This window comes from Eulemur rufifrons, chromosome 2 (genome assembly GCF_041146395.1).
Source record: "Eulemur rufifrons isolate Redbay chromosome 2, OSU_ERuf_1, whole genome shotgun sequence".
Lineage (NCBI taxonomy): Eukaryota > Metazoa > Chordata > Mammalia > Primates > Lemuridae > Eulemur > Eulemur rufifrons.
The window spans coordinates 85,809,409-85,953,587 of record NC_090984.1 but is presented as its reverse complement, the minus strand read 5'-3'; the positions used below and the strand labels follow the sequence as shown (position 1 = coordinate 85,953,587).

Sequence of the window (144,179 nt, the reverse complement as noted above, 5' to 3'; positions counted from 1 at the left end):
CTCAAGCCCCATGCACACAGCCGCGTGAGCGACAGGAGTCTTCCCAGACACCAGACACGGGCAGCCTGGAGGGTGGGTGAGCGTCCATCCCCTTGCAGCTGGTGTGGACGTGACTCACATCATCCCGGCTCACGTGGAGCATCTGGAGCTGTCCAGAGAAAGCCAGGAAGCTGCCACCCACTTTCCTTAGCTAGCTGCCATTCGAGAACCCAAGCCAGTTACTCTGCCCACGGTGTGAAATGATATTGCTGCCACTTCTAAAAGGGAACTGGCCCAAATCACTGTCCATGAAAAATGATTCGAGGTAGGGTTAAAAAGTTACCAAGGTGAAGACTGGATCTAATTGCAGATTCCCTGCAGGAGGGCAAGCCCAACTCCTGGACAAAATCTGCCCCAAAGCTGAATGAAAGAACCCAGATGCTTGGCCACTGCCCTTCCCCTTGCTCATGCTGGTAACAGGCAAGCCAGAGCCTGGAGGGAAGAGACCTGGGTACACACCTGGACTCCTTTGCTTACTGGCTGTGTGGCCTTGGCCAGGCAAGTCCACTTGACTGTTGTCCTGACATGTGCCATGAGATAATGTCTGCAAGGTGCCCAGCTCCGGACTCAGCACAGAGTAGGTACTGATGAAATAGAGTTATGGATTTAGTTATCATCATCATTTGGCCAACTGTGCCCAGATCTAACCATCACCATCACTGGGCTAAGCAAGCTGTTTCAGCAGCTGAGAGCTAGGGTTTGGTTGGACAGAACCACCTGGAATTCACATCCCAGTTGCCAGAAACGGACACTCATTTATTTCCAAACATGGGATTTTTCAACCTCAGCACTACTGACATTTTGTATTGGATAATTTTTTGTTGTGGGGGGCTGTCTTGTGCATTATGGGATGTTTTAGCAGCATTCCTGGCTACTGGACACCAGTAGCATCCTCCCCTGGCTGTGACAACCAAGAGGGTTTCCAGGCATTGCCAAATGTCCCCTGGGAGGCAAAAAAAATCACCCCTAGTTGAGAACCACAGGTCTAATGAAATGTCTGTAGTGAATTTCTTAAGCAAAATCAAAGAATCTACCATATTTTCTGGTTTAAAAAAATCACCTGCCCAGGATTACCTTTTTCTAGTAAACCATGGAAGAACATTCATTTCATATATTTTATTTATACAAGGACTGCATTCCAAGGGAAGAGAATGAACACAGGAAATAATTTGGTGAGCTTGTAGCATTTGTGCTTACTTACAATGCTTCCTTAACTCCATGCTTATACACCCATGGCTACTAACTTCTGCTTCATAAAGTGGGGATGGTGGGGGTTGCAGTTTAACCTCGAGCTCAGGCCAGATGTTCATAGAACCCCCTCCCCCTGGTTAAACATTGCGCCGGGTCAGTGCCAACAGACCTACACCAGAGCATTCTTTTCAAGGGTATTTATCACTCCCTAATTCAACATAACCAAGGCATTGTTCCAATTCCAGGGGTCTGCACCTGCAGGGGGCCCTTTAAAAAGAAAATAAAAGGGTAAATGAATGACAGAGTGAATAGAATCTCTCCTTTTCATGTAACCTTCAGCCAACCGACCCAACCAACAGTTGTGACCCAAGCTCACTAAGTGCATAGGCTCTGCCCCACCCCCACCCCATTCAAAAAATATATACACATCAGGCTGTATGGAGACACACCCTGGCCAGGAACGTGTTTTCTGGGTTGCCCTGGCACTCACTGCTGCTCCTCCGGTCACCTTTGCTGGGAATCTGCTGGGAGGGCCCTCTGACCCCCTGCCAGGACATAGTGCCTCTAAAGTGTGCAGAAACCAGGTCTTTCCGGGTGCAGGGAACTGAGGTGGCTCCACTGGGAGTCAAGAAAGGCAACATGGAGATATCAAGAGTGCCCTGAGACCCGGCTCAAACCGAGGGGGAAACAGCCAGAAAAGAGACAGGGAGAGAAGGGTGTGGCTAAGGGAAGGAAGTATTTAATGGATAGGAGAGAGGATTTAATGAGCACTTACTATGCACTTCACACTAAGACCTTCCTTCAAAATTACCTCCTTGTCACCACAACTTGGGAGGGAGCTATTATTATTCCCAATTTCATCAACAAGCAAACTCAGAGACACCTGGCCAGCTGAGACTAAGGCCCAGTGTGTCCCTCTACAGAGCCCAGCTCTCTGCCACACCAGGGGCTCTCAGCCCTGGCAGCACAGACAAGTCTCCTGAGAAGCTTTAAAAAAATACAGGTGCCCAGGTGCCAGGTGCCACCAATTAAATGGGAATCCTGGCAAGGAAGCCACACATTATTGTTGTAAAAGACCCTCAGGTGGTTTCAGTGGACGTTGGGGTCTAGAACCGCTGCCCTACACAAGGAACAGAGCAGGGAGGTGTGGACAGAAGGACGATGCAGTGAGCTGCATGTTGTCCTGTGCAGTCGGCCACCTGCGGAGCCTCACTGTGCTGCAGCAACCCTCCTCTGCCCAGATCCCCGCCCCAATCAGTGAGCGCTGAGAGAGAGCGGGCAATTTTAACGTGTGCTAAGTCACTTTGGGAAGATGGATCCACAAGCCCTGCATGCCATATGATATATTCCAGCAGAAACTGCCTTCACATTACGTACTTTTCCATATCATCTGCACTGCTGTCTGCATCTAGTCCTGTAGACCAGTGGTTCTCAGACAGGGGCAATTTTGTCACCCCTGCATTCCCCTGGGGGGGACATTGGACAATATCTGGAAGCATCTTTTTTTCTCACCACTTGTTGCAGGGAGGGAGGTGCTGCTGGCATCTAGTGAGTAGAGGCTGGGATACTGCCCAGCGTCCTACCATGCACAGGACAGCCCCGGCCACAAAGAATCACCAGCCCCAAATGTCAATAATGCTGACACTGAGACACTCTGCCGCTAAGAAGCAATAGTCACCATCAGACAGAAACAAAGCCTCTAATACAACCCTCTCTCCAGGTCAGAAACCCATGCCTGACCAGGCAGGCATCATTCAAAGAATCACAGAATCTTAGAGCAGGAAGAGACTTCAAAGACAACAGCCCAGCTGAGACCCAGTTGGGTTTTAAGACAATCTTAGAACAAAGCTACACAGTGTTTACCAAACCACATTATAATGCTTTGCTGGCTTGACTTCCTGCCCAGGTAGTACACGTGTGGCAAATTAACTAAAAATGGTGTTTCTTACTACAAATTCTTATTCACTGATTTAACAAATATTTGTTAGGTGCCCAGTATGTTCAGGGCATGGTGCCTAATTTCCCTGCCAAAATAGTTACCTACCCTGGGATAAACCTCTTTGTGTTTAAGTCCAAGATAAGATCCAGGTGAGATATACAGGCTCAGAAACCAGCAATATCACCCCCAGCTGGGTTATGGTGGTTTTGTTGTTTTCTGGCTCATTGGGTAACTTGGCAACCTGGGATCAGATCTGCAAAAATCCAAAGGCGCCAATCCAAGATCAACTCCCCAGGGTCTGCACAGGGGCCCAACATTCCTCCCAGGCTGCCCACAACTGCCCTCTGTCCCCAGGCCCAGCTTCTGCGCCTGGCTCCATCCCACTCTGGGCTAGTTATGAGCAGCAAGCTCTGGCCACCCAGCTCTGCAGGGCCAGCCCTTCTCCCTCCTCTGCAGCTGCCGAAGGGTTCCTGACAAGAGTGAGCACTCTGTTGTAACTTGCCACAGAAATGGAAACTGCTCAGGGGAAGGAATTGGGAACATTTTGTACTCCAGGGTCACAAAAGATTTAAAAGTCATTCTCTCTACTGGAGATCTCATTTACACTAGGCAGAAACAACAACAAAATAAAAACCTGTCAAACGGATTGTGCAATCAAGGGAAATGCTGCAGAGGCAAAGCTAGCAGGGGTGCCAGGAAAGGGAGAGGAAGCAACGAGAAGCCTCCTCATGGGAGAAATTGAGGCCCGGGCTACTGGGCACTGAGTGGGTGGCTGAAGACCACCCTTTTCCATGCCAAGGAACACAGCTCCCCACGCCTCAGCCCACCGCACCAAACTGGGCACTGCCGTCCGGCTGAAACCCGACCAGAGACAATCGTCGCCGATATAACGGGGAGAGTGGCCAAAGTCACCCAGCAAGGCAGGGCCTGTGATCACAGCAGAAGCTGCCAATATTTCACCTGACTCTCTCCCAATTCTTTTGAATTCTATCTGAAAGTTATTCCCTCAGGAAAGCTCTTCTAATCCCCCACATTCATTTATTCACTCAACCAATATCTACTGAATGAGTAATATTTACTGAATGGATCTCAAGGGTTTGGTGCCCTCACTGTAATCTCTCGTAGTTACTCCCTTTTCCCTTTTAACACTTAATAATGATGGTAAGTAAATAACTATTTACATAATTATTTCTTATGGTCTTTGACACCTCCTTTCCCACCCGCCTTTCTAGAACACAGAGCTACTTGACAACAGGAGCCAAATCTGTCTTGTTAACTGCTGTATCCTCAGAGTCCAGCTGCTGTTGGCACCTCTTGGGTGCCAGGGCATGCTGAATGAATGAGTGAACAAATGAATGTGCAAACCATCAAGGCCAGTGCTGTTCCAGCAGAAAGGCTAGTGACAAAGGCAAGCACATAGGGAATTTTTAATTTTCTAGAAACCACATTTTAAGAAGTAAAAAGCAAGGAGTTAAATTAATTGTAAGAATATATTTTATTTATTCCACTATATCTAAAATATTATCATCTCAACATTTAATCAATGGAAAATATTACAAAAGCAATATTTTGCATTCTTTTTCTCATACTGTCTTCAAGATCTGGTATGTATCTCACTCTTGCAGCACATCTCAGTTTGGACCAGGCACATTTCAAGGGCTCAATAACTACATGGGGCTGCCATATTGGACACTTGAAGTCGAAGCTTCAATAGGGCCTTCCCAGCGTGCTTGTTTTCTGGTAAGGCAGGAGAAAAATGATGCTGCACTATACTGAGAGACAGTACAGGCATTACGGCGTTTTGAGTTAGACTGCCTGGTTCAAACCCTGACTCTACCACTTACTACTTATACAACCTGGGCAAGCCACATAAACATCCTGCGCTTCAGGTTCCTCTTCCATAAAGTAGAGTAATAACGGTATCTACATTATGGGGGATTCTATCAGGAACAAATGCATTAAGACCCACAAAGCCCTACAATAATGCCTGTCACATAGAAACTGCTTGATAATATAATATTAGCCGATAATAATAATTTATTACATGTTTGTATCACATACAGATATTATGCTGCACCTCCTGCTCAAGAGATAGGAGGTAGCTCTCATCACAGTATATTCCATTAATAGGACAAAAGTAAAACCGATATCCATTTAGAGCTGAATTCTGAACATATTCTTTCATGGACACTGCAAGATATATCTTGGCAAAAAAAGATTGATCATGGACATACAAGTTGCATAGGCTAGCAAAAATTTTTAAATGCACATAGAGAAGAAAAAGACTCTGCCATGACACACATTATCATTCATGAGAGTGGCAAGTACTTGTTTAAATAAAAACCTTTTACAACTTTGTAAAAGTCTTTTTATGCATCTCTCTCATCTGTGAAATTCAAGTTCCACTGTACAGGACACACAAGTTGTCTCTTTTCTAATCCAGCTTGTAAAGCAAATGACATTTACATCTGATTTCCTCTCTGGAGCATAAAGTCTGTTTGGGAGAGCTGGGCACTCAGCAGGTTCCAGCCGCAGGGCTGATGCCTTTGTCACCCCTGGTTGCTGCCATCGTGGCCCTGGAGCAGAGGGACACCACCACTGGGGCAAAGTCTGAGTGGCACAGCATTGCTGACTGGGACACTTCTCAGTTCCAGGGGATCCTCCCCAAGCTGGGGTAGTTCCAAACTCATCCTAAATCCTTGCTAGTCTAGACTGAGGGTCTCAGGATCAGCCCTACACCAGGGCAGATCCAAGCTTTCTAGGTGTTCTCTTAGCCAGGGTCACAGAGTCCTGTGAGGTCCAGAGTCACTAAATCTGGGCCTGAAATGGAGTAGGTACTGAAGAGGAAATGGTGTGTTGTACTTGGACAGGGCTCTTTGCAAAGACAGTTACAAAATGTGAAAAAGATCCAACAAAATCATTGTGTATCGGGCTCCCATAAGCGCTCCTGTGTGTGTGAATGTGAGTGACCAAGATAGCCAAAGTGATTTGCAAAGAGGTGAAATTAAGCCAATGCCCCTCAATCTGTAGGAACATTCTCACTGGTTTCTCCAGTGGTTGGAGGTGAGTGTTCACTTACTTGGGAAATAAGAACACAGAAGGAAATAGACAAAGAGTAGACTCTGGCATGTTGAAGACTCTGGAACTTCTCTGCCATTCTCTCTTTGATATCGCCTCTCCCCCATTCTCTATTTCTTTGCTACTCATAATGTGGTCTATGGATCAGGAGCCTCTTCACCACCGGGGAGCTTGTTAGAAATGTAAAATATTTGGTACTACCCCAGACCTACCGAATCAGAACCAACAGTTCAACATGTCCAGGGGAATCATATGAACATTGAAATTTGAACATCACTGGTTGATACTTTTCCTTCTAGAACTTCTATCAAATGTATATCAGATAGGGTGGCTAACTGCCGTAAGAAATAACCTCAAGATGTCAATCACCTAACAGTTGTTTCTTTCATATCACAGTCTGATGCAGCTCAGCAGAGGTCAAGGAGATTTGGTCGCTCAGGAACCCAGAAGAACTTCCATCTTCTAGTGCAGGGAGAGAGAGTGCGGAGGAGATCGTAGGAAAGGTCTTCCAGGCAAGTAGAAAGTGCTGCTCCTCGTTCCTGTGCATGTCCCAGACGCCAAAACTTGATGACGAGGCCCACCTGACCACGATCAGCAATGTTGTGTGGTCTGTAAATGTCCCCTATAGAAGAGGAGGAGCTCAGATGCTGGTGGCACGGACATGTTCCCCCTCTCATTCTGTGCTTCCGGTCTGAACCTCTCCATTCCACATTCCATTTGTCTGTCTTTTGGTGCTATGTCCTGGGTAATCTCTTTAATTCTATCTTCCAAATCACTAATTTTCTCTCAAATTCAGTCCAGACCAAGGGTTGTCAAATGTTTTCTTAAAGGGTTAAGCAGTAAATACTTTAGCGTCTGTGGGCAACATGGTCTCTGTGGCAACTGTTCAACTCTGCTGTGTAGCTCAACGGCAGCCCAAGACAATACACCAACGAATGGCTACAGCTGTGTTCCAATAAAACTTTATTTACAAAATCAGGCAGCTGGCCCATAAGCTGTAGTTTGTGGATCCCTGGTTTAGACCACTGCTGTGGTTTGAATGTGTGTCCCCTCCAAAATTCATGTTGAAAATTAATGCCCATTGTGGTGGTATTAAGAGGTAAGGCCTTTTCGGGAGTGATTAAGTCATGAGAGCTCTGCCTTCCTTCATGAATTGATCAGTGTCCTTATAAAACAGACTTCAAGAGAGTTTGCTCCTCTTGCCCTCCTGTCCTTCTCCCACGTGAGGACGCAGCATTTCTGCCCTCTGGAGGATGCAGCAACAAGGTGGCACCTCAGAAGCGAAGGTGGGGTTCTTACTAAACACTGAACCTGCTGGCACCTTGATCTTGGACTTCCAGCCTCCAGAACGGTGAGAAATAAGTTTCCGTTCTTTATAAATTACCTAGTCTCAGCTATTTTATTATAGCAGCACAAACACATTAAGACAACCACTATTTAATCTGGCCCACAGACTCTATTTTAATTACTATATTTTTATTTTTAAATTTTCTATTTCTTGTTCAAATCTGTCTTTTTCATAAGGTCTTGCTTTTGCTTTATGGATTCTATTTTTCCCTTTATTTCTTTGAGCATTTTAAACATACTTATTTCTAGGTTCATTCACATCACTTTATCATCTGTGATTCCTCTAGAGTGCTGTCTGGTCACCAGGGGACGCGACCAGCAAACGACTGGGCCTCTCTGTGTCCCACCACAGGCCAACAGGGAGTGGAGGCTGGGGCCTGATTCCTGCTGAAGCTTCCAATGGGGGGAAGTAAAAAGAATTCCTCTTCTAAAAACAGTTTCAAAACCATTACTCAGTCTACATAATGTCTTTTTGGCCAGGTCATTTTAATGCCTAAATCAAAAGTTGCCATATTTTTATCACAAAACAAGCACAATTATTGTAGCAATCATTAGCTTGTCAAGAAGGCTGACAATTCCCATTTCATAGAGATAATGTCTCACCCTCTGCTTCAACATTCCCAGTGACTAGGAGACCTCTCCCCAACCCAAAGCAACCTGTTCTGGAAGGTACTGAACCTCTTTGAGGCTCAATTTCATCATCCATGAAAATGAGGTAACAATGCCTGCCTTACAGAAATGTTATGAAATTTAATTGAAATAATATAAGTGACAGTGCTTGACCTTAAGTAGGTACTGGACAAATGTCTTCTTGGGGAAGCACAATATGATGTCTGTGTCTTATTACTGATGTCATAATCTTGTTAAAAATCTCTTCTTTACGTTGAGCTAAAGATATGTGCTGATTTTGCCCTTGTTGACTATACAGAATGACTCTAATGCTTCCAAAAAGCCCTCAATTACATGAGGGTGCCCTGTTATGCACTCCCCACCCAACCTTCCCTTCGCCAGCCAAATACCCCCAAGTTTCTCCAACAAGACTTGAATTTGTTGTCTTCAAAGTAACTAGAAGCTCCTGGGCTCTAATGGGTCCCAAGACACCAGGCAGCACCAATAATACACTTGTGGCCCCCGAGGATCCCAAGCTTGATCTTGGGGGTTACGGGTAAAGTTCATCTCGTGATTAGCCTAACTCTTTCTTCCTTATATAAAATCCAAGGAACTTTCTCTCTCCTCCCCACCTCCAACACAGATGGCCAATTCTGCTTTGTTTGAAGGAGGCTGTTTTAGGATTAATATGCTCTTTCCAGTTGAAATCCAGTTCTGAACCTTTAAAGTGACATTTATTGTGGTCTTAGGACAGGTTCAGTGGAGGTGAGAAGTGACAGCTGAGGGTGATAAATCAAAGGCAGCTCAGTTTTAATTTAAGGGCAAACTATCATCGAGTCAGCACGGGCCCGTCAGCAGCCAGCTCTAGCAGCTCCGGATTTCTTATGTAAATGGTAAACAGAATGTCGAATGATGACAATTTCTTCCACTGCTAGGATGCGCCGTCAGCTTCTGTTCTCTGCTCAAACTTGACATCTTAAGCTACTGGTTAGACGAGAGTAATGTTAACAAAAACATTTCAGGGCTAATCATAATCACAAAGCCTTTCATAGACACCATGCTACTTGTGTGGCATGTCGCACAACACACCTAGTCTGCTTTGCCTCCTCAGACGCCGAGCGGGGAGTGGGAACAGCCTAGAACTGACTGTCCAGCACGGTAGCCATTAGCCACACCTGGCCACTGAGCACTTGAGATCCAGCTGGTTTGAATTGACCTGTGCTAAAAGTGTAAAATGAGACACAAAGGATTTCAAATATTTCATCCAAAAAGTTGTAAGATATCTTATTCATAATCTTTTATATTGATTTTATGTTGAGATGATAATACTTTGGATCTATTGGATTAATGAAATACTTATTAAAAGTGATTTCATGTGTTTATTTTTACTTTTTTTCCCCAGTGTGGCTGTTAGAAAACTTTAAATTACATATGTGGTTTGCATTTTTGGCTATTGCATTTCTAGTGGACAGGGGTAGTCTGGAAGGTGAGGGGTGGTGGGGGGTGGGTTGCTGGAAATCCCACATTTCTCTGACTCCTCCTCTCAGTTCCGACTCAGGAACAAAGGGGCCCTGCCATCAGAAGCTATCATTGACTTTACAGTTTGTTTATTGGTTACAGTAGAGCAGTGGTCCCCAAATTTCAGTGAACGTAAGTGCTATGGACTGAATTGTGTCTCCCTAAAATTCATATGTTGAAGCCCTGAATCCTCCTCCCCTAACCCCTGACTATTTTTGAAATAGGGCCTTTAAGGTGAGTAAGGTTAAATGAATTGTAAGGGTGGAGCCCTGATTCAACAGAACTAACTGCCCTTAGAAGAAGAAAAGACACCAGAACTCTCTCTCCCAGCATGTGAGCACATAGCAAGAAGGCAGCCATCTGCAAGGCAGGAGAGCCCTCCCCAGGAATCTAACCCTGCAGAAACCTTGATCTTGGCCTTCCAGGCTCCAGAACTGTGAGAAAATAGATGTCTTTTGTTTAAGCCCCCCAGTCTATGGCATTTTGTTATGGCAGCCTGAGCAAACTAAGACACACAGGTTCCTGGGCCCTGTTCCTGAAAAATATTGATTCTATCAACCCCGGGATAAGCCTGGGAATGTGCTTTTTTCAAACAAGCACTCTAGGCATTTTATATACATGGAGCATCCTTTGAGATACCCTGGACTAAAAGAAACATGATTATCTAGACTCCTATTGGCACTGCTGCAGCCATGAATTGAACCCCCAATTCTGCCACTCCGGCAGTAGTAGCCAAATTAGTTTGATCTTGATCGCCCCCTTTTGGTAAAGCATTTTTGAGCACACAACCCACCAAACAGGTATACTTACTGATGAATTGTATATGCCCAACTGTAAGTCATATACTAAATAGTAGTAAAGTTTATTTTTTACATAAAAATAAATGTAGGAAGGAAGTTATGCTATGTTCTGTCTGGATCCCAGTGGATCATCTTTAGCCTGTGGAGGCCTCTCGCCGAACAACAAATTACACTGTTTATATTTCCTTGCCTTTGCATGACATTCTCATCTGCAATCTGTACACTTAGAAAATGTCTATTTGTGCCCCAGAATTCAACTCCTAAGTCTCCTCTGTGCAGCTTTGTCTTCCTGTCCACCTTCCATAGGTGGAGCTGTTCCCTCTGCCCGCCTTCGCAGCATGTCTGTTCTAATGTCACCTCTGTCGACTTAGCACGCTGAGTTGCAGATATTTGTTTAACCTTTCAGCTCCTTCAGCACATGGACTGGACTTTATTTATTTCTCTTTCATCTGTGCGTTACACACAATTCTTGGCACATACTATGAATCTTTTTAACATTTGTAAAATGAGCAAACCAATGAGTGAAAATGCAATTGACCCATACTTCCAGCAAGTCATCTCTCTTCTTTCTCTGTGGAAGCAGAATCGCCCTAGTGTTAACCCACATGAAACGGGAAGAAATAACCCACATAAAAGGGTGCAATGCAAAAAGATATCTAAAGACATACCGGATTTTAAGTTCGGGTTTATAAAAACATGAATAATTGACACCTGAGCTGAGGAAGAGAGCAAAGTGAACAGCCTAAGCAACCAACGACATAAAGAGCAGAAAAGAAGGATTTTTTTTTTTTTTTTTTTTACTGATCTTTTTTAATTGTTTAATTGTCCTAAGGTCAGGATCCTCCTGGCAAAGTAATAGTGGATGGTTTGCGAGAGATCTGAGTGCATCATTGCAGGGCAGGGCAAAGATGGATGGGAAACAAGTGAGCTTTTTAGAGTATTACAATATGTTATCTATATCCAGGTCTGCACTGCACAAAATGAAGGAATCACCTGATCCAATCCAAGCTCCAGGAATTGTGTGGCTAAAAGTTTCACCTTTCGGAAACACAGGGCCGGCTTGGGGTGTGTAATAGCAAGTGCCCTCCCTCTGCAAAGTCTAAACAGCGTCACTGCTTAGGAATTTGTCTTGCCTATTCCTGTACACCCCCCTCGTTGTCTCTGCCCAAGCTGCTCCTATGGGTGAGTTCTAACGGAATTCCCTGGCTGGAAGAATTCACTGGGTGCTCTCACATGTGCTGGGGCCCAGGCTGATGAAACAAATACTTTGTCGCTTCCCTGTTTGCACAAAAGCTCTCCCTCTCAGCAGGAACTTGAAAGAAACTAAGTTGTACATAATCAGTTTATCCTCTTAGACCCACTTAAAAGGATTGACCCAGTGATATATCGGGAAGTAAAATACAAGTCTGTTTAGGAATCACTTTTCAAGGTGATTAGCAAGGAACAGTAGCAAATAGAAAGATTTCAATATTGTTATTGAAAGAGTAGGGTGGCCAGATTTCACAAATAAAAATATAGGACACCCAGTTTCATTTGAATTTCAGATAGACAATGAGTAATCTTTTCACATAAGTATGTCCAAACATTGCATGCATCCTGCGTTTTATCTGGCAACCCTGCCTCAGAGGGAAAAGTCTCTGCATCACATTCGTAGGGAGAATTTCCCTCTGTGTCTTTTTGCAAATGCTTTTCCATGAACTGAGAGGTAAAATCAATAAAAACATAAGTCTGAGAGTTTAGATTTCTGAGTTCTCTTCTGGATTACTTGCTCACTGATTGATCAATTTTTCTTCCCAGATATTCTTTGTACATCTCCTATGTGCCATTTACTAGGTTTAAAAAGAAAAAAAAACAGTGGTGGAGAAAAGTATGGTCCCTGACTTCTCGGAGCTTATAATGCAGCATGTGGCCCCTAACTTCTCTGCGCCCCATTTTACCATCCACAGAATGAAGTGGTTGATCACCTTGGGACTGTGTTTTGCATAGTGTGTTCTATGCTAATAGATATGCCATGAAAGAGGCAAAAATATCATAAATGCTGAGTTTAAATGTTACTGGTGTTTTACTGTAAATCTTCTCACCATTTTAATGTGCTCGCAATCATCACAATCTCTGGATGGTGGCTTGCCCCAGAACTATCCCTTCAAGGAGCCACCCTGGGGACTCGTTCTGTGGAACACACTCTGGAAAACACTGCCCTAAGCCAATGCCTAAAATCCTTTATAAGTCCGATATTCTGTGATTCTTTACTTGCCTTCTTTCCCTTCTCTGCCTAAAGTTTCCTTCATCCATAAAGATCCAAGCCAAATGTTCCCTCTTCTATGAAGCCTTTCCTTCTGGTCCCCCCCCTCCATCACCACACCCCCACCCGAAACACACACACCCCGCGGAGCAGGGTCAGCATCTGTCTGGTTCACTTCTACATCCCAGCAGCCAGCAATACGCCTGGCCAATCTAATGAGTTATGCCAATAAATCTACTTTTTAGGGAATTAACACATGCTGCCGACAGAGTTACCCTGTTCTCCACCTTCCCATAGCACTTCTTTTGTTGTGATATAATTATTTTTCTAATATCTACTTCCTATTGATACTGGGAGTATTTTGAGGATAGCAAAGAAACATCATTAATTTTCCAGCCCTACTAAATAAGCACAGTCCCTGGTACATGATTTTCTCTCTAGAAACAATAATAAGTAGGATTGATTGCATCATACTCTATGCCAGGCACTCAGGAATTATTTTATTTAACCTTCACAACCGTCTCATGGAAGGTGTGGTAGAAGATACTGTGGCTCAGCTTGCTCAACCTCTGTGCTAGAAAGCTGAATACACTGTTTCCCAGGTTCCTTTGGAGCCGTGTTTTGCATGTAAATTAGGTTTCGCTGGTTATAAGTATTTGCATGAGTATTTGTATTTGTATTTCTATAAGTATTTCTATTTGCACAGAAATGAGGCCAAGGCCACGTGTTGCCCCTTTTGGAGGTTGTTCTGGAAAGTGAGGGTGTGGCGATGTGAGGTTTCTCCACAGCAGGATAACAGTCCTTCTCCAGCTTCTTGAGCATTGGAAGCAGAACCAGTGGCAACATGACATTTCAGTTGTGTGTTCCTGAGCGCACCAGTTCCCTGGTGCTGGCGTCAGAGGTGCAGCTCCCCTGGTAGGTCAGTTCTGTGATAGGGCGTCATTGCTCCACCAGCCCTTCCAGCAATTGTACATAGATCCCATATTAGATCCCTTTCTGCTAAAACACCTAGAGGGATTTTTATTTCTTATACTGAACCCTGGCTGAGACAGGAATTACCATCATTATCCCCCCTCTCCAGAAGAGAAAACTAAGGTATAGAGAGATTAATTTGTTTACCCAAGGTCCCAATCTATTAAGAGGCAAGGCCAACAAATCCATTTGTTATACTCCTCTAAACAAGATGACACAGGGCAGAGTTACCAGTAGAACTCAAGAAGAAAAAACTGGCTTCATTTATCAGTCAGCAACTACTTAAAACTGCCAGTAAAATGTAAGACTGTTTACATGAATTATGGCATATCCACATGATGGAATATTATGCAGACATTAAAAAGAATGTTGTATAAAACAATAATAAAAGAATATGATGTATAGCTCTATGTTAATACATTTGAAATCCTGGATGAAATAAGAAATTTTCTAGGAAAATATTTATCAAAATTTGAAGAAGTGATATAGGAATAAAATGATCAATAACTTCAACAACAATTGTAGAAGTTGCAAATAGTTGCTTCTGAAAAAAAACAAAAAAAAAAAAACACCTAACCTAGATGGATCTATAGATGAATCCTTTTAAATTTTCGAGGAACTGATCATTCCAATTTTACCTGTTCCAGAGCATAGAGAAAGAAGTAATGCTTTCCAATTCTTTTCAGAAAATCTAAATACCACTGGCTTCAAAACCTGGCAAAATCTTAGCAAAGATAATATAGCAATACATTAAAAGAGTAATAGGTTAGGCAAGTTTTATTCCAAAAATACAAAAGTAATTCAACATTAAGAAATCTATTCATGATTCCCCACATTAATAGGTCAAAGGAGAAAAACCATGTGATCATATAAATACATGCCTGAAAAGGAATTTAATAAAATTTATTAGTCATTCCTCATAAAAACTCTTAATGATCTGGGACAGCATGGATATAGGAGTTTGTGGTAATATCTAACATAATATATTTATGGAGGGAAGGGTAAATAGATAAATATGTAGATCTCAAAAAAGCTAGTTAACACTTAATGATGAGTTAGCATAGAAATATTCCTATCAAAATCAAGAAGGAACATTGTCCACCATCTCTACAATTGTCTAGCAATATTCTGGTGGTTAATGCAATTAGACAAGAAAACAAATATGATTTTTAGCAGCTATAAAGCTCACTACAGTGTTGGCCAGTGCTCTGGCAGACCCCTCTGTGGACCCAGTATGGTACCAAGAAAACTCTTCCAATGGTCAAGTCTTCCTCCAGACGCTCACCCTCTGTTCGCACCTGCTGTGGCCTTGCAATCAGCACTATCATGACATGAAGAATGTTAACACTCATTGCTCTTCCACACTGTTAGTCCAACCTCCCCCCAGCCCATGTGTCCCAGGACCAGTTCCTTCATGTTTCCTGGAGATGCTGCAGCCCCACAAGACCCAGCCAGTCCTTTGCAGTCACTCCAAGCTTCTGCCCCATCTTCTCAGGACTAAGATGTCAGGTTGGCCAGGCAGATAAACACACCCCCGCCATGGCCTTAATAAGGACCAATGCGTTGAGGTGTGCCTCTTCCCAGTAACATGTTTTCTTTGTGACACAGCAGCTTTCTAAAGATGAAATATCTTACCTGATCGGAGTGACACTGAGGGAAGGAATTTCGGGTAATAATGGGAGATACGTGGTGTACTTGACCTAGCTGGGCCCTTGAATATGCTATAGTGACCACCACTGCCAATGTTTAAAGGCTTTCCTGCATCTGACTGGCAGTTTTGTTGTTCATTTACTAATATTACATCTAGCACATGCATCTAGCATGGAAGTAGCTTGGAATGAACAAAAATAAAAATCACCAAAATTTAAAAAAATTTCTCCTGCTTATAGACACTGTTTAAAAAAATCTTTTACAAAAGAAAGCCGCAATAACTATTCTTATCCAAACATCTTTTTGCCCATGAGTATTGCTATAACATTGATACCTAGAAGTAAGATTACTCAGCCAAAGGCCATGATATTTAACACTTTTAATAAACACTGCCCAGGTTGCCCTTCAACAAAGCTGTCAGTATTTATAATCAATTCTATATTCTTCAGGAGCATATGAGCTTACCCAGTTCTTCACCAACACTGGATGTGATTATTCTTTTAAATTTTTACAATCTGAGGGGTACAGAAATCTCATTATGTTCTTTCAATTCCCATAAAAATCACCAAAATTAAATATCATGGAAGTCCTGAGAATCCTGGAAACTAAGACAGAAAATAAAATGGAGCATGTAATATATCTCACTTGGTAAACAGCACTGTCAGTTTCTTATAAGAAACAAAGTTCTTCCTGGCATTAAATTTCAAAACACACACACACACACACACACACACACACACACATCCAGACAGCTCCTTCAGAGCTATCTCCCGCAAAGTGATTTGATAAAAATTCTACAACAGAGAAAAAAGACTCTGCCCATAAATTCAATCCCTTTTGTTGGGTGATACCTCTTTAGGGAAGTGGATACTGACATAATGCAAAGACAGAAGCAGGAGGTAGATTTAAAAAAAACTGCCTAGCTTGGCCACAACTGTGAAAGAGACTTAATTAGTTTGTACATGAAAAGCTCTATTAACATCTGAATAAAGGCTCTATACAAAGTATTCTTCATTATTATTATTCATCAGTGTAAACGTGTGGCTTGTTTTCAATTCTTCTGTGTTGAAGCTAGTAAGACATGATGATAAAGTTCCAAGACAATGTTAAATTACTAGTGCCTCTTATTAGAAAGCAGCATTTTTCTTTTCTGAGTTATGTACCATCATTTTTCTTATTCATTACTGATGCAACATCAAGCTGTGAACTTCTGCAAGGCTGAAAATAATTCATGCAACCAATCTTCTTTAACAAACTAATCATCTCTCCCCTTTAGGACGTACACGATATGGAACACTGGTGATGATTATGAAAAATAACAGTATTTATAAGAACCCACTAGGCTCAATGCTATCTCCCGTGTAGCTAAGGAAACTTTAACTGTGTTTAATGATCTTTCCAATAACATTCTCATTGAGACAGGCATGGCCTGCCACAATCATTTTCAGACAGTTCTCAAACATTTTGTTCTCAGAAACCTTTATACTCTTGAAAGATTTTATTAAAGACCCAAAAGAGCTTTTGTATAAATGTATTATAAGTGTTGATATTTGCCATTAGAAATTAAAACTGAAAAAAATTTAAATATGTATTTGTTAATCTTATTAAAAAGTAAACCTATTACATGTTAATATTTTCATAAAACACAACTATATTTTCCAAAACAAAGACATTAACAAGAAGAGTGGTATTGTTTTACAGTTTTGCAAATCTCTTTAATGCCTGGCTTCATAGAAGGTAGCTGGGCTCCTGTTGTATCTGCTTCTGTGTTCAACTTGTCCTGGTATCACTTGTCGTATAGTATATGGAAAATCCCACTGCACACTCATGAGAGGATAGAAGTGAAAAAGGCACATAACGTCTTCATAGTATTAAGATTATTGTAATATTTATATTATTGTAATAGTTTTAACCTCACAAATGCACTGAGAATGTCTCAGAAACTACTGGGGTTCTCAACACATTTCGAGAACTGCTGATTTTGAATAAGACTGACTCCCATAAAAGGAGAATTAAGTTTACTAGCTGGAGAAGGAAGCACTAGAATTAGAAAAGTTTAAGTTCCATTGTGGACATTAAGCTAAACATAAGTAGAAAGCTGAGTTTACTTTAAGGGGCTTACAATTTATTTTGCAGTAAGGTGGTGAGGTGTGTTGTCTTACTGTTCAAAATACTTGCTGCCCTCTTCCTAGCTCCTTCTTACCGGGCTCTCCCTGAAGAGACTCTCCCTATGGGACGATTATACTCTTGTCATTCCATTGTATTCATGTTTGACCATCTGACTTGCCATGGACAATGAAATGAGTGGAAGTGACATGTGCCCGACTTGATGAATCATCACATGGTTCCTGCACCCCTCTTCTCTCTCATGAGACCCACAATGTTTCTTCTTCAGCCTGGGACCCAAAAGGAAGGACACATAGAGCAAAAGTGGCAGTCAGTCCATGAAGTACATGTAACAAAGTAGTAATTCACTGAGACTTTTGGAGTTGTCACTGCAGCATAACGTAGCCTATGCTGACTGATACAGATGGGGTAAAATAAATACAAAACACGTAAATATTAAAGAAAATATAGTAATAATTATTCCCACATGTTAAAGAACATAAAGCAAGGGATGCTCTGTATCAGTGCCCTCCAGTTTTTTTCAACAAATATTTAATTAAGTGTAAAAAGTATTGTGGAGTCAGGACCTGTGCTAGACATTGAATATTCAGGGATTGTGTAAGACATTGTCTCAGAATGGAAGGAGGTGGTAGGAAGCATGGCCTTTAACATTAGACCTAGATTGGAAGCCTCGCTCTGCTACTCCAACTCTGTGACCTTGGATAAGTTTCTCTGAGCTTTATTATTCTCATCTTTATAGTGGGGGGTGATAATAATTCAGATGATTGTGAGAATTAAATGAGATGGTTGTATAAAGTATATAGCAGATAGCTATGTACATAGCAATGCGCATGCTCAAAAAACGCTACTTTCCTTCCTCTTTTGTCTTCCCAACTCCCACCCACCCCCACTCCCAGAGGAGTTTCTTAGGATTCTAAGCTTAACTCTATCTACTGTATTTTTCGCTTACTTTTCTAGAGTTTAATCTTTCCAAAAATAAAAAAAAATTGTATATATACGTACGTACATACATCCATATACACATTCATTTAGTCTGTCACTCAACTAATACTTATTAAATACTATTATTATCTCTGTTTTACAAGTGGGATAAGCAGTGAGAGGTTGAATAACTTCCCAAGGTCATATGTTAGCACCCACCTATCTATCACATTCTCTTTAATGGTTGATAGTATTCAACAGTATTGATATATTACAATTTATTTAACCTTTCCCTTTTTGATGGACGTTTTCAAGGTGCATTTATGTTTTTACCATTTCACACAAACATCTTTGTGTACGTGTGTAACTACATTTGCAGGATAAATTCTTAAAATTGGATTGTTAGGTCAAAGAGTACAGCAATTTAAATTCTGATAGATACTGTGACATTTGCCTTTCAGAAAATTCTCCCCGATTTATGCTCCTGCCCTGGGGGTATGAACATGCCCTCGCCCCAGAACCTCTTCTACACCACTCGCTTAACCTTTAACAGCTTGTGCCTCTGGATCGGTGCTTACCACGCCACGTTCCCAAGAATATTCGCATGGGGCACTGTTTGGGAAAGGCTGCTCTGTGGAGAGTACCCCATGTGTTTGTCCCTGATGGGTTAATGCCTTTTTCCTCTTCTTTCACACACTGTGCATTTGGGAAGTCTGGCTGGAAGTGAGCTTTGTTCTGCTCTGAACCACACAAGAATAATTCATCTGTCTGAAAGGTAACTTGTATATTGATCCAGAAACATTGCAGGAGTGTAGCTTTTTCATTGATTATTTGATAATGGGTCATTTCATTTTTATCTATTCTGACTTCTCTGTCTAACTCAGATAAAAAACCAGGTAACCCTGAGCACATAATTCATCTCAGTGGAAAGCATTTGGCCTGCCAATTCACATTAGCTCAGAAATTGACCCTGCAAACCTCCAAGTCATTCAGAGCAAAACATCCCAAAGATGCTCTTGCAACCTGCCTTATTCTTGTTTAATATTTGGGCAAGAAACTAAAGGAGCATTTAGTTTGAGGCAAATTGCCTCTCATATTTTCTTGGAATGAGGCAAAAGCAAATCTGAAACATCTTTCAATGGAGAGAGCCCCACTGACAAGAGCACTTGTAATCGCTTCCATTGTGTATTCTTAGCCAATTTACAACTACGGTCATTGGATTAATAACGATCAGCTGGGACTCGCAAAGGCCTATTACCCAGGGCTCCATTCTGGGGCTGCCGGCCTGACATTTAAATATTTATTGACGGTAATTGGGTGACAGATAGGGATGGGCTCAGCCAGAAATAAATTCAACCTGCTTGTGAAGGCACAAACCACATCCTAGCCTGGATTCCTCCTCAGGTTACGTAGATAAGGTGCCAAGAGAAACAGGGGTGAAAAGACCTTTGAAAAGATGTGAAAACTAAGAAATTGAGTCTTATGCCTATTTGTTTGACCAGAGGGCAACTCCTTAGACATCATTTTTGCTTTTGTTTTATGTGTATGTGGGGTTTTTTGTTTGTTGGGTTTTGTTGTTGTTGTTGTTTTGCTTGTTTGTTTTACCAAATTATCAACAGAGATGACAATTTGGAATTCAACACTTTGCTTTCCTGGATTCTGGATTTTCCCTCCTATTTCAAAAAATGTTTAAGGGCTACTGGGCACCAAGTAGTTGATCTGTGCACAGATCATTAAGATTTGGAGTTCAAGATCTGCCGGGTGATGCTGCAGTAACAAAGAGCCCCCACATCTTAAAGACTGAAAACCACAAAGGATTATCTCACGCCCTACACTACAGGGTCACCCTGCTCGTCACGGTCACTCAAGGATGCAGGTGGGTGGAAGAGCCAATCCCCATCTCAGAGGGAAAGGGGGAGCTCTGGAGAATCTCGCATCGGCAATGCAATGTCCTGGCCCAGAAGTAAACAGCGCTGCTGACGACCACGGAGGCTTCAGACAGTCTGACTTGCAGCCCCGCCCTGCTTCTCACCAACTATGTGACCCTGAACACATCACTACAACTCTTGGAGGCTCAGACTCCTCATCTGAAAAATGAGAATAATACAATTGACTCAACAAATTGCTCCGAAGACCAAATGAGATGATAAATATATGCAACCTCGCAAATATTAGGGGCTTAATAAATGATAAGATTTTGATTTTTACCACATTAAAGGAAGACTTCCATGGAGCCTGGCAGGCTCACCAGGATGTGTGCTTTGGCTCACTTTACCGCGTTATATACAAAATTCTTGAAAATATGTACCAATCCACAATATCTCCATGTCTCAAGGCTCTCACTGCCACATACTGTGGTTTCTAACAGTTTGGCTTTATACATGGGGAAAGGTGACATGAAAATGATTGAAGAATTGAGCCACAGTCGCTCCATGGTCAAGAAGGCATAGCACCCGACCTTGTGTCTCCTGACTTCACTGCAATCCTCCACCTCGTTGCTCTGCCCTTCCTTTTGCGAAAGAAGGAAGAACAATATACCATGACCCAGGTTAGCATCTTTGGCAGCAAGCTTTTAGACAAGGATCAAGTAAGTCAAAAGGTTACTGTCATTATTCATATGCAATGATCACTCTTCACAACTATATTTTCCACGGCAATTAAGGGAAATTAGAGAGACCAAAAAAATTACAATTATAATAATCATAATAATGGCTAACATTTACTGAGAACTCACCCTGTGCCACATCCTATTCTATAAACTTTTTGAGCATTACCTCCTTTAATCCTCCACTAACTCTAGGAGGTGGGTAATATTATTATCCCATTTTGCAGGTGAAGGAACTGAGGCACCATGAGGTGAAGTACCTTGCTTAAAGCCTCCTGTACAGTAAGTGGCAGAGTCAGGATTCAAGCCTAGGCTATTGCACTTTGGAGCCCATGTTCTTAGCCTCCTCACTATGGCACTAATATATAGTTACTATTTTGAAATCTTACCAGCAAAAGGGAAAGTGGCTATTGCAATTGCTCCATAGGCTAAAGGTCTGTACCAACAAAGGTGGGTTCATTCAGACAGACTGTTATTCTTGTCCATGATTACTCTCAGCATCTCCCTTGCACCAGAGAGTTAACCAACAGGAAAGTTCTTGAGCATGTAAAGAAAGAGCAACACAACAGGGGCAGTTTGGAACACAGAGAATGTGATCAGCCGATATTTACTGAACGAGTGAATGGCAAACCCATCATCACTAATTGCAGAAAACTCAAACCAATAATAGTCAACAACATCCCTTTCACAAATGAAATTCATTATTTCACCTTTGTCAGCCCTTTACATGCTTGCCCGATACTGCATATTGGACGTCATTGTACCACTGTCTTTTTTTTTTTTTTTTTTTGAGACAGAGTCTCGCTCTGTTGCCCGGGGCTAGAGTGAGTGCCGTGGCATCAGCCTAGCTCACAGCAACCTCAAACTCCTGGGCTCAAGCAATCCTCCTCCCTCAGCCTCCCGGGTAGCGGGGACTATAGGCATGTGCCACCATGCCCGGCTAATTCTTTTTTTCTATATATTTTTAGTTGTCCACATAATTTCTTTCTATTTTTAGTAGAGATGGGGTCTTGCTCTTGCTCAGGCTGGTCTCAAACTCCTGAGCTCAAATGATCTGTCCGCCTCGGCCTCCCAGAGTGCTAGGATTACAGGCGTGAGCCACCGCGCCCGGCCCACTGTCTTTTTAAAAACCAAGAAAGATGGTTGATTTATGAAAGAGAGTGTTTTAGGGAAGTGTCTTAGGATGGAGGCAAGAGAGGGAACTCAGGCCTATCTCTAGGGAGAAGGGAGACCCCCTGGATGCAGTGCGTGGGCTCCATCAGGCCTGAGAGGTACTATCACAGTGTTGTGGGATTAAGAAATTAGAAAGAGAATTTAGTGCCTATTAATACCCACCTAAAGGAAATTTTCAAATTCCGTATCTATGAATTTTCTGGTAGGACCAAGTGGTTTGCACTAACCCAAGATGTCACAGATAACGCTCTGTCAAACAAAACAAATCTCTCTCCAGATGAAGACAATAACATTTAATGTAATTCTGTGTGTTTTAAAGTGAAGAACCAATTAGCAATTATTCAGCCATGAACTAACAGAACTTACTGGGTTCCCCTGCTTGATTTCTCAGAAATGTTTGGAATTTAATGGGATGTGATTTATTAGATGAATCCCACAAGCTGTTTCCAAGTCCTTGTTCTTTTTGCTTTTACATGACAAAATGGACTGCAAGTAACAATTTGTGGGGTCACACAGAAGGATCACTGTTGCTGAGCGGATGCTGCAGGGGGTAGGTTAGTATGACATCCAGAGCCTTATCAGTCAACACGTTCAGATCACACACTTCTACCTGCTGTCCACATCTCCTTAGCTGTGCTCGTTGAGAAAGACTCAGCCCCAGCACAGCTGGTGAGTGGTTCATGATATCCACTAGCAATGTGTGCACAGAGAACTCGTGGGGGAAATAGGGTTAGATCCAAACTCCTAAGCCCTAGAACAGCTATGTAACAGTCACCAAAGTTGTCCGTCTATAACCAACGACCTTCAAGTCCATCGGACTAGACCAGCTTCGCTGTACCAACTGAGCATCAAGGTAACCCCAAGAGAAGCCCTTTAGCTTTTTGACTGTCAAGGAATCTTGATTCAGAAATGATGGAAGAAATTGTCCTATTTGGACCCTGAGCAGACTTGCAGCTCCCAAGAAGTCTTCCTCGCCTCTTTGTGTTTTTCTGGGCCAGGTCATGGTGGCCGTGGTAGAGATGGGCACCCTCCCCCACCACCACCATACACATATCTATGTGCTTGTTATAGGACCTAAGTTGCTATTTCCCTCTAGGCAGGAATTGACTCTGTCAAATGGCTTTCTATGGAGGCCATTGCACCTGTACCATTGGCACACAAAAATCCTTTTTTCAAACCAGTGATATATATATATATATATATAGTCTTTCACAGTATCATGATCTTGTCAATAAATACCAAAATATGCCAGCTCACACTTTCCACTAGCATAGTCTTTCACTGTTCTGCAGTGTCAGGGTTCATGAAGGGGCCGGTGGGCTTCTGCCAAGGACGGAAGAGGGACAGTGACGACCAAGCGGGGGAGCCTCTATCCCACGCCCATAACCAGGGCTGCCGCATTCTGTCTCACGCGTCGGGGCTATGGTTTTTCACTTGAGGAGGGGTTTGATTCTTTAAAAAGTTTGAAAACCACTGCCCTAGGAGGTTCCCAGATTAACAGAAAGATGATGTTAGTATTTAGTGAGCCTCGGCAAAGAGAAGCAGCTAGGTGTATAGATATCCTGGGTTTCCAGAATAAGCTAATTTCCTTTCTTGACACTGAACTTTAGTTACCCCTCAACACTCTGGGAAGAACCAGCAACCCTGGGTGTCTCAACAGCCCGACAGAGAGAGCCCTTTCTCTATTAACCAGAAAAAAAAAAAAAAAAAAAAGAGCCATGTAGGGGAAGGAGAAGAAAAATGAGCAAAATAAGAAGTAAAAAAACAGCAGAAATATGCCACCATGGAAATGCTATCCCGTTACCGTGCGTTGTGGGAGTTTACTCAATCTTCTTCATAAGAATGATCTAGCCTAGCTAGTAAAAGGTTCACACAGACCAAAGGAAAATTGGGAGACAAAATAAGCTGAGTAGAGGCCATGTCTGCATCCGGAAGGCCCGTGGTGACCTGTCAATTCAGTCCTTCTGGGTCTACCGGGAGAGAAACTAGACCCAGGCTGAGTAGTCTGTAGTTACCCTGGATGCAGCTTCGAACAAAACAGCAGCCAGACACCCTGGCACCAAAGATATGACCGAGAAACGCTAGGAACATATATCTGTTTACAGGACTGTGATCCCGAAAGAACCATTTAGCAAAGTCTTTGACTCCAAACGCAGCAGTCTGTTCTCATCCTGCCTGCAACATAGGCAGCCGCTTGGACATCTGGAAGGAAATGGGTCTGTGCTGTTCCAGAAGGTCACTTGGAGAGGCAGGGGGCCAGGGTGCCCTTGCTTCACGGCAGGCCTCCTAACCTTCAGATTTTGTCTGCCTCAGTGCCTTGTCCCACCTGCTCCCCGAGACGAGCTTTCCACTCTCCGTCGACAGACGTAGTATAGACTGGATGAAGTCAGGGTTGGCCCAATGGGCCGCTGGGGGACCCCACCCTAGATTTTGGTTTGATGATGAATCCCCAAAAAGAGCTCTGCCTCCCCTTTCCCATATACCGAGGCAGGACAGCACTAGGCTGTGGTTTCAGCTTGGGCCCTGGAGTTGGGCAGCGTGACATTGTCACTGGGCCCACCACTTCCCAGTTAGGTGACGTCTCTCTCTGTTCTCTCATATGTAAAATGGGCATAAAGCTAGTACCTCCTCATGGAGCTCCTGTGAGGACAAAATGAGATGATCTCTGTCAAGTGCCTGAACAGTGCCGGGTACCTAGAAGGCATGAAATGTTACCTATTACAATAGTATTAATACATAGAAGTCCTCTTGCCCATTTTATACTTCATTTTTTGTCCTAGCACTTGCCCTCGTCGTTTACAATTTTGTTCCCATGCACTGTCAGGTGTGTGTCCTTATGACAAGCTGCAGCTTTCACCTTGTTTCCCGCCATACCCTCCTCCAGCCTGTGTCCTCCCATTTTTTCAGATAAAGAAACTGTCTGCTGCCCAGGCCCTGACCCCAACACCCCTCACAGGGTAGGTGCCCGGGGAGCAGGCTCCTCACCGCAGGGCTGGCTTCTGGGGAGGCTGGGAGTTGATCCTTCCTCTTCTGTGTCTAGGAGGGCCGCTCCTCCATTACAAGGCACACAGCCAGGCAGGAGCCAGCTGTCACCGCCCCGAGCACTGGGGCAGCAGAGCACTGGGGAGGAAGAAAGGGAGCAAGAAAATAGATAAACCAGGCATCAGACTGCCCAGACCCCCATCGGCCGGCTCCCCACCCCTTACTGCCCCCGGCTGTTTAGCATCAGACAATGCTCTTCTGGAGATGAAGGAGGCACCCTGCCCCACTCTCTCCTCCCCAAAACGGTGCAGTCTGTTTTCTGGAACTGAGTCTTTCGTGTAATGGACAGCTTATTACTTGAGACTTAAAACTCAGAGCCACAGAATATAGATTGAATTGCAGTCTCCCCAAGGTCCCTAAAGCTGCAGACTCCCAAGTGACCTCCTTGTGTTTCCAAAGGTCACACTTGCCGGCATGATTCCCTTACAACCACAAAAGGGCCCCCACAGCTGGCGGCCTCCCAGCGCGGCCTCGCATGCTATGGAGAGGTTGTACGGGTGCCAGGGAGAGCGGGGAGAGGAGAGCGCTCAGCTGCAGCTGAAGCCTCTGACCGTGCTCCAGGCTCGCGGCAGCTCCTCGGCCCCGTCTGCCACCAAAGTGCTCTGGGCTTTGCCTGGCTGAAAGTACCTTTGCAGCAGGTGCCCCTGCCATCTGGGGTGGGAAAGAACCAACCTCCTGCTTCTTAGGCGCTGTGGACGGGCTTCTCCTGTGGGCACTCTCGGGTCCCTGTGCCCCCAAGGCCTTTACAGACATCCCCATTGTCTTGGTCTGTTTTTTGCTGCTATAATGGAATACCACAGACTGGGCAATTCATAATGATCAGAAATTTATTTGGCTCACAGTTCTGGAGGCTGGGAATTCTGTGATCAAGGGGCTGGCATCTGGTGAGGGCCTTCTTGCTGGGTCGTAACATGGTGGAAGGCATCACATAGACAGACAGATAGCTAGAGAGGCCCAAACTCTCTTGTACAGAAACTTACTCCCGCAATAAGGACATTAATCCATTAAAGGTCCCACCTCTCAACACTGTTGCATTGGGGATTAAGTTTCCAACACACGAACTTTGGGGGACACATCCAAACCACAGCACCCACCATCTCACAGCTCTGGCCACCGGGTGCAGACTGAGGTTGGGTAGCAAGGCTGGAAACGTGGGAGGGCCCGTCACACGCCACCCCCAGCCCTCCTTGTCTGTGTCAGGAATCCAAGGTGAACCAGGAGAAAGGGCTAAAAGAAAGGGCCAGTCTCCCAGCTCTGGGAAACCACATAACCCAAAACAAAACAAGCCAAGAAAATCCAGATACTGTCTGCTATGGGGAACACCAGAATGATGCCTGCTCGTTTGTCCCAGCTAGACCCAACAAAACAGGGATAGCCATTCCAATTTCACAGCCTCTGACTCAGACTGTCAAGGTACAACATTAATGTTATATAAATCAATTTAACTTCTGAATCTGAGCCCCCATTTTGCTGATGATAATGAAGTTAATCTTGTCGAATTTAAATAAATGTCCTTGCCCACGATGTCTTCCCCATCCCCACTGTGGGCCTCTGTCGGCCGCACCCTGCCCTTTCAGGGGGCACAGGGACCTTTGGGTATTCTCTTTGCATGGCGATGGGTGTCAGGATCCCACAAGGCTGCCCTCAGCGCCCTCTGGCTGTCGCCTAGTCATCCGTGACTTCCCCGCCTCTGTGGGGCCAGACTGCCACGGGAGCTCTAAGAAGCATGTGGTCTCCCTGGGCTGTGCCACGGGCAGGGAAGCACGGGACCCTATGCTTGGGGAACACCCAGACTTATCTGGGGTTTCCATCAACATCCCCCTCCTGAGCCTTGGCTCTGATAGTGTGATCTTTTCTCTAAAATACTCCTGACATCAAATTCAATTTATCTGCTCTCCTAACTCAAAAACAGAACCAAGAAAACTTCTCCAAAGCCAAGAAAAATGTTTGTATTTGGCAGAAAAGACTGCCCTTGCATAATTATCCACTCTTTCCAATTCCATTGTTTATGAAATCAACCTTATGCTCCTTCGGGCATTTTGGCGATTGGAACTCAAATAATAATAAACAATAATAACTTTTAAATAGCAACAATTTTCTCCTCTTGGCAAGGAACTTCGGGCTTCATTGCCCATGGTGTAGCCCAAGGAGCTACCCGGTCCACATGACCCATTTATGGAGTCTGCCTGGTTCCAGGCTTCTGCCCTGGGTATAGAGCTAGAGAGAGCAAGAAAGGAAATTCTGTGCTTTTCCAATAAGTAAATTTGTAGAACCCAAAGGAAGTAAAAATGACTTAACCCAAACCAGTGCCATATAAGCACTTGTCCAACAAAAACAGAAATGACTCCAGGCATCGAAGGCTCTCCCACAATTGTCCCAAAGGGAAACACCAGTTAATAATGGTGCCCTTCAAACTGCCATTTCTTGATTATTTTCCCTCATTTCTTTGTGCAAGTTGAAAAACAGAAAATTAAGTGGGAAGATCAGAAAAGGAACCAGTAAGGATCACAGGAATATTTACCAGCCCTTAAGATATAGAGACTTTTAGAACACCACAAAGATGGTTTTTCTGAGACACATAGGCATAAATAATGAATATTTTGTTTAATTGTGATTTTTCCATTAATCAAATTATGATTTTTAACATGGATGTAATATTATTGCAGTCCGCATTCAGATTTCCTCACTTGCTGGAATAATGTCCTTCAGAGTCCAGTTTCTCCCCAGTATCCAGGATCCAATCAAGGATCACACATTGCACTTGGCTGAACGTCCTGTTAGTTTCTTTTGATCTGGGATCATTCTCAGACTTTTTGTCTTTTATGACACTGACTTCTTGAAGAATCCAGGCTAGTTGTTTTGCAGAATGTCTCGCCATTTGGGTTTATTTGGCCGTTTCTTCTTGATTGGATCCTGAGTCAACATTTTGGCAGGAATTCCGCACAGGTGGTGTTGTGTCCTCGTGTGTCGCACCAGAGGCCATGGTGCTGATTTGTCCATTATTGATGTCAAGTTTGATCACTGACATGGCGGTGTCTGCCAAATTTCTCCACCATAAAAGTACCATTTTCTCTTTGTAATTAGTAAGTAATCTATGGGATGACACTTGAGACTGAGAGGTCCTCTTTGCCAAGAACCTTTCACCCAGTGGCATTAGCAGTCATTAATAATTCCTGCCTTAATTAATTATTACTGTGGTGGGCTGAACATGGTGCTTTTGTAATTCTATCATTTCTCTGTTTATTAATTGGCGTTCTTCTACAAAGAGGGGCTTTCCCTTCTACCTCCCCGTTTTATTTAGTAGAAAGGTGGACGGACAGGTTCTTTTTCCATGCAATGAGTTATTACCTGTAATGTTATTACTAGCTGTGATGATTGAGGTGTCCCAAATTTGTCCAAGGGAGCTCCTTTAAATTAATCCTCTGTCTTTTTGAAACTCCTCCGGTTTTGAACACGTTATGGTGGTATGTAAAATGAAAGAAACAGATTGAAGGTAGTGCAAAAGGAAAAAGAACCATGAAGGATGGGACCAGAGGAGAGTTATGGTGACAATGGAATTCTTTTCAACTAAAATAGGGACCTCATCTTCAGCCAGAGCTTTCCATCATCCACCACTAGGGCTTAGACATGCTCAGGAGTCTACGTGCACATGCACGGGAAGTCTCTTGGGAAGAACTCAAGATTTTTCCCTGATGGGCTTAAAAATATTAAGGCATGCCTGGCCAACAGTCTCTTTGCATAGGGGTATGGGAAGGTAGAACTCATCCTAAGGGGTATGGGAAGGTAGAACTCATCCTAAGAGCACACCTGATTGGTTTTTGGTTGTTAAGGGGAGTAGAGGTTCTTGAGATGAAGGCTGGGGCTACCGTAGGAACCCAACTCCAGCCAGCCCTGCAGGTGGGAGAGACAGCTGAGAGGGATGTGAGCTCCGTAGCTCATGGAGGCTCAAGCAATACTGCTTTGAGACCCTTCTAGCAAGGGTAACACAAAGGTAGGAGAGCCACTCTTCCCTTTGGCAACAGAGCTTGTTATACTGAATGTTTGTGTCCCCCAAAATTCATATGTTGAAATCCTAACCCCCAAAGTGACAGCATTAGGACGTGGGGCCTTTGAGAGATGATTAGGTCACAAGGGTGGAGCCCTTATAAATGGGATTACTGCCCTTATAAAAGGGACCCAGAGAGCTCTGTCATTCTCTTTCTGCCACACAAAGACACAAGGAGAGGTCAGGTCTCTGCAACCTGGAAGAGGACCCTCACCAGAACCTGACCATGCTGGCACCCTGATGTCGGACTTCCAGCCTCCAGAATGGTAAGGAATACATTTCTGTTGTTTATAAGCTATCCAGTCTATGGTGTTTTGTTATAGCAGCCCTAACAGACTAAGACAGAACCCCACTTAGCTTTGGTTCCCAGGGAAGCCACGGCAGAATCTACTTTGGCTGGGGGACCACCTGCACCTGGTAGAACGGAGCAGCCAACACACGTGAGGGCTTCTTCATGAGAACCTTGAGACTGACCCCCAGAAATACTTGAAGTGGAAAAGAAAATGGACTATTTGGATACCTGAACAGCCTTGGCAAGAGCCAGATTAGTCTGAGCTACAAAATAAATCATCCTTTACCTGGGAGGTAGGCATGGAAGTTATAATTACCCCATAAACGAAGGCTCTGTGGGGCTTTGCCATGTCTCGAGGCCAACCAGCTGGTAACTGGTACCCACAAGGCTAGAACTCCTGGTCCAACATCCTTTCCACCTAGCAGAAGGGAAATGCAGATAAATGTGGAATTCTAGAAGAATGGAAGGAGGAGAAAACATATCACCATAGGAAGAAGAGTGGGGATGAGAATGACCTAGAAATAGTCAAAGAATGGTCTGCGCAGAGTAGCCAAACAGGCCACCTCAGGACCCCCAGACTGAGGAAGAGACTCTGTGGAAGCCGAAGGCACCCCAGGGCAGCACCCCTCAAGGGTGGCAGAGGTCGGGGACGTGCCTTACTGGCTCTGCCTCAGACGACCAGCAAACACGGTCTGCAGTGAAATGGCATGGACAGAGTAGGCGGGAAACTGCACCACACGGAAAGCAGAAATGATCACAGGTAGCATCACAGGAGAGAAAGAAGGCAAGAAGCCGGAGAACAATAGGGGAGAAAAAAGGTCAGTGGTTGGCCTTTAGTATCTTGTGTTCATTTTTGGGGCAAAACCCACTATTCAAACATATTCGCGATAGACTAATACTAATACATGAAAACACTTCAACAAAAGCACAAGGTCAAACCTTGATGGGGATGGCAGTCAGGCGCTAATACAAACCTGTGCTGATCTATTCTAAATCTCTAAGCATCGTTTACAAGAAAAATACACATTCCTTTCAAGACGAAGTTCGCTTGCATGCGTTGTCTATTGCCTCCCCCTGGTGACTGGAGATGGGAACACCACAGGAATGTATCGTAGCGCTGGGAAAATTCAGTGTCCCAGTGTTGATGATGATGGTAAGAAGAATGCATCTTTATACTTGAACAGTATTGCACGCTCCTCAAAGTGCTTTTACACAGGTAATCTCATGTACCCGGACAACTCCATAAAATAGGCAGGATGTATTCTACCACCAAATCATCTCACACCGACATTGCTTTAGAGCTTGTTCATCAAAATCGGAGGAAGAAAACAAGCTAGGGTCTGGGGTCAGACCTGCATTTGAAGCCTGGTGCCACCATGCTCCCCTTTGTGATTTTGAGCCAGTGGCTTAAACCATGAGCCACCATTTCCACACATGTCAAATGGGTTCAGACTGCCTATATCGGAGAGCTGCAATCACCACCCAATGAATCGCTCGGTACTGGCTTGGAGCATTGTGCCTGGTGTGAAGTAAGACCTCTTAAAATGTCACGGTTGTTGTTGCTGCTACTACTATTGTTAATGGCATCTTTCAGGAGGGGCTTCCATGTCCTTAGAATCTCATTTATGGTTTCTGAACCTGCTGGGAGGCAATTCTTCCTTATATCTAACTGAAAGACGTGTTGCTGTAACTACTTAGATCTACTTTCTCTTGTTCCATTTTTCTTATTTTCCAGTTATTTTTCCCTTCTTGGCCTGGCATATGACCTGTCTACAGTTCATTGCTAAAGGAGTAGAACCCTGGTATTAGAAAAAGCGTAAAACCACAGGACGCACTTTCCTGATGCTCCCTTGGATCCTATAAAAGTCTGTCTGTCCATCTCCAGGAACCCAGAAAGCCAAATATAACCAGAAGAGCACGTTCATGCCAGCTCTGCTCAGAACAATTCTCTTACTCAAAGACTGTATCCCCTGGTGGTTAAAGAGGAACTAGTGCTCATGAGAAAGGGCGGAAAATCAGGTAGGGAGCTCTGTAAGACTCTAAATCAGGTTTATTATCAGTGAGCAAGTTTATGAAGCATGCAAGCATGCACATGCACACACGTACCCACACACACCCACACACACACACACACACACGCACGCACAGGTTCACAGCAAGCATAGGCTTATGAGATCTGCTTGGGGATGATGGGAAGTAGTTCCTGAAGTCAGCTACCAAAAATAGCTCCCGCACCTGGGCTTAGCAGATGTCAGGATGAAGAGCAAACAGCTCATTCTCAAGTAAACACCTTTGACATAACCACAAGTCACCCCGGCAGCCCTCATAACAGATGCCAGCCTCTGTCTCGCTTCATAGAGGAGTCAAAGAGTCCACCATGTCCCTTTGGGGTCTTGTGAGGTAATAAGCAGGAGAGAAAGTAAAAAGAGCAACCAAGAACTGCAGAAATGCCTCTATCCTGGTGCCTCCTCCCTACTGCTGAAGAAAACATCATCCTCGCCACCTCCAGGTTGCAGAAGACTAGAATTCTTTTTACTGTGTACTAGGAAGGCCTTTTTCAAAATTCATCCTCTAGGATGTGAGACATCGGCCGCACAACCAAGCCTGCACTTGCATCTCTGCAGTGAGATTAGAGAGCTCATACTCCAGTCCCTACAGGGACCCCCCCGCAGACCCTGTCAAAGTCTCAGTTTCTGCAAAGTTTCCACCTGCCCTCGAATCCCACACCAAGGGCGGACAGACCTGTAACAAACTAAGGACCACTCTGTGGACCCTACTCCAGGAGCAGGGGACACTTGGGAACCAGAGGCCTACTTCACTATGCTTAGTGTCCTATTTGCACCATCATCTGTTTGATTGAACAGAAGGGTTCTATTCATGGGTATTAGAAAAACCCTAAGATGCCTCCAAGTTGTAGGTGACGGTGGATGAAAGGCACAGGACCAGGAAGTTACAGCTCTCGCTCTGGGAGATGAACATTCATTGAGCACCTTCTACGTGCCAGGCACGGTATTAGATGCTTGACCCATGTTTATTCCTTAGTCCTCAAAATGATCTTATGAGGAAGGTGCTAGAATTCCTACTGGATGGGTACAAAGATTGGGGCTTTGAAGGTTTAGGTCACTTACCCATGGCTACCCAACTTGAGGGGCAGAACAGGATTTGAAACCAAAGCTTGGTTACTTAGAGGTGGTCTAATTATAATGCTGCTATCCTAAGAGACAGCAGACGTTACTGCTAATGGGAATTGTGCCAAAGATTCCCCGACACCCAGTTAGGGACAAGCTTGGCTAAGGTAGCATTTACCACATTGACTACCACACTGGAAAAATTTTTTTCTTGGGGCCGTGGTGTCTAATTACAAAAATAGAATAAAAACTTCAAAAACAAAATGATCCTTTCTAACTTAATGAAAAATTTGCCATTTTTTATTGTTTTCTGTGCATGAGTTATATGCAACTTGAAAAATATTTCTCATGGCTCCCAAGGTGAAGAGACATGTGAGTTACATTTGCTTCACGAGGCTTCAGGCTCAAAACTAGCCTGAGTTAAATACAACTCACATGGCAATTAATGTGTTAATACACAAGCTGTGTACCTGGTCATTCAAGTCTGGGTACCCAAATCTTGACTGCCATTGTCAGTTGGGGGCCACCTTATTCAGAAACCTGAAGGGGTTCTTCAACTTTATGAAGTCAAACAAAATAACCGGATGAGAATTACCACATTCACCCTACAGAATGCGGTTAAGAACATAGGCTCAAGGTCACACTGCCTGGGTGAAACCTTGATTGAGCCACTTAGTAGCTGTGTGATCTTGGGCAAGTTAATAAATTTCTCGAGAGTCCCAGTTTCCTCATCTGTACAATGGGACAATAGACACTACTTCCTTTAGTGGAAGTTTAAAATGAGATAATAGGCCGGGCGCGGTGGCTCACGCCTGTAATCCTAGCACTCTGGGAGGCCGAGGTGGGCGGATCGTTTGAGCTCAGGAGTTCGAGACCAGCCTGAGCAAGAGCGAGACCCCACCTCTACTAAAAATAGAAAGAAATTATACGGACAGCTAAAAATATATATAGAAAAAATTAGCCGGGCATGGTGGCGCATGCCTGTAGTCCCAGCTACTCGGGAGGCTGAGACAGGAGGATCCTTTGAGCTCAGGAGTTTGAGGTTGCTGTGAGCTAGGCTGACGCCACGGCACTCACTCTAGCCTGGGCAACAGAGTGAGACTCTGTCTCAAAAAAAAAAATAAAATAAAATAAAATGAGATAATATACTCAAAGTACTTAGCAGAGAAGCTGGAGCATAGCAATCATTCAATTCATGGTCATCATTATTATTACTATCTTTACAGTTATTGATCATAATTATATACAACAAAAGGTAAATAATATATAGTGGGATGAACTCTGATATTAATTTCCAAACTCTCCTTGCTAGGAATGGATGGACAGCTTTAGCCAGATACGACCTTTAGGAAACGTCTTCCTTTTCTTTGGTTTTGCATTTTATTCAGGTTCTAGTCTATAAGACACGTGAACAGAGCCTCCTCCTCTTTTTCTCCTCCTTTCTCTCTTCACCCCAGTGTGGGGGGAAGGCAGAGCTTCCAGACGCTCAGTGGACACCAGCGTGATCAGCAGAGCACTCACAGGGGCTGTGACAGAAGGCTGGGGTGGTGCCCCCAGGGCCCGGGCAAAGGAGCTATCAACTGCACTGCTCACCAAAGCCTCGTCCCTTTCCTGAGTCAGGGCTCAGAACACTAAATGCAAAGGATAACGAGTATCTGCTCCCAGTCCACAGATTCCTGTAAATATAGTCTCCATCTACTGCATTTTGAAGGGAAAGGCACTTTCTTACTTTACACCCCTTGCTGGCACATGTGTGTTACAGAGTGTATCCGTCAGGGTTCTCCAAAGAAATAGAACCAAGAGGCTGCACATGGAGAAAGAGATCTCGTATAAGGAAATGGCTCACGTGATGATGGAGGCAGACAAGTCCCGAGATCCGCAGGGTGAGTCGGCAACCTGGAGACCCAGGAAGAGCCGGTGTTTCAGTGCAAGCCTTGAAGGCAGGAAAAGCCACTGCCCCAGTTTGAAGGCGGGCAGGCAGGAGGAGTCCTTCTTACCCAGGAAAAGGTCAGCCCGTTAGTTCTATTCAGGCCCTCAGCTTACTGGGTGAGGCCCACTCACATTAGGGACAGCGAGCTGCTTTACCCAGCCCACCTACTTAAATGTTAATCTCATCCCAAAGCACCCTCACAGAAATACCCAGAATAATGTGGGGGGCCCAGGGAAGCTGACACATTAAATTAACCATGACACGCCATGGGAGGCCTTCCCTCTGAGCTGTAGCTGTCACTCCCCCGGTTCCTCCATCTTCACCTATGATTTAGCCATGAGGAAGGGTTACACTTCGCTCCTTCTGGTGGAAAGTAAACTTCCAGATCGAGTGTGAGCTGAAAACACTTCCTGTAATACAGAGGCAAAGACTCCCTGGATAAAATTCCGTGAGCAGTAAGGCCATGAGCTGCAGGAAGTAGCTAAATCTTGGTAGCCAGACCTGATTCAAATCCTGGTTCTACCTCTTCCTGGTTGGTGGATATTGGAAATGTTGCTTAATCTTTTCAATCCTCAGTTTTCTCATCCTTAAAATGGGCATAATAATAGCACAGTGTTGCAGAGAAATCAAGAGGACTAAAGTAACATGTGTATAATACTTGCCTCTTTGGCATGTTGTAAGTGGGAGCTTTTGTCACTGTTCCATGCAACCTACAATATGGCCCTGGCTGCAGTAGTCTGAGTGTGGTTTCAGCCCTGCCATTTCCTCCTGCCTAATCATGCAGGGACCTCCACTGCCTGGAGGCTAATGGTCCTCACATTATGCCTCTTATGTTATTCTTGCTGTTGGGCTTCTGTAACTGTTGCAGAAATTTGTTCGGTACAACCCCCCAGAGACTCCCGCTGTGCACCAGAATAGCTTACAACTCTTCACATTAAAAATGAGCAGCCCCAAGCCTCCCGGGACATGTTTAAAACAATAATCAAAGCAGCATAACCAGTTGACACAGTCTTGAATAATAGCAGGCTGTCCCTAATCCCAGTCCTCTTGAGCTCATTAAGTGACTTTCAGACCCACTTATAAAAAGTCTTTCTTTCCAAGAGAAAGAACAAGAAGGTGTTTAGCATCCTAAAGCCACTCTGCTGGCAATCTGGCTCCTCCTCAGCCCTCCTGAATGCCCCTTCCTGCTCATTCTCATCCTCTCTCAGCATCTCCCCACGTTCTTGTTCTCCTGGCCCAGTGGTGATGACAATGATAACTGAAAACATATCCTGAACACTATGTGCAGGCCCTGTTATGAGCAGTTTACATGTACTCAGTCACTTATTTCCCACAAGAAACCTACGTTCATCTTTTTACTTATTTATAGTGGGAGGGTAATTCTACACCCTCTTAGTCCTTCATGGCCTGTATGTTTGTTGGTTGCTGTTTGTTTTTGTCATCACTGATTTTACTGTTGCTTTTTTCCTATCTTCTTTTGAATAATCAAATATTCTTTAGTATCATATTTTATTCCTTTTTGTCTTTTTAGCTATGCCCCTTTGCATAATTATTTTTAGTTGTTGCTCTAGAAATTACAATATGGCTCCTTAATTTATCACAGTCTACTTAAAATTAATATGGTCATGCCCAGGACATATGCAAGAACATTGCAAGACTATAATCCCACTTCTCCCAGTCCTTTGTGCTCCTTTTGCCACATATTTTGTATCTACATGTCAATGGTTTTACTTTAAAATTTATGCTTTAAATAAATTTTTAAAAGAAAAAGATAGTCTTTTATATTTATTCAGATATTTAGCCTTTTCAGAACTCTTCATTTCTTCCTATATATTCAAGCTTTCATCTGGTATCATTTACCTCTTTCATCTGGTATCATTTACCTCTAACCAGAGGGAACTACCTTTAACATTTCTTACAGTGCAGGTGTGTGGGTGATAAATTCTCTCAGCTTTCATTTATCTGAACATGTCTTATATTTATAACTTTTTATAATTCCTCTATTATCATTTTAGTGAGATCTTAGGAGGGCAAATAGAAAAACACAATCAATATGCTTCCTTTAGCTCAGTTTGATGCCTGACTGCAAGGGATCCTCCATTTCACTCCTGGCCTCCTCCGGCCCTCCCTATCCTGGAAAAGGATTTCTGGAACACGCCAACTGATGCCCAAAGCCAGGGCAGAAGCCAGGGTCCAGATAAAGAGTATGTAACGATCACACAGAGAGTTTTAGCATCCAGGCAGGCTACATTTTAGTAACAATACTAGCAACAGTGGTCTGAGTACTTTTTGTGTATCCTCTCACTTCATCCTTACAGCAGCCCTATGAGGCAAGGGATAAGAAACATTATTGACTTCTGGGGCTGTTGTGAGGGTGAACCATTAGGGAGAAGTGTGGTAGCATATAGAAAGCTCAAAAATGGCTGGGCGCGGTGGCTCATGCCTGTAATCCTAGCACTCTGGGAGGCCGAGGTGGGCAGATCGTTTGAGCTCAGGAGTTCGAGACCAGCCTGAGCAAGAGCGAGACCCCATCTCTACTAAAAATAGAAAGAAATTATATGGACAGCTAAAAACATATATAGAAAAAATTAGCCGGGCATGGTGGTGCATGCCTGTAGTCCCAGCTACTCGGGAGGCTGAGACAGGAGGATCCCTTGAGCTCAGGAGTTTGAGGTTGCTGTGAGCTAGGCTGACGCCATGGCACTCACTCTAGCCTGGGCAACAGAGTGAGACTCTGTCTCAAAAAAAAAAAAAAAAAAAAAGAAAGCTCAAAAATGTTAACTATTGTTATCATCAGTGTAGCAAACAAAACAAAGACCGCAAAGAGTATCAGAAGGAAGGATTGGCAGGAGGGAGCTAGGGGAATGAAGTCACCCGATGGGCAATGAAGGGATGCTGGTATCTGCACTCTCCCTGCCCACCACATCCCAAATCATTATCCCCTGAGAATCCACCCTCCCACCCTTGTGATTTGATTGCTAGAGTAGCTCTGCCTCTTAAAAGGATGCTCTATGCAAAAGACTGATATGGATTATCCTGAGGGACATCTCCTTTAATAATAGCTTGGCATTTTGGGTTGTATATTTAAGAACACTTATATACAAGTGTTGTACATAAATGTTCGTGCCAGCTTTATTTGTAATAGACAAAAACTGGAAAAATGCAAATGTTCATCTATAGCTGAACAGATAAGCCACTTGTGGTATGTACATACAATGCAATATACTCAGAAATAAAAAGGAACTATTTTTATTCTTATGCTGAGTGAAAGAAGCCATACAAAAATGAGTACCTACTGTATGATTCCATTTATGAAAAATTCTAGAAAATGCAAACTATACTGATAGAAAGCATATCAGGAATTACCTGGGGATAAGAAGGTAAGGGAGAAGACAGATTACAAAAGGACATAAGAAATCTTTTGTGGGTAATGGCTATGTTCATTATCTTGATTGTGGTGATGGTTTCACAGGTATATACATGTTGCAAAATTTATCCCTATATTCATATGTGCAACTTATTCTACATCAATATATTTTGTAGAAGTAGTTCACTCTTGCTCTATCGGCAAAAGTATATAATTTGTAGAATAATAGCAAGTGTTGTGAAGTTATAGGGCAATATAGGAACTCCCACATATTTTTAGGGAAATTAAAACCATCACCCATAGAAAACAGTCTGGTGGTTCCACTTTTCTATAAAATTTACCATGTGCATACCCTATAAACAAAAAGTTACATTCCTAAGTGTATACCCTAGGAAAGCCCATATCCGTATGCCCAAGGACATATGAACCAGAATGTTCATAGCAACATTGTCCACAACAGCTCAAAACTTGAAAGATCCTGTTACTGTCCATTTAGAATAGAATGGATAAGGAAATTGTGTTATAGTCATTCAATAAATCATTATGTAGGAAGATGAAGGGGGGAGAAGAAAAGGATTTCAAGCTATATACAACCACATTTATGATTCTCAAAATGATGTTGAGTAAAAAAGGCACATCACAGAAGACATTCATATGATTCCATTTTTATAAAGATAAACATTAAACAATGTACTACTGGATGTGCAAATCTATGCAATAAAACTATGAAAAAAAAAAAAAGCAAAGGAATGATACACATGGAATTTAGAATAGTGGTTATGTCTGTGGGTGGCTGGATTTGGCTGGGACTGAGGAAGGATATCCAGGGAAACCAGAAGGAATGGTACCATTCTTTCTCTTAAATAGGTACCAAGTACTCATTGCATTCTTGTTCTTTATACCTCACATATATTATTACCAATCAAATCAATATTTAATAAAAACAATTTTTTAAGAAATTACCAAATATTCAACTTAGGCACTGGAAAGGTCTGTAGACTGCAAAGAATGTATCCCACAGCAATACAATTTTATAGATATTGTTCAAAAGTAAACCAGTAACAAAATGAAACATGCATTTAAAACACCATGGTACCTGGAAAACAACACTCAATAAATGTTTGCAATTATTATGACTGTCATTATTTTGTCATAATTATTAACAAAATGTTCTCAAGTAAATAATCACTTCATAGGAGCACCAACCATAATCCAGGTAAAAGTTGGGTGATATATTCTAAGTAAATGTGCATTGTAAGCTATTGCAACAGTCCCCACTTAACTCCTAAGCCATTCTGAGCATGAACAGAGCACAGAGCCAGTTGTCTATTAAGACTATTCATGATATTAAAACCAGGTGCTCGGTACATATGAGAAAGTTTTGTATTCTCCATGCACGTGTAGGTTGGAAATGCAGTTTATTCAAAATAGGGTTGAGTTATGGGCAGAAAGTTACTAAGATTAGTTGTCAGAAAAAAAACCCTGTTTCATCTGACTGGACATGTTTATCTGTTCTAACAGAAGACCAAGTCTATAGATACCTCACAGAAGATTAAGGCTAAGATTCCATAGAAACCTTTACACCTAGGTTTCTATATTGTCCTCACACTGTTAGGTGAATAAATCATCCTGTCCTTGGTATAAGAAGTGGGAAAAACTTATGTTCATCTCATGTTATTTCATCTAATTCTTCCTTCAAGGGGATAAAATCATAACATTAATCAGAGAATAGCATTCATGCATATTAACACTTTTTTTGGGGGGGGGGTACAATAAAGAAATTCACCAAAGAGGAAAAAAGCTTAAGTTTAACTTGTTTGAAAAAAAAGTACTCCTAGCTGGGTTCAGTGGCTCATGCCTATAATCCCAGCACTTTGGGAGGCTGAGGCTGGAGGATCACGTAAGGCCAGGAGTTCAAGACCAGCCTGGGGAACACAGTGAGACCCCATCTCTACAAAATTTTTTTAAAAATCAGCCACACATGGTGGCATTTGCCTGTAATACCAGCTACTCTGGAGGCTGAGGCAGGAGGATCACTTGAGCCCAGGAATTGGAGGTTGGAGGTATGATTGTGCCACTGCACTCTAGCCTGGACAATACAGCAAGACCTTGTCTTGAAAAATAAAGTAAAAATTTAAAAAATACTCCTAGTTTTTTTGATGAGGAAATGTCAAAAAACACCAAGAAAACCACCAATTGGCACATAACCTTTTTGAGGCTTATTTTGGGAGCATTCAGATTTCAAAGTGGCAGGCTGAGCACATGCTCCAATCTCTCTCTTCCTCTCCAAATTTGTACAACTTATAGAGAAGATATAATTAGTAAATATTTTAAAAACTTGAAAACAAGAACGCTAATAAAAAATTGCAAGAGAAGACAGGCAAATTAAAACCATATGCATGATTTTCAAAGTGTGGTCCCCAGACCAGCGGCATCAGCACCACTTGGGAATGTGAAATGCAAACTCTTGAACCCTACCCCAGAGCTCCTTAACCAGAAACAGTTTGTAAACTGGGAATGCATAAATTAACAAATTTGAATTTAACAAGTAGAAAATATACATTCTTTTCAATCGTTTAGAATATTTATAAATATTGACCATATACTTGGCAACAAAGGAACTGTTAAAGAAAACTCATTATTGCATGTAAGTTAGAATTTGCTAGAGCCACACTTTTATTTCACATGCACAGCTAGCAAGGAGAAAACCTAGACGCAGAGGTCCAAAGAGCATGCACAATTTAGGTGGGGATAGAACTTATCGACACAATTCATCAACCTAAGTAAGCATAGTCTATAGATCAATTCGACAATGCTGTATTTTATATATTTTGAAATTAATGTTGCATTTATCAGATAAACAGGAACTTTGTATTGAATAGCTTTGGCATTGAATGAAATAACTTTGGCACTGAATGAAATCCCAAGAACTTTGTGTTGAATAGCTCAGGAGGAACCCGCTATTGACTCATAAACTCCTAACTGTTAGATTCTACAAAGCAAAAGCAAGAGACAATGCAGAAATGTAAATGTAAATAAGACCTCTCCCCACCTGTTTGACTCTTTGTTTCCTGTGTTGCCAAGATCACTGGAGAATACATATTCCCCAACTCCCTCTCATTTTCTAACTGAAGAGGGTAATAACCTGCCTGGTATAGTAATTTGAAAACTCAAACTACTTCAGATAATGAAATCATTTCCTGGCAAAGCTTCACTTTCTTATTGATATCCTCTTTTATTCTAAACCAAGATTAAATAAGTTTTTTTCTTTTTTGGTTTATAATTTCTCTTCCTTCTGAAGTCTCCACAGATTCAGGAAATTGGTGTCACACAGGTCACGTTCACTGACCCAAATGCAGTATTAGAAAACAATCTTTTAAAAGTCCATGCTGTGAAAAATATAAAACATACACTCAAAAAAAAAAAAAAAGAATCTCTTAGCTTAAAGGAAATCAAAATGAAAGTTACGTAAAATTTTTAGACTGGTGACAACTTAACCATCCCTTAGCAGAGAAATGTATAAATAAATTGTAGTATGTCATGATAGTTAAAAATGAATAAAAAATGCATGGATAAATTTTAAAGCTAATACTGAGCAAATAAAGTAAAAGGCAGAATGATTACATAAATTTTGAAAACATGCAAAATAGTATTATGTTGTTTATGGATACCTCATAAGTATTAATTGTATAACAATATGAACTTAAATGATAAACCTCAACTTCAGTGCAGTGGCTTCCTCTGGAAATGGAGGGAAATGAAATGGGGGTATACAAGATGTTTCAACTGTGTTTAATGTTTTGTTTCTTTTCTTTAAAAAAAAAATTCAAGCAAATAGAGGTGAGACATACAGTTTTTTTCCTCTTATTTTCTGTACTTTTCAATATGTTTAAAATATTCATTTTTTTTTAAATTAAGAACTGAAATACAACAAAATCCCTATATATCAAAATCTGAGATACAAAGAAGTCCAGAGGAAAATTTATAGCCTAAAGTGAATTTATTAATAAACAAGAATTGAAAATAAATGATCACAGGTAAGCTGTCAAAGAGTAAAATAAATCCAAAGTAAAAAGAATGAAAATTAGAAAAACATAAATGAATTGAAAATAAAACAAAATACATTAAAAAAAATGCTAAGTTGCCCAGTATAATTAAAAACAGGAAAAAAACTGAACTTACCAGACCAGTGGCTCTTAAATTTCTGATCTCAGAACTCCTGTAGACTTTTAAAAGTTTTTGTTTTTGTTATTTCTATTAATAGTCAATGTACCAGAAATTAAAACCAAGAAAATTTTAAATGTTTTCTATTTTAAAATAAGATAATGAACAATGTTTTCATGAACTGTAACTTCATTTTCCAAAACAAACCAAAAAGATAAAATAAGAAGAGTAGCATGGCTTTACATATTTGCGAATCTCTTTAATATTTGGCTTAAAAGACAACTGCTCCTGCATTCAGTGTGCTGTGACATGTTGTTTTGGTTGAAGGATATGAAGAAAACCTGGCCTCACACAGACATGTCCTTGGAAAAAGAGGAGCAGCCATTTCAGGTAGTTGTGGATATTCTTTAATAAATATTACAGCCAAATTCAATAAGCGGTAATTTCTTAAAGATTAATCACAATATGGAGTCTGAAACCTTATCAATGAACTTTTTGCACTGTTATATTAAACTTCATTGGTTTATCTTGCCCTTTGAAGCAGTCTTTTACCCATGCATGGCTTTGTAACATGGTACATTGATCATCTGGAAAATATTGGTTCACTGAGTTACATAGATCTTCCAAATGTTGACACATTTTCATTATACATATCAAAAAAAATCATGTTTATCACTATTACTATCAATCTCACCAGAAAAGACATTCTTAGGTGACCTTGACATTGTTTTTACTGGGAGTGAGTAGTGGTGAAAATACAGTAACTACTAACACAGCTTGGAGCCAGCCACGGCTTCAATACTTACTGAGGCACCCAGCAGCACAAAAGTGAATACAGTGAAAAGGGTAAATAACATCTTATCATGAAAATAGTTTTGACCTTGCAAACTCCTGAGAAGGGTCTTGGGGATGTCCAGTAGTCTGCAGACCATATTTCTGAGAACCATTGAGGTAGACAATCCCTTGCAAAGTACAATCAAGAGAAAGTAAGAGAAGGCACATTAACATCAGGAACAATTGAAGGGAAAAAACTAATTTTTAAAATTATAAGACTACATATACAGTCTAATTTTTAAAATTACTCTAGTAATTTATATACATAATCACACACACATTTATATATACAAATACAAGTAAGTCTGAATAAGGTAATCAAGCCAGACAGCTTAGGTTGGGGGTTGGAATCCTGGTTTCTCTACCTAGTAGCTGTGAGATCCTGGACAATTATCTTCCTTATGCCTCAGTTTCCTTATCTATAAAATGAAGAACACAATGAAAGCATACTCTTCCCCCCATATTCTAGCAAAGATTAAATGAGCTAATGCTTACAAAATGTCTAGCATGATAGGTTGTACAAGTGATGTTAGCTGTCTTATAAATAACAGAACTCTGCTAATGAATATCAAATGGCCCAATTTTCTAGAAAAACATAAATTTTAACAAAAATTGAGTCAAGAGAGAAAAATCAACTAGTTTGTAGAATAGCTCAAACTTGGCACCCTTTCCCAACTGTGGTCTTCAACCATGCTCTTTTTTGCAGTCTCCCACTTAAGCACCTCCTGAACAAATCCCACAGCTGCCCCATAACTTCAGTTACAAGTCCAGTCCACCCAGTGGAATAACCTATCTGCCACCTGCCCCCAGTTCAGGCTTGGCTACTGGCCTTAGTGGTGCCAACAAGGAATCGTCTGTTTAATTCCTCCTTTGCCCTCAGTTCTCTGGAGACCCAGATGATGAATGGGGTCAAGGGGCAAACAAGTCTCTACTTAAACGAGGGTGTAAGTACAGCCTCCTTCTGGTGGTCACTGCTTCCCTGATATATATCATCTAGGGCAGATCCCACAGGTGGCAGGTGCCCATATGCCGTCTCTGTCCCAGGATGCAAGATATGTGGAAAATCTAGCCCTGGGCTTAAATTCCAAGGGCAATACAGCTCTTGCACACAGCTGTACACATTAACCTCTTATGGCTAGGGCAAAACACTTGCAAGACAGTGCAGGCCTGGATGTTTTACACAATGTCACTACCTCCAGGAACCTTATTGGTTTTCCCACACCAAATTCAAAGGTACAGCCTACTTCACAGACAACCCCACTCCTCCCTTCCATATCTCTTGCTATTTTCTCTCTGGGATAAGTAAGTCTGCTCCTGACTCCACACTTTATCCTCCCCTTCCACTAGGCCTTCCCCAGTCTGAGTAATTTTCTTAGGGCTTCCTGACTCAATTGGCTGCAATAGTGTCAAGGGGAGGGAGCCTCCGGAGTCAGATGACACAGAATTCCCTCTTTTGATGCTTCCTTCTTCTCTTGGAGATCTGCCTATAATAAACCAGGAAAAGGTGGACAGTTGGGGATTGATGAGGCAAGGAGGCTAGACTGGCCTTTCAGCACTAAGTGTAACTAGGGAACTCAGAATATTTAATCTTAAGGAGAATGAACTTAGAGCACAGAGCTATCTTTGCCTATGTGAACGATCACTAAGTGTAAATGGGACAAACCTTTCCTAAGTGATTATGGAGGAAGTAGGACAGATTGATGCAAGTACCATAAAAGCTTTAATAATTTTATGTAAGAATCATAACTACAGCTGTCTCAAATTGGAATGGGCAGCAATGTGAACTTCCTGCTACTTCAAAGGCTAAAAGATGAACGAGTGTGTGGTTGGGATGTTGAGGGAGGGGACACAGACTGATAGGAGATTAGCCTGTGTCCCCTTGAACTTTTATTTTTTAAAAATTCAAACATATCTCCACGTAAAAAAATGATACAATTCTTCTGAGGATCTTAGCTCTGAATACAGAGAACAGTGGCAAGAAGAGGTTGTCATATGGAAGACAGGATCTGTTTCAGATGGCAGAGACAAGAGAACCTTTATGGGCCACAGGAAAAAGGAGAGAGGTTAGTAATAGAGTATCTGGCCTTCAGATCAACTTCCCAGTGATTTGCTGAAAGCAGCCAGACAAGGCCTAAGGTAGCCTGACTCCCCCGCCATTCATCACAGGTCACGAGCAGCCTCCTTAGTTTCTCTCTATATGCCTTTGAAATACTGTTCGGTGTTTGTGCTATGAGGTAAAAAGGTTAGGAGGCATCACTTTTGATATTTCTCAAGCTCTAAAACTGCATTTCACCCATTCATTTAAATATTTGAGCACAGTTAAGTGTCACAGGCACTTTCTCAGGGCTAGAGATACAGGAAAGAACCAAAGAGATAATTCTTGCTCTCATGGACGTTACTTCCTGATGGAGGCATGGGGAGTAATCAAGTATGACAGACAAAAATAAAGCACATTAGGGAGGGCAGGGGGGAAATTGCATAGTTAAGAAAGACCTCGTGAGAAAGGTGAAATTTGGGCAGATTTCAAGATAGTAAAGGAGCAAGCCAAAGCTGATACCCCAGAAAGGAGAGTTCTAAGCAGAAAGAATAGGAAGTGCAAAGGCCCCTGCTGTAGAAGCATAACTGCTATGTTCAAGAAGCAGCAAGAAGACGATAGCGTTGCCTAACACGTACTTTAATGCTTAAGGGCACAAGTTACTTGTCAATGGTTATTTAGTATCTGAAAAGATCAGTGTTTTCAACCAATTATTAAAAAAATGCCTTTCAACAAAAAGATAACACATGTAAACTATGTAACATAGTACCTAAAAAGGGAAACTAAAAAGTTAATTATGACTTTAAAATGTAATAGTTATAGTAAAAATAAAGGAGTGCTCCTCTACCTTTAGTGTGGGTAGTAAGTCTGAAACCCTAAATGCTTGCCCTGTCCTTTTCAGCAGTCCACAACCTTTTTGGCACCAGGCACCAGTTTCATGGAAGACAATTTTTCCATAGACAGGGGCAAGGGAATGGTTTGGGGATGATTCAAGCACATTACATTTATTGTGCAGTCAAACCTCTCTGCTAATGATAATCTGTGTTTGCAGCCGCTCCCCAGCACTAATATCATCGCCTCAGCTCCACCTCAGATCATCAGGCCTTAGATTCTCATAACGAGCGCACAACCTAAGATCCCTCGATGCACAGTTTACACTAGGGTTCAGGCTCCTATGAGAGTCTAATGCCACATCTGATCTGACAGGAGGCAGAGCGTATGCGGTGCTGTGAGCCATGGGGAGGAGCAGTAAATACAAAGGAAGCTTCGCTGGCTCACCTCCACTCAACTCCTGCGGTGCAACCCAGTTCCTAACAGGCCACAGACTGGCACCAATTTGTGGCCTGTAGGTTGGGGACCGCAGCTTTATGTAACTCACAGCATTTGTGGGCACTGAGTTCACATTGCACAGAACCAGAAAAGACCCAGAACTCCAATTAGAAAGGTTATACAAGCAACACAACCTACCTTATTTGATGGTTGTAATTAATAACCATGTTCTAAATTATGTTGATCTGTAGTGATAATGAAATCTGTCAAAGCTCAATAAAAATCAGAACAAGTTTGAATAATAAGCATCCTTTTATTTGCTGACGCCATTACAAAAACTGATTACATTAGCAACAAAAAGTGTTTTCTTAAGTTGAAGTCAGAGGCAGTTACTCCCCAAAATGTTAAGTAAAACAGTGTACAACTTTAGTATTAAAATGTTAAATTTTACATTGTCTTTACCACTTTGATCTTCTGAACAATTTTATTGAGCAAAATAAGATAAAAGATTACATGTTTATTTTATCTTCAGGAATGTAAAGGTCTAATTATTCAAACAGTTTTTATTATAAAACTAAACTCTGAAGGTGTCTACAGAGTTGGCTTTTTTTTTTTTTAATTTTTCTCTCTTAAATCAGTAGTCTAACAAGGATTAGAAAAGACAAAACTCTGTTCAGTGTTTCTGACAAAGTAGAAAGGGTGAAAACATAAATAAGGCTTTAATTTGGCAAAATATAATACAATGCCTTTTTTATCCTCGAATGAACAGTTTTCCAATTACTTCACTCTGTAAAAGATCAGAAAGAAAGAAATTCATTTCAAAACAAAGCAACAAAAGGCAATCAGAAGACATTTGTCAAACACCGAAAGTACATAATCCATTTGATCTTGCCTGGCATTTTCACTAGGCTCAAAGCAATTCATACAAATGGTAATCAAAACAAGAGAAAAATCTCAGGATTCAGAAGCAATAAGCTTTTACGTTGATACTTTAAAATGTGAGCCAAATCCAATTAGAAACCATTTAAGAGAACAACATTAGGTATCCATTTTTGTTAGTCCTACTCAAGAGAATTAAAGCTAAGGTGAGTGAGTAGCACTGGAGAGAGAGAATGAAATTTGTAACTCTTCACCCATGAATAAATATCAGATACAGATTTTCTGAGGTCATATGAAGCTTTCCAAATCAGATGACTAAAGAAACTATACTTCAAAAGCCATCAGAAACTAAAAGGAGTTAACCAAACATAACATGTAAATTTTGATTTGAGTCCTGGTTTGGAAAAAATTGGTAGAAAGCTATTTGGGTATGGCTATTAAACCTAAAAATCTGTTTTGGGTACAACTAGGGAAACCTGAGAATAGGTTTAATATTGGATATTATACAACCATTGTTTTATCTTTCTGGATATAATAATGAACTATGGATTGGTAAGATAATGCATTGTTCTTAGGAGAGGCATGTTAAAGTGTTTAGGGATAAAATGTAACTGAAATTTACTGTCAAATGGTTTAACATCAACAAAATATGTATAGACATATAGAAAGAGATGAAGCAGGTGTTTATGGGTGTTGTATTACTCTTTTAACTTCACGTGTGAAATTTTTCACATAAAAAGTTGAGAGGAAAAGCAGCAATTAGAAAGTTAAAAAGCAAAGTTATCACTAGCTGTGGTTTTCTCTGCTGAAAACAAGATTAATGTTAGATCAGAAAGTCTGGCTAGCCCACTGGTACATCAAACTCAACACATTACAGAAAATAAAAACCTGATTCATATGAAAGCCAAGTGTTAGGTGTAGAAATCAAAGATAGTTTTTATCTGAACATTAACACACCTAGCTTCATCTGGGCAATACTGTCATTCTCTCCAATTCATTATTGACAAACTAAACTTTAGGAAAAAGTCAGAATTGACTGAAGAAACTTGTAAGTGCTGGCAACAGCAATTAGACAGAGTAAGAAGAAAAGAAAGCAGTGATAAAACAGATCAAGGCACAAAGTACCTGAATTGGGAGAAGAAAAGCACTGATTAAGAGCACAAGCCCTGGACCCAGATGACCTTGATTTAAATCCCAACTCACCACCCAGTTATTAGCTGTGTGACCTTGGGCAAGCCATAAAATTTCTTTGGGTCTGCTGTAAAATGGGAATAACAGGAACAACAATACCTATATACCCTAACGCACAGGATTATTGCGAAGACAAAAAGAGTTACCACATGTTAGAAGCATGTTTATGCTTACAGGTATACTCATGAAATGCCATCCAGTAAAATTATCCTCCTCCCTCCACAGGACTCTACAAACTGGTTCTGAGATAAGGAAACGTGGGATAATGAAGTTTTCTCATTTGGTCAGAAATACACTTAGAAACAAAGCAAATGTGAAACATTTAAAAAAGTAGTTATCTGGGAATAAAAAAAATATACTATAAAATACCAGCATTGCCAATCATCTTAATCTCCCAAAGAAAGAGGGGAAATGGCAGCTGCCTTTTTTTTTTTTTTTGCTGAAGGGGGAGGGATAAATATGAAATGGGAAAGATTTCCAAAAGAAAAGAAAGGTTAAGGTTTTTACAAATTAAAGACATAAAGTTAAATACATCTACCCTGACAGCACTCAGAAATGCTAAGTACTGTGTATCAGGATTTAGAATAACTAAATTACTGCCTATCATCTCACTTTTGTTTTTAAAAACAGCTTTTTCCCTCATTGAATATGTACAGCATTAAACAATTCATATGTACTTATAGTGTATACTTTAAAAAAAGGAAGTTTCTTGATATCAGATATATTAGTATTAACCTATTACTTACAATCTAATGATTAAGAAATTTATATTTTCAATTTAACCATGTGGTAGTAGTTTTAATAAAGTACATGAGAGGGAAAATATATTGAGCAAAAATGATGGCAAACGATTAAAAAGTTGAGGGTAACACAAACATTTAAAGGGTATAAAGAAGGGCTGTGAGAATCAAGGGATACGTACATAAGGAAGAGTTATCGATGTCAATGCTAGATAGAGCCTAAGGAAGGAAACAGTTCACAAGTGCCTGGTGGACCTCTAATTTCATATAATCCATCCTATCACTCAAGATACACTACTGTCAACCACCCTTTCACTTGCCAAATTTGGACTTATTTACATATTTAACAAAGTACTAGAATATGATAAATCAAGAAGAAAAAAAAACCTGATAAACAGAAGTGTATTTACCAATGATTAGCATAAATCTCAGCTGTAATATGATTAAAGCAAATGTGGAAACAGGCAAGCTAAAAATAGTTCCATAAAGACTTAAAAATGAATAGATCATATGTTTAGGAAGAAAAAGAAAATATTAAAGAACATCTATGGCCGGGCGCGGTGGCTCACGCCTGTAATCCTAGCACTCTGGGAGGCCGAGGTGGGCGGATCGTTTGAGCTCAGGAGTTCGAGACCAGCCTGAGCAAGAGCGAGACCCCATCTCTACTAAAAATAGAAAGAAATTATATGGACAGCTAAAAATATATATAGAAAAAATTAGCCGGGCATGGTGGTGCATGCCTGTAGTCCCAGCTACTCGGGAGGCTGAGACAGGAGGATCGCTTGAGCCCAGGAGTTTGAGGTTGCTGTGAGCTAGGCTGACGCCACGGCACTCACTCTAGCCTGGGCAACAGAGTGAGACTCTGTCTCAAAAAAAAAAAAAAAAAAAAGAACATCTATGAGATGCTAGAGAGAGAATGACAAGGTCTAAAGGCACGGGGTAATAGATAATCTTATACTTTTTTAAGCTCTCTAGAAATGACGCCCTTCCCATATAACACAAAGGCCTACTGACTAACTCTGGCATATTTATCATATTTCATAACTACTTTCAGTATCTTATTATATGCAAATGAAGAACATGTATTAGATCTAGCAATTGGGAAATCATTAATGATTTTAGCAAAGATGATTTCGTTGGAATGGCAGGGAAAGAAACCATTCTAGAGTAGATACAGAAATTAATAGCAAGTTAAGAAACAGATACTCTCAAACAGTAAAGTAAAAAATTAGGGTGGTAACCTGAAGGAAGTACAAGGTTAAAGTAAGACATTTGAGCACATTTCCAAGACTGAACACAGGAGCCTAGAAAGACAGGAAGAAGGCTGAAGTCAGGAAGGAGACATGGAAGAGTTTCCCCAGGAAGCGAGGTTATTTCCTAACTTGGAAGGGGGGGAAAATGTGGCAGAAGTTTCACACTAGGAAACTGGAGAGGTTAGCAATACCAAAGATAAAAGATTGAGATGAGGTATAATTACTTCTGCTGATATGTTAAAGAAAGAGCTGGGTTTATTATCTGGAAAGTCTTTTTTAGAAGTAACTGACCTGAATTAGCATTTTAAAGGAGAGCATATGCTAAGGTAGGCCAGAGGACAATAAGTTTACAGAAGTGAGACAGAATGCTCCAGTAACATCAAAATCGAAGTCCATCCCAACTCTTCTAGGATGCCTAACCTATTCCTGAGGCCTTTGTATGGCCATCACAGTCTTCTGTATGGGTTCTGAGAAGAACAATTCAGTGATGAGTTGCCCCTTTGGGTGTCCAGGATACCATGACTATTTCAGAGCAAATAGCCTCAAAAGAAGAGTATCTGTAGTATCCCATGCATATCTGAATATTCCAACTACCATTGGCAATGTGACTTAAGTCATTTATAAAATAAGCAAAACCCAGGTAATAAAAAAACCAAAAACCATTCATGAGCTGGAATACACATCATTTTTAAATGCTACCAAATCTCACCTTTCCAAGGTAATATAAGCAATAAAAGCTCAACATGATTAGGTTAATGATGGGTCTATTTACCCTCAAGTAAAACTCTCAACATCAAGAGTTAAAGAATGAATTTCTTAGATTACCTACCAAAAAAACAAACTCAAATAAAACCCAGGTTCCAATTTAAAGAAATTGTGATGACTTCATGTTCAGTACAGCAATCTTATCTTGTAAAAATGTTATGGTCATTTTATTTTGGGAGAAAGGGAGGAAGGAAAAAACAACACAGATACTTTCCCTGAATTAAGATGAAAATTAACAGAGCAGTTGCAGACATTATTATGGCAATGAACAAAACCCAGGTAGCCAAGTTACAAGAGAGTCTGTTTGATTAAGGTCAAATGAGGCAAAGGTAAAGGTTTTTTCACCCTTCCCAGCTACAAGACCTTCAAAATATACACAAGATAGAAATAAAGATCCAAGAAGCTCAAGTTTGTCATCTGGAAGTTCTGAAAGAGATAAACAGGGAATATTTCCTCTAGTGAAATCAATCAAAGTATCCTTTATTTATTACGTAGACACACAGTATGTCAATTACCCACGAATAGACAGTGATACTTCAGTAATCCTTACCTAAGCCCTGGTAGTGTTCTTTCTCCTTTGTTAGCTGTTGGTTTACTGCCTGAAGCAACTGCTGTAGCTGTGTTACAGTCTGGTTTAGACTTACAGATATTGTCTCCTTCTCAGAAGACTCCTGAAAAGAAGATGGAAGTGACAAAAAACTGCATGCATGAGGAAAAGGAACTAGCAACCAAAACCAGAAAATACTTTATTGCTGTTTTAAATACAAACAAAAAAAATATGAATGACATGAAAATCAACAATAGCAAAAACCACACAGAAATACTGTTTGCTAACTAGCAGTACAAACTAGTTGGCACCAAAGAAAACTGTGTTATAAATGTTGTCACCTGGCCATAGAGCAAAGAAAACTTTACAGAATCTATGAATATCAGAAATAAATCCATTTTTTCTTTCAGAAAAAAAAACTTGCCCAGCAAAGAAGAGCACATTCAAAACTGTAAAAATTGTAGTTAACATATATTGAGCTCTTATTAAGTGTCAGGCACTGCTCTGCTCCACACTACTTTAAATGTTTTATTTATTCCTTTCAACAACCCTACAAGATAGGTACCATTATCGTTGCCTTTTACAGATAGGGCAACTGAAGCACAGAGTGGCTAAGAAATTTGCCCAAGTCACATGGCTACTAAGTGGCGGGGCCAGAATTCAAATACAGGCAGTCTAGCTATAGAATCCACATGCTTTAGCAGTACACCATAATACTCTCAACACAAACCTTAAAATTAACATAACATCTCACTAAGCTGAAGTGAAAACAAACATCAGTGAAACACTGCCTTTTAGAAATAGGACATTTTCAAGGAAAGATGATCTCTAGTGAAGAGTGCAACGTAACTGAATGGAAGCACATTTTTCTAGTAAGAGATGGATCTTACACATTTTTCTTCTTCACATAGTTTACAAGGTAATTAGCCCAGAGTTTGGGGTTAAAGAAAATACATACCGTTTCTGAGGAAACATCACTATTCTCAATAACAGTAGTGTCTCCAGCAGCTTTTACTATTTTTGACTGGATAAGCTCCAGTGACTGTTGGGCCTGTAAGGAAAGCAATATGATAGATACTAAATAATACAACTAAGAAATAAATACACACAAAGTGAGTGATTTTGTTACATTCTTTGTAGAAGATTAGCTCCTCTCAAAATATAATAAAGTTTTTTTCCCCCAAAATGAAAGTAGCTTCAACCGTCACTAGATTATAAGAACACTTGCTGTTTTAAAAAGTTCAAGCCATACAAAAGCTGTACAAAGAAATTAAAAACAGAGATAACCACAGTTGATATTTAGGTTAGTATTAGTCTAGATTAGGGGTTAGCCAAATCTGGCCCACAGCCTGTTTTTGTACAGCTCACAGATAAGAATGGTTTTTACTTTTTAAATAAAAGGGATACATTAAAGAAACAAAGAATATTTGAGAGAGACCCTATGTGGCCGACAAACCCATTTTGGACCCCTAGTCTAGTTTCCTCTCTGTACATACTATGCGCTTGCAGAAAATTTCATGTAAGTAGGTTTTAATGTACATGCTGTTTTATACTTGCCTGTTTTACAAATTGGTTTGTTAACTTTTTTTAGCCAATAAATATGCATGTGCATTTCCAACTTAGCGTTGCACAGTACTTCTACTGTACAGATATGGGCACTTAACTGTCACCTACCACTGCTATTTCAGATATCATAAATAACATGGCATATCTCTGAGCACCTATTTAACATCTTTAAAGTACTTTCTGAGAAACTATATTGCTAGGCTAAAACAGCGTTTTATATTATGATCTAGAGGTCAAAAATTAAAATCACGTACCAAAGTAAACTGACTGCTCAACCTTGACAGTGTATTGTCTATCAAAGTCTGTTCTACAACAAACTTCCTAAGTTCACATTTTATCTACACGAAGATAATATGAAGCACTTCTGGATTCCTAGACTTTCATATAACAACAATTATAAGCTATAAATACAGACTCAACAAAAACATTTCTTTCAACTTTTCAAAAGGAGTGATGTTTTTAAAATGAGATACTTTTAAAAATCTATTAGAATATCAAACATTTAAATGTTTGACAGTGTCCAATATTGGTGAGGGTATAGGAAAACAGGTATTCTTACACCAGGTTGGGAGGAGCATAAATTACTATTGAATTTTTGATATTCAATTTACAATAACTATCTAAATTTAAGATGTGCATACCCCTTGCTCCTGCAATTCCAAAAAAGTTAGTTGTTTTATTAATGACTGTAACTCCCATAAATACTACCACAGCTCTTAAAGCAGCTTTGAGATACGCATATGTGAATTTTACTAAAAATCTCAAGAGAATTATAAATAATCTGTCAATCTAATATAAAGAATAACAAATGCAATACTAAAAATTCATTTGCATATGAGATTAAGAAAAATGTACTTGTACAAGGAAATAAGTGAAGAGAAATTTCTGAAAAAACAGAATTTTATACACCTTTTAGTTTTATACAAAAGACCAAAAAAAAACATGTAGTTTGTAAATGACTACGTGGTCAAATCCCAATTTAAAAAAAAATATGGATGTAACCACATTTTAATGAATAACTCCAATTAAATTTAAAATCCTACTCTATAAGTTATAAAACAATTAATAATATAAATGTGATGAAATAATGAAGTAAGTTAAGAATTATGGAAAAACCAAAAAATTTAGTTCCAAAAAGTAACTGTAAAACAAACAGCTTAAATTTATAAACAAGTTAATATAATGATGCAAAAGAATAAATCCAGAATTAGCAGTGTGTTTGCTTAAGAATCAAGGCACAACATAAGCTCATGATACTCCATCTCTAGGGCAAGTAGTGTCTTACCTTATGCAAATCACCAGCTACCTTCTGTCTTTCATTTTGTTCAGTTCTAAGTTTTGTGAGTGTTTCATTTAACTGTGTCTTCAACTGTAAAAATAAAGGAACACCACTACTAGCTTAATTTGCATCCTTCTTTGATTATGCTGATACCTCTAGGACTAAAAAATGAATGGTATTGCTAACAGTTACTGTGCACAGTGAACTAGCCAATATGCTGCACCAGATATACAGAAAAGCTTAGCAGTGAAGGTTCCCATCTGTAAAGCTAAATATAAGAAAAGCTATAGAAATGAACTAGAGTTTAGAGTAGAAAACTGCAAATGCAAAAACAAAACCATCAAATTCCAGTAAAGTACCTTTAAAAAGTATCACTATTCATATATAGTAGTTATTGAAATTACTTTAAATTAAAAGGCAAATAGATACTTCACCCATTCATTTTTAAGGGCTTTCTTAATCTATATAATTCAGTTTAAAAGAGTCAATTGTGTAATACTTTAAGACATTAAACAGAAGATTACAAATCCAATAAAATAAAAACTCCAAACATTTTAAATGTTCACCACCTTTTAAGATTTCACTAAAGAGAGCAGTGCAAGACTACACTGGCCTCAATTACACCAACAAAAACTGTCTTAAGATATACTTCTCAATAACCAACTTGTCAAAAAAGTTCTATACAACTCTAGTGCCAATAATATGTCTCTTCTCTGAAAACTCTTCCAATTAAATATGAACAAGGGAAATGGACTACATTGCCAAAAATACAACTTTCTTATTACATTCATCAAGTTAGTTGTTTCTGCTTCCCACTAACAGGCATAACTTTCCAAACAGTTCTGGAGACCCAAGACGGGGAAATAGTGACATTTAAAACTGGAGAGAGAATTAATGGGGCACGTTCCACTTGGAAATTTTATCTGGGGAACTCCATTTAAATGCCCAAATCATTTTTGCCCCTTTACTTAACTCTGAGTTTTAATACTCTATGCCAGAGAAATTAAACTTTTGGCTCAAGAACACACAAAGTACAGACAGACAAACAAAATTATTTTATCTTAAAATGTGGCAACAGTTATCCTCCCTGAGCAAAGACTAAAATAAAGATTCCAAATTCAAGATTAAAAGAAAAAGCAAATGCCACTCAAAATGGTCTCTTGACAGAAGTAGAAGGGCAAGAAATACAAAGAGAGCATCAGGCTGAATGGAGATGCAATCACAATCCTTTGTGTTTGATGTTACTGTTAAGTCAGCCACCACTGAGCACTAAAGTTAAAAAGTAAAATCCCCAACAACTAGTTAGAAATGATTTTTTAAAAACATATCATAGGGTAAGGGCCTATAGCTGTGTCATAGCACAATCCTGATCTGTGTAATATTGAGCAACCATTATAAAACTAGTCTTACACTGCAGTGGGAATGCATTCAATTAAAGTAAAACATTGGTTAATAAAATAAATATTTTATAAATAAATAAAGAGGTGTAGGGGAGTGTGTGTGTGAATGTGTGTAGGGTTCTATGTGTATACAGGTTAAGCATGCCTAATGTGAAAATCTGAAATCCAAAAATCTGAAACTTTTTGAGTGTCGAATGACACTCAAAGGAAATGTTCACTGGAGCATTTCTGATTTTGGATTTTCAGATTAGGAATACTGAATCAGTAAATATATAATGCAAATATTCCAAAATCCAAAAAAATCTGAAACATTTCTGGTTGCAAGCATTTCGAATAAGGAACACTCAACCTCTATTTCATACAGTCCTACTCTGAAAATGGATTCCCCATAAAGCACTGCCTTAACATAGAAGACCAACCACAAATGAATGAGTTAAGAAGTTTTCTTTGGTACATACAGTAGTGCTAAAGAGAAAATTCCAAGCTAAGCAGGGTTAATTTTGGGTTAGGAGAAAACTTACTATAATCTTCTGAGAGCTTATTCAGGTTTAAAAAAAAAACAAAAAAACAAAACTCTAATCCTGTGCTGTTAACGATTTTTAATTCACAGTAAGATATAATGATTGAAACAAAGAACAAGATGGCCATATCTGTCCAATAGCTAAGCTTGTCACAGTGTAAATTTCTAGAAAATTTAAAAATTGGAACACAGGGTACTATATGTCTTAAGACATTTAGCTAATTTTAGTTATCTCGAAATCTATGCTCTTAGTAATATACTGATGACAAAGAATTTTATAAGCTTTGATATTTTTTAAAATTTATAGAAAGACTAGTTAAATTAGAAACTTGGTTACTGTCCTTGAATGAAGAGTATGTATCTTTAACCTTCAATAATCTCCCAAGGAAGATAATAATAGGCCCAGTTAACCCTGATAGTCTGAGAAGAGAATCTTCATAACTCAGCCAACGTTTGAGTCATTTCTTTATTCACTGAAAATAGTGCTGCTTGAGAAATTAGGTTTTATAAAACATGGAAATTTTTGAAACAGATTTTGGAAGCCAAACATGCCATTGTTAGAAGCTAAGAAAAGAAGGATTGCCCTAGGAGTCAAGAAAAGAAAGATCATCTTAGAGGAGTCATCAGAATATATATGAAGATAATCTTAAACTTACAAAAATGCCAAGCTAAAGATGTTAGCAAGGAAAAAAAAGTTTGGATGGTTTCTCCACATGTCAACACAAGTGTTTTCAGAGCCTACTTGATACCCAGTGGAGGACAAGCTTCTTACCAAATTTAGCTCTTCATTCTGTCTTACTGCTTCAGAATATGAATCATCAAGTTTTTTCTGCAATTCAGTCAACAGATCTTTCAGCTGCAATGAAGTTTAGAGTTTAAGATTGATCTCCTTATGACATCCCATGTTTTGTATACTACTCGGAAGCTCTGCCACAAACAACTTATACTGAAATATCACTCTGTTATTATCTTAATTGAATTGAGACGCAAGTTTAAAAAAATTCTGTTTTAAGTACCTCTCTGACTTCTGTAACATATGTAGATCGTTCAATTTCTGCCTTCTCTAGTTCCATTTCCAAATGTTCTCGTTCTCTTCTTAGCTAGCAATGCAAGAAGGAAAAGTTAACACACTGAAGACTTCCTTTTATGATGTTTCCCCACAATGAAAAGTTATGACACTTATGAACGTAAAACTGTATCAATTCAAGCACCACCCAAGAATTAACAGCATAACTGTTATCATTAGATAAAAGTAATCTTAAAGATCTTCAGACAATTCTTAAAGCTAAGAATGAGTCCATAGGTTGCAAATCAAATGATCAATTGACATACATTTTCAATATCCTTATTTTCTCTTCTTAATCGCTCTAGCTCTTGTTCTGAAGATGTAAATGAGGACTGCATCTGAAACGTGAACAATTACATGACTAAGTAAATCACCAAGGATACAAGAGGTCTCTACCTTATAGAATTTTGAATCAATTAAAAAACATTTCAGAAGTTTTGAAATGCATCTCACTTAAAGTCACACTGAATTTTTAAAGACCCTAAAAATGAGTCACATTTAACTTGATTTAAATTGTGGTCAAAACCTACTATATTCATCTCATCTGAAAGTGCTTAATTTTTTATTAGCAATTAACTGACAATCAGCTGTATTTAATACCCAAATGCATTAACAGAGTACCATCAGCAACTCTAAATTCTGCACGTTGGTCCAAGAAAGTAAGTAACAGATGGCACTCTTTAACACACTCAACAAATGGGAGAAAAATTAAGGTTGCAGAGTAACACTTATGTCCCATGAATAGAAGAATGACTTAATAACTTTTTCTTAAATTCTATAGCATGGGTTAAATACCAATATTTTATAACTAATTATTTTAACTTCAAAATATTAAGGGGGTACAAATGTTTTAGGTTACATGGATTGCTTCTGTAATTCTTGAGTCCCAGCTATAGGTGCGCCCATCACCCAAATAGTGTTCGCTGTACCCATCAGGTAGGTTTTTGCCCTTCCCTTCTCCCTCCCTCCCCCCTGGTTGTTTTCCACTGAGTTTTACTTCCCTCTGTGCACGTGGGTGCTCACTGGTTAGTTCCAATTTAATAGTGAGTACATGTGGTGTTTTTGTTTTTCCATTCTTGACATATTTCACTTAGGAGAATGGTCTCCAGTTCCATCCAGATTGTTGCAAAAGGTATTAAGTCGTCTTTTTTATGGCTGAGTAGTACTCCATGGTATAGATATACCACATTCTATTAATCCACACATAAATTGATAGGCATATAACTAATTTTGAACCCAGAATTCTTCACCTTATGTTATCACATACTAATTCTATAACTAAGCACTTTACATTCTATATCATTACCCTTCAGTCATACTCTAAAAACCACTGATTTTCCAACTTGGGTGGTCATCAGAATCCCCTGAAGGGCTCATTAAAACACACATTGCTACCCCCCCACTCTCCTGCCATACTTCAGATTCAGTAGCTGGTTTGAGGCCCAATAACATGTATTTCTCACAGGTTTCTAGGTGATGCTGATGCTGCTGGTCCAGTCCCCACAATGAGAACCACTGCTCTCAGGCTTTCCTTTGTAAATACCTGTTTAATAGTCTTTTGTGATTCATCAACCTTAACTTTCCATTTATTTTCTTCTTGCTCCACACTTCTCTGTAGCTTCTGTAAAATTCCTTCCTACAGACAAAAGTATAGTTGTTTTGAAAAATTCATATTCTAATGCCAAGATGAACTATTTGGGCCATGAAAGAATGTTAATGATTTAAAAATAAAATCAAGATGTAGATTAAAAATCATTTCCTACTGTTTCTGCAAGGACGGATTTGTATTTTTCACACTCTAGCTGTAACAATGTGTGCATTTCATCAGCTTCTTTTAACTTGTGCTCTAGAACCTACAAAGAATGAAATAAAGAAAAATTCTGTAATTTTATCAGAAAGTTTTGTGCTTCAAATTTGTTTCAGTACTTAATGGTATATTATGGTAAGTGCTTTCTAACTGTTTCATACTGAAACTATATTTCAACCTTTCTAAGTAGGAATGAAGTTCAATGACCTTTTTGGGTCATTCGGTTTTTACTAATAAAACTAAGTCTGCTTATTCCAAATATATTAAACAATTTTGTAATAAATAGGCTTGCTACTCTTTAGCCAGGTGGTAAAGTCAAAGCAAACCCACATGTGAAGTTAGGGTCATAAAACCTATGCTAAACACATGGGAAAGGGACTTTTATTCACGCCACTTAAGATACAAGAAAACAGTAATAATAAATCCCTCCGATTTCAGTAACCAAGGATAAAAACCCAGAGATTAGGGGGTTAGGAGAAGGGAGTAAACTCACAACTAATGGACGCGGTGAGTATTGCAGAGGGGAAGGGCATGCCTCTAATCCTCGCTTGGGTGAGGCAATGACATAAAATGTAACCAAAATGTTTGTACCCTCATAATATCCTGAAATAAAAATTAAAATAATAAAAAGGATAAAAATCAATCTGGTTTCTGAATACTTCTCATGATATATTTGGGGATGCCTCAACAAACCAGTGAGACTATCTTAACTGATCTTTACTTTTTAAAACTAGGCTAAAAAGAAAGTGAAGGATAATTAAATATTCAGTTTTAAAAACAATTAAGAGTTAAAGAAATGGCAAACATTAGTTTTGAACACAAATCAAATGCAAGGAAGACTCACAGTATTTCCACTAAAATTTACACAAAATGAAACCCCCTTAACACTTTCTCAAAAGATCACTATTCTACTAGTAATATAACCTTTATCTTTTCCAAACTCAAGAAGACAAATCCTGATTTGCTTCTTTTGCCCATGTTTGATTAAAATATCGATAGTTCATTTCTTGAACTAACCTCAACCTCCTCTGAACCTGAAGTTCCAGCCATGCATTCTCTTGCCTTCTTTTCAAATCCATGTAACCATTCACTGTAACTCTGTGGGGGAGAAAAGTCAAAATCAATTTCTAAAAAACTATCTAAATGAAAGAGATCAAACATTTAAAATAACCAAATCAGACAATTATAAAAGAAACCTACATAAACACCACCCTGCTAGAAATTGCAAAGAATAACATAACTATTGCATAAGTTGAACATAACTCATACTTGACAATAAACACTAAAAATATCAAAATAAAATCTTACCTATCCTGACCAAAAATATTTGCAACTGAATTCTGGAGTTACAGGTAGAAAATCTAGGCTTAAATATGGCTTCTACTACTTACTAGCACAAAGACTAATAAACTCAATCTTTAAAACACAGAAAATCTGAGAGCAATTTTTCAAAAATTTTTTTCAGGCCAGGCACAGTGGCTCATGCCTATAATCCTAGCACTTTGGGAGGCTGATGCAGGAGGATTGCTTGAGCTCAGGAGTTCAAAACCAGCTTGAACATAGCCTGACTCCACCTCTACAAAAAACATAAAAATTAGCCAAGCATGGTGGCACATGCGTATAGTCCCAGCTACTTGGAGAGTGTGAGGCAGGAGGATTGGATCGCTTGAGCCCAGGAGTTTGAGGTTATAGTGAGCTATCATGATGCCACTACACACTAGCCCAGGCAACAGAGCCTGTGTCAAAAACAAACAAACAAACTAACAAACAAAAAAACAAACTTTTTTTCAGGTAAAATGGTTCTCAAAAACTAAGTATTTTGAGTTCATAAAGTGAAACTTCAACCGAAGATATTGTATTTAAAGGATTTCAAATTCCCTGAAGGTGATACAGGGATTCTGAAAATGTTTCATTCAAATTAAGAAATATATATTATAAAGTATTTTTAAAATCATAATGAGAAATGATATGCGTACACAAGTACTTATTTCAATCCAATAAAAACTTAATTTGTGCTGACATGCTAGCTCATATAAACAATACATATATTACAGTTTTAGCAATTACTCAATTTTAGATTATTCTAAATTATTGATGCTTATCTGAACTTTAAACTCTGATAGAATATTTGTTAAATACTTAAAATCAAATTTCCTCTTAAGTCTTTGGTTTAATTAATTTTAAGAAAAAGTAACTCTCATAAAATTTCTATTAACTTCTATAATATAAAGCTTTACTTAAGTGGCTGAATCAGGACTCTCAATAAACTATCAAATAAGAATAAAAAACAAAAGTGGATGCTGAAATCACCCCCTAGTATAATACCTTTAATATCTAATTAAAAGAAAAAAAATCTCTCCATTTAACATTCTCACATTATAAATCTGAACCAAGACTAACTGTATGCTATTAAAATTCTACTTAACATCTTCAAATACGGGGACCCAACAAATTAAAATCAGATAAAAAAGTGATTTAGTTGCTTAAAGTTTATAAATCTCCCTCTAGGTCATATAGTTTAGATCTCTCCTATGCTGATCTGCTAAGGAAAAATGCAATAGCAAACAGTAAAAAGCAAATGCATATGAAGAAAAGGCAAATAATATCATCCATGTCTCATGGTGATTTATAAATATTTATAGTGTCAAAAAGATCTGGTGACTGAGGGTAGGTAGCGTTACTGCGAAGAATGAATTTATTGGATATGCTAATTATTCTGACCTGATCACTATACATCACATGTATCAAAACATCACTATGTACCTTGTATGTGTAATTGTCAATTTAAAAAATAAAATTAAAACTTAAAAAAAAATTAACACTGGTGATCTTAAATGATCTTTGAAGAAGAGAAATTATCAATATTATTAACTCTTGGCTCATAAAATACTCCCAAATAAATACATCCCCAAATATTATTTCCATTAATAAAATATAAAGTTGAAACAAAAATAGGTTATGGCCACAAAGGAAAAAATATAAAATATTTTAATAGTAACTCCTTCTCTTAGGTTCAATGTAAGCAGTGGATCTATTAATATATGTTTACCCAGTGCAAGATATTTCATCAGTTCAACTCAAAGTGGCAGACAGCTACTAAATTGATCAAATCTGAATGTATTCTCAATAATTACAATGGAAACAAAAGAATCTTCTTTCCTTACTTAAAATGTAGGCTATATGTAGATATAATCTAAGAGAGCAAGCAGCTAAACTCCGACTACACACAGAAGAGGCCATTAAGTTTACTTACACCACCTCTAGCACTCACACCTAGAGCTAGAGCTCCTTGGAAAAGCAGCTGATTCTAAGCTTGGAGCAGGAAATACATCTGATAAATAAAGAGCATCTTGTCATATGACAGAGTGTAGAAGCTATCACAGTTTAGCAGTATTATGTCAAAAGGACTCGGTAACCAGCCTAAATAAGCTCCAAGGGGCCAAAAGATAACAATCAGACATTACAGATCTCCTGATTAAAGTGCATAACACCCCCTATGAAGTAAGTGGTCTTGCCCTCACTCTACCCTACCCCCCAAATACTGAGCCTGAATCTGATCAGGGACTCTACTGACTACCAATTTATGGGATACACAAAGGATACAAGAACATGCTGACACCAAAGAGATGCAGTCAACTAAATACAAACTGTGAAAAACTGCATAGGAAACCACCAGGTTTTAAAAAACGACCAGGTTTATTCCACAATCAGTGGAATAAAAGTATCTAAGAAACATCTTAAACCAGTCATATGTTGACTTTATTTGAGTCCTGATTAAAACCAACTACAATCAATTATTGAATTAAAATAGACAATTTATATTACAACTGGAAAAATGCAGACTAGATATACAAAATTAAGGATGTAATATACGATATAGTATTTAATGTAATAATATTTCTTAAAGAGATGCTTATCTTTTAGAAATAGGTGCCAAAATATTTACAGAGGAAATGCTCAAACATCAGAATTCCTTCAGAATAATCTAGGTAATGCAGGGTGGGAAGTAAAACAAGATTGTTTGTGTATTGATGCCATGTACTGATAATTGATGAAGTAAGATAGCGGGTCTATTGGGCTTCATTATGCTAGTCTCTCTACTTTTGAACAGTTTTCCATTAAAATAAAAAAAAGACCTACACTCTATTTTAGGAAACTCACATGCACACTCATCAGCTTTCTCTGCCCTTGAATATTTACTGTATTAATTCTCTGATCCAAAGTAACTTTTCTCTCCCACTTAAAATATGTACAACCTCAAATAAAGCAAGTTGTTCTACATTAACCACCAGACTTTTGCTTGAAGAAATTAACAGATGCCCAAATCTGGAGTTTTAAAACCTGAAGAGGCTGGTTCATAGTTTCAAATACGTTAAGAAATAAAGTGATGCTAAAACTAAAAAACTACTGCTTAAAATTGAGTTCTGTTTTGAATAAAGCCATTAAGAACATTACAGTAATGGTTTTATTAAACATTAAGAAATATTTCTTATCCAAATATAATGTTTATAATCCTCTAAATAATGCCTCAAATGTAAATTTTATAGAATACCAAAAAAATCAGATAAATAAATAAAAATGAGTCTTGAATCAAGTTATTTATCTTAACTACTCAAAAGTACCCTAGGTTAATAATGGGAAATATTAGAATTAGCACACTATTGAAACAAAGTGTTGCTATTAAAAAATAATAAATTAGTCTTACCAAATTAGAAGGGACAGACACCTTTGGAAACAATTTTCTGAGAACTTCTTTAGCCTCCAACTCAACAGCTTCCACGTGTTGTTGTCTTTCCTAAAGCAGAAGATGAACCAAATCAAACTTACAAGATAACAGAATTTCTAAAAAAGAAAAAAAAAGCTATGGTCTTTAATGTTCTAAGGGAAGAAAAAGTTTTTAAAAATTATTGTAATACTGACAAATGTTAAAATCTCCCATTTTAAGATATTAAAATACTTCCATAAGAAAAAATCTGCAAAATCTCTAAAGCATCCTAAATAGAAAACAATGTCTTAGCAATATCTGACAATATGGACATTTTCCTTGGCATTGGAAATCAAATGATTTGCCTCTCCAGGAACAATTTAAAAACACACATAAACACATAAAGAACATTTCTTACAGCTAAAACTTTATAAACTATACTAAAAAATGTTGCTCAGATGCATGTAACTGAGGCTTACTGGCTGGTAAATCTTTAAAAAAAAAAAATGCATCACTCACGGACTATCATGTCATGGGATTAAAATGGCAACTTTCAGTTCCAGCTTCAAGGTTAAGTGAAGCTATTTAGGCTAAACAAAGCAAAAAAGGACAATCAAAATTTGATGAGTGGCAGGAATGGGAAAAAGAAGAAACAGAACAAGGAAAAACTGATGGCATATTACATCACTAATGCCAAGTATCAAGATGACTAATTCTGACACCTGTACATGGACTCTGTCAGCTATAAATTTGAAGACAGGTATACAAATGTGTAAGTCCAAACTTGCTGGTTTTAAATTCAAGTCTAATGGATGTCAATTATAAACTAAAAACCACGGTTTGTCAAAATTAGGGTAATGACTTGATCAAATGCAAAAAAACAAATCTAATATTCAAACTATCTTCAAAAGATAAAAAATGACATCTATAAAAATTTACATCTAAACCAGGTCAAGAAAATCATCTCAAAACAACACTCAAAGTTCAACAGTTGACAAGCAAGCAAGCAAGCTAGCAACATCTCAACCATATCTTTCCCCTACCATTTAGGTGTGAATGTTGAAATCTATTATTGATTCAAGGTACATACACTTCAATTTAAGAAAACCTGATCACATGAAAATCTAAATTTACACAATTAAAAAGCTGGAGATTTCATCATAGTCTATACACACAAAAAGCTATTAATTAAGGATTAGTGGCAGCATTTTTAAAATAGATGTTTTAACAAGGTATTTGCAAGAATTCAATAAAGTCCACAAATTTTCAGGAATACACCTAACTGTATAAGGTATATTTCGTTCAAGGAAAATAATTAGATTTCAGAGACATTAAGAGGTAATTTTTATTATTTGACCAGAGAAGTGCCAGAACAATTTTTGAAGAAGACCAATTAGGGAAAGATATTATGAAACATAAGCTCTTTAAAAACTTCCCAAGGAGAAAACATTAACTAAAGGAAGTAAGTGTCTAACTGGTAATCAAGAGCCACAAAGATGAAAAGTTACTTTCTTCCTGTACTAACAATTTCAGTTAAAAAGTTTTCATTTGACACAGTAGTTCCGCTGTAGATACCAATTTTCATTCTACTTTAATATCTGGAAAAATCTAATATTGAAAATTGCATTACTATAATTTCCTTACCATTTTTATCTAAGTATCTTTCATGTAAACCTGTCATTTATAGAAGCTCAAGAATATTTACTACTTACAAAAATAATCCTAGAAAGACAGTATATCATCCTCTGTTACATTTTAGATAAGTTGACTGTTACTTATTTTTAGCATCTAAAACACTAAAAGGGTTTTACATAGTTCCTTCTCCTTGCAGCACAATTTGTGGCACTGGGTCAATGAATGTCACTTTGCACCTATGCTATCTAAGGACTGTCTAAATTCTATTGAAATGTAGAAGACAATAAGGCATCAAGCACAAATTCTAGCTTTCTTTTGGAATCATAATAAGCAAGAATGACTAGGGCAAGTGGCAAATAATTTCTTGCAGGAATGTTATGAATAGCACATTCCTAGATACTTAATCTCACTAAGAAAAGCAACCAGGTAGCTCTTAGGGAAAAGCAAAATTAAGAGAAAAAAACAGAAACCATACCAGAACCCTCACTGCTGACACTAATGACTGACTGTACAACTGCAATCACTCAAAACGAAATGATAGTTTCCTACCTGGCCTAGATTATTTCTATTTTCTGGCCTAAATTTCTGTGGTCCCAATATATACCAGCTGTCTCAAATTTAAGTTTTAGCCAAAATTACAGCCAGGTAAATGAGTATACAGGTAAATATAAATCCATTATACTAAAAGAAATAAAACTACAAACACACTTGATTAAAAAAAAACATATAAAACTATTTTGTGCTAAAGAAAAGTCCTTCAAATAGCACTAAAATTTGTATTTAACATATTGCCACACCAAAAAACCGAGAAACTTTTCCTTAGGGCCACAGTGTTTTATTACAAAACTAGACTAAGAACTTCAAGTGTAATTTAAAGGTAAACAAATAGAAAAACAAAATTTACTGACTTGTATTCATTTAATCCATATTTTTAGAATTAAACTGTCAATATTAATTATAACAGTAAGAACATCAAGTAAGACTTTATATATGGTTCACAAAGGCCCTGGCATCAAACCTAGAATGAGTTAAATAAATACAACTCTCATGGCAGTTAATGTGTTAAAATTCAATAGATAGCCTTAACACACAAAATACTTTCAGAATGCTGAAATTAATCATATAGGTTCCTTCATTTACCCATCTGCAAAATTCAATGCTTCTGTTCCACATTTATTGTTGGTGGGAATTTTCAAAATACTTCACTGAACTGGTTGGCAAAATGAGTTCTCTCAATCTTTAAAAACAACTTCTCCATTAAAATTCATTAGAAAAATTCATACCCAATGGAACAACTTGAGCTCAAGGAGAACATCCTCCATTGTTTTCAAGACAGAGGTAGATATTATGTCTAAAACATGTTAAGACATATTATGTCTAAAACAGAGTACTTCACACACACTGATCAAGAACATTCTCTCTTGATCCTAACGCTTCATACTAAACACAAAATATGCATCATTATTATCCAGTAATGTATAAAGTTTAAGTCCACCACCTCTAAGGAACCATGCCCAGCAACAAAGCCAAAATTGATCCCTTTCCTGTATTTCTTAAGACTGTCAACATTTTTCCATCTTATCTGAATCATCTTGGTGTGCCCACAAAAAACCTAGTTTACTATGCATCTTAGGTACATCCTGTGTATTCAAGTGTCTTTATTAATTCAGTTATATTTTTTTGGTTCAGGGTTTTCATCAGTTCTTTTAACCAACCCAACAGGTGCACTGTCTGACAAGAGCTTAACATAGGTCTTCTGAGACTCTGCAGCTTAAAGCAGTGCTCAACAAAGCCCAGTTAGGTAAATCACCACAAATCAGTATGCCCAAAATTAAAGCTTCAAGGAGTAGATGAAAAAAGCAGAGATGACAGAGATGATAAATGTGGATGGTAAGGAGATTTTATATTTAAATTGCAGTAAAATTAAATGCTTTAGTCTGATTTTGATAAAGGCTGCAGATTTTCTCTGTTCAGTGAGTGGTTTCTAGGAGTTAGCATTACAACCTTGGAAGTCTTGTTCACTTTGTCCTGCAGCATTTTTTCAGTTGATGCCAATGCTTCCATTGCTTCCCAGTTTTTCTCCCGAAGGTCCTAATCATTTTTAGAAAGAATGATTTCAGTTTTTCCATTATTGAAAGATTTTTGCTTTTTACTTCATCAGTATTTTTGCACTGCATTTAAATGCTGGTTACTGCAAAAGTATTTCAATGGGAAAATATGCATATTAGCAAAAAAATGAAAAGCAATGTTTAGAAGTTTGAATGAGAAAATAAAGATGCCCACTTTCCATGTTTTAGTATACACACCAAATATGCCAGCTTTTAAAATAATTACTGTGCACATGTGACAAAGAAGAAAGCATCAAAAGAAAACACAACAAACCAAGATTACAAATATGATTTCAGGTACACCAAACATTAGAGGATTAAAGACAGAGCAAATACACAAGTATTGCAAAAAGCTGCACATATGACTTTTAAACAAGGCCCATTATCACTCACGGGACTTTACAATGCACCATAACATTTTTTTCTCTATGTTTTAATAAGATTAACACATTTCAAATCCACCTAAGAATGCCACAGTAACTCACTGTGTTCTATTTTTCTTGGCATGGTCAAATGTGTATGTTGTTTAACAACCTGACATGAATTGTATGAACTAGTTGATCAAGGCAAATAGGGAGGCTAGAAAGGTACAAAACACATTCTCTTGGAAGAGGAAACAGAGGTCATTAAAAAATGAGCTCTGAAGGATCTAGATTTTAATAGCATTTCATTAGTAAATATAAAAACAATCTGATATATCTCATTCTTTCTTCTAAATTAGAAATCTAAATAGATAAAGACAAACCAAAAAAGCCAATAATCACCCTTTATAAAATGCTTAATTATGTGCCAAACATTGTACCAGGTCTTTCACAAATCCTCATTAATCTTCACAACAACCCCACAAGGTATTTATTCCCATTTTATAAATGGGGAAACCACATCTCAAGTAGGTTAAGAAATTTGGCCAAGTGTACACATCAAATGACGTGGCAGAACTAGAATCAGAATGATGCTGCAATCTGCCGGCCTCCAGTGTCCTGGCTCTTTTCACACAGCTTCAGTGCCTCCAGCGCTGCTGCTGCTTGATTAGATTGGCATTACCACGCCCTCCTTATCTCAGAATCCCGATAATAAAACACAGTTAAGATGTTAGCAGTATATCGGCAAGTTCACCTCAAGTTTTATGGCTAAGCAATGCCATTAGTAACACTGCACAAACACACAAATGGCAATTCACATACCTAATTTTGACAAACTCAGGGGTGCAAGAAAATGCCAACTTGTTAAATTAACAATTCAACACAAACTTTGAAGAATTTAACTTACAATAGAAAACACATATCCATTTATTGTCAATACCCTCTTAGATTTCATTAACCTTGCTCAAGTCTTAATAATAATACTTTTGTGTGCAAAAATTCCTTCTCTAACAAGAATGCTTGGATTCTACTTATAGGTGCCACCTTCTGGTAAGAGAGGATTTAAGAAATTCACCTAAATTCATTATTTGTCTATTCAGTGTTAAGTATTACGATTTATATTTCTTAAAACACTATCTCTTCCTGTTTTAGTATAAATGTATTCAGGTTCTAAGGCTTCTAATACAACTACCAAAATTTGAACCACCTCTCAGTTAAAAAGGGAGGTTCCAGAAGGCTCTGAAAAGGCTTAATTATTGACCATACTAGGTTTGAATATTGGCATTACTTTTACTTTACAAAAAGACTAGCTCAATCTAAACAGAGGAAATGCCTTTGATTTTAAAATACTGAGCTGAAATAATTATTTTTCCAAATAAAAGTCCAACAAAAAGTCAATCACATTTTTAGTTGTTTTTTGAGCTAAAAGCATGATAATTACAGCTTGAATATTTAAAATGATACTTCTAAGTTTAAGAATTGGTCTTTTCACTTATTACCAAAAATCTGCTTTTGATTAAAATGATTACTCCAATGACACCCTCCAAAAAGTTACACACAAAATAGTACTTTCTTACAAAGATTAAGAAATTTAAAGTAAAAGTGGATCCAAAGAAAAAACATTACTGAACCTTATTTCCATGCGGAAGTAATAAAAAGGAAAGCTTCATTTTGCTAAAGATTTACTTACGTTGTTTTTCTTCCTCTGGTGTTCAACAGCATCCTTCAAAGAATCTAACTCATTCCGGAGACCACTTATTTCTTTTTCTCTTTCTGAAATTCTAAATCAGAACATAAAAACATACAGCAAGATTTTAGGAAAACACTAATACAACTTAGATCCCTATCTTTCAACGTTTGTTACTACAAAATAGAAATACCAAGTAGACAATGCTTTGAAAAGTGCATTAACTTAATTTTTAGCTACTCTTTACCATGGAAAACCCATCCTATGAATGCTTAATTTCAGAAATGATTTTTAAAATAAGTTTTTGCACACAATATGATATGCTGAGGTTTATGCTAAAGAGAAATCTTATCCCCTAAGAGACAGTTCATGAATATATGAACTGCTATAGTTATAGTTATTTCTATTTCTACCTGGATCAGTAGCTATTTTCAGAGGAGTTAAACTGATATAGAAGCAGTCCCATATACATATTCTTTTTTTAGAAGTCAATGAAATCAGTTTTCACTTTAAGTGGCTAATCTACAACAAAAGTATCATATTAAAGTGAGCTAGGTGTTTTCTTGTCATTTTTAGACCACACCAATCTCAGGATTCATGTTTTTTTCTGGTCCCGTCCAATGACTTAGTTATTTGTAGAAAGCAATGGCAAAGATTCACAATTGGATTCTATTATAGCTGAGAGTGGCTTGGGTAGAAAGTTAAATCACAAATAGTAGCTCTTCCCTAAGAATATGGCTTTACATAATGGGTTGGCAGACTAGGGCTTTGGACCTACCCCACCGTCCGTTTCTGCATGGTCCTTGAACTAAGAGCTGCTTTTACATTTCTAAAGTGTTGTTTTAAAAAATGTATATGAAACAAATCTGTGTATTCCACAAAACCTAAAATATTCACTATCGGGCCCTTAACAGAAATGTCTGCTGATCCTTGCACTATATAGTCAAAACTCAATTTAATCATAAATAATTCTAACCTAGTAAATAACTTTGTAAACAAACCAAGATGGAAGAACATTTAGATTACTTGTATCACTTACTAATATATTTAATGTGGTTTACATTAACATGTTGAAACATGCTAACTTATCTGAAATGATCTTAAATGAAGCATCTTAGAGAAAATTACAGGCTACAAAGAAAAATGTTTTAATAAAAAGAGATTTCCTTAAAAGAGACAACGACAAAGATTACAAGTTTTCTTCAAAAATGCAGAAACCAAAATTTACATCATTCAGTTCCACAATAATATCCAGAAGAAAGAAGACTCAGTAGGATAATAGAGATAATTGAGGGCCATTTAGTAAAGCCTTCAAAATACAGTTTGATTTGATGTTTTCTGAATGCCTAGAAACCAAACATCTCTCTCAACAAAACATTCAAAGAAATCCAAATACTATAAAAAGGTGCGTAAGTCAGCCAAAGGCACAGCTAAGCTCTACTGACCCGAAGTTCAAGATACCCAAATAGAACCACAAAAATTAGGTGACCAATTGAGATTATATTAAATTGCTTATCTGAGAACTGTTTAGCACATAAAAATAGTTACCACTTCCCAAATAGTGAATCAATACTTACACTTTTAATAATTCTTCATGAGGCGAAAAAGAAGATGCCTAATAAAAGAGTTAAATGTTATTTCAAAACAAAGCTTTCTAGAAGACTTTAAAAAAAATTAAAGTTCTTCTCAGATATAAATTAAGACACCACCAAACGTAAAAATACCATATATTCCATGTCAGTCACTTTGATTTTATTAAAATCAAGTGGTTTTAATAAAAATATATAAAAATTTATAAAATATACTGAACGGTAAATCCAATCTTCATCATCACTACATACTTAAACTCTTCATTTAGCAGGGATTTATCAAAGTTCTATGGGCCGGGCACAGTGGTTTATGCCCATAATCCTATCACTCTGGGAGGCCAAGTCGGGAGAATTGCTTGAGCTCAGAAGTTCAAGATCAACAAGAGCAAGACCCCATGTCTACTAAAAATAGAAAAATTAGTGGGGTGTCATGGTGCATGCCTGTAGCTCCAGCAATTCAGGAGGCTAAGGGAGGAGGATCCCTTGAGCCCAGGAGTTTGAGGTTGCAGTGAGCTACAATGATGCCAACTGCACTCTACCCAGGGTGACAGAGCAAGACTCTGTCTCAAAAAAAAAAAAAATTCCTACTATGTGCAAAGCATTGAGGTAATACCTTAAATTTTCATACTGTACAATTCATTTGACTATATAAAAACCTTAAGCCTCTGCAAGTTAAAAAATTACCATAAATGAAATCAAAAGAAAAATTAGGAAAAGAAAATTTCCTCACATATAACAAAAAGTTAATTACATATCATATGCAAAGACACATAGCCCCTTCACATATGGTATATTTTCCTTAACAACTACAATTTCCCAGACTAAACTACTGTAAGCTTCCTGTCCACAAGGACTCTAGTTCTTTCGTCTCTCAAAATACTTTCCGGTCTATCCACATAAATTAATTCAAAGGATATTTTGAGTAACATATCTTTTAAAAAAAAAAATTTTTTTTTTTTTTTTTAATTTTTACCAAGCAGAATTACACCTTGAAAAGCTATTTTAAATAGTTGTAGATTAACACTTACAATATTACACATTTGATAGTTTCTCTCCAATTACTGATGTTTCGTTTGGGAAGACGGGAGATAGAGTACACACCTATCTTTAAACCCACCTCTACAGGATTTTAACTGACTTACTAAGAAAAGCATTCTATAGGATCAGAAAACACACAAATACAAAATATAGCTGGAATTCAGATAATAACATTGTTTGTATATACTTCGTAGATTATTTTACCTTAGATATAGCATAGCAATTGCTTTGTTTTATGGGAAATTTGATAAACTTATAAATAAAACACGTACCTTATTCTCAATGAAAATACAAAAATGACAAAAGTACTTACAGTCACTGGTTATATAATTTTTTACCACATAAAAGGCAAGACATCTAATAATGGTACCTACCTGTTGGTAGTTCTGTTGTTTAAGCTGCTCAATTTGGGATTTAAACAATTTGTTTTCATCTTGTACCTCCTATTTAAACAAAAATTAAAGATGAGTAACTAAACAGAGATGTTTACATTCCATATAAACTTTGAAACATATCACAAAAGCTTGGAAAATTCCAAAATAGCAATTATTTTAAATGGGTATAATAAGCCGTATATAAAAACATACTATGAAATTAGAGTAATTGTATTTAGTACTAGCCTAAGAGTGGGCATGTCTCAATGGAACAAAAGAGGAACCAGAAATAGATCCATATTCCTGTAAGAATTTAGTACAGACCGACATTTCAAATCGGTAGTTCAAGGTTTCTCAATCTGAATTGTAGCGAATTTGGGGCTGGCTATTTCTTTGTTGTGGGGACAGGACTATGCACTGTAAAACCTTTAGCAGCATCCATGGTCTCCATCTACTAGATGCAACAGTACCTCTCCCCCAGCTGTGACAACGAAAAATGTCTCCAGATATTGCTCCCCTGGGGAGAGCCACTGCAGTAATGATGGGTTATTTAAGAATGAGGCTAGCCTTCTCTCCTTAAAGGCTAGAATGCTACTCTCACAGCTTACTGAAATAAATTACATATGAATAAAAAATCTAAACAAAAAATGTAAATGTATTAGAAGAAAATATGTGAAAATATTTTTACGATCATAGAGTGAGAGATACCTTTCTTCTCAAGACTTAAAACTCAAGAAATTACTTGTATTTGAGTATATAAAAGCTTTAAACTCTCAAAAGAAGAAAAAACACAAAGGAAGTGAAAAGAAAAACTGGGGAAAATAAATCACCTCACTTAATGACAAAAGCCTAATTTCCCTTACTATATTAAAAAAAGATCTTATAAATTAGTAAGAAAAAGTCAATCCAAAGGAAAAAATGTAGGAAGCAATTCATATACAAATGGCTTAAACATATGAAAAATACTTAACTTCTCTCACAATCAAATGCAAATTAAAAACAATCCTACCATCTTTCAAGTATAATACCAAACGTTTTCATCCTTGTCAGTGTTGGAGAGGAAGAAGGTGGAAAGGCCTTCAGTGGCAAGAGTGTAAATTAGTAAAAACACTTTTGAAGGGCAATTTATTAGTATTGTCAAAGTTAAAAATGAACCTACTTAGGAGGGAGAGGGAATGTGACAGAACCAACCCTTGAAGCATGAAATATGAACAAGACTAATCAGAGACAACATAGGCACCCTACAAATTTGCTATTACTTCAAATCAATGTTCTGTAAGTACTTTAAATACTAACTACATGAGGGTGAAAAGATACTGATTTTCTATTTAAACTATTTATATCTTTCAAACAAACCAAAAAAACCTTGACCCAGAATTACATTTCTAGGAATTGATAATACAGATATACTAGTAAAAGTATTTAAAATATATGTGCAAGGATATTCACTGTAGTATAGTTTGTAAGAGAATAAATAATCTAGGTATCCATCAACTAGGATTGGCTATATAAATAATGATACAACCACATAATACCATAAAGCTATTAAAAGTTAAAGACAGAAATGTGCTTCTATGTGAATTGGTGGGGGGTGGGGAAGCAAAACACAAAAGTGGATGGTTAAAAATAGTATGTTTTTAAAACAAACATGTACACATACATACTTACATTTATGCCTGGGTACTTTCTCAAAAGATATACCAACAATTGCTAGTAGTAGTTATCGCTGAGAAATATCTGGGTGGGAGAGACTCACTCTGTATTCTATTTCCCTTTGTAACAGTTAAAAATTTTTAAAAACATGCAAAGACTATTCATACAATAATTAATTTTAAGTGCTCATATTTACCTGTAACAGCTTTGTTTTGCTAGAAAGATCATTCTCCCTCTCTTTTAGCATAGCTTCTACTCTCTTCATTTCATTTTCCTTTTCTTTCAACCTAGAATTTTTAGAAAGACTTTATATTTACTAATGTACATAAAAAAAGAAAACCAACTCTAATATCACTCCTAAGAAAAAAGATGGTAAAAACAATATATACCAGCTTTTTCTCCCCATATTACACCAACTTATGTTTCTTTTGAAAGATTATTTCCAGGATCATTCTACTCAAAGTCAAATACATCCTAAAACTGCTGCAACTTATTTCATACTTAACATTTCTTAAGCAAATATGGCTTTATCTAGAAACATACTCTAAAAGGCTAAAAGCAAAACTACATTTCACCAAGTCCTTATGAAAATTACCACTTAAAAAGAAATCAGTTTTGCTCCCAAGAATCTTAACCATAATTTGTTGACCCTGGAAATTACAATGTCTAACCCTTGCGCTAAAGGGATGCTTTTAATTAGGTCATTAAATACGAAATGTCTGATTTCAAATCAAAGTGTAGTTTATTATATCTCAAACAAGAAGCAGTACAATTAATCAAAGTATGTGCCTAAACTATCAACATAGTTTTGCCATCTTAATGGTTGCTTGTTTATGCCAACAGCAAAGAAGCCTAGAGAGTGAGTGGCAATGAAATCGCCAAAGGCATTTTCCACAGCTTGTTGAGAACCGAGTATTTTTCCTTGCAAGAAGTGGTCCAAAACCTGGAAGAAGTGGTAGTCAGTTGGTGCAAGGTCTGGTGAATATGGTGGATGACAGAGTTTCCAAGCCTAGCTGCTGTAGTTTGAGCAGCATTATTTATGCAACATGTGGTCAAGTGTTGTCTTGCAAGAGGATTGGCCTGTCTCTATTAACTGATCTTGGCTGCTTAATTGTAAGCATCCTCGTTTTGTCCAACTGGTTGCAGCAGACATCCACTATAATCGATTGACCAGGTTTCATGAAGCTGTAGTGGATAATACCAGTACTGGACTACCAAACAGATACCATTAGCTTTTTTTTGATGAATATTCCGTTTTGGACTGTGTTTCAGCACCCATCTTTATCCAACCATTGTGCCAAACACTTGTGATTGTCAAAAAGAATCTATTTTTCATCACACATAACAATACCGCATAGAAACGGTTCCCCTTTATGTTGTGAGAGCAAATAAAGGCAAGCCTCGGAGACAATTTCTCTTCTGACACTCATTTAACTGACGTGGAACCCATCTATCCAGCTTCTTTACCTTGCCAATTTGTTTCCAATGGCCCAATATTGTTGGAATACTAACATCCAACCTTGCTGCTAATTCATGCAGTAAGATGGATTCGTTTCCACTACAGCTTTCAGCTCATCATTATCCACCTTGGTCTTAGGTCACTCACATGGCTCATTTTCAAGATTAAGATCACCAGAATGGAACTTCTCAAATCATCTACAGACTGTGCATGAATTAGCCACATCCTTCCCAAACACTTCGTTGGTATTTCGAGCTGAGCTGCATTGGTTCCATGACAGAATTCATATTCAAAAGTAACATGAATTTTTGGCCTATCCATGGTTCTACAAAAATTACTCTTAAAAAAATATGAAAGATAATCATAAGCCAAAACATGTATTTGAAGAATGAGGATGTACCTTCACAATAAAAACGAGAAGTGTCAAGGTGAAATGTCAGAGGTAACAACTGTCAAACTTAGTACTAAAGGAAATCGGACATTTCATACTTAATAACCAAATACACATAATTTAATATGGTCCTCCTTCACCCAACGCAGATATAAGTCTTACTGTATCTAGCCCAAGTGAATCCCAACTGCTCTTGTCATCCTAAAGCAACAGACTTCTAGCATAACAGTTAACTGTTTCCTCAGGACAGGAACTTATCCATTTTAGTAACCTCAGTGCCAGAAGGCACATAACAAAGTTTCAAGTATTTGTTCAGTTGAACAGTTTTTATCCCACCTTACTCTAGAAAGAATATCCAGATGCTTATAGGTCCTACATGAAAAATGACAAAGCAGCACACATGAAGAATAGGATTAAAGAATGAAAACAAAGGGTAAACCTTAAATGTACATTGCTAAGTGAAAGAAGCCAATCTAACAAGACTATATACTGTATGATTCCATTATGACATGGTAGAAAAGGCAAAACTATGAAGACAGTAAGATGATCAGTGGTTGCCAGGGATTGGGGCAGGGGAAAGGGGTAGAGTAGAAAAAGGAAGGGAGGGATGAATAGGTAGAAAACAAGAGATTTTTTGAGCAATAAAACTATTCGGTATGATATGATGCATACACGTTATCATACATTTGTTAAAACCTACAAGGAGTGAACCCTAATGGAGACTGTGAACTTTAGTTAATACCAGTGTATTGCCATTGGCTCATCAATTATAACAAAGGTAGCAGGCTAGTGCAAGATAGTAATAGAGGGAACTGGAGGAGTACATGGAACAATTTTTTCTGTAAACCTAAAGCTGCTCCCCCCACCAAAATAATGTTTATTAATTTAAAAAAGGAATAGAAAAGTCAAGGGAAATGTAATTATCTATATACCTACTATTAAGTTGGTCGCAAATGTGTCTCTAAGTTTTACAAGTAAATGAGAGATGAGCACCTTGACAGTTACACAGTTAGTTGTACCAATGAGCAATCCTGGTGACAAAAATAGGGTCATCACCCTTGTTTTCATAAAGACAATGATCTAGTAAATATCTTCAATATCTTAGTTTCAAAGACATGGTTTCAAAGGAGCACTTCTTTAAAACAAATACCAATAAAGACTGATGGTATCACATCAAGGAAAAACCAAAAAGATGAAGTCCAGATAACTTTCCTCACCATTGTAGACTGATTTAGCTTAAAAGAATAGATTTTATAGAATAAAAAATTTTCTAGGATGAACATCTACAAAAACTGACACCTCCTATGTGCTGATTAAATATTTTTCCTATTTAGCACAGGATAACTGATAGGACAAATTCTATTTTCCTTATAAATAAATTACCATTATAGAAGATTCAATACTCATCAAGATATGGCTAAGATTATCTTCTGGTTAATTCAGAGATGTTATTCATTCAAAAATAAAGTGATTTTAATTTGAAATAATTTTAATCTCTTTATAATAATTGCAAACTTTGTAATAGAATTGAAAACCGGTCTATATTTACAGAAAGAATATTTAAGAAAATGGGTTTGGAAAGAATAAAGTCTCTAGGCATTTGAAAGCATTTAAAGAGCCTGTTTTATTATATTAAATAGAGACTTAGCATATTTGCCTGTAGACTATAATTCCTACTTAATAATAAAGTTAATGATTTAGAAGAAATCCTTCATAATATTTAACCACATTCTGGAAAACAATGAGAAGTTCCTCTTCAAAATGCTGGCTTAAAGTACACTTACACAATCTCGAGTTCTTCAAATCGTGATGCAGAACATGCCTAAGAAACAGATTCACATTTGTAATGCTAACATAAAAAAAAAATCAGTTATTACAACATATGTATAAAATCACCCACCAATAAAATGAAAACCCAGTTATATGTGGTAAATTTAAGAATGGGCCATTTATAAAACAAAAACAGAATGAGTTTTATTAACTGATTTTTAATGATTATTTTTTAAAGGATTATAGGTTAATACATCAATTAAACAGTTAAAAGTGAGCTTAAGAGTTCATTTAAAAAAGTAAGGATAAAGAAATGCTTTTAGGATCACGCTGACAAATCAAGCAGTTAAGTATAACTTCACAGGAATAAAAGTTAACATTTTAACAGTGGTACAATATAAGTTTTCTGACAAAGAAACTCAAAACATTAACCTCTTAATCTCTAGTACGTTAAAGATTTCTCATTCTTTATGTAGTGCGTTGGTAATTTATTTATACTATACCTCTTTCAAGTTATGTTGTGCTACTTCCTGAACATGAGCTTTTAAAGATTCATTTTCTTCCTGAAGATCCTTAAAAAGAATAGGTGTGAACTGAATTGATATTCAAGTATAAAAAAGGTGTTTCTTACTTTTGCTTTTAATTTCTTACCTGTAACCATTTTCCCGTATTGGCTAAGTCTTTCTCTTTCTCTTCTAAAACAGCCTTCATGGTACTCATCTGTTCCTCCTGTCCTTTTAATCTGACAATAAATTAATCAGAATTATAAATGAAAATGTTACATGACCATAAAAAAGACTGGAAGAGATATTAAACAAAAAAGACTGGAAAAGTATATTTTAGGTAGTATTCACAGTACAAACTAATTAAAATAAACTCAAAAATACTTTGAGTATAAAAGCATACAAGATTTTGGAGGTATAATCAAATTAGGAAGTATGAGATGATTAAAGAAAACTATTCTATCACTGAAGATCTAGATATTGAATAAGTTACGGTAGCTCTACTCTTACCCTCTATTATACCCTGTTTAAGTCAATACAAGCAAATTTAGACAGCTAATTACAAGTGGTTTAGGTGTGAGATATATGCCAGTTTCACATGGCTATTAAAATGGGAAAAGAGCAGCAACTCAGTTTGTCATATTCAGATTATAAATCACAAAAACTAAGACTTCCCATCCTAGCTACTTTCCACAAAAAAAAAAACTATAGGTTAAAGCCTAATGAAAAAATTAAGACCTTAAGGCCTTTTGAGACAATATGATATTTTCTAAAGTATTACTTGACATCAAATAAAAAGAAGCTATGATTTTCATTCTATTTGTATTTAAGTTGTGAAAAAGAGATATTAAATGAAAATGAGAGAAATAGTACTTACAAGTTCTGAAGCTCCTGAACTTGAGAAGTGATAGATAACTAAAATACAAAGGGCAGAAAAAGCAATTCATAATCCTTTCAATTTACCTTATTAAGCTTTATGATATAAGACTTTATAATGTGTACATTTCAAATTATAAAGACCCTAGCTGAATTTTTCATGCCAAAATAAGATGTATTTTGATTTCACCTTCTCTTGACTCCAATGAGAGTAAAAGTAATAAACTAAAAATATAAAAGGGAGGGGGGAGACAAGGAAGACAGTTATGAATAAGTCTAAATAATGTGATTACATCTACAGTTGTAAAAATTAGAATATTAACTAACTCTCCACCTACCTCCCTACCATATCAAAGCTCTTCTCCACCCATTTTCAAAGCCAACTACTCAGTAGTATTCTATATTGTCCCATTTAACCTTTTTTTTTCCCCCTTCTAAATCACACACAGTCCAATAGTACTGTTCTCCCCCACTCTCTTCTCTCTTCTCATTGCCCCTTCAGATGTTGGCTTAGATGTGAGTTCCTCAGGAGGAGACTTTCCTGAACTCTCAATCTATATTAGAGAAGTATGATCTTTTCATCAGACCTGTTCATTCAACATATCATCTCCAACCACTAGCACAGTGTTTTGACTAGTGCTTTGACAATAAATGTTGTTGAAGGAATCTGTTAGATGAATGAATCATCTCTTCCATGCAACCTCACCACTTTTCCAATGAAGCTTTGTCAAACTAAATTCACCAAAACCCTTCAATTTTCAGTAATCACATCTACCTCTGAAATCCCCAATGAAACTTGTACTTTGTTCTACAAGCAGAGGCTGAGCAATTTATATTCTATAATAAGATATTTTGGTCATGCAGGGTTTTTTTTGTTTGTTTTTGTTTTTTAAAGAGGGGGAGAGAGGGTTAAAAAAATTTACTGAAGTGTTTTATGTTTCATTTAAGTTGGCAAATTAAAATGAAACACTAATACAGAAAACTTTCTAGAAAAGAACCTTTAACAGTTAAAAATTTTAAAAGATATATAGATTAAAATATCAAGAACACTTTCTCAATCAGGCAAAAAAAAATAAAAAGCACATAACCCAATATTATAGCACACTACTAACTAAAGATTATTCTTAGTGACAAGAGAAAAACCAAATAGCTCATAAATAACACATAAACTAATAAATCTTTCATGCTGTATGGCTCTGGGATTTTTACCTGTTGAGCCTTTTCAAGCTGGACATTTCCTATTTCTTCTTTTAGAGCCTCTATTTCCTGTTTCAAACCCTTGACAATGACAAAACAGACAAGATTGGACAATGGAAACACAGAAATTGACATAAAATGTAAGGCACAGACAAACACATGAAATTAAATGACATTAACTAATGTTGATAAACCAAAAACAAAACAAAACAAAACAAAACAAAACAAAAAAAAAAAAAAAACACACACAGTTTTTTCTCTCCCAATACCTGAACAGTTTTCTCCTTATTAGCAACTTTGAGAAGTTCAGCTTCCAGAAGCTCTTCCACAGACTTGATCTTCCCATCTTTCTCATGGATCCTTAAATGAAGAAACACAGTGTTCACTTAAACAGAAATCACCAAGATCCACCAACTAAGATATAAAAATAGCACCAAATCATGAAAAGGCTCTCCAAATCAACCCCTTCCCATTTTAAGTAAAATATTAACATATCTTTGCAGATGGGGGCAGGGGGATTACTGTAAAGCTCCTATTAAGAGAGAACTAATCAGCAATTACCAGATGGCTGATGCCTATACACACAAGAAGCTGGTGATGTGCTTCACAAGTACATAGGAGATATAAGATTTGCACCATGAAGAACACTGGAGACAATCAAGTTCCACTCAACGATATTGGCTTTCAGAGCTCTGAAAGCTGTGGTAGAACTTATGCACGATTATGGCATCAAACTTTACAGACACCTCAAGAGGAGAATACATACAAGGAATTGATCTCTCTATCCAATATAACATGTTCTTTAATAGTTCCTACTGCAGAAACAGAACAATTTGATGTCCTAAGAAAATAATAAATGGAATCAATTATGGAAATTGATTTTTTTAATCACATTGAATTTGGGAAAGCACAGTGAAGGTCTCTTATTCCATCAATGAAAAATCAGAGTGAAAGTTATTAATAAACTAACATGCATCAGCTGTCCCAACTGCATAATAAAACTTGATTTATGAGCACTGAGAAAATGAACCAAATGAGAAAGATCAGTTTACAATAATATTACCACTTACACTTTCTTAAGTTCTTCAACTAGAGATGCAAAAGAAACCTGGAAATAGGAAAGTATTCCAGTTAGTAATTTGTTCAAAATATACATGGGTCAGAAATAGAAAAGTATAAAATCCAAATGGGAAAAGTAAGCCCAGGAATTCGAGATTATTTTTTAATGTCATAATAATGAAAATAAATAGCATTTTGAAAATAAGTGGCTTTCAGACAACTTATAAGTGTAAGCCAAAAGAAAAAGCAGTAGATAAATGTCAAAATTATTTAACTAATAATTCTAAACAGATAAAGAGAAATACAACTAGGAAATTACCTAATTTTAGGCAACCTTTTTTACTATTATTTAGAGTCTTACTTTATATTTGTACACTCAAAACCTTTTACCACTGTATAAGAAGCAATAATATCCTATCTAGAGTACTCTCTGCAGTAGTTGGCATACAGTCAGTATTCAATAAATTGCAGTCTCTATTACTGACAATCAAGTCATTACTCATTCATAGATAAAAACTATAACTGACAAATTTCATCTTAGAGAAGGAGGAACAAACAACAGATTTGGTATGTTTTTATGTTAACAGGTTTGTTCATTGTTTATTAATAAAAGAATGGTTGTAGAATTTACTATATATATTACCTGATCATTCTGCTTAGCCTTTAAGTCTTGAACTTCTTTCGTCAAAGATGAATTTTCTGTTCTTATTGCCTTTTTCAAAGACACATAAGCACAATATGCTTTTATTTTCTGAAAAAACAGCTAGCTTTAAAATACACTAGCTTCTCATTTTTCTTTAGCTGCTTCTTTTCCTCTCTGGAAGGCCCCAAAATCCCACTTTTTCCATGTGTCTATAATTGTGTAAATTCTACAGCTAGCCAAATGGATTTTTAATTCAATTACACTCACAGATATTTGTTTGTGTTTACACAACCTCCAAACAGTATACCACTTGTCAATTAAGCCATGACTCTAAATTCAAATACATCTTTTAACTTACTTCTTTCAGCAACCCTATCCTAATCAAGTTAGTTAAGGCAAATGACAACTATAAAATACAACTGCAATATATTCTTTCCCTGGCCTCCAATGCCATTTCATGAACATAAAACACCTGCTAGTTATTTGGATATCAGGAAATGGGTGCAAGTGGGGAAGCATATATTACAAACTATAACAATAGCATCTATCTCATGAAGGCAGTGAATGCTGCAATCAACTATGCATTTTTATAGTTCAAAAAAAAAATCTTAAATTTAATGAAAAAAGACATTATATAAACTTATAAAATGTGAGTAATATTAAGTTTAAAAGTTACGGGGAAAATCCTTACACAAATTACAATGAAACCCCTTCATGTTCACTGAATAACCACAAGGAAAACAAATCTATAAAATGCTTTACATTCAGTTCCTCCTCTTTAGTGGCCACTTGAATAAGTCCAGTTTCAAGTAATTCTTCTACAGTCTTTAACTTCTCATCTTTTTCTTGAATGCTGAAATTATAAATTTAACACAAGTATGAACTATTTTTCAAAGAAAATGATATCATTTCTAAATATTTTATATAGATTAACTCCTTTATCCATAGTTTCTTATAAACTTTTAATTCGAGAAAAGTTTTTGAGGATCTTTTTCCACGGTCTGAGGGTACTTACTTCCTCTCTACCAACATAAAATGTGCTCAAGTAATGCATGCTTAGATGCCAGCCTACACAAGTAACTGCCACACATGAAACCCACAAACGATAATGTAATCTAAAATCCTCAATAGAATGCCATATTCTCTTCCACTACAAAATACAAAGAGAATTTTAAGGATCTAGATTAATGCAGTTAATTCTATTACCTCAAATTTTGTAAAAATGAGCCATCAAAATATAAAAAGAAATTTAACTCTTACCATTTTTCCATTTGTTCCAGAACTTCTTTATTAGGCTAAAATAAAAGCCACCCAAAAAAAAGTTTAATTTTATCAGGTTTGCATGAAGTAAAACTAATTAATAAAATTTTGTGAAATTGCTTAGAGTGCTAAAAAGATATAAAATTTAAGAAAATGACCCTTACTTGAAGATTGCTAGTAATTACAGAATTATTTAATTCAAAAAACACAAAACTGAAAGGCATCTACACAAAAGATACAGAAAAAATAGTAGTATAAAATGGTCTGGCAAAATGAATTAGTATCTTATGAATAATTTTTCAAACACTACAAAATCTTAACTTAGGATAAGAGAATTTGTCTCGTTTCCTTTACATTAATTCTTCAAATATAAAAAATCCAAGCCTCTAAAGCCTTGCATATCAGGAAAAAAGGCTTTTTCTCTTTTTAAACTGATTTTTTTCCTATACTAAGGTGTAACATTTACTTAGACAAGGACACAAATTCTCTTTACAGCACAAAGCATGTTTAATATGTAGATATTATGTAATCCTCACCCAGACCAAGGTATATAATGTTTTAAAATTGATTGTAAACTGCAGAAGCAAACAAAAACATATTCTCTTTATAAAGCATTAAAACATGATGTATAAACTGACTCCCCTTGACCCTTCTCCTAGCATCCCTTCCCCAACACACACACATCCCCACTGTTATAATTTATTGTGTGTCTGCTTCCCCTTCAGTATTTCCTGACCTTCAGACAGCTAAACAGCCTCACTAGATGGGTTTGGGGTCTTTCTCCTTGCACATTCTTTTATCCACTCCTTTCCCTCACCCCATCCCCAATCTTACTAAGTTTTTTAATTTTTTCCCAATCTTACTATAATCATTTTTCACAAATATTAATTTTTCCATTGTCAAATCCAAGTCCTAAGATTGCACTTCGTATGTTTGTAAAATTAACCCATTCTCTTCAATGCCTAAGTGTAGGCCCTCAGCTTTACTCATCTCAAATATCACAATACTTTATTCTTCTCCCTGTGTCTACTTCCTAAGCATTGTTTTATGAGGGGTACAGGAAGAACTTCCCAATGGGAAAAAAGTGTCCAAACATCAGAAAGGAAATAGTTGTCAAAAGTATATTAAATCAGATTTATGCTGTGAAAAACAAATCGTGCAGTAAGTTTACAAATCTTTCATGAAGATGGTTTTTGTCCATCTTTATTTTTGCTGAAGACCATGTCACAAAAAGACTTCATACTATTAAGTCCAAGTTACCCACACCTTAATCATTTAGTTATATTATACCTTTAGTCAGTCCTATCTACTTCTCCACCACATAAAGTGAAATGTCTCATTGTTACAAGAGTGATGTTTCTAAAATGTTAGCTAAATGTTCATTCATTCTTGCAACACCCTTCAGTGGCTTACCCACATACATGCTAGATCAGGTTCATGATCCTCAAACAGCATACAAAGTCCTTTGTAATTAGAGCCTAGCAAATCTTTCTCTACTCCCTAGATTCTGTACTCTGCACTTCTGCAATATGCCATTATGCTCTGAGTATGCCAATTTTGCCACACAATGCTATGACTTTGAACACTATATTCCCTCAGCCTGGATTGCCCCTTAGTAGTTTGGCAAATTCATGGCCATTTTTGACATGGGTGTAATTGTCCCCCGAGCTGCCTCTCCGTCTCTCCTTCAAGTAGAAGGCATTACCTCTTCCTCTAAACATGTAGACATTTTATTCATCCCCCTTTTCTGTTTTAAACATCTATCTCCACACTAAAGAATCAAATCTCATTTATTTCTGTAGCCTCAGCATGTAGGTAAGTACCTAGCATACATTGAACTAGTGAATAAATATTTGATGAAGTGAATCTCCTTTGATGAAGTTACAGTTTAACAAGTACTCTTGGTATTCAGCTCATCAAATATTCAATTGCACAAAACTGACCCAGCTTAGCATCCATACAACATTTTTATTTTACTTCATACTTTATTGGTCTAATCCAATCCTACTATTTCCTCCCCTAGATGATTTCCAAAACTATACCTCATATAGTAATGAATCCTTCTGCAATACAATACAACCAAGCAGCAGGGAAAAGAGAAGAAACTTCCTATAGTTTTTACTTACTAATCTTAACCGCTGAATCTTAAAAATCTACTAGAATTAAGAATAAAAAGTCATGCTGCTCCTTCACTAAAAGTCAGGATCCTCCCCTCTTCCACAGTTTTATTTTACTCTGGGCAAATGAGATCTTAGTAACTGATTTATTTGCATTATCCAATCATCCACAAGCCTACATCCAAGGGAGCCTTCCCTTCTGTAGTGTATCAACAGGTTACCTTACCTGATACCTATTGTCTTTCTGCTTCCTACACTTGAAGAAACAACAACTTGGCACCATTATTGTTTTCCGTTTTAATAAGCTCAATCTTTTCTTCCAAGATAAAAATCCATGTGGTAAAAAGACTGAAATTTTTACCTGAATTTTACCTGAAATTTAACTAAACTGTTCATCTCTCAACTGTCACTTGGAATTCTGACTGCTGGGTAGGAATGAGTTAAAAAAAGGTAGAAATGAAAGAAATTAAAGTTATACTAATCTTTACCTCTTCTTTCACTAGCAATAGCAATCAAAATAACTAGAGAAAAAGCCGCAAAGTTGGTTCTTTGGTCTGCCAAGATGAAAGAGATTAAGTTACAACTACAACTAAAACCATTAACATCACAGTAATATGCTTTCTAGGCAAAAAAAAAAAAAAAAAAGCTTTCAGGATTGGAAAAACAATTCTAAGAATTACCCAACAGCAGATGTTAAATTAGAACCACAAAATGAGTTTCCTCTCTTACCAAATAATTCTTTTAAATAAATCCAAAAATGTGGCTATAAAATTTTGTTCTGTGGACTGTTAACTACTCTTTATAACAAAAACTCATCTCATATGAAAAACTGTCATTTTAACAAAACATCTGAAAGAGCACAGAAACCTTATAGTAGATGGAAGTCTGACTCAATAAGATAACAATAAGGGAATTTGTAAAAAAAATACATTAACTCCCACAAATATGACTGGGAATTTTACATGATATTAGAATGGTATTTCTCAAGGCATCATAAGATATTAAAGGAAAAGAAAATTTTAAGGCTTATTCATTAATAGAGAATACCATTTTTAGTAAAAAACAGAAGTTGAAAGGTTTTTCAAAGATTCAGGTTTTCTGTTTATACCTAGGTAAGAGTTGCCTACACCTGGATACTACTAGAATACTAGAATTCTAGGACAGTTTCTAGGCATTTGTTTTACCTCCACAAAGTTAATTTTAGGAGGTTTAAAACTTCATATACTGAAACCGATGTTTCAAAATCTCTGGTAACTAACACACAAAAACTATAGTCCGCTTTTCCAGATAAGAAGTACACAACAAGAAAATTTATGTTATATTTTGTCTAATCCAAGTCATCAAAGTTACATCTCACAACTAATATTTAACACCAAAAATTAAAAATGCTGCCAACTAAGCTGCACAGCAAGATATGTCCCCATTTCAAAAACTGTAAATTGGAGGAAGGAAAGGGAATCTTATAATTGATGAAATATTGTATCTTTTATAAGCTATACCAGAAAGGAAAATAAGACTTAAAAATATGACTTAAATACCATTTACACTAAATATCATATCTTCAACATTTTCTCCTTATTCCCTTAAGTTTACAAGGATAAAGCACATACAAAGTAATAAAGATTACACAAAGCACTTTATATCATATGGGGAGAGAATAAATGGATTACTTCTTGACAAGTTAATAGATGTTAACAAAATAATTCCAGAGACACAACTACTTACACCAATTCCATAACTGCATAAATGTGAATTTTAAAATAAAGAATGCATGCATCTGCTGGAGGAAGTGCAATAGCTTACATTTCAGCTTCTAATAAAAGTACATTCCCAAAACTTAACATTAGGTAAACATGCAAACTCTCTACTGTAATGTATCATCTAATATTAAGAGTTTCTAGAATATTTTTTTTTTTTTTTTTTTTTTTGTGTTGAGACAGAGTCTTGCTTTGTTGCCCTGGCTAGAGTGAGTGCCGTGGCATCAGCCTAGCTCACAGCAACCTCAAACTCCTGGGCTTAAGCAATCCTACCGCCTCAGCCTCCCGAGTAGCTGGGACTACAGGCATGCGCCACCATGCCCGGCTAATTTTTTCTATATATATTTTAGTTGTCCATATAATTTCTTTCTATTTTTGGTAGAGACGGGGTCTCGCTCTTGCTCAGGCTGGTCTCGAACTCCTGACCTCAAGCGATCCACCCGCCTCGGCCTCCCAGAGTGCTAGGATTACAGGCATGAGCCACCGCGCCCGGCCTTAGAATATTTTTTAAAACTGTAATTTCAATAGTTGTGTAGAAGACTATGAAGGCAACATTTAGGAACAGCCAGAGAACAGATACCACTGGGCTCTAGTTTATGGAACTATGCTTATTCAAAGCTGCTGCAGTTTTGGTGGTTTGCTATAAATATATTAGAAAGAAGAGCGGTGGTGGTAGGGGGTAGAAATGAGATGGAAAAAATAAATACTCTAAGGGAAAGGAATTAAGGTTTAGATGTCTGATGTATGCAAAGCACTAGGCTAAGCATTATACAAAAGTTTCTCCATTTAAATCTAACAACCTTATGATATAAATATAATCTCAAAGTGAACGACTTGGAATGAGAGGTGTCGGAAATGTTAAGCTATTTGATCATTATCACTCTGCTTTTAAGTGCTGGTAATAAGTTTCAAACTCATTCTTCTTTAAGAAACCCTGCTGCCTAAAAGAAAAGGTTGAGGCTACAAAAGTCAAGACAGGACTTTTATCCTAAGAGTCAAATATATCAAAAATTCTTTTTATGCATTCTATTACACTATTTCCCCCATCTCCCAAAAAGTGCTTATGAGCAGATTAACTTCATCTCAGGGTGAAAAAATTTCCTTAATTTAAATACAAGATGAACAGAAATGCAGTTAACAGACATATCTAAGCTTAAGCAAAATGTATCAATTAGTGAATTGGTTACTAAGAAGAACCAGATTTTGTTACATATTGGTTATTTCTACCTTGTAATTCATGAAAAGCCTTACCTGTTCAGAAATAAGAGTCTGTAGCTTCTGAACTTCTAATTTTAATGCTTTGTTTTGGTCATTTAAAATCTAGAAGAAAGAATCTCAATTTACTGTTTCTTTAAGAAAAAAGGCAATAAAGCAATCATCTGAATGGGTTTTTGAGCAAATGCATATTACTGCTTTAATATTCATAAAATGACAGATGAATTATATACTGACATAAAAATTCAAATCTCATTGGACACAGAGATGCACCCTAGCAACTGGTTGGCCATGACCAGAAACTAGCACTACAGCAACAATTGAGACAAACAGAATAGTCACAAATACAAACTACCAGCTAAAAATTGCTGAGAAAAGGTTGGGGCAAACTAAATCTCCAAAATCTATTATAAGAATACAGATAGAATAATCTAGGCAAAAAGTCTATTATAAAATTCATTGTTTGTATAAGTCACCAAATAAACTACAGAAACATTGTTTCAGAGTGTCTTCATATAAAAAGTAGTATTTCTAGATTCAAATGAAAATTATACCAGAAAGCTGAGTTTACACACCTTAAATTCTTCCATTTTGTTTTTCAGTTCACATTGTAGCTGCTCTTCAAGTAATCTTATTTTATCATCCTTAACGTGAATACTGTGAGGAAAAAATCATCAATTAAAGAAATACTTCACACATTCAGCAAGTCTTCATAAATTATGAGCACAACTATCAGTTATAAACAGCAATATTTTCTGCAACAATTATCCTTGAATGTAAATCTATGAATGCTATGCACAGCACTACTTTAGTCTACTTTAGTCACCTTTTTTGCATCTTCTCCAATTCATGCGCAGCAGCAGCCTGTGTTTGGAATGAGATGAGAATTATATCATTTCTCAGGAAGTGCTGAAAACTATTCTTTCACTTATTTTTACATATTAAAAAAGTTATATTTTCATATATTTGTAGTAAAGTCACAACAATATCATACATTTCTGTAATATGTTTTGCTGTCCCGTATTTTTACTTCTCACTGATCAACTTTTATCTTAATAAAAGGTATATCCTTTTTGGATTAAATGGCAGAAGGCTAATTAGTAAGCCAACACATTAAGACTGTTTTAACTGACTCCTCTGATCTCAGAAGTGATCAATCATTGGATCAACATTAATTTTAACATAAGAGTAACATCTAGGTAGGTTATGAGAATCATGGTCAAAGAAAAGTGGCTTTCACACCATAGCCAAATATAAGTAACCATTTACACAAATAAAATTAGGGCCCATAGTATCAATGAAAATAAGAATAGACAAGTTGAAATTCTAAGGTTAAATGCTCAAAAACAATAAAGCTCTACCTGCTCATTTACTAGGACCTGTAATTTCTGTATTTCAGCTTTTAATAAGAAATTCATATTCTGTATATCCTAGAAAAAGAAAAAAGAATATTAGAAATATTTAAGACAATAGACTTTAAAGTTTATAAAATAGCTCTTCTACCTAACAATTAAACAAAGGTCTTAAATTACAAATTTACTAGATCAGAAAAAAAAAACCCATCAATTCCTGTTATTTAGCATATTTCCCACAAAATTACTGTGAATTACTTCATGTCTGAAAAGCCCTTTGAATTTTTCCTCTTACAGAGCTAGAGAATTTTCTAGTTTAGAAAAGAGAGACACATTTCAAATGAGTTCCAGAGTATTTTCCATTCTTCCTATATATTCATACGGATTATAAGATCAAGGTAATTCAATTTTGAGTTCCATAAAATACTGCAGCCATTTATACAAATTACTATACCTTAAGTTCCTCCTCTTTACTTGTTAAATGATCATGTTCATTTGCTAAAGAATCTTCAGTCTGTTTTATCTGCTTATCCTTTTCTGCAATCCTTTAAAAGGAAAGACACTCACTTGTACATTCAATAAACATTAAGAAGTCATAAATCAAAGGATTTAAAGTCTTAAATAGGGTCATCCTTACTTAAGAAGTTTCTCATAACTGTATCTTCCATTTCTATAGCTCCTTTCAGTTTACTAATATCTGTCATATGCTTACTGTAACTCCTTAAAGTACACACCCTTATTTAAAACTTGAGATCAAAGAGGTTAACCTCACAAGGCTGGCAATGTCAAAATCAGATTTCAGGTCTTCTGAACTCAAGTGATCAATGTCTATGCAAAATTATATGACACAAAAAAAACCATAAAACTTTGTTTAGGGTATACTATGACATAGCTAGACAGGGTAGCTACAACTACTTATTAGATGCAAAAACTAATTTACTTCCCCTATTCTTTTTTTTTTTTTTTTTTTTTTTTTTGAGACAGCGTCTCGCTCTGTTGCCCTGGCTAGAGTGAGTGCCGTGGCGTCAGCCTAGCTCACAGCAACCTCAAACTCCTGGCCTGAAGCGATCCTACTGCCTCAGCCTCCCGAGTAGCTGGGACTACAGGCATGCACCACCATGCCTGGCTAATTTTTTCTATATATATTTTTAGTTGGCCAGATCATTTCTTTCTATTTTTAGTAGAGACCGGGGTCTCACTCTTGCTCAGGCTGGTCTCGAACTCCTGAGCTCAAGCGATCTGCCCACCTCGGCCTCCCAGAGTGCTAGGATTATAGGCGTGAGCCACCGCGCCCGGCCATACTTCCCCTATTCTTAAAACACAACTACCTCTTCTAAATAATTGCTAACATTCAAATGAAAGAAAGTTTCCCCAACTCTTTTTATGATAAAGACATAAATTAAAATAGAATGTGTAATCTTTAGGAACCCAATTCACTAAGGGGGAGGGGGGGAAAAGTTGATTCAAATCTAGTTCAGAGAATTTTCTAAATAGGTCAGAGTATAAAGTTAATCATAAATGTTGCATCTAGCAAGCAATCAGTTAGTGGTGACTACACAATTATACAAGAAGTGTGGAAAAGCAGGCTTACACTTTATGTAATTCTTCTGCTAGAACTGAAGCGGAGGTCTAAAAGAAAAACAGTATCACATAAAAGCATTTAACAGAAAGCTTAAAAGTTGTACAATAATCATCAAAATAGAGCTTTAAAAATTAAGAAAATAATGTATACAAAATTGTTAAGAAAGTATCTGGTCCATGGTGAGTGTTTAATAAAGCGTAGCTATCATTCTGAAAGCAAGTTTGATCACCAACAGCCAGTATTAGGGAATTACATATGATAAGACATTTAGAATAAAACAGTTGACAGGCCTGGAAACTACATAACTGACCATCAATCAATACATAGGAAAAACATCTACAAAGGCCATTTTTCTTCCCTGTGCTTCTTTTCCTTAGTAACAATTTAATGAAATGATCCGCTTCATGATTAAGATAATTAAGTACACCTTGGTAATATCCATGCTCATCTTTACTTTTTAAATGATACTTATAGCATTCTCTAAGTATTTAATTCCTGATAAATTTTCTAGAGCTGCTTCTCAGCTGATAAATACAGATCTCAATCCAATTTGAATTGATAATTCACATATATGTATACCCACACCAACATCCTTTCCTATATTAAGTAACTCTACCCCAATTAATTTTAGACCAGTTTCTACAAAGAAAACAATTAGGAAAACAATGTTTACATGAACTTGTGTGAACCTTAAAAACAAGTTTTTAATCTTTTTAATCTTAAAGTCACTTTTTACACAGAAAAGCCAGACTTCTATTCTAAGCTAATACTTTTTGCTACAAATAACTTTTAGAATTTTACAGCTAAAGAACTGAAACTAAAATTCACAGTATGTACATTATGGAAGCAAGTACTTCGAAGTTTTCACTCTTTTTTTCTTAATGTCATTTATACTCTGAAGACACACATATATGTCCACATATACATACATCCACATATACATACACATGCATGGATGTGTGTGTGTGTGCACGTGTGTGTGTATCTCACAACACAGAATAATGTTCCCAAAGAATAACAAGTCTTACAATATCACTTACAAGACTTTGGGAGGTTTACCACTAACTAAACTGAAGTATAATATTAGGTTGGTCCATGGCTAGTCAATATTTAATGAACACCTTTAATACATAAACCACTATTCTAGACACCATTTGGCCAATTCCCCGTTTTTCGATAGGACAGAGGACTTTTTTTTTTTTCCTCCCATGGTAAAAGCTCTCTATCCCTAACCCCATTCCAATTACTTGAACTTGGATTTCTTTCTGATTGTTTTCCCACAGCGCTGTACATAATTATCAGAGTGTTTAGCACTCAGGATTCATCATTTGCTTATTCATTGACTAGTCTCCCAACTATTAACCCAGTGCTTGGCACTCAACAAGTACTCAGGCTGTTTAAATGGCCGGGAAGTTATTATTAATGATAAGCAATAAGAAAGCACCATTACCTGGGCCGCTATCTGGGAATGGAATTGTTGAATCTGAGCTTTCAAAGCCTCATTCTGCTCCAGAATATCCTTTCATAAACAGCAATCAAAAAGAGAGAAAAAAGGGTGTTAATGAATATCCCAATGTATATGAACACAATGAGTTACAGATATATCTGTCTGTCTTTAAAAAGGCATTCTTAGATTCCAAAAGGCATTAAACAATAATTAGACATTCTGAGTTAATTTATAACATAGAAATTAAGGATATGTTATTCCATTCCTAATACAATACAAGGAGCATAAGACCGTGGTGAGCACATCTTCAAACATACCATATGGTGACAAGTGCTCGAAGATGAAAGTTATAATTATTCATAACCACTCCAGAATTAGGAGAAGGTAGACCTTATTCTTTCTTCTAGACATACAGATCTAATCACTGCCCATCTTTTTTTTTTTTTTTTATCCCAAACCACGGAAGAACCATCTTTATTTTTTTTGTTTGTTTGTTTGTTTTTCAGCTCATTAAGGGGGTACAAAAGATCAGGCTATATACATTGCCCATGCCTCCCCATCCCCCTGAGTCTGAGCTTTAGTTGTGTCCATTCCCTAGACAGTGCACATCACTCTCATCATGTAAGTGTGCACTCCTCCCCTCCCCCCACCCCATCCCCCCCAGTCAGAACTTCAATCATGTCCATTCCCCAGGCAGTGCGCATCGCACTCATCAAGTAGGTATACACCCATCCCTATTTTTAAAGAAGGAAAAACAGGTACCTGAACTTGCATTTGTAGAGACTCTTCTTTGTTCACCCTTTTTTGCTCTGATTCCATTAACTGCATTAGTCTTTGCTCCAACTGTTGTTTTGATACCAAGGTATCTGTAAGCTTACTATGCAGACTCTGTACTTCATTTTCTTTGGCCACAAATTTACTTTGCAAATCTGTAACAAAACATTACATTTTACAAAGCTCTCTTCTTTTGCCTACTTAATTGCAGTCATCTTAAGGCAGAAATTATCTCCTCTAGAAAACCTTCCTTGAATCTCTACCAGTTCTCCTCTTGCATGCTCCTACAGCAGCTGTGTTTACCTTTCATGGGAGAAAAGGGAATAGTGGAGACATAAATAATACACACAGCACACGCTCCCATATCTCCCAGGTGGATCCATCAAAAAAGAATAAATGAATAGTAAAAGTCAGCATTTATTAAGTGGGCAGTTTTAAGTAAACTACTTGGGATGATAATGCTCTTGTTGCTTTTCTCTTCACAGCATAGGAAGTGAGTCTTTTCTTAGAAACAAAAAAAATAAAGATTTAATCAAAGAACGAAAGAAAATAACTACATAAAAGAACCACACAAAGTGACGTTCCCATTACCCTATTATGTTACTACAATGTTGCCTGCAACTTTACACTTCAGGCAATGCTGGTAGGTAGCTTACTTTAAAACCCTAACAAATGCCAAAGAAATAAAGATATTCTCAAAAGTACACAAGCTATGTTTATTGAGCTATCACCAAAAAGCCAAATAATACTTTCTTCACAGATGGAGAAGAAAGGAAATTTTACCCAAAATTATATAGCAAGTTTACATGAATACCTCTTCCCCTTACCTTGTTGTGCTGCCTCATGTTCTGCTGTTCTCTTCCTGATGTAGCTCTGAACTTCTTCCCATCTTCTCTCAGCTTCTTGTAGTTGAACCTTGATATTTTAAAAGGGAGAAAGGATAAATGAGCACAAACAAGGAATTTCAACGTTAAAAAAAAAATCCTCTACCTCTACCGTTGTGTCTCAAATCTGCTTATTGCTAGGCAGATACGCACGGTCTAAAAGTCACCTATTTGTTAGCCACAGCAATCCTATCCTCCAACATACAGGATTTGCAGATAAGAGATTATTTCAGAAACTCAGTATTTGTGGTAAGTTTGGATCAAGATAGCTATTAATATGTACATATCTGATCCACTTAGCTATAACCTGTTTTCTATTAATCTTCCTTCAACTGATAAGCTCCTATTATAAAAGACAGGATGGTATGTTTATTACTAAATCTAAGTACCTAAAATTCGTATTTTGAGGTATGGATATTTATACATGGTGTCCCAAAAGTCGCCATACACAGGGAAAAAATTGTAGCTAAACGTACCTTTATTTATAAAATATTCATTCCAAAATTTTACAGAATTTTTCCTTTGGAAACTCTTAAACCAAATTTGGAAAAATTTTGTAAAATTTCGTAATGAATATTTTGTAAATAAATGTATGTTTAGCTACAATTTCCCATTTACTATTTATGGCAACTTTTGGGACACCCTGTAGTACAACATTCCAGTTATGACTGTAATCTTCAATGTCATTTATGTATTATCCATACATGTAGAGAACTGACTTCCATATCTGTAATGTCAGCAGTAAACCCACCAGCAAGACCAATATTAAATAAAACATAGGACACTTATATCGATCTCCCACAGGACCCAAGAAAACTCACACACAAAAAACCCACACTATTTTCCACACTCCATTATTCTCAAAGCCCTTTTAACTCCTGCTCTGGAACAGTATCAAGGTATGATTGTACCAGTGTAGGCAGGCATCTGTCTCATACAGTGAGGTTGCATTTAACTTACACAAATTAAAGTGTACTTTCAACAAATCTCTTCCTCAATAAAAAGGGAAACAGACAATTCTACTTATCATTTCACTCAATGTACGTATGCTCCAGAGTGCATATAAGAGAAATTAATCTGCTCCTCCCTCAGTCAGCCTAAGCATCCCCACGCGTCTCTTCACAGTATGAGCATCTCAAATACCATTCTGGTGCCTAAACATATAGCATGTGATTTTTGTATACCATGGCTCAAGTGCAAGCCATTGGACAATTACTTGGTCTTGTGCTCGAGCAAAGGAAAATCATCTATTCCAGTGCTGGGAAAAAAGAATAGGTTATACTTGACTTACTGAGAAATCCAAGTTATGGATGATAAAAGTGATGATAAAGGTAATTTTAACTACATGATTTTTGCCTTACACATGAAGACCCTAACCCCCCATAATATAAAAATTCTACCACTTATACTTGTCAATCAGCTAATTTCATTTTTCATATCTTCAAACAATCTTTAACTTCAAATTCAAGCCTTGATATTCAATTCATTCACTAGGGCACATGCTTTTTTTCATCAGGGCAAAGCAGTTAGATTACAGGTCCCATTAAGCCTAAACTGTATTTCTCAAACCTATATAACACATTTAAGGTCATCAAATTAAATACCTACATTATTCATGAAATGATACATAAAGGTGGGACTACATCACCTTCAATTGAGTAACTGCTTGCTCAGCATTCTTCTTTTGGACTTCCTCTTGCTGTAGCTTTCCTGTTTTCTCAGTCAGCTCATTCACCAACCTAGCATAATCCTGGCGCAGTTTATTTAGTTCCGCAGACTGCCTGAAAACAGTAACCAGATTAGGAACCTTCCATTATTATGAACACATATAAGGAACGAAAACAAAACAGATTAGGAACCTTCCATTATTATTATATAAACACATATAAGGAACAGATAAATAAAACATATATTAGTTTTGCTGAGCTAGTAATTCCATTTGTAGCCAACTGAAAAGGAATACAAGTGACTACTAACACTGAAGTTTGCCTAAGTGTAATTCACTACATAATTCTAACAGCAGTTACACAAAATCTAAAATCACTATAAAATATCAAGAAAAATGGATGACCATAAACTCATGAGCATAAACACTGACACCCTCAAAGTGGTCTTCTGACAACCTATTAAAATTAACGAGTCGGGGTGCTTACACTGTATAATCATACTATTAGTCTTTCTGTGGTACTGTTTCTCAAAGTATTGCTCCAGAGCCAACTACATCGCTATCGCAAGGAATGTGTCTTAATATGCTGATTCCTAGGTTCCACCTCAGAGTCACTAAATCATCATCTTTTAGGAGTAGGACTCAATAATATGCTTTTTAAGCAGCATGTTAGGTGCTCTTTAGAATTATGAAGTTTGGGAACTACTGTGGAAGGCAACAGATGGTTTAAATCTTATTAAATTCAGTCTCATAAATTTGTAGACTATCCCAGTGGTGGCACTGGTATTTATTACATAGTTTATATAAATGTTTATATATATAATACATAATATACATCAATATATTTATATAAACATATAATTTGGTATAATATATAAAGTTTATATATAACTGAAGAAGTTCTTCACACAACAAAAGAAAATTTTCTAAAAGTAACTCACTTTAGAAACAAATTACTATCAAACACCATTTTGATGAATCAAGAAAATATTCTGCCATTCAATTAAAAATAAAGCATTTGGAAACATACTTGCTTTCCAGTTGGTTTGTAGTGTTGCTGACAGCATCTCTCAGTATACCATTTTCCTGCTTCAAGTGAGCTATCTCTGCCTCCATCTGCTCACGAACTTGCTGAAACTGAAGTTATTTACACATGTAAGATTTAGAAAACACAGGTTGCCAAAGTTTCTTTTAAAAAAAGAAACATATTAAGATGAGAATGCATAAAACATATTAAGATGAGAATGCGTAAAGCATCAACAGAATAAAAATTTGAATCATTCTTCTCAAATAAATATAAACAAATTTAAATGAAAAATTATATTTTGTTAGTGATAAATGCAAAGTAAACATAAGTTATCACCACATTCAAGAATACAAGTAGGTGCTAGCTTCCATATAAGACAAGCATGCTTAGAGATGATGCTTCAGAACTAAAAGATAATTTAGGACTTCTTTTCTACCCAACAGACTCATAGAATTAAGCCTGTCCTGATACTAGAATATATAAATTTTCTGTTAGCAATATTTTAAAATGAAAGTCTTTTAATAATCCAAGTTTAAAAACTGAAAATATTTTTGATACACTTTATATTAAGTTACAAATCGAGCCATTATTAAATAGATGGCAATTTTACTTGCTAAATATTCTGATCTAATTTTTTAAATGGTGGTAAAATACACATTAACATAAAATGTACCATTCTCAAGTATACAGTTCAGTGGTATTAAATATATAATGTTGTACCACCATGACCACCATTCATCTCCAACTCTTTTCATCTTGTAAAACAAAACTCTATACCCATTAACCAATAACTTGCCATTCCCCTTTCTCCCAAGCCCCTAGCAACCACCATTCTTACTTTAGCTGGGACTACAGGCATGCACCAACACACCTGGCTAATTTTTCTATTTTTTGTAAAGACAGGTCTCGTTCTTGCTCAGGCTGGTTTCAAACTCCTGGCCTCAAGAGACTCTCAGCCTCCCAAATGCTAGAATTACAGGCATGAGCCACTACACCCAGCCTCACAGAACTTATCCTATGGAATCTATATCCTGGCCTCTATAAGCAATCAAGTGGGGAAAAAAAAAAAAAAAGATAAATCACTTAAATACCTTTCAATAAAAGATGTTGCTACAAGTATCTGACTAATTTTCAAATGAACAATAGTAGGAATTAAGAAGAAAAGATCATTTGAGACTAGGAAAATCAGTTTTTCAGTAAGCTGGTAGATGGGAAGAGAATATTTAAAACGGCTAGGGGAATGGGAAGAGAAAAGGAGTGGATCAAATTAAAACTACAAGCAGTGGATAGAGTAAGAACATGAAAACAACATCACTTATTTCTTTTTTTCCATTAGTGGCATTTTAGTTGAAAACAGTGGGACTTTGATAGCACTGAAGAATAATTTAAAAAGTTTTAGCAGACTAGCGGTATGATCAAAGGAGTATTTTACAAAAAATAGCCTGGTACTAAGTATAGGTTAGAATGGAAATGAGAAACCTATTAATATGGGGGCTATAATTATCCTGGTATGTAAAAATAAACTAAGGACATGTCTAAGAATTGAATGCAAGAGTAGCTAGAAATAAAATATCTTTTAAAGATTTCAGACCAAATTGTAGACTGGACAAGGGAGAGAGAAGTCAAAGGATGCAAGTATAAGGATATTAATGCCTCAAAATATTGAAAATAAAAACAACCTGATCAACAGTCGAGTTTGATTTTAGACATATGTTAAATCTGAGGTAATGACAGACCTTCCATCATCAGCAGAAACATCAGCCAGCAGGTGGAAATAACAATTTTAAAAAGTCACAGGTGCAGAAAGTTCACTTAAAGGGAGTATTATATGCCCACTTGGCAAGCAGACCCAAGCCATGTTCTTTAATAGCCTCTTTAGCAGCAATAAAGATATTTCAATCTCTTTTTAAAAATAAAGAAAAAAATTCATTGGTTCAGACCTAACTAGAATCATGAAAATGGAAGATACATACAAAAGACGGACAGTAAGAAATGAACCTTCTGAAATGTTGACGGCAGACAGGTGAAAAAGTGTAAACCAACAAAAGAGACAGAGGGTCACTTAAGCCAAAACCCTGGGAGTCATCCTTAACTATCACCTCTCTTCTCCACACTAACACTAAGCCCTAGCTAATTAACTCCTCTGTATCACTCAAACTCATTCCCTCATTATCAATATCTGATTTCAAGCCCTTATTCTGACTCAAAGTCCTACAGAAGCCTTCCAACTATCCCTTGCTTCACTCTCAACACTGCCAGGGTAACGATTAAAAATACTAATATAACACCAGCAATTGCTGGATTGCTTAAACTCCTTCACTGGCTCCCCAATCTTCAGGTATACAAGGCCCATGAAGACAGGTCCTTATCTACTTCTCCAGATCTTCTCTTCTTCATTCCAGTCCTGATTGCCAGGTATCAACATTTTACTATATTTCTCACAGAGTGTTAACACTAGGCAACCCACTGAGCCATCATCTCTAGAGATGGGACTAAGGAATGACACCAAGTAACTCTTACACTCAGCACCCATTTCTTCACTCTCTTACTTGATAATGCCTAATTGTTTCAAAAGATTCAACACAGTCTGCATATTACTTCTAACAGGTCTTCTTATCAATCCCTCTCCTTCCTTCCCCATCTCTCATCTCTACTGCTCCAAAGTACCCAATGGGTACCTCTACTGTCATGCTGTATTTACTTGTCTGCATCCAGTCTCCTATCTCATCCCCACCTAAGAAAGTTATTTACTTAAGGACAGGGTGTGAGTTTCACTAGCCACTGTATGTCGAAGGCCCAGCACAGGGTCTTGCACATACTAGGCATTTAACAGTGTGCTAATCAGATGAATGCATACATTTCACTTTGTTTTCAAAGAATGAAAATTTACCTTCATCTGCATCTGTTGAGTCTCTTGATAACTGACATGCATTTTGTTTTGAAATACATTATGTTCCTTTTCTAATGTTCCAATCCGATCTTTCATCCTTGCTATAACCACGTTGCTTCTTTCTTTCTCTGTCATCATTTCCTAGAAGAGTAAACCAGAAAAGAAATTCTGAAAAACTTGGCATTAAAAAGGTATTATAAGCCTATAACAATAAGAAAACATTTTTAATAGCAGTAAAATAATTGTGAATGCTGAAACAAGTACTTGCTTTAAAAGGTCAAAAGGTTAAAAAAGAAAAATCATAGTCTTCTATGTCTCACCTGCTCTTCACAAAAATTCCCTTCATAAACACTTCGCCATTATGTTTACTCTTATTTCAAATGCACTTTCTGGTTTGAGAGTTAAAAACCATACATAGTTCATAAGCCCAGAATATATCCTACATTTTAACTCAATTATAAGAAAGAATATTTTAAAACAAAACAATTCTCTCTTATTCCAGTGTTTCAGTTCTCTTTCAGGGAACAGAAAAAAACCTAGAAGGAAAAGAAAAGAGCCTCTCTTCTAGGGAGGAGGCAGGATAAGATATTTCTATCGTAGAGAGGAAATTTGGAACAAGGGAAAGTAAAAATCAAAATTCAAAATTGTATCACCTTCCCAAGTCGAACCTTAAAAGGGTGGTTTCATTTTGCTTTGCAAGTACTATGAACTCCTAGAACAAATATTAATTATCAAAATATATGAAAGCCAAGCAATTTCAAAGTTATCTGCAGGTATGATTAGTTCATGTCCCTGCTCTAAGAAACTCACAAAATTTAACATTTTTACATAACTTATAGTTGCCTGTAAGAATTGGTTCATTCACATTTACACATTTTATATTGATATTAATATATTTAGAAAAAAGTATACATATCATCTAAGTATATAATGAATTATCACAAAGTAATAAATAATCTATTTTTAATTTTTTAAATATAGTCAAAGACAGTCAGAACTATACTCAACTTTCTGATTGTAAGGAAGCATACTTATTAACAATTTAATTGACCTTAATCTAACCAACTCTTTCCATTGACTTTATTTACTTCAAATTCATATCAAGGATTTATATTTAAACAAAGTCATTCCTTCTCATCAAGTAGCTAAGTGAATGACTCATAAACTTCATTTACTATACTGTAATTAATCCCTAAAAGGAGAAACAAGCACTTCAGGAGGAATAAAGGCACACATTCTACAGTGCTTTAATTCTGTTCTCTCAGTCTGCATGATGTTCTAAAGGTTGGTTTCTTGGTTTTTTATTATTCTCTCAAACTAAAATTTCTAGGGTTTGAAAACTTTGATTAAAAATTATAAATATTTATCACAAGAACCTCCATAAATAAGTTACCAATGTAAATGCTTCACATTAACTCTATAAATTGAATTTTAGTAAGATCACATCAAATTTTGTGCTTCTATAGAGAATAGAACAAGGTCAGATCCAATTAAAACAAATTCCCATACTTCTGAACAGAATCCTTCTGCTATTCTGAAATTAGGTAAGTACTATTATTTTAAATTCATAATTCAAGTATAAGCTATAATATCATGAAAGCATGAGGTGGTCCCCCTCCCAAAACTCTAAAAGAAAATTACTTTTGTTGGGTATAAATTTATTACACAAATAATTAAGTCAAGAATTATGGATAATTCCTGAAATCTTCCATTGCTTCTGACTCTTGAACATGAGAACGTCCTCACCTGGGTTAACTGCTTACACCGATCCTTTGTAGCAGCAGCATCCTCCTTCACAGCAGCAAGTAACTTTTCCTTTTCTTGAAGCTGATGTACAAGTGCAGTCAATTCTCCTTTACTTGACTACAATTGAGAAATCAATACAGAATTAGTAACAGTTTCACATGGGCTAATGAAAATTATAAAAATGAAGTATCTAATATTAAGTGTTCTTGGGCCAACACAGAGTTCTATATTACATATAAAGTAAAATGACTGCCAAATACAGGTCAGTGAAATATTCAGAAAAGTCCCTGTAACGCTGTTATGTCCTGAAATCACCAATAGGATACATATCAAGAAACAGATTTTACAAAAAATATAGGACTTCCGGTTTTAAACCGAGAGTCAAGATAGCAATTTCTCCCTTTTCCTCCTAGAAGCTCAAAAGAGAATATAAAACCAAAATGCAAACTATCATCAATGAACCAGTCACCTGTAATCTCAAAGCATAATATTAGGAAAGATTGCCAAAAGCAGTGAAGATGAAACACAGATGTTCCACGACCCTATCAGAATATACACATGACAATAGAGTTCTCTGAAATTATCAGGCACATCTTGACAGGTAAAACCAACAATCTTCCATTTGACACAAGGAACAAGTACAAAGGTGAAAGGCAGAAACTTTCGTGGAAGAAAGTCTCAAAGGAAGAAAGAAGAAATTGGAGACAAACTTTACTCAAAGAGAATAGCTAGCCAATGAGGCAGAGTCAAAAGATACTCTCTGTAGCGGGGCCCCAAATCTGTTACCTGAAAAGAAGCAAAAGCTAAAAAAGTTCATTTGCACACACAGCCCCAAGGAGAATACCAGCCAGCTTTGACCTTCACCGTTAGCAACCTCCATCACAGAGATGATCCAAAAGGAAACCCTCCTCATTGGAAAAGGAGTACCAGCCAAAGAGAAACAAAACCGGGACTACACAAGATACAAAAAAAAAAGAAAGCAAGAAAAACACAAATGACGAGTAAAAATAGCTACCAGAAAAAGGCTATCAAAGAGCAGACAAAAATTGTAATAAAAATATCACAATTTTTAAAAATCTAATACAGGAATAATCTCTGGAAAACAAGAGCAAAGGGTAAAGCTCACAAGAGGTCAGAGAAAAAAGATCACAAAATGAGATAAAACATAAGCTGGCAAAACTCAAAGTGTAAGTATTAATAAAAATAACACCATTCCAGAAATATAATCTAATAAGCAGCAGTAAACAGGAAAGGACGTGTTGCTGCAAACACAGTAAGGGCCATAGAATCCAGGGTGAACAGAAGTAAATAAAAAGTAGAAAAAAAGTTTTCTTTGGTTATGTGTTGCTTAATTTTGTCTAAAGAAAAGGACGAAGATATGAAAGGTAAGAGACAAGCAGTGGAGAGCCAACACGTGCTTAACTGCTATCTATTATTTCAGTTATTTCAAGGACATTATATAAAACTTCCCAGTAATAAAAGTTGACTTAAATCTAATGATTGAGAAGCCATGCTGTATTCAAAGGAAATTTAAAAAAACAAGTCAAATGTCAAGCCATATTATAATAAAATTACTGAACTTCAAAGAAACTGAATCGCTTAATGTGTGTACAGTAAGGCAGACACTGAAAAAACTCAATAAATAAACAACATCTGTTTGATTACCCAAAGAACATATTAATTGTGAGAGTGTAGTTTCATAAAAACATATGAAAAGAGTGCAAAATTCAAGCTGGCCTCAGAGTTCTACATAACAATAAGAATACAGAACAATAAAACAAAAATGCATAAAAATTCTTCAAAGACAGAAAGTGAAACCCAGGAATGTTCCACCTCATCAAACTATCATTCAAGTGTAAAGATGAGAAAGTATCATCTTAAGTTGTCAAAATTTGGGAAATATCGTTTCTGTGAGCCCTTCTTGAAGAAATTCCAGGAAAAACAACTTCGGCCAACCAAGAGATTAACAAAGAAGCTATGGCAAAACAACTGGTATCGACTCTGAACCCACCATCAAACTGTAAAATTAAGATTAAAACATAAAAATTATAGTCACAGAACAGATGTTAAATATTACAAGTATCTGACAAACACAAATGCTATAATTAACAAAAGTTGAGAGTCACAGAAGTGAAGGTAGGAAAAAAATTTAAATGGTATAACAGTAGTTCCTCCTGTTATATAGCGTGAGGCCAAACTGGTTAATAATGTAAAGTTTAAAAAATCATAATTGAGGCAATATTTAAAGGTCAAATAAAACGTTTTATTACTAGTAATCACATTACAGTAAACATTTTGAGCAGTTACTATGTTAGGAACTTTAAGCGCCTAACATATATTATCTCATTTACTTCTCAAAACTTGAACATCATTCACATATTAGAGCAGGGAAATTGAGGCATTAAGGTTACTTAAGTAATTTATCTAATGTCACAAAGCTCAAAGTGTCAAAGCCCAAATCTAAATCCACGAAATCTGACTCTAGAGCTCAGGATTTTAATACACACCCTAGAAGTGTCATATAACTTAAATACAAGGGTATGTGCATACACACAATATAACATCTCCTCTCTGACTCCTCTAGCTTTTATTCTATCTTCCCCTTCCCACCTAAGCTTATTCACAGTGGACACTGTCACTTTCCCATTCATTTGTCACTTGCTGAGTCTAATACTGCAATGAAACTGCTTTCACTAAGGGCATCAAACTCAGTTTTTTAATCCTTATCTTTCTTGAACTCTCTAAAGCATGTCACTGTTGACTTTCCCCTCTATCCCCCTCAAATTCTCTATCCTCCCTAAGCGTCTGTGATTCCACTATCTCCTAGTGTTCCTCCCCCTTCTGCGCCTCTCTTCAGTATCCTTTGTGGTGATGTTCTTTGCCTTTTAAATGTTGGTGTTTCTCAGGGTTCATTCTTGAGCTTCTTATCACTTCCACACATCCTTCTTGGTCTAATATACATCCACCATATGTACTGGTGATAATGGATTACTTTCCTAAATCACTCCCATTGGAACCTTTCTTCAACCCCAGAGAAATACATATTCAATTGTAAAATGATTATATCCACTTAAATGGCAAAAGGGATGCCTTAAACAACCTTCTAAGATTTCTTAATTCTCTACTCTCCCCTCCTCTACAAAGTGTTTACAAATACTGCTGTCACCACAGTCTATACAGTTACATAAGACAGAAAACAAGCAGTCATGCTAGGCTCTTCTTTAGCCACTGTATCTAACTGATCAGCAAGTCACCTATCTCCTCTATCCTACGCCAGTGCCCCTGTATTAATCATCCCCCTTGCTCTGAAGTGGTCTTTATTAGGCACAAGGATTCATTTACATCTATGACTTTGCAATCTATTAATATTAAAAGGTCTGACCAAGGCTGAGTTTCCATGGCAGAAAAAGGGAGAAATTAAATTTGCCTAGTCTTTCTCAGACAAGAGATCTATAAAGGCCCTTCGGTAGAAAACAGATCCACCCCATGAGAAACCAAGAACAAGATTTTAATACAAAGCTAAACGGCTGCAAGGAAAAGGGAAAAAAATGCAAACAGTTTCAAAACACTTGCTCCACTTCAAATGGTATCTTTAACAGTCCCCAACTTCTTCCTAGGCCTGCCTAAAATAAATACCAAGGGTAATCTGATTTACCACCCAGTCTCTAGAGTTCAAAGCTGTCTTAGGCAATAAAATGATTACTCTTGCCCCCATAAGCCACCAGTAACATCCTTAGTCAGAAGAGACACTTAAAGCAATTACTTTTAATCTCAAAAAGCAATAATTTTAAAAAGCAAGGTAGTAACATAGTGACTTCAACTGGAAGCTTTTCCCTGCTAGGAGCTTTTCCCAATCCCCACAAATAACTAAGAACTCTTTTCAGGTATGTCCTCACCCAATTACAATAAAGTAAACCAAAGAACAAATTCTTCAACCAAGAATATCAAGGAAGTCCCCTTAAAAAAAAAAGCATCCTCAAGGTACAGGGGAAAAAATAGTTGTTGCAACAGAATACCAGACTTTGCATTCAAAGTCACATGGAGTTACACATTTACTCCAACTACCCTCAAACACCTTGTTAACCCTGGGCCATTGTTGGCATAACATGGGGACTGTCTAACAAGCACACTACCTTGTAAAATGCCATAGATTTGTAAAACATACTGTCAAAAGACACTTGGAAGTATAGACACACATAATGCTATGATAAATGCTATGACAAAAAAGTCCAGATAATTATTAGAGAATAGCGGAGTGAACACTTGAGACTGAATCAGGTTAGCTTTATATGAAAGAAAATGATATTTAAGTGGACACTTGAAGGAGGAATTACATATGAGAAGAAATTGGGGGAGGACATTAGGAGGGCAAAAGAGGACAGGCAGAAGAAAAAAGGTTGCTGGAAGAACGAGAAAAGACCTAGTATGGGTGAAATGTAGTGAGAGAATAAGGAAAATATCACTAGACGAGGCTCTAGAGAGGGGCAGATATAGACCTGTTAAGGAATTTGAACCTATGTTTTAAGTTTTATTATGTTTTAAGTGCAAAGACAAAGGCACCAAAGAGCCGTAAAGCAGTAATATAACCTGATTTGCCTCTTAAAGTTCACCTTGCAGTTAGTTATGTGGAAAAAAGAGATTAGAGGGCTAAGAGGAAAAGCAGAAACATCAATTTGTAGACTACTGCAGGTAATCAGGTGAGAGGAAATGACTTGGACTGGAGTGATCTTTATTTTAAGAAAAAAATTAAATCACTCAAGGTTTAAAAGCAGATTCAATGGTTATGGGGGAGAGGTGCCCATGTGTGTGTGTACCATGCTTTTAGGATACAGACATTTAAGTCAACCACCTAATACTGAATACCAGATACCATGTCATCTTATCTTATGTAAGTAACCCCTGAAAATTTGTCATCTTTCCCAGTATGACAGTAAACATAATATTATAGTGAGCATGTCCCATAATAATATAGATATTAACTCCATAGGGTGTTTATCATTTTTTTTCGGGAGGGGGGGTATTTCACAAATTGGTTATCAGCCGTAACAGTGATTATGCCATTCAAATCATTTATTTTAGAAGGGTACTATTAGACACACACACTAAACAACAACAATGGTCCCTAGGTTCTTTCGTGCTATCTTCAGTTATAAAAACAATCCATATATGCTATACAAAAATCATCTGACCTTGGCTTCAACGCTTCTAGTGAGAGCAAAGCATGGTGCAGCTTAGTCAAGTGCCAAATGACTTTCAAGTCATATAAACCATCTTATTTTAAGCAATTGGCTTTTGTCAAAGCATCCGATGACAACAGATGGTTGACTAAACTAAATAAGTGCACTGATTAGTATGAAGATATAAAATAATTTCTGAATACATTCCAGAACTTCTAGATGTGACTATGTGGTTGGTGGTGTTAAGGATAAGAGTAGATAATAATTAATTGCTCTAGCTGAAGTCTTCTTTGGTGAACTTCTAATGACTGCTCACAAACATGCCCATAATCAAAAAACGTGCTTACCTTCTTTAAAGCATCTTGTATCACACCAGACTTCTCCTTTAGCAGGTCTACAACACAAAGAGCCTCATCTTCGGAAAACATCATAGTCTTCAAGGATAGAAGAAAATCTTTAAATTTCACTTCAGCATTTTCTTAATTAAAAAAAAAGAGAGATGGCATTTAAAAGACACAAGCGAAGGTAAACAACAAGAATTCCTGGCCCAAAAAGTCAATAACCAAAAGAAAATAGATTTATACTTCAGGTTGAATAACAATAAATGCTCCAGTTAAGAGGGGGAAAAAGTGTTTACCATCTATAATGTGCAATAATCACATTAACTAAAATTTTGCTTAAACTGCAGAATACTAAAATACCAGTATACCCTCACTATTTAAAAAAAAAATATTTAGGTGCCCAGTATATGCTAGCATCTGTACTAGATATGTTCATAATATTCTCATTTAACTTTAATAATCCTTGCACAATCACAGCCAACTATGGGAGGGAAAAAAAACTTTAATAATCCTGAGTGATATATAAGCCAAATGCCACAGATGAGGAAATAAGCTCTAAAAGTTATAAAAATGAAATCTGATTCTTCAAAGATCAAATATGTATTAATACAAGCAATCCCGACATTTAAAAAAATCCACTAAGTATAGTGGCTCAGGCCTATAATCCCAGCACTTTAAGAGGCCAATGTGGGAGGATCGCTTCAGGCCAGGAGTTCGAGACCAGCCTGAGCAACATAGCAAGACCCCATCTCTACAAAAAAGAAAAATTAGCCAGGCACGGTGGCATGAACCTGCAGTCCTAGCTACTCGGGAGACTGAGGCAGGAGGATCGCTTGAGTCCAGGAGTTTGAAGTTGCAGTGAGCTATGATGACACCACTGCACTCCAGCCTGGATGACAGAGCAAGACTATCTCAATAATTAATAAATAAAATCCATGCATCAAGCACCTCCTGATTCACCCATCCCAATTTTCCCAGGGCTGTCATATTAGGCACCAACTTTGTCTTCTTAAAGGAACTGCCACCCATCAGACCCAAAAGAGCCTAGAGCTTTTAATACTTCAGCTAACTTGTAAGTTTTAATAGGCTTATGTTTTAAGCTTTGTGTGCATACATGAGGGCAAGAGGCATATGGGAACTATGTACTTTCCATTCAATTTTGCTATGAACCTAAAACTGCTCTAAATAATAGTCTATTTTTTTAAAAGGCAGTTATAAGTTAGCCTAGAAATCTCGCAGAAGATAACAGTAGCTGGGAAAAGATCACCTGATAGCAATATTGCTGTGAGACCTTTAGCAAGTCAAATTTGAGTGTCCAGATCTACAAAACTGAGGTTGGACTAGAAGACTATCAACAAGTCTTTTACCACAACGTTTCCATTAGTCTTTTGCAATACATTGTTTCTAGGAGAAAATGTACTTGACTCCATCACAACTCAAAAACGGGTTTTTACAATACAACACATTGTAACATTCTATATATTACCTTTGTCAGTTTCAGTCTTCAGTTTTTTAGCCCCAGATTTCTGGATTCCTTCTACTTGGTCAGGTTTAATCAAATCAATAACCTCTCTCTTATCCACCACAGGATTTGAGGCAGCATTATCCATCAAAGGAATATAAGAGGTTGCATGAATAAGGGGTTCATCTACCAAGACTGCAATTTAAGTTCAACAAAATCATAATTACTCGGGGTTTTTAAAATCAGAGTTATTAAACAACATAAAAGCACACTTAAATTTAATGACAAATGCAGTTATTTTCAAATCTCTATTACTACCTCAAATTGGTTTTAAATTCCTATTTCACAATAGCAGTTCAATATTCTTATTTTGCAGTAAATCATTTAAGTCATCTAAAAATGTGCAGCATATCTCATAACAGTGTCTGAAAACTTCTGAAATAGCCTTCATTCTCATGTTTTTGTTCTAACATAAGAACCCATTCCCATTTGATTGTGCTCCAGGAAAATAATTTTTATTTATGTTGGTACTCTACTGAATTCTTACTGCAGTTGATAATTTTTAATTAATTTCTTTGCACTTGCTAAGAACAAAAATAAGTCATTATGTTTTGCAGATAGCTTCTCGTTTCTAATTGTTATGCCCTAATTTCCATCCCACATCTACTGTATTTGCCAAAACTTCCAGAATAACATTAAAATTGGAGGAAGGAAGCCTCCTTATTTTGTTCCTAATTTTATTGGGAAGAACTCAGAGTCTGAACAATAAGCCTGATGTCCATTGGTTAGAGATACAAACTTCCATGCCCAAATGAACATTTCTCTAACTTCCTACTTAAAGAGCTTTTGTGCCTATGTAGTTCTTTTCTTTTAGTTAAAACTGATAATATTTAATTTTACCAAATATATTCAGGCAATATTTCTCTTATACCTGATTGGTATGTCATAACTTTAATGCCAATAATAGAATTTCACCTTTTCCCTTTCCAAGTTTACTATTTTCTATTACCAACTGATACCACAGACCTGTACTATTTGGGAATTACTGTTGTTTAATCTACACAAATTTCATAGCCATTCCATACCCTGGAAAATTCTGAACACCTAAGACTATTCCATCACTTGTAATTGGATGCTTATTTTATACACACGCAAATTTCATTTAAAAAATAATTGGAAATACAGGGTAATGCAAGATCTAGCTAATGCCCTCAAGCATAATCTTTAAGTGATATTAAAAAGTACAAATATTTCAGGAATATTTTTCTTCTACAGTTTGTACACTATTTACATTATTTTTTTCAAAACTGAGTTAAGAATGAGAATATTTATAAATGCTCTGCCCTTTTTAAATTTCAGATAAACTTTTTCATCTCAAACTTACATTCTGCCCATCTGTCAAGGCACTACAAAGCCATAAGGCTAAAGAGAATTTTAGACTTACATTAGTATTACAAGTTGTTATAGTACACATTAATACCAGGAATTAAAGAGCATGTAAGGTCTCCAGGGCCCTTGTCCCAGTGTACTTCTCTAGAATTAGCATTTATAAAATACATATCTATACATCTTACCATTTTCTGTCTTTTGTTTCTTTGATGAAATTTTCTTCTTTCCTGATCCACTTTCTTGTTTAGTCTCTTGATGGAGGGGTAATACTTCTTGCTTTTTTGAAGGTCCTGTGAGAGTTTCCACCTTTTTATCCTGGTCATCTTTATCAAACATAAATGAAAAAAATCATTACAACAAACAATGAACACATCAGAAAAGATATAATTATTAATAATTCCCAGAATGCTTTACTACTAAAATTTTGAAGTCTGATGTATTACTCTCTCATCAATAACTTATCATTCTATCTTTCTTACTCCACTACACCACCTCTTCAACATTCTTGCTCCTTCATACCCCAATTCCTCATCCACTTCCAACCCTACTGCCTATAGGCATGGTCAAGTCTCTATCATCTTAAAAAATAAAACCCTTCCCCACTACTGTAATTCCCAGCATCCCACACCCATTTCCTTCTACACTGACAACAGAATACTCTGTAGTTCCTTTTATATCAATCATTCCTCAACTAACTGCAACCTGATTTTTATCTCTTCCAGTCCATCAAGGGATTAATTCAGGTCTCCAGTGTCCCAAATGCCACATTCTACAAATAACACCCATTAATCCTTATATGACTACTATTTAGCGCTTTATATAAACTGTTGGTCCATCCTTCTTAAAATTTTCTTTTCTCCATTATGCTAAATGAAATATGCCAGTCACAAAAGGACAAATATTGTATGATTCCACTTATATCAGGTTCCTAGAATAGCCATAATCATAAAGACAGGCTGGAGGAAGGGAAAATGGGGAACTAGTATTTAATGAGTACAGAGTTTCAGTTGGGAAGATGAAAGTAACTGTACACTTAATGGTTACAATGGTAAATTTCATGCTGTATGTATTTTTCAATAAAAAAATAAAAAACTCTATCAGCTCTCATAATTCTCTTCTTACACTTGGGACATTCCTTTGCACATCTCCTTTATGAGCTGCTTCTACTGAGTACTGGTACTTCGTAGGGTTATGTCTCCAATTTAAATACTTCCCTTGGATGATCTCATCTACACCCATGACTTCAACTACTACCTTCATGCTTAAGGTTTCTGAATCTACATTCCAGACTCAATCCTCTGCACTTACATATCCTAGTGCACCTATGTAGATGGCCCCATAGGCATCTGAAATACAAACTGAAAGTGTTCTCCTCCCCATATACATCCAGTCTCTCTCCAGTATTTCCTTTATTACTACCAATCAGAGGTTGGCAAACATTTTCTGTAAAGAGCCAGAGAGTAAAAAACTTTAGGCTTTACAGGCCATATGGACTCTGTCACAACTCTGCCACTGCAGCATGATGGCCAGACATAGAAGTACACAAACGAATGAATGTGGCTGCATTAAAAAAACATGTCATGGACACTGAGATATGACTTATGATTTCTACATTTCTCAAAATATTATTCTTTTAATTTTTGTCCTAACCACTTAAAATGTAAAAACTATTCTTGGCTTGTGGGTGTAAAAAAAAGAAGTGGGCCAGATTTGGCTCATAGGTTGCAGTTTGCCAACCCTGACCTAACTTAGAACTTAGGAGATGAGCTTTGATCCTATCTTCTCCTTTATCTGCCATACCCCTATATAATGAGGTTAGTCATGTCATTCTTTCTTTATATACCTGCTTTTTATTTCTTCTATTTCTTTCATAGTTCAGGTCCACATCTTAACTTTGGAAAACTATAACAATCTCTTAACTAGTCTTACATCAGATACTGCCCCATGGTATCTGTCCTTGCAAATTCTGCAAAAGGCATCTTTCTAAAACAGAAATCTGACCATGTAACTAACATCTGAAAATCTTCAACAATGGCTAACCTAAGAAGTTCCAGTTCCTTAGCACTGTATACAAAAGCTACCATGATCTAGCCACTGCTATCTTTTCAGCTTTGTTCTCTACTACTCCCTACCTCGTATTTCATGGCTTAACGATACACTGTACTCTTGTACGCCGTGCCTTTACACATATTCTGCCAACGTACGACGAGACTGCACTATCCACTTAGTGAAGTGATTAAGTCTCAAACACCCAACTCAGACACTGCCTCCTCTGTAAAGCCTTTCATCCCCTGACCCCGTAAGTAGTAGTAGCTGCTCTGGCTTCTGCATTTCTGCTATACTTTGTACATCTACATGAATTACACTTTGTTACTGGCTTACATGTCCTTCTCCATGAAAATGTGTGGTATTTTCCTAGCTATAATCCTAGCTATGATCAATTTAACCCTCAACAAGTTAAGACACACAAATGACTTACTAGTATACACAAGTCCTTTCATACAAAGCAAACTCTTTATAGTTTCATATATCACCACATCATTTCTCAGGTCCTTTCCACTGTATCTATTAACCCCTCTCCCTTGAATAGCCCATCCCATCCCTCTCCATCCACTCAAAAAACCTAGCTAGTACCAAAATTTAAAATTAATTTTTGACATTACATGCTCTAAGTGGCCTATCTTAGAATTCCTAGTTTAGACATACCCAGATCATATACTAAAATTTTTATATTATAATGACCTATTTATGTTTGTGTCTACAGCTAGCATGTGATTATCCTGAAAATGAACTATTCATCTCTATAGCCCTAGCACCTAAAATAATGCCTAGCATAAAGCAGACATATGATAAATGTTTGCAAAACAAATCAATTGAGGGTGAAAAATTATATCTGATTTTATCTTTTCATCTTTAATATCATATTGATTAGAAAGTGTTGGTTGAAATAAATGTAGAAGTTCCTAACTGCTGATAATTTACAAGTCCTTAGTGGTTTTAGTAAAACAGCCAAAGCTGGATTTTATAAATTTGTATTGAAGATCTTTTCCATATTTATAATATGAAGTTGTTTTAAAAGTGCTGTTTCATGATCAATACTAATTTCTATCAGCAATTAATGTTAATGAAAGCAAACACACAGTGAAAATCATCATCTTGGTTTCAGACTCAATATTTAACATTTTATGTACACACCTAACAAAATATTCAAATTTCAAAGCTCTAAAGTTATTAAAAGAAATATAATCATTCAATAATATTAAATAGATTACAATACCGCTTCCATTTTTAGACTTCTTCTGTCCTGGTTTCTTCTTTGAGGCAGCTGCTTCAGAGGGCGGGGTAGGCTGTTTAGTAACTGGGACAGGTTCTACTTTTTTGCCAGGAATCTTTGATGTATCACTTTCTTTGATGACCTGCTCTTCAACTACAGGTTTTTGTTTCTTTTCCTTCTTCTTTCTTTCCCTAACACTACTTGAGGTTTCAACCACATTCAATGGAACAGGTATAACTTTCTCATCTTCTACAGCCAAAGCATCAGATAATTTAAAGTCCCGAGGTACACTCTCAGAATCAGATTCATGGAGGTTCCCATTCTGGATTTCTTTCCTTTTATTCTTTTTCTTTTCTGCCTTCTTTTTATCTGTTTTGGTAGGAATAAGTTTTTGTTCTCTTTTCTGTTTTTCAAGAACTTCATCATATAATGTTTCTTTCATGAAAAGCCAGAAGAAGAGGAAAATTACTGTAATAACTACTGAAGGAATAAGGACAATAAAATACGTTGACTCATAAAACTCCATGGTGCTTTTGTTAATGTGATCCTATAAAACCTAAATGGCGGGGAGGGGAGAGCAAAAAAACAAAAAAGAAGCTGTCAGTCTTATAAACATGAAACTCAAAACCCATGCTCTTTCAAGTGGCATTTTAGATCTAATCTAACCTGATCTACAAATCTAAACAGGTTAGTTGCTTAAATCACATTCTTGATTACTCTGCCAACTACAATTCAAATATAGTACAAAAGAAAAACAGTAACTAGAAAGAGTGACTGTAACATATCCTTCCATTTTTTAATCATGTGAAAAGATCCTAATGAGAGGGAAAAAACTTCAATGTTCATCACATTTCCCCCCCCCACAAATATCCATTTCTGATAACTTTATTAATAGCTAGCTTTTTTCCTTTTATTGTATAATGTTGATGAATACTATCATATGTGAAAATTAAGAGGTATTAACTATTAGCAACTGACTGGCTCACTGGATATCCATTAAAAGTACCATACTCTTAAAAGCAAAAAAAAAAAAAAAAAAAAAAAAGGAAGAAAACGTCGTTCATTCCTTCACTTAGAAATTTAAGGCCATTCACAGACTTCTAACATCTTTACTGCAGTGACTAATAGCCTCATGATATGGTGATATACAAGGATATGGAAATATAATAAAGTCAAAATCAAATCAAAACATTAGACTGTGGCGTTCGGCACTAAAATAAAATACACATTAGATGATTTTCTAAATTTTTTCCAAGGTATCCTATACTGCAGACACAAGTTACACTGCAAAAGCAAGGCTAGCCATCCTAGCCCAAATGCTAAAAAAAAAAAAAAAAGGCTTTGTCTCATCAATAGAACCATCAGCCCTACATTTAGGATTAAACCAATAGCTACTGGGGAAAAAAAGGTATGATCTGACTACCCAGATCTGCCTAGAATATATATATTATATCCCTCACCTGAACGGTAGTTTCTGCTAAAATTAAATCTCAAAGTAAAAATGACTCTGATGTCTAGATTCTAGGTAATCAATGTTTTTATAAACATGTATAAGCCACATAAAAGTAGCTTGTATTCTATGTTAAATCTGTTGTAGAAAAAGGCAAGGCGTGTGATGCACATGTAATTAAATAACAGGACATGTTTGGCATAAAGCAAATTACAGTTAACTTTTATACTTTTAATATACAAATAAATCTGAGAGTTTTTTAAGTTTTCATTGTCTTGAAGAGTCTTATAGATAATGATTAAAGAAATCAAATTCCATCTAAACAGAATCATTCTAATTATTTTAGACCCTGGCAAACATCTGAGTTTAAGCTGGATAAATCTGAGTTTATTGAATATAAAACTTCACCAGAACCATTCTTAACAGAACTCATGAATTTTACAAAACAAAATAAAGCTATGCACACTTATCTTTGTTAAATGCCAAGACAGACAGAATAGAAATCTTACATTGTTAGCATAATCAACTTGAGCTCATTAAATTTAACTTTGTCTTTCAATTAATTTACATCCCATTTTAAAATGCAGAGCATAATCCTTTCAAGTTATACCAGCAATGACCCAAGTCTGAAACATAGCCAGAAATGGAACCTGAGAACAAAGTACAGTTGACCCTTGAACAACACAGGTTTGAACTGAGATGCTCCACTTATACACAAATTTTTTTCAACCAAATGCTGTTGAAAATACAGTATTCGGTGCATGCAAAACCCACTTATATGGAAAACCTACTTTACTACATATACTCAGGTTCTGCAGGGCCAATTGTGGGACTTCAGTATGCTCAGATTTGGGCATACGGGTTCCCAGAATCAATCCCCCAAAAATACAAGAAATAACTAGTTCAACAGGCATATCATCAATCTTTCTAATTGAAATAACAATTCATACTTCCAAAAGCATTTTTCAAAATAGCATTAACACAACCCTGGACTTACTAAGACAGGTTTTAACAAGTTGAAGGGGAAAAGGAATCATGTGCTAACCAAACACTAAAAGACACTTTAAAGAATTATTTCCCTGATAACTCATGTTAACACGAACTATCCAGGTTTTAAATTGATCAGACATATCTTACTGTGCCTAAGTGTTGGTAATCAACCAGGAATGCTTCTAAAGAACAAAGAATTTTTTTATAACATAGCATCCACAGGATACACAGCCTATTCAACTTAACTGGGGAGTTGGGGGAGGGAAAAAGACAAAACAAGAGTTGGAATGGTTCAAATTTTTGCTTTGAAGAACAAAAAGAAAGGCTAAGGTACTTAGCAGTAACCACAGAAGCTGAAAAAAAGAGGACAAGTCAAAGTTAAAAAAGCCTGATGAACAGCAAGCTGCAGCCCAGTGCAAGCCTAGGTCTTCGAGAGCAGAATCTATAATCAAGCAGAGCCAGTTCACCTGTACAGAAAAGGGAAAAAAAGCAAATGGTCAGGAGAAGAGAGGCTAGGAGACCACCAGAACTCTGAAAGAGTGATTCCTCAAATGTTCTGATGATTTGCTAGTTTCCTTTTCCAGGTCCCATATCAGGCCTGAAGGAATCATGCTTCCTGTCTTTGGATTTTCTTAAGATTCCCTTCACACAATTCAACTCCTCTTCAGTTGAGTTCATTCTGCATCTAGATGAACCTCAAATGTTTGCATTCTTTTAACCCAATGATCCTAATCCTTTATCCCAAGAAATTTATTTGCAAGAAAAGCACATAAAGATGTTCATAGCAACATTACATAAAAACTGAAAAAAGACATAAAACATCCAACATCAGAATGGTTTACAATAGCAAATATCAATTCAAAATACAGTTATTAAAACTATAAATACTAAGACTTTGTGTTAAATTCATTGCTGCTAAAAAGTAACAATCATTTTACTTGTATGATCAAAACATTTTATATATAAGTTCAATAACTAAAGAGTTGTGCCAGAATAATGGGTGCAATCTCGCTTGCCTTAGTATTTTAAACTTTAAGAGAAATTCATAAAATGTTCATTCCTTGTTTATTTTTTAAAAATGGCATGGCCAGGCATGGTGGCTCACGCCTGTAAATCCTAGCACTCTGGGAGGCCAAAGCGGGAGGATTGCTTGAGCTCAGGAGTTCGAGACCAGCCCAAGCTAGAGCGGGACCCCGTCTCTATAAAAAAATAGAAAGAAATTATACGGACAACTAAAAATATATATAGAAAAAATTAGCTGGGCATGGTGGCGCACGCCTGTAGGCCCAGCTACTCGAGAGGCTGAGGCAGGAGGATCCCTTGAGCTTGAGGTTGCTGTGAGCTAGGCTGATGCCACGGCACTCTAGCCCAGGCAACAGAGCGAGACTCTGTTTCAAAAAAAAAAGGGGGGGGGGGCAAAATCAGTGTTTAATGAATAAATACTACAATACCAATTAATATACCTCAGGTTCACATTATACCCATAGGCATCAGAATTATATAAAGAGGAAAAAAGGAGGCAAAAGGGAATTGGTAATGATATTGAGGGAAATTCAGGGAAGAGCAAACACGGAGGGCAGGGGAGGCACAATTGAAAAATAAAAGGAAGGGGAAAGAGAGGTTGAGACAAAGTTAATTTAGCTCTAGGTGACAGAAAATTGTAATGACCTCATTTCTAAGTCCACAGTATACAATTCAATATATGTTTGTTGAGCTCAGGTTTTGAGATGAGTTAGCAAAAATCACCAATGTTAATGATTTCTTCCATATTATCACATGCCCTTTGTAATATTAATCACCTTTTAACCTAACCACACATAAATCTTAATAGATTCCAATCTGAATGCAATAAACAGCCAGTGGTGGTAAACAGGATTTCTCTGTCAAGTGAACCAGGAGAGAAATATCTATGGAATGGTAAGAAATCAAGCCCTAACTATTCTCAAATCACATTCCACACCAGTGCCTTGTATCTTTTACTCAGACATAAATCCTTCAAAAAACTGATGAGATAGCCTCTTTCTCAAAGAAAATGTATACATACCAAGGTTTACCTACTATCTCTGAAGGTTTCTAGATTCCCTGAAGAGTATGTATAGATCCAAGGTTAAAAACCCTGCTCTTGAATGAGTTTGCATTCCTGCCCTGCACCTAAAGAACTCCAAAAATAATAATTATAATAAGTTAACAGTATGGAAAAATAGTAAGTTCTGTGTTTCATCAGAGTTCGTATTACTGATGTTGGTTTTAAAATTCTATTTACTCACCCTTCTATAACTTACATTTGTTCATACAAAAATTGAGCTACAAGTAACAAATGCTAGAACGCTGGTGAGGATGCAGAGAAAGGGGAACCCTCCTGCATTGTTAGTGGGAATGTAAATTAATACAGCCACTATGGAGAACAGCATGGCAGTTCCTCAAAAAATTAAAATCTGAACTACCACACGATCCAGCAATCCTACTGCTGGGTATATATCCAAAAGAAAGAAAATCCATTATCAAACAGATATCTGCACCCGCATGGTTATTACAGCACTATTAAACAATAGCCAAGATTTGGAAACAACCCAAGTGTCCATCAATAGATGAATGGATAAAGAAAATGTGGTACATATACACAATAGAATATTATTCAGACACAAAAAGGAATGAAATCCTGTCATTTACAGTAACATGGGTGGAACTGAAGGACATTATGTTAAGTGAAATAAGCCAGGGGCAAAAAGACAAATTTAGTATATTCTCACTCATCAGTGGGAACGAAAAGTTATTAATAAAAAAATTAAACTCATAGAAATAGATAGTATAATGATGGTGGGAGAGGTAGTGGGGAGGGGTGACAAGGTGCAGAGGATTAATGAGTGCAAAAATAGCTGAAATGAGGTCTAGTATTTGATAGCACAACAGGATAAACAGTCAACCATAATCTATGGTATACTTTTAGTTATTTTAAAGCATGGAATCAGAATGTTCCTAACATAAAGAAATAATAAATGTTTGAGGCGATGGATACCCCAATTATCCTGATTTGATCATTACACACTATATGTGTCTGTAGCAAAACATGACTTGTACCCCATAAATATATACACTTATGCACCCACAATAATTAAAAATAAAAGAAAAAACTGAACTATATCATTGAGTTAAATTTTGTAAACTTTTCAGAAGGCACAATTTGCTTATATTAATATAATACATAAAACTTAAAATTTTAAGTGATATAAAAATTTAGGGCAATTATTAGAATTTCAATAGAACTACTTAACCAAGAAGGTTAAAGTAGAATATAAAGATAGACCACCATTATACAATGGTAAAACAATGAAACTATTTCAGTGTGGGACATCTACAGAAACATCACACGACTTAAAATAATTAAGACTGTGTAATACAGCAAAATACATAACAAAAAGGCTAAAAGTTATTTATGTTGAGCACAAAAATTAGATACACACATAGTCTGAGGCAATATAGTAAAATGAGATTATATTTTTGAAGGGAATAAGATTACAAATATTTTAATATATAGTTAATTTCTCAACTCTTTCAGTTTCTTCCATATTAAAACAACAATTTAAGTAACCAACCTGAATGCACAAGATTACACTTTTAAAAGTTTAAATAAAAACTGGTGCTTACAAAATACAAATAAAGAATTACTGCTTACATATTACAAGAAGAAACTGAAGGAGTTTGAGAAGTATACTATTAAATTTCAAGTAAATGTAAGAATTTGGAATTCTGTGTTCTTATTACTACAGTGTTTCAGTTGCTCTTGCTTCTATCCTTTTTTTCCAAACTAAAAGAGCATGTAAAACAAATGACACAAAAACTAATTTTATAAACTTTTTTTGTTATTCAGTTGACAAAATTACATCAGTTGGGGTCACTCAAAAAAACCATTAGGAAAAAATTTAACAAATCAAAATTCAAGACTTAAATCTGAACAAACTGAAAAAACTGAAAGTCTTTTTTCAAGTGATGTACACCAAACATACAAGCAAGCACACACATTTGAAAAAAAAATTTAATTGAGAGAAAGGTAGTTTTCAACCAAGGAATGCATAATTTCATAAAAGTTCCTGCATAAATCAATAATGTCTATATAACTAAATGAATACCCCTTCTAAAAATATACAGACTCTCTAAGTAGCCTAAAAGAACTTTATTCAATGTATAATATAGTTAAAATATTACTAAGAGTAGCTGTAAGGAAAGGTTCTTTGTAAAAATAATGTTCATAAGTAAAAAAAAAATCCATCTGTAATCTGATCACACAGAATCTAAATACTTTGCATTCCAAACATGCCGCTATTCATACAATGTTTCCCTTCCTTTAAACCCACAATAACATCTTCTGTTGTTTTTAAATGGATAAGTTAATCTTTTTTAAAGAAAAAGTGGTTTATTTATTGTAAGTACACTGATAAAAAAGTTTATCATTAGTGGCCAAGTATCATTAAGTCAGATTCCATTCCACAAAAGAAATATCTACAATATTTTATGAACTACTCCTGTTAAAATTAAAGATTAGGCATTGTGTAGTTGTTAACCTTTAAATAAAGTATGCAAGTTATATTCCAGATATATCCTGAGTAAAAGTAAATTATTTTCAGATTGGAGAACAGCAATATAATGAAGCAACAAAATGCAAGTTAAGAGTTTTTACTTTTGGTCCTGATTTTGCCTTTACTCAGGTGTTTCCTAAAAATTGGTATCCATGAGTTTCTTCTTAAACGGGTTTAGGGTCCAAATTACTTGCATGATCTTGCATATGCCAAATCAAAAAATTTATGTGGTCTCAAATTGGTGCATATCCTCTTTTGTGGAATTCTCTCCTAAGCCAGCCTCCTTAAGATTTTCAAAGACTGTTACCAGATATGAGCCCAGAACCCCAAATAAGAAAATATGATAAGCCACCATTAGCGAGAGGCATCACCAACAAGCTAAAGACTTAGTTCTCTAAAGACTAAAGATACTGTATTTAACAGATATAGATTACAACATACATAAAAAGGAGGGAATTTGGAAAATGAACAAAGAACAGAAACTATCAAAAGTGGGCAGATCTGAATTAGGACTTCCACAAATAAAAATCAAAATTTAAAACCCAATTGATAGGTTAAAAAAAGGGCAAGGAGACCAATTAAAATGACTTTCAATAGATGAAAGTAAATTAAGTCAATGCAGACAGAAATACCTGGATGGAACAACTAACAAGAAAAGGTAACTATGATAAAGTGAGTGAGGAGTCTAAATAACACCTAAACCATTTGCCAAGATCAATATAGGAACAGGTTCATGTCTGGAGTTTTAGATACGATTTTTGAAGAATATAAAGGACAACCAGCTGAAGAAGATCAGCAGACAACTAAATAGGCAAAATCAGCAATAAGAAGCTACCATGGGTTCTGAATCAGGCAAACAAAGGAGCCACTTTATAAAGCTCAACTTAAAGCATTTCGCCTTCTCCCTACAAAATCTAAAAATCTTCACCTTGTCCTTCTTCACTTACCTTTCAAAACCCAGCTCAAATTATACCTATGTCATTTCAACTATCTTCCACAATAGTCTTTATTATTCTCTCATTCAGTTATTTAGCATCGATTACATTGTCAGCACTGTTCTAGCATGTTCTAAATAGATAGCAGTAAAAGGGCCACAAACCCTGCACTTACACAGTTACCATTCTACTAAGGGAAAGACAGATCAGCAATTAATATACAATATATGAAATGGTAGTAAGTAGCAAGAATAGTGATAAGCAGGAAAGAGAAATAGAGAGCATAGGAAGAAGGAAAGTGGACAGAAGTTATAATTTAGAGGAGAATGGTCAGGGAGGATTTCCTTGAAAAAAAATGATATTAGAATAAAGACCTGAAATAAGCGAGGGATAGACCCATGTCCCTATCTGTGCCTAAGTGAAGAGCTGAATGGAGTGAATGAGGGAAGAGCAAGCACAAAGATCATGAAACAGGAACATACCTGGTATATTTGAGCAAAAGCAATAAGGACAATGTAGTTCAAGTAGAATGAATAAAAGTAATAGTAAATGCAGTTATAGAGATAATACAAAGGGTTGGGGGTGTGGTTAACAAGTCATGTAATTTCTTCAGGATATTGGAAGGACTGTGGCTAGTACTCTCAGTAATATGGGAAACCAGTGGAGGGCTCTGAGTAGGGAAGGGTGTAGAGATAAAGTGAAAGCAAGGAAAATTCCTAGGAGACAACTGAAATAATCCACAGATGATGACAGCAAGTTGGTAGCAGGTAAGGTGGTCAAATTCTGGATACATGATGAAGGTAGAGCCAAGATGATTTGCTGACCGACTGGATGAGGGGTGTGAGTGAGAGACCAAGCAAAGCCAAAGACAACTCCAAAGCTTTCAGACTAAGCCAAAAAAAAAAAAAAAAAGAGTTGCCCTTTACTGAGATAGCGGAAATGTGGACAGGACATAGCTAGGTTGAAGATCAGGAGTTTGGTTTTAGCTAGGTGTTGTCCAGCAGACAGCTAAATAAAAGATTGTTTGGTCAGCTGAGAAGTACAGGCTAGAGATATAAATTCGGAAGTATTTGGCACATGGACCATATTTAAAGCCACAAGCTTGGATAAATCACCAAGGGAATGGGTATAAACATAAGGAAGAGTATAAAGGCACAGGCAAGGAGAGGATATGGTTAGAAATTGTGACAACTCCTAATGCTACTATTTTCTTAATGAAATGTGAAGCAAAGTCATTAGATGAAAAAGTAAGGGTAAAAAAGAGTGGTATTGGAGGTCCCATAAAATACAATTATTATTGAATTTTTCATTCTTTATAAACTGCATTCATTTTTATTCTCCACTTAAATTTAAAACTTTGAATGCAGGCTATTTAGCAGTGCTAACATCCTGAGGAGGAAAATACAAACTATAAACCAAAGCAAAAAAACTTAACTCAGCCCCAATATGGTCTTACTCTTCCAGTTCAAGTACCATGTCTACAGCTAGTTCTCCTCCTAAAATGCCAGAGCACTTATTCTCTACGTACACATGCATAGATTCTATGAGACAGTAGACAGTTTTAACAAATATAGGGAAGCAGCAATATAATGCAGTGTGATTTAAAGATAAAAGTACAGACCATAGTGGAACTCAAAATCTAAAACAAATCCAAGTAGGTACAAAGATTTGGTTTTTAGTAAGTTGTTCCAAATCAGAAGAAAGGCTGTAACAGTCAGATCAAATAAAAATATTCAGATAAAGTTTTAAATGTAAGAAAAAAAGTATAACATATTTAAAAACACAAGAAAATAGGCAGACTCATTTTATACAATTCTGTATGTTTAAATGTTTATAAGTAATATTACATCTGCAAGAAACATTTTTTTTGCAATAAACATTTTTAAAAATAAACTTCACCTTACAAATCAATAAGAAAAAGACAATACAATGAGAAAAATAGACAAAGTATTAACCACTTCCTGAAATGGCCATCAAAATACAAAACTCATCTAACTTCCTATTGTCCTAGTTAGTAACTGCACAGAAAGTGTAATGGCTCCAGAGTGCACAATAAAGTACAAAATTATCTTTTAAAATAAGAAAGATTCAAAGCAACCAAAAGACAAAATAATCTAGTATGCCTAAACATTTGAGTCACCCCCGGCCCCCGCAACATGGGAACTCCATTTACAACATCTTTCCTAAAATTAACTTTACAGACTACACTGAAATCTCAAAGCTGTGGTGCAATTACTCTTTTTAAACTGCAACACATAGTTATTTCTATGACTCACATCTTACACCCCTTAAGTTAGTGAATCCAACTAATGCCACAAATGAGTAATGAAATTTAATTTCTCCATTAGGTACCATGTAACAACACATGAAACTTCTATTTTATCTTTTAATCAAAATTTTTTCCTTTAATGTGGGAATAGATAAATCAGTTTGAACAGCTTCTCCAAGAAACTGGAAAGGAACCGAACAGCTGGTAGCTGCTGAAAGTTAGTTACGTCCACATCTATTAAAGTTCTGCTTACTCATCAAGCCCAAACTAGCCCATTTTCTCAGGAAAAGGCATTGCTCATTTAAAAATACTTCCATAGGAGATAATCTAGTTAAAAGTTTATTTCATAAAGAAATCTAATTTATGATAATTTAATTAGACAAATTGAAAGCTTTAATACCAAAGAAATTTATAACTTTTTAAATATTCAGTCTTTCAAATCAACACATAAAATGAGTTTTCAAAGACAAAAGAATATAAATTATCAAAGCTTCAAAATTTAACACCAGAACATGAAATTCGTACCAATAATGTAATTATAAAACAGTTATACCATGTACAGAAGGTGTTCTCCCCTAAAATCTACAATCTTGACCTATCTTTTCTTTTCACAAGATTTCTGGGTTAGAAAGGGCCAACTAGCCCTTTCTAGAGCTAGATAAAAACTGACAGACTAGATCTGATAAAAACTGACAACATAGCACAAAAGGATACATGTGGGAAAATGTGAAAGAAAAATTAATAGAATGAAAGATACAATGAGAAGGTCCAGTAAATCAAATGGGAATTCAAGGAGAGGAAAGAATAAAGAAAAGTAGTATCTGATGAGATAATGGCTGAGAATTTTTAAAAACTGTTGAAAGATACGAATGTTCCAATTCAGGAAAGGCAGTAAAATCTGGACAAAGATATTTAAACATATTTGTATTAACACTGTATAATTCAAAACATATAAAGTATTAAAAACACAGATTACCTATAAAACAGACTTACATATTAATGAGCAACAGAAGCCAAAGGATAATGTAATAAAATCTCCATAGAAACAATAACCATTAACAAAATTCTAGATCCAGCTAAACACTGGAATATTAGTTTTCAGAAGCAATAAGTCAGTCACCTATGTAATGAACAAAACTGATTGTTAATGTTAGCAAACAAAAATACTTTATATGTAATTTGCTAATCCAGAATGTAGTTTTTTTTAAACGAACAATACCTCTTCCAACCAGGATATGATTGAGAATCCAATACTCTTTCACTGGGGATTACAGCTGACCTTTTTTCCCCCAGCTAAAATACTTTTCAGGAAGGCAGAAATAAGAGTGCTAGCAAAGAATTTTCCCTCTCTGGCCCCTCAATTACAAGCTTCCAAGTACAAAGCCATAAAAAATTAGGACAAAATGTTACAGCATTTTATAGTCAAATGCACCCATTAAATAGTGAAAGCCTGATTTTTTCCCCTAAAACCTTACAATATACTCCATAGTCTACATTTCATTTCTACGTTTCAGTTCTGATTTTATGTCATTCTACAAGCAAATTCCTATCACCACTATTTAAGAGAAAGCAAAGAGATACAAAGTCTACACAAACAGCAAAACTGTAAATAAACAGCAAAATCTTACACATTCTCTAACTACAAGTACATACAAATGAAACTAAAGTAAGTCAAGGAAACTACTTATATATCATAATTTGCAGATTGTTCTGAAATATTACTTCTGTTAATAAATCTATAGTGAAGTTAAAGAAAAAGAATCTTTAAAAAGTTAAGAAATTTCCCCATTCTGATTCACTGAAATGAAATTTTACATTCATAATCTTACATGGTCCTCATTCCCTGAAACTGTACCTTAAGAACTACGGTGTAAGAAAACATCACTAAAAGATTTTTATTCACGGATTGTACAAAGTTTAGTTTATACTACTCAAAGTTTAACATGCCAAATGAGTGACTCCTATTCACATGTATGTTTGCTCCCACCTACTATCTGGGAGTACACACTACCCAATGCATAACACTGTCAAATATCTATGGACCAAAGGGCATTCAGCATAACTCTGGAGAGAAAAAAAGATTTACTTCTCTGTACATACATAACTTTATATAGGTAGTCCTTGTTAGTCCTTCCCTTTGCATTTTCTTTCAAAATAAACCCTCATAAATATGTATATATCAAGCCTATTTGTGCTCACTAGTACTCTACAACAAAATCAAGGCTGTTTTATCAAGATATGGACTTTACTATAATGTTCTTGAAACTGCAAAAAGAATATATGACAGAAAAAAAATCAAAAAGTACAGATATAATTGCCCTGAATTGGAAATAAGTGTAACTTTTACATATTAATGAATGTTTAAGTCTACAACGTCTCCCAAAAAAAGTTTATCAAAAAGATGGCTCTATTCTTTTGACATCACTCCCAATAATAAATCTAAGCAAAAAATAGATAACTGATCTTGATAAGAAGCTAGTTTACTAGAGAGCTAACTCCAAGAAAAAGCAGTCTTTGTGATTTTACCAACTGAATTTCCATGGTCATAAAGTGGGCTTAAGTATGTAAATTATCCAGTTAACTGAAACACCACATACAGTGAACCTTCAAAATTTGTAGTTGCAAAGACCCCCTTCCAGACAACAGAAATATAAGGTAAGAGTTTGAAAGGTGATCAGTTACCAGAACCTACAATACAGCCACAAGTAGAGGCCCCTATTATATGGCTATCCTACTTTGGGGATTGTCCTTATAAATTATGTTTATACAATCATCTCAACAGCCAAGCAAAGATAGATACTGCCTTTAACAGACAGCACACAGATGCCATAATCCTACATTTCAAGTTCCATGAAAGGCTTCTGCTTTCCCCACTGTTAGAAGATGCCCAAAAAGTTGGGGGATGGGGGAGGAGGCATAAACTATCATGTACTAAAAACAGCAGAAAAGTAGTCAAAACTAAAAGTGGTGAATTCATTTTAGGTAAATCCAGACAATACCACTATTTAAAAATTTAGGGGCATAAAAAGTCATCCACTATAAAACAGTCACTATTTTAAAACTGTCATTCCAATGCCTTTTTTTCTTTTAACAGAAGGGTTACTAAATCAGGAAAACCCAATACACATTATAGAATGCCTGATTTTGGCAGAACACTTGATAAAGCAAACAAGCTATCCTTGGAAACAAGATTGATAAGTCCTGAACATGGCTGAAAAATAGCATAAATTTGGGAATACTTAAAAGGTTAAACAATCATAGCCCAACATCATCAATGAATGGCTTAGAAAGTTTCTTGATCATGAATCAAAGATTTTTGTTCTTAGCCTGACCTTACTAACATTTTAATCAGTTATTTACAGACAAGCTTGCCAGTTTATAAAAGATGTGATGAATACAAGGATAGGAACAAAAAGCAAACCAACTGAATAATGTTTCATAAAAAAGACTATTTTGGCCGGGCGCGGTGGCTCACGCCTGTAATCCTAGCACTCTGGGAGGCCGAGGCGGGTGGATCGCTCAAGGTCAGGAGTTCGAGACCAGCCTGAGCAAGAGCGAGACCCCGTCTCTACTAAAAATAGAAAGAAATTATATGGACAACTAAAAATATATATATAGAAAAATTAGCCGGGCATAGTGGCGCATGCCTGTAGTCCCAGCTACTCGGGAGGCTGAGTGAGGCAGGAGGATCGCTTGAGCCCAGGAGTTTGAGGTTGCTGTGAGCTAGGCTGACGCCACGGCACTCACTCTAGCCTGGGCAACAAAGTGAGACTCTGTCTCAAAAAAAAAAAAAAAAAAAGACTATTTTATCCTTTGTTACTCTTTCAGTTACCTGGTTGGAATAGAAATTCCAATAATTCAGATAAGCAGGGATACCATGTCATTAAGTCTACAGACTTACTTCATATAATGAATTGTTCAGTTAACTGGTTTTCATCAAAATGGCTCTTGAAAATTACCAGTTTTCAAGCAATGACTTTTTTGCTATTATGACTGTTTACCTAAACACACACAAAATATTCTATAAAAAGTAAAATTTCAACATTATGATTTCAAGCAAAGACACACTCAACATTTTATTCAACATAATGGTTTCTAGTCAGAGTATATACATAACAAATCTGTACTGTACAACATGTTTGAATGAACCCAGAATATTTTGCTTTGGGTACATATGCCAAGCAAGAATGACAAAGATCTATCATCTCCTACAACTCTTCCATCTTCTCTGCATGTGCTCTACTTCTCATGGTTTCAAAACTTGTGTTTACACTTTATTGCCCTAATGGCGCTTTTTTGATTTTTAAGTGCAGACTGAATGCAAGGTAACTCTGAGCTCCAAAAAGTTTGAAACTAGTGAAGAAAATAGTACACAAAGAACAGACTTTCCAAAGAATGATATTCCACTAACCACCATCACCACCACCACCGCCACCACCACATTTTCTCTTCCTCCTTTGGCAAATACAATAAGCCTCCATTATATGACATGACATTACATTTTGTATATAAAGTGTATTTACTTTCAAATTGTCTATACTTAAACTCATTTTCATTGTTGGATTAATATTTAACCATCTGTGAAAAGTATCTGGGATGGAATAAAACATCATAATTCCCCACTAAAATTAATGGAAATTATGTTTTCATTTAATGGCTTTTAAATTAGCAGCAGGGTTTTCAAAAATGAATTCAAGTCATTAAATATTTGATTTTCAAGTTGGAGACAAAAAGCAGTAAGATAGCAAGGAATACCAGTCCTATCTGGAAAAAGAAAAAGACCCATTCAGTTTGAGTTAGACTAGCAACTTCAAAGCAAAATGAAGAAACATAGGATAAGTAAGATCAAGTAGCAGAAGCAAAAAAAAAAAAAAAATCACACTTCAAGGCTTAATGATTTTAACTAATTATAATCATAAATTAGTGTGATACTAAAATCAGATTTGTTCTATAACGAATATTCAACAAGATTAAAAGAAAACAGATATAAGCAAAGGAGGGAAACAGATCACCAAACTAGAATGTTCAGGATACATTCTGGGTATTACCCAGGATACATCAGCTGAGATTCAAAACTCAAAATTAAAAAAAGTAGAAATGAAGATTTCCAGTAAAGACTCTTCTATTTCAAACACTTAACAATGGTATGAAACATAAAAGGAAATTATTTTTTACATGTGGCTAAACTCAAAACCAAGACAAATATCTCTCTAGGTCAGAAATGCAATAAAAATTCAAAACAGTAACTCATACCTAAAGTGGAGTATACGGAAGAAGGAATGAGGAAGGTGGCCAGATAGATCAGCTCCTAAAGGTAACAGCAACAGAACCAGGTTCACCTCTTGACACCAAGGGATGGAGGTAGGGAATAGGACTTGCAAAGCTTGTGAAAAGAGTTTTAAAAAGAAAATAAGAAAGAAGGGAAGGAGAAGAGGAGAAGGGAAGGAATAGGTATGAAAACCAACCAGGCTGCAAACCTATTACCTATAACTACACCTTTATGGAAGTTCTGAGCCTGGAGAAAAAAAGATGACAAAACATCCAGTCCCACAGCAAATTAAAAATTAGTAATTCCTTAATATTAAATATTCAACCATAGTTCACATTTCTCACACTGCTTTGTAAATATTGTTATTTTTTGATTGGTATATTTCTTGTCTCCTTTCATCTACCATACCTGCATCTCTACCATTCAGTTTCTGGCAATTCTTAGAACTTTTAGTTAGAAAAAAACCAAACCAGGTAGCTGGTCCTACAGAGCTTCTTGCTTCTGAATTTTGTTGATAGTATCCTCATAGCGTTTAACAAATTTTTCTGTTGGTTTTGATTTTAGTGTAAGATTAATGCACAGTGTGGCACATTTCCATCAGGAAGTACCTAACATATGGATGTCTCTGTGATATGAGCAGCTAGCTACTGGTGATCTTTGTCTAGACATCATTCATTAGGAGATACAAAATGGAGATAGTCTATCACTCCTTCTTTATTAGATAGAATATATTTATAGAAACTTATGACCTTTCTGGTTATCGCGAGACACAAATCACAGAGGAAAAATGCTTTTTTTTTTTTATTTACTAGTTGTCAAAATCATGAGTTGATCCAACAGCAACCAATTCAGAGTTTAAATACAAAACATAGGAAGAAATGTAATGAGAACAAATCACCAATAAAATCATGAATTCACATCAGATAGTACTAGTTTTATGGAACAGCCTGACAAAGATTTTTAAATTTTAACATGTTGAAGAAGCAGAGAGATGAGGAGAGTTTTTAAGTAGCAAAAAGGTTATAAAACAAAAACAGAACTGAGACAGATGGATAAGAAGCAGCAATTTGAAATCTAAGAAATGAAAGTTGTAGATACCAGCACTTAGATTCAATAGGTAGAATAAAGTCTAGACTGGATGGAAAAAAGAATCGGTAAATTGCTAGAGAGTAATGAATTAATTCATCTGGTACAAGACACAGAAAAGAGGAAAACAATTGACAGAGCAATTAAGAGACACAAAGGGTAAACTAAGAGACTCCAACATAGGTCTACTCAAAGAGAAGAAAAGCGAAAATAACACAAGCAATATTTAAAGAGGTGAAAATTTTCCAAAATTAAAGAAAGATCTGATTCCTAAGATTTAAGTATACTTTGAGTACCAGCTGGATATACAGAAGTTTATCCACACTTCCAGAGCGCTGTGGCAAAACTGCAAAACAGCAAGCACAGTGAGCTTCTTCACAACAAATGTCCACAACAATTTAGCAAAACCACATGCAAACACCGGCATCACTGAAATATTTACAAAAGTCTTACAATGTCATTTAAGAGCTGCAGAAGAGGGGAGACTTCAAAGTTTACTGATTAATTCCATCCAAACTTTTTAAAAAATCATTTCTACATACAGTAGTCCCTCAGTATATTCAGGGGATTGGTTCCAGGACATCCCCCCTACCCTACACTCCCCTAATCCTTCAAAATCCCTAGCATAGTCAAGTCCCACAGCCTGTATATGCAGGTTTCCCATCCCGCTCCATGTATAAATGGACCCATGTGGTTCAAAACCCGTGTTGTTCAAGAGTCAACGGTAATTATTTTCTTAAGACTCTAAAAGCAAAGTGTAGAAGCAATCCTCAAAATATCTCCATATTCTAGTGAACTATTAACTCGAATTATTTCAGAGTATCTAGAAAATAAACACATTTGAGCCCTTAAAAAAGGAAAATAGGCCAGGCGCGGTGGCTCACGCCTGTAATCCTAGCACTCTGGGAGGCCGAGGTGGGTGGATCGCTCGAGGTCAGGAGTTCGAGACCAGCCTGAGCAAGAGCGAGACCCCGTCTCTACTAAAAATAGAAAGAAATTATATGGACAACTAAAATATATATATACAAAAAATTAGCCGGGCATGGTGGCGCATGCCTGTAGCCCCAGCTACTCGGGAGGCTGAGGCAGTAGGATCGCTTAAGCCCAGGAGTTTGAGGTTGCTGTGAGCTAGACTGACGCCACGGCACTCACTCTAGCCCGGGCAACAGAGCGAGACTCTGTCTCAAAAAAAAAAAAAAAAAAAGGAAAATAATAGAAAATTTGTTAAATTAGGTTTAGCCTAAAGCTGTCTTACATATTTTAAATGTGGCCTCAAGGTTTCTTTGTACACAATGAACTATAACCTAACTGGATGTGTAAACAGACTGTAACCTTATCTTGTAACAAGTAGCCCAGTCTCAGCCAATCACAAAAGCCACATTTCAAACAGCAGCCAAGTGTTCAAACAGTGTTCGAATAATCCAGCTGTTTCTGTACCTCATTTCCATTTTCTGTATGTCACTTTCCCTTTCCTATCCATATATCCCCTATGGCTACACAGCAGTGTCAGAGTCATCTCTGAACCTATTCTAGTTCATGGGGCTGCCCGATTCATAAATCGTTCTTTGCTCAATTAAACTCTGTTAAATTTGTCTAAAGTTTTCCTTTTAACAAATTCAACGAAATTAAAACTGTAAACTTTTAATAGAGACACCATAAGAAAGTGAGAAGACAAGCCAAAGTGGGAGAAGACACTTGTGACACATAATTGGCAAAGAATTATTAATAGTACTCAGAACATCCGAAGAACTCCTACCAACCAAAAAGACAAACTCAACACAAAAATGAACAGCCATTTCAGAGAAAGGGAAATAAAAATGTCCAGCAAACACTAACAAGATGTTTTCTCTCAGTAATTGGAAATAAAAAACCTACAATATAACAATTCATACATAATAGGCTAACTTTAGTTTCTGCCAATATCAAATATAAGAACATGGAGCCATCACATGTATACACAGGTGAGGGGAATAAACTGGTACATTTACATTGGAAAACAACTTAGAACTACCTAGTAAAGCTGAAAATGTTTATCTCCTACAATCCAACAATTCCACTCCTAGCTAGCTATAAGCCCCAAAATAATTTATTCAAACTATAAGTCTCAACTCCTTAGCAGACAGCAAAAAACTTATGTCTTGACTAGCATTTTTATTTCTAATGAAACAAAATAGCACAGTATTGCACAGAAGCTTTATTTCAGGAAACTTTTGTTATATATGTGTACACTTGATAATGTACTGAGTCATAAAAAATGTTTCTTATTGTGAGTGGTAACAGAAAATTTGAAAAAACACTATCATAGAGACACTAAAGTGCAACCAATAGACCTATGCAAGGTGTTCATAGCAGTACTGTTTATAGTAACCAAAAAAAAAAAAAAAAAAAAAAACCCTGGAAACTCAAATGTCCATCAACAGACAACAGAAAATAGATTAACTGTAAAATATTCATATGATGAAATTCCACACAGCAGTGAAAGTAAATGAATTTGAGCTACATACAACATGGTGAAAGAATATTAGGACCATAAAGTTGAAGGAAAATGGGAAGTTGCAAAAACTCATACAGAAGGATCATATTTTTAGAGTGCAAAAAGAGAACAAAAAAAATAGTTTAGGGATATAAACAGATGTGGCAAAACTAAAAGAAAAGCAAAGATAAGAAAGATAGTAGTTACTCTGGGGGGAGTACATAAAAGAATAAAAAGTTAGGATAACATTATTAAACTAGGCACAGACTGTTCATTGTGTCTATATCTTACACATATATAAATATTGTATATGTATTTAATTTTTAAAAGAAAATTTTAAATAAAGCTGAAAGGTACACAGGTGTTCAGTACACAGGTATTCATTTTATATTTAATCTTTAAACTGTACATACACATTCTGTATTCTTATACATCTGAATCACTTAATATTTGTTTTAACTTTCAACCAAACAATAAAAAGACAACTAGGAAGAGATAAACGTAAATTAAAACAAGCAAGCAAACAGGCATAAACTTCCCCGATTCTTCATTTATACAATAACAGTGCTGAATAACTGTAGAAAGTTATGCGTACTTTGAAACAAATTTTCCCAAAAAAGAAAATACTTTAGGCCAGACGGGGTGGCCTCAAACCCGCAATCCTAGCACTCTGGGAGGCCGAGGCAGAAGGATCACTTGAGCTCAGGGGTTAGAGAACAGCCTGAGGAAGAGCAATAGTCTCTACCAAAAACAGAAAAAGTTAGCTGGGCGTTGTGATGTGCGCCTATAGTACCAGCTACTCAGGAAGCTGAAGCAGGAGAATCACTTGAGCCCAGGAGTTTGAGGTTGCAGTGAGCTATGATGAAGTCACTGCACTCTACCCAGGGCGACAGAGTGAGACTCTGTATCAAAAAACAAAGAGAATGGAAGAAAAGAAAGAAAATACTTTAAAAAAAAAATACTTTAAAACAGTGGTTCCCAACCTTTTTAGTACCAGGGACTGTTTTCATGGAAGATAATTTTTCCATGGACCAAGGGGGTAGGGGGATGGTTTCAGGATGATTCAAGTGCATTACAGTTATTGTGTACTTTATTTCTATTATTATTACATTGTAATATACAATGAAATAATTATACAACTCACCATAGGTTGGGGACCCCTGCTTTAAAATAAGGAATCTATAAAAATTTTTACAAAAACTACCTAGCGTTTTCTTGACTTAGTACAAAGACGCCTCAAGAAATGAGATGGGGCCCGGCGCGGTGGCTCACGCCTGTAATCCTGGCACTCTAGAGGCCGAGGCGGGCAGATTGTTTGAGCTCAGGAGTTCGAGACCAGCCTGAACAAGAGCGAGATCCCATCTCTACTAAAAATAGAAAGAAATTATATGGACAGCTAAAAACATATATAAAAAAATTAGCTGGGCATGGTGGCACATGCCTGTAGTACCAGCTACTTGGGAGGCTGAGGCAGGAGGATTGCTTGAGTCCAGGAGTTTGAGGTTGCTGTGAGAGAGGCTGACACCACGGCACTCTAGCCCAGGCAATAGAGTAAGACTCTGTCTCAAAAAAAAATAATAAATAAAAAATAAAAAAAATTTTTAAAAAGTAAGAAATTAGATGGACATAGTAACCAAGAGTAATAACCAAAGCTTCTCTTTATACCAACATTCATTTTAAATGTTGCTGGAATTTTTTGCTTAAATGAATGCTACATAACACTGAGAAGATATGAAATATAAGTACCAACTTATGCCTTGTAATTAATGCTAGAAGAGTAAACAAAAATTCAACTTTGCTCATTTTACAACTAATTTATATTTATGAATTATTTCTTTTCTTTCCATAACTACAAACAAGGTAAGTACATGGTCTGTATTTTACACATAATCCCAAAGCTAACGTTTAATGTACATATGACCCCTAAACTACACAAGTTTGAACTGTGCAAGTCTACTCACATGTGGATTTTTTTCAATAAGTATACTGAAAATTCTTTTAAAGATTTGCAACAATTTGAAAAAACTCACAAACCACATAGCCTAGAAATAGCCAAAAAAAAAATGTCACAAATGCATAAAATATATATAGATGCTAGTCTATTTTACCATCTACAATCATAAAATATACACAAATTTAAAAAGTTTTTTAAAAACTTTTTTTTAAACAGACAGGACTCTGTCGCCCAGGCTGGAGTGAAATGGCATCATCATAGCTCACTGCAGCCTGGAACCCCTTTGGCTCAAATAATTCTCCACTTCAGCCTCCACAGGAGGCTAGGAATACAAGGATAAGCTGCCACACCCAGCTAATTTTTTCACTTTTTGTAGAGACGGAGTTTTACTATGTTGCCCAGGCTGGTCTTGAACTCCTGGTCTCAAATAATCCTCCCACCTCAGCCTGCCAAAGTGCTGGGATTACAGATGTGAGCCATTGCACCCAGCCAGAAAGTTAAAATTTAGCAAATATGCACACATGTATCTGATGCCATTCTCAGTCCAGTCATGAGAACCGTAAAACAAACATAAAGATGTAGTACTAAATCAAAACTGCATAAAATTATTACAGTAATGCAATATGTACATAGGTGGCTATGTAATAATTTTGTAGCCACCTTCTCTTGCTATTGTAGTAAGCTCAAATGTGGCAAGTACTCATTTAAAACACTATAAGAAACTAATCATCTCCATGTGAGCAGTTTTTCTCCCCAGTAAATTGCATACTACAGTAAAAAGTAATCTCTCACAGCGCTTGCATTATTTTTCATTGTGTCTAATGCAATACCATAAACCTTCAATAACATCATGGGACCCATAGGAAGTGCCACTAGTGATGCTAGAAGTGCTCATAAGCAGAGAAAGTCACCACATTACAAGAAAAAGTTGAACTGCTTGATATGTACCATAGACAAAATCTGCAGCTGCAGTTTGCTCACCATTTCAAACAGATGATTCATCTTGTACACAGATGACAAACTTACAGTATCGATGAATACAGTACAGTACTGTAAATTTATTTTCTCTTCTTTATGCTTTTAATAACTTTTTCTTTTCCCTAGCTTGCTTTATTGTAAGAATACAATCTACAATATAAATGTTAATTGACTGTTATCAGTAAGGCTTCCAGTCAACAGTAGGTATGAGTAGTTTTTAGGGAGTCAAAAGTTATACTTGGATTTTTGACAGCGCAGAGGGTCAGCATCCTAATTTCACATTGTTCAAAGATTAACTGTATAATTTACTCAAAAAGCGCTCCAAAAATTTTAAGCTCAGAAATAATTTCTTCAAGTTAAAACAAAATCCAATTTTTTGGACCAAAAAAAGAAAAAGCACAAAAGAACTAAGCCATTTTTACAAAGGACTCAATTTAAATTTAAATTACAGTAAACATTTGTGTCAAACTGAAAGTTATTTAAGAAATGAGTCCCCATTCATCAGCAATGGAGTACCAACTACAAAGATTATATATCACAGTAGCTGAAACTACCCAGAAATAAGAGCACTAAATAATGATAAGCTTGAGAAATTCACTTCACAGAAATCATGACATTCAGCCAACCTCAGACATCCAGGTTATGAAAATTATGTAAAATAATTATAGAACACATTTCAAATGAACATGACTTCCCAATAAACCAGGCAAGTACAGGTCAGTGGCACACAAATGAATTCAACCTGTGTGTGGATATTAAAGATTTAAGGAAATATCTTGAATGTTCAGCAACACAGCATTCAGAACACCGGGGAGCTTTCAGTGCATAGCTTAGCTTGTCCAACTGTATTTCCAAAGATACCTAGATCTAAACACATGCAGTCACTAAATTATTTATGTACAGATTCCACTCAGAACACTTACATTATTGACCAACGAGATTAACTGGTACTAAGCACAAGTATTTTGCTGAAATTTGTCTTTTAAGTTTTTTTCTATTCCATTCTCCCAGAGTAAGCCTGAAACCCTTATTCTTGGAGTTTCAACTTTACATGGCATTCCAAATACCACTCAGCCATGCTAATAAAGAAGAATGGCACAAATGACAAGTAAAGCAGAAGGCTCAATGAGTCCTAATTTTTACACATCAGGCAATCCATTCATTCAAACTGAGCAGTACCTAAGTGCCAGAAATATAGTTCACAGTGATGAACAAGACAAAGCCCCTGTCTCAAATTGTTATAGTCTTGTAGGTGAGGGACAAATCAAACATATAAACAAATAAGCATATATTACACATCAGATAATGATAGTGCAATGAATAAAAATAAGGCTGCGACAAAAAATAGAGAGGATATGCATTTTAGGTAGAGTGATTACAGTTTGCCTTTTGGAGATAACCACTGAGCAATGTCTACAAGATCACATGAGAGTAACTCATAACGCAAATACACAGGAATTCAGACTGAACAAATGTCTTAGAAACTAAGCAGTCTATCCACTGCTTTCCATATAAAACATTTTATAGCATGTGGTTTTATGTAGCTTTCACTATTTTCTCCACTTGAAAAACTTCAAGTCTTAAAATTTAAATCACTAGTTTTAAGAGTTAATCCTCTAATTCCAGGAGGGAGAAAATCTTTATAACTTTAAATTAGCTTTCAAACACCTAACATTAGACAACAGCACATGGACAGTGCTTTATTTCTTTCAGAAAGCATTCTTATGAAACAGCTCAAGATGTAAGAATGGGCTGTAAAGTCAAAATGCCTAGTTAAAATTCAGGCTCCTTCTCTTATTTGTTGTGTCTTTGAACAAATTATTTAACCTGTCTCCCTAGTTTCCACCAAATAGTACCTACCTCATAAGGTTGCTGAGAGGATTAAATATGATACTGCACATAAAGTATTTACAGAATCTAACAAGAAATCAACACTCTAATGCTAGTTATCACTTATGTAGCAACTACTAAAATAATAACATGATGCCTTAATGAGCCTCAGGCAGGTTAAGATAGATTAGATCACAGGAGCAGCAAGTGGTGCTAAATTGCAAAACCAAATTCAAACCCAAGTTCTTCAGACTCCCCAGCACCCCCACTCTACTACACAATACAATGTTATGTAATTAAAGAACAGAGCAATAAAGAACTTGTATAAAACCTTAGAGTTAATAAGCTCTAAGACCTGTAGGTCTCCTAATGACTGACTTCCAGCTTATTACACCAGACCAGACTGTTTCCTTGGCAACTCAAATGACTTGTGTAAGAATAATAATTGTCCCACATTTTTCAGTGAGAATGTAGCTTCATATCAAGTCTCTTGATAGACAATGTAGTAAATGAAACTCACCATAAGTTCTGATAACTAATTGTAAATGTTACTCAAAATAAATTTAGATAAATGACATTTTCCTCTAGTAATGGTACCTGCTATGATTCTATGGTTCCTATGAAACCTATTCAAAGTGGAAGCTGTCTTAAAGGACTTCTCACTGGATTAACTGTCCTTCTCCACCTTTGTAAAAATAAATGGGCTGGTGTTTATGGAAAGCTAAATGGTTCTTGCTAACAGCATACTCTTCCTACCTGCTTACTTCTACAAATCCATTAAGTAAGAGAATAAAGTCAAAAGGTCTATTTCTATGAAAACTAAGTTAAATCCTTTGGAAGGCCTTAATAAAAAGCTGGAAAAATCTAGAAGGATCTTGTACTTGGAGAGTTTCCCAGTGCCTACATTTTCATTTCACTGTAAAGAAACCAATACCAGAAATCATAGACAATGTTTGTAGAAAATCAAGATACCCCCTACTCTAAGAAAAGAGATTGGTCCAAATAAAAACATAGGCAAATAAACGTAAAATTAAATGTTTTAAGTGAAAACATTAAAGTACACATATATTTTGAGTCCTGCTTTCACCAACTTTTTGAATTAGTTAACCAATGGCCCTAATCATGTGGGGCAGATAAGAGGTTCTCACCACATTCTAACATCACTCCCTCTACCAAGGGGTTTCTAATTGCTCCCTGCCAAGTTCTTCTGCTCTGACAGTTCCTAAAAGAGGAAAGGAACATGCATCCAAGAATGCGGTATCCATCAAAGGCAGGATTGCAGGAAAAAGATTTAATTCATTTGTTCAACAAATCCTTATCAAGCAACTGCTACATGCCAAACACTGCCCTAAACTCTTAGGATCCATCAACAAACAAAACAGACAAAAAGCCCTGCCCTCATAGAGGTTATGTTATACTGTGTGTTTGGGGGACGGGAAAAGACAACAAACACAATCAATATGGAAATTATACAGTCTGACAGAAGATGACAAGTACTATGGAGAAAACGGAGCAGGGTACAGGGATCAAAAATAGGGGAGAGCAGTTTTAAATAAAAAAGGCAGACCTTTTTGAGAAATTGACATTTAAAGAGCAAAGACTTGAAGGAGTTAAGGGAATAAGCCATGCAAGTATCACTTTTAATCCAAGGAAGGGCAACAGCCAATGTAATGGCCCTAAGACACCCAGTGAGGCTGGAAGGATATAAGCAGGAAGAAGAATAGTAGCCGACCTTAGATGTAAGGGGGAACGGGGAAAGTGGGAGTGACCAGATTCTGTGAGGCCTTATAGGCCATAAGAACTTCAGCTTTTACTCTGCATATAGAAAGTCATTGCACAGTTTTGAAAAGACAAGTGATAGGATGTGGTTGCTGTGTTGAAACGACTGTAGGGAGCTAGTGTAGAAGCAGGGAGACCAGTTAGGAGGCTAACTACAGAAATCTAGATAAGAGATAAGGGCTTGGACCAGGACGGTAAGCAGTGGAGGTAGTAAGAAGTGACTGGATTCTGGATATATTTTTCAAAATAAGATAGAGCACAGAATGTCAAGTGTGAAAGAGATAAGTCAGGGATAACTCCAACATTTTTTTTGCCTGAATCGTGGATAGAGCTGCCATCAGAAGAGATATGGGTTAGGCTGCACCTGAGGTAGGTTTAAAAAGGAATATGTACATTTAGTTTGAGTTGACCACTGTACCTCTAAAAGAATAGGTCTAACAGGCTGTCTGGAGTACAGGAGGGAAGTCTAGGCTGGAGATATAAATATGAGAGCCATCAGCATATAGGTATTTAAAGCCATGACACTGGATGAGATCGCCAGAGGAATATAAAAAGAAAAGTGAACCAAAGACTAAGCACGTCAACTTCAAGAGTAGAGGATGACCCATAAATACTGCATGAGCAAGGCAATTAGTGATGAGATCACCAGAAGAATATAAAAAGAAAAGTGAACCAAAGAATAAGCATATCAACTTTAAGAGTACAAGATGACCCATTAAGATATTACAGAATGAGCAAAGCAATTAAGAGAGAACCCAAAAAGTAGGTGGTCCTGAAGAAGACAAGTGTAAACAATTAAGCTACATTTAGTGTACAAATCACTTTGCTGAAACCAGATTTAAGTTACAGTTAAAAGTTCTTAGCCTGGGCTGGGCGCAGTGGCTCATGCCTGTAATTCTAGCACTCTGGGAGGCCGAGGCAGGAGGATTGCTCAAGGTCAGGAGTTCGAGACCAGCCTGAGCAAAAGCAAGACCCCCATCTCTACTAAAAATAGAAAGAAATTAGCTGGACAACTAAAAAAAAATATAGAAAAAATTAGCCGGGCATGGTGGCACATGCCAATAGTCCCAGCTACTAGGGAGGCTGAGGCAGGAGGATCGCTTGAGCCCAGGAATCTGAGGTCGCTGTGAGCCAGGCTGACGCCATGCGGCACTCTATCTAGCCCCGGCAAGAGAGATACTGTCTCAAAAAAAAAAAAAAAAAAATTGAAAGTTCTTAGCCTGTAGTAGTTAAGATGATATGTAAAATATTAAATAACTTTTTAAAAAGGAGTTGAGCATTTCTTATATATTTCCTACGAATATAATATTTTCTATTGGAGTCTCTACTAAAACTCTTAATATTAAAAGTATACTTTGCCTATTTTCTTTTTACATAAAACCATTTAAAAGCCTATACCATTTTTAAAAAAAGAAGATAGCCTAAATAGTTTCCACTGCCACTGCTCTCAAAGACCAAAAATATATTTAAGCACAACAGCCTGGCACACAGTTATAAACTGTCACCGCTTTTCTTTTTCTAGACCTCAGATATACAAAAAGTTAATCAAACTCCTTAGTGCATGGCACTTAAGGTTTTCCCCCTTACTCTTTTGTCTATTTACAGAAAAAAATGGCTTACATTCATATTTAAACCAATGTTTCCCAGTGATTTGCACATAAATTACATTTCTCTGATTGAGACACCCAAAGTCATGTTCATAAGAAGAGAAAGGAATGAAATGCAACTCTATTTGTGTATCAGTGATCATCAATATCACTTCTAGAGAAAGTTACTTGCTTCTAGCCTCTAAGTATACTTTGGATTTACCTTCAAAGTAGCTAAAAACACAGCAAGCAGCTCATGTTATCCTGAATATTGAATGCATGGTTTCTCTGATTTACATATTCTGCTTTATTACATATTAGGTCAGATACCTAAGAAACCCAAAACTTCCTGGAGCCATTAAGTTTATTAACAATTTAAAATTGTTACAAAATATTAGAGATCTTTTAGATTAAAAATTCCTTGGCTATAAAAAATAAGCATACAATTAAAAACACACCTTCCATATATTTCAAGTAAAATTCAAGTTACAAACTTAACAATAGTAACAATCTTAACATCCATCCTTTATAAGTTAAGCCTCAAAAAAGTCTTTACTTTTTAGGCCCTTTAGAAAAGCCATATTGACTGATACTTAACATATAATTATTAAAATCATCAACCCCCCTCCAAAAGCAGATTAAATCTTATACACTAAAGGTGGCCTGAGGTGAAAGATTTTTAGGGAAAAACTAACAGAAGAGACCACTGATATAAACGAAGGATATGGAAATATCTAACTTGGAAACAACATCATAAACGAATGGTTCTTCATAATGCTGACCCTGAATCATCAAGGGTTAAACCTTGATATCCTGTATAATTTTGAAGTGTTTAATACATTTAGGAAAAATTTTCGATAGGTCTTGTCATATTTGAAGTTTTAAGTTTCAGTATGAGTCTCAGAAAGGTAAATTAAGCAGAACACCTTATTATCTAAGCTCACTCGATAAGATATTGTTATGTCTGCTGAAGTCTACAAAATTAGAAGAGCCACTTCTAACTCAATATTAGGGTGGAAAGGGAATGAACTTTTTTTGTTGGATCCTACAAACAACAAACCCAGCTATTTTGTGTTAGATCCTCGGAAAAAGAAAAAAAAGGAGCCCTTTTTACCAAGCAACACATCAAATATGAAAGTCTATGGCAAGGTATGTCTACCCAAAATACAAATCAACTCAAGAGTACTCCAGTGTCGTTCCGGGGAAGATTATCCCAAGTCTCATCAGCAACTGCTTTTGGCCAAACTGGAGACACTGTTGCCATTTGCCTGCGATGTGAGGTAGAGAAAACAAGTGCAACCTAATTTAGCCAAAATCAAACTTTAAATCAACTCCTACACAATTTAGAACGTTTAGTTCACCTCAAGGTGCTTATCTTTAGCTGGCTATAGGTGTCTTAATTTCTCAAAACTTTCCACAAAACATCTCAGGGAGAAAAAAAAAACAAAAACACAACTTTGAACAGTTAACTTCAACTGTAGCTTTCTAAGCAGTGCTTATTCAAATAGCTGCTAAGAAATCCGTTTCTGGTATAGGCCCAACACAGTTATGAATTTAGATTCGTCCTTCCTCCCAGGAGGAATGGCTAACATTAAACAGCCCGCTTTTAACCTAATCAAGGTGCGGCTGGACGAGGTTAGGACGCCGCCGCCCGCGTCCGGAGCTGCTCATATCTAGTGCACTCACGCTGCTTCGCCGCCCTCCTTCACCGCCAACGTGCAGCGCTGCACATTCCACATCAGGTGTCTCACTGCCGTACTTCTCTAGACCGCCAGTTTGGATTTCTGATGAGGTCCCCAAGGCTAAAAATCTCATTGTTGGAAATGGAAGGGGGGGAGGAGAAATCACTTAAGAAGACACACCCCTCGGAGACAGCAAGGGATAACTTCGCCCGCCTCGAGGGCGGTCCACAGATTTTTCCTAACTCTCCGCTCACGCTGCTTGCCCGTCCCCAACCGCCCCCCCACCACGACCCAGGGACACGGACGGGGCAGAGGGAGGGGGCGCCAGGGAAGAGGCTGAGCTCGGGAGAGCAGGCTCCCTGAGTATCCGGAGGGAATGGCGAGGACTGAAATTCCAGCATGGCGTAAGCATGGCCCAGCTCTGGCCCAGGGACGCTGCCGGAGACGCGCTCCCTCCGTCCACCGACCGAGGAGGCGGTAATCCGCCTTCCCTCCCGGGGGCCCTCAGGCCTGCTAAAAATAAGCGCCTCGGTCACCCCAGGGCCCTCTCAGGCCGACCTCGCCCTCGGGAGACGTCCTGGGGGGGGGGGGGGAGTCCTCTGCCGCGCCCGAGCTGAGGTCGGGCCCCGGGCGGCCCGGCGAGGCCGAGGCGGCGTCCTGGCCTGGGCAGCAACCGGGCGGCGGCGACCGGACACCCGAGGCCTACCGGGCGGGCGACAGCAGCGGGCGGTGTCCGGGCCCCGCGGCCGCGCCCCCCCTCCCCCGCCTGGCGCGGCCCTCCAGCCCGCTCAGGACCCCGCGGCCGGCGCCACCCTCCCCCCGCAGTCCCCGCGGTCGGCGCCCGGGCCCAAGTGCGGCCTGCCCGCCCTCACCCTGCGCGGCTGGAAAAGGAGACCGGGAAGACGCGGCGGCGCCGGCACTACAGCTCGGGCCGCCCGCTCCGAGGCGCCGCCGCCGCCGCAGTCACTTAGGTGCCGTCGCGCCGCCGGGCAGGAAACGGGCGGCTGCGGGGCGGGGCGGCCCCGGCACGTCCCGGCGTCGGGGCCGGCGGGGCCCGGAGACCAGCCCCTTAAAGGGACAGGCGCCCGCCCGCCCCCGCGCGCCGCTTCCCGGGCGTCCTGCTGGCGAGGGATTCCGGGGCTTCCTCCCGAGATCACGTCCCCCAGCTAGGCGGAGGGCAGGAGCACTGGGGTTGGAAGCTCAGCGGAATCCCCTTCATTCAGGACCCCTGCTCTCTGCACCCAAGGCTAGTTTCGTCTCTTGGCCCTCCCACCAAAGCACCACCTGGCTCCCCACACCGGATGATTTCTTTCAACTTAAGCAAAGGGTGCTAGATTTCCACCACCACCACCACCCCCCCTCGCCTGTCCCGGATTTCTCCCCAGAAATCGCTGGAAAACGAAATCCTCCGTTCCTCTGTCTCCAGAGTGTCTCTGAATTCTCCTTCGGGCAACCCTAGCTACAAGCGGAGAGAGAAATTAGAAGCCGACCCAAATAAATTGTGTGCCAATGTTATGAAACTGTTGTGTCTGCCAGCTGGTGGCCATTCATTTAGCCGGGGTAAATAGCTAGAAACTGTCGCGGA

The 144,179-nt window shown here is 37.1% G+C and overlaps 1 protein-coding gene across 22 annotated transcripts; it reads right to left on the bottom strand.

Moving 5' to 3' along the window:
* Window positions 1-46,610: 46,610 nt before the first annotated feature.
* Window positions 46,611-143,600, bottom strand: KTN1 (kinectin 1). Of its 22 annotated transcripts, XM_069487061.1 has the most exons (44): window positions 143,467-143,600; window positions 113,743-114,295; window positions 110,651-110,788; window positions 109,101-109,271; window positions 107,621-107,751; window positions 102,097-102,213; window positions 100,351-100,491; window positions 97,464-97,570; window positions 96,416-96,548; window positions 94,711-94,798; window positions 93,872-94,038; window positions 93,113-93,181; window positions 91,672-91,709; window positions 90,535-90,625; window positions 90,090-90,158; window positions 89,555-89,592; window positions 89,304-89,385; window positions 88,765-88,833; window positions 83,640-83,674; window positions 83,142-83,232; window positions 82,380-82,448; window positions 81,748-81,785; window positions 80,947-81,037; window positions 80,690-80,758; window positions 79,482-79,519; window positions 78,753-78,843; window positions 78,605-78,673; window positions 78,116-78,153; window positions 74,678-74,768; window positions 72,829-72,897; window positions 71,405-71,442; window positions 69,831-69,921; window positions 67,675-67,761; window positions 64,036-64,125; window positions 60,348-60,428; window positions 59,287-59,376; window positions 59,067-59,159; window positions 57,790-57,861; window positions 57,474-57,557; window positions 57,230-57,313; window positions 54,544-54,627; window positions 52,651-52,743; window positions 51,696-51,816; window positions 46,611-47,104 (listed from the first exon to the last, which is right to left on the bottom strand). In XM_069487061.1, the coding sequence occupies exons 2-44, from the start codon at window positions 114,263-114,265 to the stop codon at window positions 47,100-47,102; spliced, it is 4,074 nt and encodes a 1,357-aa protein (XP_069343162.1). In that variant the 5' UTR covers window positions 114,266-114,295; window positions 143,467-143,600; the 3' UTR covers window positions 46,611-47,099. The 22 variants fall into 22 exon arrangements, with proteins under 22 accessions (XP_069343162.1, XP_069343182.1, XP_069343192.1 ...); XM_069487081.1 differs by lacking the exon at window positions 57,230-57,313; XM_069487091.1 differs by lacking the exon at window positions 67,675-67,761.
* Between the last annotated feature and the right edge of the window lie 579 nt (window positions 143,601-144,179).

What these genes read in the sequence shown, in the direction of transcription:
- KTN1 (XM_069487061.1), bottom strand. Translation starts at nt 114,265, where the DNA reads ATGGAGTTTTATGAGTCAACGTATTTTATTGTCCTTATTCCTTCAGTA. An exon ending in TACAAGATGCTTTAAAGAAG is followed by an intron (nt 102,214 to 107,620) that starts GTAAGCACGTTT and finishes TCTCAATTGTAG; the next exon opens with TCAAGTAAAGGAGAATTGAC. An exon ending in TAGCTGGTGATTTGCATAAG is followed by an intron (nt 52,744 to 54,543) that starts GTAAGACACTAC and finishes CTTTCCTTACAG; the next exon opens with GCCCAACAGTCACTGGAGCT.